Source organism: Eschscholzia californica, unplaced genomic scaffold (genome assembly GCF_041429995.1).
Source record: "Eschscholzia californica isolate CP2 unplaced genomic scaffold, dmEscCali1.0.p SCAF_6, whole genome shotgun sequence".
Lineage (NCBI taxonomy): Eukaryota > Viridiplantae > Streptophyta > Magnoliopsida > Ranunculales > Papaveraceae > Eschscholzia > Eschscholzia californica.
The window spans coordinates 1,796,852-1,941,030 of NW_028238483.1; the positions used below are offsets into that span (position 1 = coordinate 1,796,852).

The following is a 144,179-nucleotide window of genomic DNA, read 5'->3' on the forward strand; positions in this document are numbered from 1 at the left end:
GTTTTGTTTTCACACGTTGTGCTTTCACATACTTTGCTTTCACCTGTTTTGTTTTCACACATTTTGTTTTGACATGTTTCGTTGCACGTATCTGACCTTCGCTTTGCGTATTGTAGAGGTAACAGACGGAAATTCGCACGGGTATACTCGTGAAGATCAACTGACCAAGTTTAAGGCTTTCTTGGCGAAGCCTACATTGAGCAGACACTGGAAAACGTTGATTTTCGGAGACATTGAATCTACAACTCCCGATCGATCACAAAGTATGTGTTCTGCCCTAGGCTTTCTTTGCGTGAATTACCTTTCTCCACCTGTTCATTCTTTATTTGCTTTCGACAGGTGGGAAGATGGCTCCAAAAAAGACTTTCAAGATACCGTCGGCTAAGGAGGTGGCAAGTAAGAGAAAAATACCAACGAAGAAACCAAGAGTTGAATCGTCACCTGAACGTTTGCCTGTTGCTACCCTTGCTTCTGGTGCTGGACCATCCTCTTCGAGAGTTAACTCGCAGGTGGGGGACTCTGATGCGATGCAAGTGGAGTTTGCTTCGTCGACGTCAGTGTTCGAGAATCCTTCCTCCATAGGACGTGTATCTGGCCTCTTGACTTCTGAGAGTGACAAGGCCTATCTTAGGAAGATAGGTGTTCAGAAAGCCTTGGAACAAACGGCGCTGAGCGGCTACCAGGTTTATAGTTATTTTCTGGACATTATTGATTTATCGATCCGCGTAATGCTAACATCTCAGTTCTTTCTTATAGGTGATGATGAGTGCAAACTACGCCCAGGAGCATATCGATGCTTTGAACAAGCAGATTGCAGCGGAGAGCAGTTATCATGCGGAATCGGAGAGGGCAATGCAGGGGCGATATGAGGAGCTGGAGGCCAAGTACTCGAAGTTGAAGATCTCCCATAAGAAGTGTGCGGGAGTACTTGGCGAGATGGCTGCCAGTGCCGTGGCGGTAGCTCGAGGGGAGCTGATGAAGGAGTACGTTGCGAAGGAGCACACAGAATGGGACCTCGAGGGGGAGATTGCGCGTTATGAGGACTTGAAGGACATTGATTATGGAATTGATTCTTGCTCTGACTAGGAGAGCTCTTTGAGTCTGGGACTCCATTTATTTCTTTGCTTGTTTGTCTTTTGTTCTGTACTAGTTGATAGACTTCGTGAATGGGTGAGTTTCTCACCACATTCTTGGTTTTAAGTGTTTGTGACTTGAACTTGGTGGGACGTTGATTCTCACTTGCTACATTTTGAATGAAGTATTTTGTTTACGCTCATATTGTGCATACAAGTTGTGAACGTTCTTTGTATAAGCAATCAGGTTGCCTTTTATAAGTCGTGTTGACTTATGTTTTGTAGATGTGGACCATGCTGAAGTTGTGCACGTAAAAAGACAAGTAGAAGTAAGAGACTGAGACTTCGGTGTGCACAATTAAGTGAATTAATACCTCAGGAAATCCTTTATTGATACGTGTGAAGTTTTCATACACTAGTACGAGTACAAGACAATCGAGTTGTCGTATGTGAACCTTTTACAGGTAGGGAGACAATCGAGTTGCCGAGTAAATGTAAAAACAAATGCGCAATCAGGTTGCAGAGTGCATGTAAAACGAGTGAGCAATCAGGTACAAGCTGAGAAGAGGCAATCGGGTTGTCGTCTTGTCGATGCTTGCGAATACAAGTAAGGAGAGAGAGACAAGCGGGTTGTCCAAGTTTCACATGGTTTCTGTTATTTCTTCATGTGTTTTATTGCTTCTTCATCTATTGCGACTTCTTATTATCTTGCGTGCACTCTGTTGTATCTTTGTTTGTGCTTGATTTTTCGTTGCATGTCCTCCTGCTTGTTTCGTGAAAGTATCTCTAGAGTATGCCCCCAGCCTAAGTGTAATTGTGTCGCCCCGTGTCAAAAAATAGACACGACCACGCCCCGGCAACTCACAGACGAGACAAAAATCCGGCAGAGTCTCCTCTGTAAATCGAACCGGTCGTACCTGTAAAACCTGTCATGCAAACCATACATTCGCATACACAAAGACATAAACTATTGAGCGGAAGCTAAACAAACTCAACTCAGTTTCGGGTCGAAACCCGAACCACAAAAATACAAACGCCTTCCGATACAACTTATAAACAACTCTAAGTGTTACGTATATACATATTAGAGTTCATTTCTGCAATAACTACATAACTTTAAAACAACGAAAAGTCAATAAGCAAACAACCGGAGGAAACAACGCAACGCCACTAGCCTCGGCAGACAAGATCACCGGCTGGAATACAACTCTGCCTCAAGGCTACGACAAAGCACCTGCACACTAACAACTAGTAGGGGGTCAGAATACTCACTGACCCGAGTTATTCTGGTAGAAGACCAATCCAAAACCCATCACATTTTCAAAAGTTCATTTAATAAGTTGTAAACATCATGACAAAATGAGTTATCAAACCAGTTACAATATATACTATATACAAAACCATTTTCCTTAATCTAGCAAGCAATAATAGTGATTAGTTGCCTACCCATGGCGTGCTCCTAATAAGAGCAGAGTTCCTCAGGAGAGCCTAGAGTGCGTTAGATAGTACCAGCCCATTTAGGCACTAGCTAATGCACTAACGTCTCCTCGAGAAAAAGAATTACCCCTAGCCGGTAAGCCCCTCTCCCATTAAGGAACTCCGCAATCATTGAAGAGTTTACCTCATGATACATATATACCTTATGTATCTAAATACGTTTTTGAATACCGAGTTCGAATAAGAGAGCCGTCCCCCAATTACAATGGAAGGATCTGAACCTCATTCTCTTCGGTACCCGGTCATGCATCTAATGCGATCTTTCAAAATCAGTTTCATTCGTATATCAAAACCAATATTCTCATTCGATTCCTTATCTTATCAAACACGGAAGTGGAACAACCTAGAGTCATATCGCCATAAAGCAGAGGGATCCTAATCAATGTTACCTCCCAAGCGAGCGGTCAGGGTGTACAACCCTGAGCCTCGAGCTGGAGACACGAACACCAATGGCCAGCAAGTGAAGCACTCTACTCCCACGGGTTTCATGACTAGTGTCGCACCACCTCACTGGTCTCACACGGGTCACATCCATGTCCACATGTCATCCTAACCTCAATGGCAACGTGCCCGTAGGTTGACGTAATCAGCAGATGGGTACATACAAGAAAACCCAAGTATTTCACAATCATCGTAAGAACAGTTCGTAATCATTTCTCATATCAAAGTTAAAACCATTCAAGCATATTCAGTTCATCACTTAAGATCGAGTTTTATCCTACCTAAACTCTAGTTATAATGGCGCATATATAACTGTGGAACCTAGCACATTTCGTTATCTATAAAATCATGCTGGATAAAGGATTCAGAACCCCTACCTCAGTTCTTGCATCACCAAAGACCTCCCGCCTACCAGACGATCTTATTCCTCCTCATTCGCATACTCTGGGATAAGGAAGAATAACCAAAAAGCCGAACAGAAATATTAGGTTCTTCGATAAGAACCTTCTCACGACAAAACAATAATTTTAAGAAAACGATGAAAACTTAAAACATAAAAATAATCCGTAACGCTGGAAGACTTCGAATAACCGAATTGATCTCTAATTTCATAGCCATGCCCACTGAATACCAGAAATGCATACAACAAACCCATCGACTTCTCATAAACTCTATCTTTCATTTTAGAGTCTTTATAAGCTGGTAAATTATATATTGAACTCCATAATTTAAATCTATAACTGCAGCTGTCCATTCGTATAAAATATGAAAAAGTTAAGCCTAATTCTTTATATTACAATTCATTCTAAAACTGGTCCATATATGAAATTCGAGCACTAAAATAATTCGGCAGCACCCCGTCTATATTTGGACACCGCGAAATAGTCTACAATCTCCTAAACATTTTCTGAACACAAATCATTCAAAGAAATTGAATAATAGTCGTCTAAATAGCTCCAAATTTTTTATCCCAAATGAAATCAGTGAAATTAGTACAACTATACAGTTATCGATATAACCATCAATAAAACCATCAAATTTCGATGAAACAAATTTCATTGAATTCCAACATAAAATCGCGAAGGAATCGACGATAGAAACTAGTTGCTTCTCACTACTCACGGTTGAAATTGAATTTGATTCTCAAAACACAAAATTGGATTGGAAGGGGAAACGCACTTTGAGTTGGTGACGTGTAGGCATATGCGATGGGTATGTGGGAATGAAATAAATTGAGAAGTATACAGGTGGGTTGTTTTCCTATTTCAAAAGTTGGTGACACGTGTCAAATTATAAAGGGTCCATGCTACTAAATTAGTTTTAAGTCATTCCTTTATATACACCTCATACACAGGTCCCACCATGTATATAACCCGCTAATTCAACTCTCATTGTTTACTACATGACCCCCAATTTAACTTTTTTCTCTTTTCTTAAATTACACGATATTGTACTTTAGTCCCTGATTTTGGACTGGTTGCAAAATACCCCCCAGTTTGGACGGTTTGCTTATTTAACCCCTGTTTTGACTTGACCCAAATGTTAAATATTCCTCCACCTAACCTAAAAAACTTGGGATGTTACAATAGTACTGAACTTTGTGCTAAACTTAGGTTGTGTTATTGTTCATGCAAGAGGTGTCCTCGTTTTCCTGTGGAAGAAGCAACCAATGGTCAATGGCATAACCATTACCCTCCAACACTCAAGTTAGTCGAGTACCAAAAAGATAAGTGAAAAGGAAAACTGTTTGGGTTAAGGCACGAAAGTTACTTCCTAGTTTTTATCGACATGCTCCTGAAAGCGTGAAACGTCTACTTGTCTTAAGGCGTTTTCTACCTGCATACTTTCTGTTGAGAAACTATAGTCGGTGGGAGTCCCACCGACTCTCCGATGCTCAAGTCAGTACATGTACAAGCAAAAGAGAAAATGAAGAAGTATTAGTAGAGTTTAGAAGTGATACAGCTTGAGATGGATGGCATTCCAACTGTTGTTTATGTCACGTCCATCTAGTGCTTGAATTTTGTACGCGCCTTGTCCTACCACTTTGGTGATCTGATATTGGCCTTCCCAAGTGGGTGCAAGTTTTCCAGCGCCGTCTTTAGTGTTCTGGAACACTTTTTGAAGTACCAAATCTCCTACCTGAAAGTCCGAGTTCGTATGTTTTTGTTGTAGTGACGTGGCACTTTCTGCTGGTAAGCTGCATTTCTAATGACTGTCGTATCACGAATTTCATCGAGCGTGTCAAGATTGTGATTGAGTTGTTGCCAGTTACTTTCTTCCCCAGTCCACTAGTAACGGGTAGAAGGAAGTCCTGCTTCTGCGGGTATGACGACTTCTAAGCCATAAGCGAGTGAGAAAGGAGTTTCTCCTATTAGAGTTCGAACAATGGTTCTGTACGCCCATAAGACTCCTGGTAGTTCATCTGGCCAAGCGCTTTTGGCTTTCTTCAATCGTTTCTTTATTGTGTTCATGATTGTTTTGTTGGAAGACTCAGCTTGTGCATTTGCTTGGGGGTATCTTGGAGTTGAGAAGTTTAGTTTGATCCCTCATTCTTTACAGAAATCTTGGAAGTCGAAGCTGATGAACTATGAGCCGTTGTCGGTCACAATTTCCTTCGGAACTCCAAACCTGCAAATGACATTCTTCCAAATAAAACTTTTTACCTATTTGTCTCGGACTTGATGAAATGCTTCTGCCTCAATCCACTTGGTGAAGTAGTCGGTTACAGCCAACATGTACACTCTTTGTCCAGGTGTTATAAGAAGTTTTCCCACTATATCCATTCCCCATTTCATGAATGGCCAAGGAGATATGAGTTGAGACGTTCTGGTGGGAGATGAGATGTGGGTGCAAAGCGTTGACAACTATCACACTTCTGCACGAAGTCAATGCAATCTGACCTTAAAGTGGGCCAATAGTACCTGAAAGTGAGTGCTGTAGTTGTTAGACTGCGCCTTCCTGAATGGTTCCCACATTCACCTGCATGTAATTCAATGAGAACGTACTGGCTTCTTGTGGGCTAATGCACTTCAGATATGGTCCAGAATATGATCTTTTGAGTAGTTTCCATCTAAGATGGTGTATCTGGCTGCTTTAGCACAAATTCTTCTTGCTTCCACTTTCTCCTCAGGTAGTTCATCATTTTCCAAGTACCGAATCAAGGGAGTCATCCAGCTATCGATTTGATCTGAAGCAACTACCTCTGAAGTAGGATTTTTCCATACTACTGGCCACTCGAGCAAGACTAGAAGAATGTTCTGAGTTACCTTGGTTTGAATTGAAGAACCAAGGTTGGCGAGAGCATCAACATGTCTATTCTCTAGTCGAGGTATCTGTGTTATGTTTATTTCCTTGAAGGATGCTTGTAGTTCTCTCACGTGAGCAAGGTATGCGGTCATCTTGGCGTCACATGCTTGGTAAGTTCCCTGTAACTGGTTCACAATAAGTTGAGAGTCCGTTTAACGTCTAACCTTTGAACTCCCATTTCTTTTGCAAGCTCAATTCTAGCTATAAGTTCTTCGTATTCAGCTTCATTTTTTGTGCCTTGAATGCGCATCGAATAACACGTTGTATTAAGTCTCCTTCTTGAGAAGTCAGAGCTATTCTCAATTCCACGCCATTCATGTTACTTGAGCCATCTACTGATAGGTTCCATTTTTGTTGGCTCTTGTCAGTTAAGCATAACAATGTTTTTTCTGCCAACACCGATATGTTAGCTGAAAAATCAACAAGGAAGTTAGCTAGTACCTGTGACTTAATGGCGTTCCTTGGTTGGTATGAGATGTCATCCTCACTTAACTCTACTGCCCATTTGGTAAGGCGTCCAGAGAGTTCAGGTTTATGGAGAATGTTCTTCAGCGGGAATTCTATAACAACTACCATTGAGTGAAATTGGAATTAAGGTCTGAGTTTATGAGCAGCGCGGACCAGTGCAAGCTTCTCTAACTGGCGATAACGTGTTTCTGCATCTAGAAGTGACTTGCTCACATAGTATACTGGAAGTTGTTTTTTATCCTCCTCTCGTACTAGCACAGCGCTTACTGCCGTCTCTGCAACAGCCAAAGTTTTTCACCTTCTTTGGGCTTTGAGAGTAAAGCTGGTGTAGTCAGATACTCTTTTAATTGTTGAAGTGCTTCTTCAATGTTGGAGACCATTCAAAGGTCTTCAACTTTCGCAAAGTAGTAAAGAAAAGGTAGCACTTTTCGGAAGATTTTGATATGAATCTGCTTAGTGTAGCAACCCTTCCTCCTAGCTTCTGCACGTATTTTATGCAAGTAGGAGATGGTATGTTCATGACTTCTTGTATTTGTTCTGGATTGGCTTCAATTCCTCTTTGGGTCACCATCTAACCTAAGAACTTTCCTGAGGAAACACCAAACGAACATCTAGTAGGATTAAATTTCATGTCGTACCTTTTGAGGACGTCGAAGGCCTGGCGACGGTGATCCAAATTTTGTTCAGACTCCAAATACTTAACTAACATGTCGTCAATATATACTTCCATGGTATCACCTAGCATTTCAGCAAACATTCTGTTGACAAGTCTCTGGTAAGTGGCTCCTGCGTTCTTTAACTCAAAGGGCATCACCTTATAGGAGAAGATGCCTCGTTCAGTCACAAAGGCCGTTTCTCTTGATCTTCAGGATGCATCAAGATTTGGTTGAATCCGGAGAAGGCGTCCATAAAACTCAAAAGTTCATGGCCAGAGGTAGCATCAACCAGCATGTCAATATGTGGCAATGGAAAAGAATCTTTCGGACTTGCTTTGTTGAGGTCGGTGAAATCGATGCAGACTCTCCACTTACCGTTATTCTTTTTTACCACCACTACATTAGCGATCCAGTCAGGATACTTGACTTCGCGCACTGGCCCGATGTCGATAAGCTTCTGAACTTCTTCATTGATAACTTTGTTTCTTTCTGGAGTAAACTTCCTCCTTTTTTGCTTGACATGAGAAAAACTTGGGTCGACCTGTAATTTGTGAACTATGATTTGAAAATCAATACCTGTCATGTCAACGTGTGACCATGCAAAGCAGTCATAGTGATTGGCTAGGAATTCCACCAGCTTTTCTTGAAGTGTGAGATTTAGCCTTGAGCCAACTTGTACTTTATGATCTGGTAGTTCCGGGTGAATTTGAACTTGATCCAACTCCTCCATGGTCGGTTTGTCTGGATCACTGTGGAGTAGTCGTTATGTCTGTAATTGCTATAAGGGAGCTTTAGGCGTCTTCAAGGTGTTCTTGTAGCAGTTCTGTGATGTGCTCTGTTCACCTCTGACTTCACATACTCCCCACGGAGTAGGAAACCTTATGACCTGGTGAAAGGTTGATTGGACTGCTCTCATGTGGTGGATCCAAGGTCTCCCAAGAATAATGTTGTAGGTAGAAGCACTATCAAGTACCACAAAAGCTGTACTTAGGTTGATTCCTCTTGCAAAAACGGGTAAGGAGAGTTCGTCGAGCGTGTACTTTTGCTCGCCACTGAAGCAAATGAGAATGGTAAGTCGGCGACAGATACTCGTTTCCTCTAGTCCCATTCCTCGCAATGCATGTTAAAACAAAATGTTAATAGATGAACCATTATCAACAAGTATTCTTTTAACAAGAACATTAGAAATAGTAAGTGAGATAACGAGAGCGTCATGATGAGGGTTGACGAGCCCTGCTGCTTCACTGTCTGGGAATCTAAAAACTTGATTGGTGAAGATAGGTGAAGATGTTTTAGATGAGTGAGCGTCTGGATTGGCTGCTACACGTGCGCTTCTTTTGGCGGCTGAATGACTGACTCCGCTTACTTCTGATCCTCCTGTGATAACCAAACATGTCTTCGTTGGAATCGGTTGCTCGGGTTCTTTTTGATGAACATCTCGTTGGGCCATAGTGTTCTTCCCTTTATCTGTCAGTAGGTCAGTAAGGTGACCTCTCTTCAGTGATGCACCCGAAAAGGTTGCAGACCCAAGCGGAGGTATCAAGTAGTAACCGGTATAACCGGAGTTGATCCAAGGATAGGAAGGTGATTAGGATAACGAAGGATTCTCATTCGGCGGTCTAGGTACCACTAGCTAACTTAGACTAAAAAAGAAAGGAACAAATACAAATGCGGGGTTTTTAGTATGAATAAGTAATAAGAGAAGAAAACAAGTAAAGCTAACTAGATAATCAAATGTAAATGGGCGAGAGAGATTCGAGAGAAGAGTTCGGAGGAACAAGAGTCGGGAGACAAATAAGGGAGAGAGGTGTCGAAGTCCGGGAATCCATAATGATAAACCTACGACTATGTGTAGTCCGATTTAATGTGTCGAGGTACAATCGATATTCGACTCCTAAAGTAGATGTCTCTAAGTACTATGTATATCTGGAGATCATACTTAGTCAAACAAACGTCTAAATCGGTTTATCCCGAGTCAACGAAAGTGCATGACAAGACACATGAAATTATGACTTAGACTACGATCGATATCGAATACTTCGTTTCGTCTACTAACTATGCGAAGTGCTTGACAAGACACATGAAAATACGATCAGAACGATAATCGAAATAAATGAACATCAATTTATAATTAAAACATCAAATCATATTAAACATAATCACGAATTCATCACATTTCATCTCATAGAATCGACACACTAAAGTTAACTAAATATGGTGATTGAATAAGAAATGGAAAGAAAATGATGAGGGAATCCCCCGTTTCGATGTGGTTCGAGGCTAAGATCGTCGGAAAATATGAGTCTTTAAGGTGCAGTCGATCTCCCATTAGTAAATTCTGGGTTCCCCATAGCGACCATCATCATCTTCTCCATTTAGAACTCAACCTCCATTAAAGCTAACCCTAGCTTTTTCTCTCTAGAAATTTGTAGCCCAAAATCAAATCAAACCACATGAGAAGCAAGCCAAGGACATGAGAAGTAAAAGCCCCATGGTTTTGGATCAAGAAGGTTGCCGGAACCTTAGAAAACCGGCAAAGACAAGTTCCGCCCAAAGAAGCATAAAATCCGGCCACGAGAGCTGCTGTCCAGAGCCAAGGGTTGCAAGTCCGAGCTGCAGACGCATCCCGAGCGTGCAACAACATGTGCCGTCCCGTGCTCGGAATGTGCTGCAGGCGCGTCCTCCATTGAAGCAGCTCGGCTGTTGTCCCGGACTGCGGGACGCGTCCAAGGGACCTCGGAGTTGTTGTAGGTCGCGTCCATGCTGCTGTTAACGTGAAAGCAACCGTGTTCCTCCATAGCCGTCCCGAGAAGCTCTTGTTCCGGCCAAGCTTAGGCCGGCTTAGGTGGTGGCCGACCTAGCTTGGTCGGCTCCTTCTTCTTCTCTCTTGCTCTATTTCAAACCCTAACTCAAGAACACCAAAAACCCTAAGTTGGAGCCTCATTTTCTCTCTCTTGCTTCCTTTCCAAGGTAGAAGATGTTGAATCGTAAACTCTAACTTGTGCTTACTACTCAAACCTTAGGGTCCCTTGACTTAGTCAAACCCTTAAGGCTATTTTGACTTGGACCATAAAGAAGGGTGCCCATAAAATCTCTTATCTTAGTATTTTTTGGGCTTGGACTTGGTTTTGGGCTTGATTTAGAAACCAAGAGGGTGCCTCCATTTTGTCTCTACATTTAGAACCAAGGGGAGTGCCTTCAAGAAAAGACCTTGGCTTCTTTCTTTCATAACTTCCCCGTCCGAACTCCGATTCGACTTCCGTTTCACCGTCGGACTCGTCATTTACACCACTTGTAATTTGATTTGCTTGAAAAACACATAAAATATTATTGATAACACTCGAAAAGGACTAAATAGTACAAGTTAGGCGCTCCAAATGTGACATTTTCATGTCACATCATTCAGTTGTTCTGCTGCTTCTACCGAAGGGCTATACAATCAGCGGTCGTGTATCCATGATCAGCGTGAAATTCACACCACTTGGTACTGTCTCTCTTGTCACTAGAAATTTTTATCTCTGCGGGCCATCTGACTGCATTGCCCATTCCTTTCATTACAACAACTACTTCTACCGGTTCAATGTTTAGATTATATTCTGGAATCTTAGAGTGAACAGGCGTCTGATTTTTTTCACTTGGTCGTCCCGAAGAAGTGTTTGGGGGTCTACTGTTATCCCGAGACAGAGGTCCTCTGGACGTTTGATACGGTTCTGCATGTCGACGGTCGTTCCTCCTGTTAGAGTATCTGGAGCGCCTGTCTCTATTTCTATCTTCATATGAGTATGACCTGTTCCGGTGGGCTTCATCTTCTTCCCAACGAATCTCCACCCATGTTCTTGCTAACACTTCCTCCATAGTGGTGCAATTGAAATTTGTAAGTTCTTTGTAAAGCTCTTCATCTGGTAGGAGACCTTTCCTGAAAGCGTCTACAGTAGTTTCCTGGTTGCACTAACGAATGGATACCTTCTCTCAGTTAAATCTACCCACATAGTCTCGTAGTGGTTCTCCTCTTCGTTGGTGAACCCGATACAAGTCACTAGAAAGTTTTTCTAACTTTTTGTTGTTGGGGAACTGTTTGATGAAGGTGTCTGTCAATTGAGCAAATGATGCAATTGAATTATTTTGGAGGTTCTTGTACCACTGTAAGGCAGGACCGGTCAGACTGAACCCAAAACTTTTGCACATGCACGCTTCACGCTGATCTCTAGGAATAGCTGCTGCGGACATTCTCTGCTTGTAGGATGTGATGTGATCATCTGGGTCAGAAGTACCGTCACACATCTTCATGTTAGGAAAGGAGACCTTCTTTGGCATCTCCACCAGTGCAATAGCGTCTACAAAGGGGGAGTCGGCGTACCTGTAGGGGAGGCTCTTCTTGAAAGGAGTAGGCATTCCTAGAATACGTGTAATCAACGCTTCCATTTCCGCCAACTTTTTCGCCATTAGTTGTTCTAGAGGAGTACCTGTAAATGTAAACGGAAACGAATCAGTAGATGCCTTAACCTGAGTTGATCCATTTATCGTGGGATACACGTAATGGCGTGATAGGACACGTAATGGCGTGATAGGAGTAGTGTGAGGAATCGAAGTTGGTCCTCCAACTGTTACAGGAATTTCTTGACTGGAACGACCTGCTCCTCCTGTACTTGTTGAAGATGGTCTAGCATCTGTGAAGGTGCGAAATCTGGAACCCCTTGGAGTCGCCATAGAGAGTTCCGTAATTTTTTTTGGAGCAATTTGTTCTCCGCTCTGACCAATTGATTCTCTTCTTCAAACGCCTTGACACGTTCAGCGTTCTCTCGCATTATGGTGTTAAGTACAGCAAGTTGAGAAGAAATGTCGAGTGGAGCAAATGTCATGTTCTCTTCCATTCAGTTGATAATCTCCGTTGTTAGTTGCTGAGGCCCCACGGTGGGCGCCAAACTATAGACAGTGAGGAGTCTACGGGTTGGAGGTCAGAAGGTTGGAAGCGCGAACGTCTTCTGGAATTCCAAACGTCGAGTTCTTGATTGATGGGCACCAGCAACGTGTGGAAGGAACTTGCAAAAGAAGGTGAATAGACACAAACAAACCCGTGAAGGCTTGGGGGGACACCAGGATGGTGCCTGCCAAGGGCCCCCCGACCGTCAAGTCAGCAAAGTATTACAATGAATAATAAATGAAAAGCCGAGGGTGTAAGTGTTGACGTGTAATCGGAGAGTGGTTAGGCTCGTAAAATGGTCGGAGCTCGAAACTACGGGGGTGCAATGATCACAAGTGCGAGAGTAGATGTTACTAAAAGCGTCCAGAAACTTTGGTCTCCTTGAGGATCTCTAGAAGCGTCGAGCAAGAAGGTAGTTTTTACACCCCTGTGGACGTCTACTAAATCAGAACCAGAAGAACGTGTCAAGTAAAGGAGATAAAGCGTCTTAGAACCAGGTAACTCGTATGCCAACGTCTTAAGAACAATCGAAGAATAGAGAGTGAGTGGAGAAGAAGAAGTAGTGGTTGCTTTGTTCTGCTTTCGATGTCTTGTGAAGTGGAAGTGCTCCTCTTTATATAGGTGTGACGAATGATCCGTTGGGAGAAGTAAAGGCTGACCGTTATGGAGTAAATGCGTGGCAAAATACCTGGGATGTGGTGACGCATACACGAGTTGTACATGCACAACGGTTGCACATGTTCTCTGGTAATTACTCTAAGTATGCATGTACATGGTCTCATATTTATGTGAGACCTTACCATGTTATACATGTCATCAATGGGGGGATAATTGTCTCTTGAGTTACGTTGACTAAGTCTGAGATCTATGTCATTATGGGCATATGTGACATGTAGAGGATTTCTTCGTTAAGTGATCTTTTACGCGTGGTGCGTGGAGATTTAGACGTGTCAAACGCCAGACGATTGGAGATTCGGGCGTGTGGAGTTTTGTGCAGGTGGAAACTCTTTGCACGTGGTTGGGCTTGACACGAGTTTTAGGGTCTAGTCGACGAGGGCCCATTAAGAGACTTCTGGGCTGGGCCCAAGAGTGTTGCGCTGGGCTTGACGTCTTAATGGGCACTCTAGCGCTGAGGGCCCTGGTGTGAATTTTTTTCAACACAATTAGATATGCTAAATGCAACTGAGATTCCTTCGAAAGTGAGTTAGGTATTTATTTTATTATGCTCGAGGACTAACAATATCTAAGTGGTGGTAGTTGGAAACAGTGGTGGTTAGTAGTGGAGGTTGGAGGTAATGTACAGTGGTTGAAGGTGAAAGATGAAAATTAAGGGGAGGATAATTTAAAAACCCTAAATTTGGGGTATAGTAGGAAATCAAGCCCAAATCTAAATAATATTTGAAAAAAACTCATTTTGTGAAATTATAATTTTACCTCCGAAATCAACGTGCAAAACATTTATGAACATTTCTGAACAAGTCTTAGTTTTCTCTCAACAATTCTGTAAATTTTTGAACAAATTCATTTTTTGCTCAAAACTTATTTTGCAAAACTGTTTCGCTTTTTGTCTTTTGCATTTGACAAACGCTGACTAACACTAATATTTTGGCTAAAACATTTTCAATTTGTCTTGTAAACAAAAATCGTTTCCGCATTTTTTGTTTTGCTTTTTACATAACCATTTTAACTAATGCATTTTTTTATGTCTTTTGCAAAAATTAAAATGTTATGCATATTATCCTTTGTATTTGACAAACCCATTGACGGACAAATGGTTTATTTTGACTATAGCATTATATATGTTGTTAACAACATAATTATGCATGCTTTCAACATTTTATAACAAGTCAGGGCAATTATATATGATGTCAACATTTTATAGCAAGTCAACATATTATTACATATGTTGCCAACAGTTTATAACAACACAACTGTATGTATGTTGTCAACATAGAAGAGTAAAAAATATGTTGTCAACTTTCTTTGCTCAAATACAACCCTGGTAGCAAGAGCCACGACCAGGGGTCAAGGAGAAGTCCTAGTTAATCTAGTCGTGCTAAAGCCGTCAAAACAACCCTGGTAGCGAAAGCCACGACTAGGGGCCCAAGGAGAAGTTCTAGTTAAACTAGTCGTGCTCAAGGCGACGAAACAACCCTGGTACCGAAAGCCACGACCAGGGGCCCAAGGAGAAGTCCTAGTTAAACTAGTCGTACTCAAGCCGACGAATCAACCCTGGTAGCGAAAACCATAACCAGGGGCCCAAGGAGAAGTCCTAGTTAAACTTATCGTGCTCAAGCTGACGAAACAACCCTGGTAGCATAAGCGACGACCAGAGGCCAAGGGGAAGCCCTAGAGAAACTACGAAATCACTCATAAATCTTTTATACAAGGCTAATTCAGATTCTATTTTGTATAAGGAACTAGTAAGATAGGTCCCGATAGAATAGGTCTAATTCTATTTTATCTTGCAAAGATGATCATTCGGAGCATGCGTAGTAAGTTAGGGATAATGCATTAATAAGATAGGATCATATTAACAATACAATTAACTATGTCGGCAGAAGTTCATATGAAACTGCAGGAATAAAGACAAGACGATCGACAATAAGATACGCAGCTAAATCACAATATTCATACAACAATATAAAAAGGAAAGTTAGAAAACCAGAACAAGAAGGGAGACAAGTCAGACAAAGAGAAAAAGTATCAGTACAAAAGAAAAATAAAAGACGAAGATCGAAAAACAATGAAAGCCCTCCTTCAGGGGGAGGAGGGTCAGGATGACCACCAGAGTCAGGTTGTGGCAGCGAGAAAGTAAAACCTTCATCAGAATCGTCGTCAACTGGGATCACCGAACCAGTAGTCTCGTTTTCACATTCGTAATCGCTAAACGGGAGTTCTTCTTTCACGCCTCGCTCAGCAGCAATAGAATCAACGAGCTCAGCCACTTGCTCCTTGTTCAAATAACGCAAGGAGGATAACTCACCAGGAGCATAGCAGCGACGAGCAGATTCCCAGACAACTTTAAAGGTCAGCTTACGTTGTTTCCTGAGAATCTTCTCAAACTGATCGCTACACTTGAAACTGACAACGACTTTCTCCCGGTTCATGCTAGCAAGCTCGAAGATGTTACGGTGGGACTCCTTAAGAGCAAGCTTATCTTTTTATCTCCGAGTAACAAGACTAGCTTCCCTATCCTTGTATGCTTTAAGTTGCTCATCGAGAACAGAAATTCGAGCATTCGACTGCTCAGCTTGGAGATGAGAATGAGAGCGAGAATGCTCGGCTTATAGCTTCCACGAATATCGATCGACGAAAATAACTTTCAAATCAGTACTCAAAAGCTTTGACTCGGTCTTGAAAGACTGGACATCCTGGCTGCTCAGGACCAGCTGGGCCTCCAAACGATCAATTCCGCTCAAGTAGGATGCGACATCTTGGCTAGCTCGGGAGTCCTACAACAAAAATAGTCAGTAGAGTAACAAGGAGCGAAGATTAAGGCAGAAAGAACGCGATACCTCGCCTTGAAAGTATTGATCGATATTATTGACTAGAGAAGCTATTGAGCGACCAAAGATCCGGGGACAGCGAGACAACTTAGGAGAAAGTTCAGTAAAGGCAAGATTCTTTCCCTTATCAACCCTGGAGAAGCCACTGGCCCGAATCCGAGAAGCGGCATTCCCGCTCCTCACCAAAGGGGTTACCCTGGAAGAAGACCCTAAAGGAGCTGAAGGAATGATAGGACTGTTGGGCTCACGGATCTTTACGCCGGCAGAACTCTGGAGAAGCCACTGGCTCGCATTTATTAGATAAAAGGTCGACGCGGGCTCTGCCGCTTCTCTGTACGAGGCTTCTTGATCCTAGAGGAAGACGGCTGGTCACCAACCCCAACTCGTTTCTTTAAGAAAACTAAAAAGAAGAAAAAGCTACCAATAAAAAATGATAAAGAAGAAAACAACGAAGAAAATGGAAGGACAAGAAAAGAATTACACACCTAGAGGGGAAGGAATCACACCGGCCGACAGAAGAGCATCAAAATTAGCAAGGTCCTCAAGAACTAATCCTTCCTTCCCTCTGTTCAAGGAAGACATGGCCTTGAAACACTCGACGTCTCCAGGGTCGGATAGAAACTTGGGAAGCTCGGTCGGAAAATCAAGAGTAGGCGCAACGAAACCAAAATCTTTGCTGACATCCAAGGGACGAACAAAGAAGAACTTTTCTTTATAATCTTTAGGAGTAACGGAGCAGAAAAGAACGACCCTAAGCGAGAAGAGATATAGTACCAGAAATAATCGGTAGACTTGATAGAAAAAATCTTATCAAAGGCATAAAAGCTGACCTTTTCACCTAGATGGTTACAAAACAGGTAGAATGTCATGATCGTCATCACAACATTAGGGTTCAACTGAAAGAGATGAAGACCATAATGGTTCAACATGCCCATCAAGAAATCAGGAAAAGGGAAAAACAAACCCAACTTGAAGAAGACCTCATACACACAAACACGACAGTCAGAAGTGAAGCAGACCCGTTCGTCAGGAGAAGGAAGAAGAAGTTCAACAGTAGGAGGAAAAGAGTGCTCCGCGCGAAGCCTATCAAGATCTTCTTGAGTTATGGAGCTAGGTAGACGATTATGACCAGAATAAGAAAGATCAGGGGTGGGAGCTGTCATTGATTTAAAGAGAGAGAGGAAAGGAAGATCTGGAGAACAACCGAGAGATGCAAAGGAAGAAGGGAGAGATAAAAGGAAGGATATATCTTGTGGAATGAGCTATTTATAAAGTAGTCCCAAAAGCAAAGCAAGCGGTGGATCCGTGCCAATAAATATCACGAATAGAATGCAAATGCCTGGCAGGTATAGCGGACGATCCGGGAAAGTAAATATTCTCGAGGCCAAATCAATACGAAGGTAAAAAAGACAACCGGGAACAATAAAAATTATACACAGAATAATAATTTTTTATTTCAAAATAACACCCCTTACAAAGGAAACTACAAACAAGGACATCTAGATTAGGTCGGATGATCAACATCTATTACAGAAGAAATTGCAAGAAAAAGCCATTGAAGGCAAGGAAGCATTAAAAAAGCAAAGGAGAAAAGAAGTTGAGGAGCGAAGACGGTTAGGGGGCATCTCGTCAACACCAATGAATCAATCGAAAGGAGAATCCCGTCATTCAGAGCACCACCCTACGAGAAGTTGGCTTCCGATCGACCTCTATAAGCACCTCCCTCGACAAAGAAAGAAGGAGCAACCTCGACAAGTGACGCTTCTCCAGTGCAGTTGTAAAGAAGAATCCCCACCAACAATTCGGACAACATCAACTCTAAAAGCAGAGCTCAGGAAAATCAAGAGAATGACCGAGCTACAAGAAACAACTCCGGTCTAGGTAAGCCTTTTTTACGGTAAGACCATTTAAGATAATTAGAGGCCAGACCCAAGAGTCACTTCTACTCCTTAGTCTCTCTGCTTTCGACTAAGGAGTGTCGGGATAGTGATGATGCATAAATTGTCCAGACGTTGACTGCCGTCAAGAAGTCAAGATCAGACTAGAAGACCAACAGGTCACCCCGGCTTAAGATAAACAGAATGGTTACACCTCGCTACCTACGCCCCTAACTGGGAAGTAAGTCTTAGGTAACATCCCTGTTTCATCCTTGACACGAACAGATCAGCCCTGGGGATCTAAAAGGAATGAGAGGGGTCCGCATGAGTTAGGCCGATGCCTCACGCCCTAAACTGGGGAGGCAAAAGCGCGTCTGGCTCATACCGACTCAATCTCGGAATCTCCCTAATAGATCTCAAACGCTTACGAATCTTAAGTGTTTAAGCAAGTTTGGGCTTCAAGAGTCCTTCAAAGAGGAAACATCCCCCAGAAGATCTATCACTTCGGCAGGATATGTACAAAGGCTCCTTAAATTAAGGAACTTCTATTTATCCTGAAATACGAGATAACTACAAGGGAAACCCTAACCACGAACTGTGGAAACTTTTTGAAACGGTGGATTATCACCGCCTAATCTCGGCTGTCTAAATCACAGTCGGTCTAACTAAGCTCATAGAAGCCCCCCATCGTCCTCTACAGGACTCAACTGACTAAGCTTAACTCAACTCAAGATCCCTCAAACATAGAGATCCCCCCATAATTCGCCCACAAAAGGATCAATCTACATTTATTCTTTTACTGCAAAGAGCAACCTGACTGTCTTGAGCGTCAGAGCGGTTTTCGAACCCTTTGCAGGTTTTTCCCCCCAGGAATCAGGAGCGAGGAACCAGAGCTAGAACAGAAGGGCCAGAGCAGGAATCCGGAAGCATAACCTACTTAACAGAATAATAACCTTAACGGACGTTATCAAGCATTCAAGTCCCTTATTTTCATGTTGATAACGAAAAGGTCATTTTTCGACATCAACAATAACCAAGACCTCATTTCCTCTTTGAGACCGAGTGTATGAATGCTAACATCCGGAAAATGCTAAACCTATACACCAGTTACAACAAGCATATAGTTGAGCCCACAAACAAGGCAGGTGGGCTAGCTATTTTCTGGACCCTAGCATGCTCCCTTGACATCCTTCATGCTGATAATAACATTATTCATGCTAAGGGCACCCCTGCCAATAACCAACACCAATTCTTCATTACGGGCTTTTACGGCTGCCTATATCATACCAATAGAATGAGACCATGGGACCAACTTAAGAATCTGGTGCTAGACACCCAAACTCCGGGGGTGCTTATAGGCGATCTTACACTGTCCTACACCCATCGGATAAAGTTGGGGGTAAGGAAGCCCTTCCAACCGACTCAATGAAAATCAAACTTGTCATAAATAACCTAGGCCTTCAGGACATAGGTTTTAGTGGCCTTCCCTACACCTGGTCAAACAAGCAGTTCAAAGGTAATCTGGTCCAAGAGAGACTTGACCGAGCTTTGACTAACCATCAATGGCTTCTAGACTTCCCAGCCTCCCTGCTTACTCACCTACCAGGCACCGGCTCTAACCATAACTTGATCCTTCTTACCACCAAAATCAAATCCAATCTCGGGCACAACCTTTCAAATTCATCCGCACTTGGATGCCCCACCCAGAGTGCGGACATTTTATCAATACCAACTAGATCACCACCCCCTCCTAAATCCAGGCTAAACCTAACTCCTTAGCCATCAAAGTTTCTAAATGGAACAAAAATGTCTTTGGGCACCTCAAAACCAAAAACAAAACACCTAACTTCATTTGGAACATCAACACTAACCCTAGAATCAAACTATTTTTATGGAAATGTTGTACGAATACTCTACCAGTCAGAGACAAAATCGGCAAATATATCGGTAATTTTTATACATGCCCATACTGTGACAGCACAGAAACGATCACTCATGTATTACTTCAATGATGTTATGCAAGATCTATCTGGTTTCATTTTCATTTTATGACAGATAATCTCACCAATGTTAGAGACTGGATTCTCTAATGGAACGATCTTGAAGCAACTGCAGTTAACATATATGCTAGAATAATGTGGTTTATTAGGAAAGCTAGATGTAAAAAATGTTTTTCGTTGCAGGAACAATCCCCAATGAAGGTAATCACTAGAATCAAAGGCATGACAACCATTAGTTCTACCAAAACAACCACACCAAACGAGGAAAAAAAATGACTTGGACGCCGCCAACAGCACCGCACCTCAAAATCAATGTAGATGCATCATTCACCTCCCTCATTTAACCAGCAAGTATTGGATGTATAATGCTTGATGAACAAGCCAGATTTGTAGCGGCCATAGCGGACACAACTAGAGGACAAAATCCAGAAGAATGCGAATGTCAAGCAATCCTATATGCAATGCAATGGGCATGTGACTTATGCATCCAATATATTCAGATCGAAAGTGATAATCAAAACCTTATCAAATACCTCCACAACTCTAACGCATCCATTCAATGGCAATCCGGGAAAGACGAAATCCTCTCTTTCAAGGACAAGTTTCAAAGTATCATCTTCACGCATACGACGAGACAGAACAATAGTCAGGCGGACAACTTAGCTAAATGGGGCCGGCAAAATCAGTGTCAACATTCTCGACACTTTTTCCAGAATTTCGCTAATCTTTTCGGTTCCAGTGGTCCCTGATTGTACTTTTCTTTCAAAAAAAAAAGTAAAAAAAAAGTAGACTTCAACATAAAAAAAAAAAAGTAAAAAAAAAAAGAGCCGCCTAACGGTATCTATGGACTATGGACGCCAACGGGAGGCAGTGACTGGGCAAAAAGAAAACCAGGTTCTAAAACTAGGAGCAGTTAAACCATCCAAAGGAAACTATGGATGACAAATGCAACTCTAAACCATGCAAGATCATTGGCCGCCTGACACGTGTCCACTACCACAATATTAGTTCTACATCGTCCACTTTTAAATTAGGTTAAAGAATATTCTATCATGATGGCCATCAAGCAAGAAGCAAAACCAGATGAAACATTGGATAGTGTGTATTTGTTAATGTTTTGAAATAGATAAGATTCTCATCATATGACTTGGTTAAGTGACTTGAGAAGATTGATCGTCCAATAATGTGCCAAGTAATACTGACAACAAAATACTATGGGATATTTTGGCAGTTTGAGATGTGGCATAGACTTCAAGAGAAATTTTGTACGTGCAATTCGATTACGTAAGTGTCGGTGTAAGGGACTAGGGACTAAATAATAAGGGATTAAGAATGATCTAACAATAATAAACAAAGAGTTTTTAAGTGTTAGTTAGCTGTTAGGTTTTTTTTTATTTTTTGAGAAATCGACTACGATCTACGTTAGTCATTACAAGGCATTGATACATCGAGACGATGTGATAAGCACAATAACTGCTGAAATACTAAGATAGTGGAGGTTAGTTAGTTGTTTCTCTAACTAACTTGTTGGAAGAAATTCCAATATATGTGAGCTCACATATGTATAGACATGTATATGGCTATCTCAGTAAATTGTCAAGTCGTAAAGTGGTCTAATATGGATTGACTTGACTAGTAGGTATCAAAGTGTCATGGAATAAACGTGTAGAGACCATTAAGTGATTTCTAATTTGATGAGGGGCCAAATTTAGAAATAAAAGTCTATAAATAGGGGTTATGGTCCCCATTTGGGCTTCTTCCCTAATCTCTACATTTTTTTTGGTTAAGTGTGAAATCCCTTCATCACAAGAGAGATTCTAAGGAGAAGAAGAACCAAGTGGAAGATCAACCCTACCCAACCATCTTTTAGCTATGGATCAAGGTACGCTTCCGTGATTATTTCATCTCTATGAATCTTTTGGAGTTTATGTAAGTATGCTTGTTCATGTTATTTGATTTCATCATATATAATCATCTTATAACATGATTAGTTTAAGCATGTAAGGTTAAATATATTTACTAACAATTGGTATCAGAGCCACTCCAATTTTAAGGTTCATTGAGAGATTTAGGAGTTTATGGTATTTGATTTATATTATGAACATATATCAAGGTTTTGTTATGTATAAAAAAATTAAGGTTATCATGATCTTCCATGAAAATTAAGTTCGGATAGTTTGTAGATAGGTTATCTTGACATATAAATATGTATAGCATGTGATTTGGTTCCATTTCAATGTTTAAGGATCAAAGTTTTTTTTTATAAAATTAAGACATATTGATCTTACATATTCGGATTGAAAGTTTTATAGATTCGGCGAAATCACATTTTAATACAATTTTGATATTGGTTTAAACAAATTATATGTCAAAATTTGGGATAATTTTTTTTTTTTTTTTTTTTTTATAGTTCGTATATATTTTTTTTAAGAAAAAAAAAAAAGGGAAAGAGAAATTGGTTGGAATTAATTCCCCACTTAAAGTGGGGAATGAAACCGCACCCCACATTAAGTGGGGTGCGTTACCCAACCCCACTTTAATGTGGGGTTACTATAACAGTAACATCCCCACATTAAAGTGGGGATAAGTAGTGCCCACGTTCCATATTGGAACATGGGCAGTCCAACGGACTGAGTCAGACAGATCTAACTCAGGTCTGACTCGGACTGAGTCAGACAGATCTGACTCAGGTCTGACTCGGACCGAGTCAGACAGATCTGAGTCAGGTCTGACTCGGACCGAGTCAGACAGACCTGAGTCAGGTCTGACTCGGACCGAGTCAGACAGACCTGACTCGGGCCGAGTCAGGTGTCATGTCAGTGTGTTAGACCGGTCTGAGTCAGACCGTTCTGACTGGGTCAATTACAGACCAAATTAAAAGTTGTTTTGAACATTTATTTTGTAAAATTTAAACAACTAATAACTGATACATCCCTCAAACAATATCCGACATTCGATAGAACTAATTGAAGTAAAATGTCGCCAAAGTGACCTCTTTTATGTAGATTGGTTCAATGACAATGTTGGAGTAGGTCGTGTGTATGTAAATTCATGCAGGTATTAAGTCGACCCAAAGGTAGTTTAATATTTGGCCGAACTACATATACACATGCGGTGATAAATGTGAGATGATTGTAAGGTGTCCATGTGAATAATGAGTCGGTCCAAAGATAGACTTATTGTTTGACATGATTTATCGTCTATGTTTGATCACTGCAACAGAGATACCACTTACAAATTAGTATTACTGTCCAAAGACTTGATGCTAATGTTGTGCTCGGTATTCTGCTATGTATCTAGTTATTGTTTAAATTTTAAATCTCACTTTAGTTATGATGTGAACATGTAAATTTATTATGTCTATTCTCTGTGTAGTTGCTGCAAATATACCAATGAATGCTCACAACATTCCCATTCTCAATGAGAACAACTTTAAGGACTGGAAAGAGAGCGTTCTGATCGTTCTGGGCTGCATGGATCTGGACCTTGCACTTAGGGTGGAGCAACCTGCCCCTCTTACGGATGATTGTTCTCCTGATGAAAGGAGACACTATGAGAGGTGGAATCGCTCCAATCGCATGAGTCTCATGATCATTAAGCGCGGCATTCCAGAAGCTTTTCGAGGCGCAATCTCTGCTGAGGTAACTAAGCCCATTGATTTCCTTGCCGAAATCGAAAAAAAGGTATAAAAAGAACGATAAGGCAGAAACAGGAACGCTTTTGGCGAACCTGACTTCTATGAGGTATAAAGGCAAGGGAAACATATGGGAGTACATCATGAAGATGTCTCATATTGCTTCCAAACTTAAGGCACTGAAGCTCGAGCTGTCTGAGGACTTACTCGTGCATTTGGTAATGAATTCTCTTCCTGCACAATTTGGTCAATTTAAGGTCAGTTACAACTGTCAGAAGGAGAAGTGGACTCTTAATGAGCTCATTTCAAACTGTGTGCAAGAAGAGGAAAGAGTGAAGCATGAGAACTCTGAAAGTGTTCATTTGGCCAGTACCTCAAAAGGGAAGGGCAAGAAAAGGAATAAGGATAATGAAGCTGCTAAGGGTCCAGAGCAAAAGAAGCCTAAGGAACAAAACGGTTGTTTCTTTTGTGGAAGACCTGGGCATATAAAGAAACAATGTACCGAGTATGCCACTTGGCGTGCCAAGAAGGGGTTGTCTGAGCTACCGAAAGCCAATTGATGGTGAAAGATACATCTACGTGGGAGACGGGCAGGCGGTAGAGGTCGAGGCAATAGGTCATTTCAGGATGATATTAGGAACTTGATTTTATTTGGATTTGAAAGACACTTTTGTTGTACCGTCATTCAGACGGAATTTGGTTTCAGTTTCTGTTTTGGACAAATCCGGTTATCATTGTTCATTTGGAAACAATCAGTTTAGTATTTCTTTAAATTCAAATAATTGTGGTACTGGTTCCGTAAGTGCTTATGATAAGCTATACATCCTTAAAGACAACATCTTACATCCTTAATAGAGTACCATCTAAAGCAGTTGCTAAAACACCTTATGAACTTTGGACTGGGCGAAAGTCAAGTCTAAAGCATTTACATATTTGGGGATGTCCATCTGAGGCAAGGCTTTATAGGCCAAATGAAAAGAAGTTGGACTCCAAAACAATAAGCAGCCACTTTATTGGATACTCGGAGCGATCTAGGGGCTACAAATTTTATGATCCCACAAGAAAGTCTATTTTTGAAACGGGAACTGCAGTATTTTTTGAGGATGTTGAGTTTGGGGGGAGAAATAAGGTTAGGGACATTGTCTTTGAGGAAGAATCAGTTATGATTCCTACTATTACTTCTGACAATGTACCAATTTCCTGCGTACGATTGTCGAAGAAGGAGGTTTGGAACCCTCAGAAGTCAATGTTGAACAACTCCCCACTCCAGTTCAGGAAGTTGTTCCTGAAGGACAAACTCAACAACCTCAAGAGGAAGTGCCATGAAGGAGATCCAACAGAGAGAGGATAAGTGCTATTTCAGATGATTACGTAGTATATTTCTAAGAACATGAAGACACTGGTGGATTGACAAAAGATGATCCAATCAACTTTCGTCAAGCCATGCAGGATTCTAACTCTGAAAAATGGATCAACGCCATGAATGAAGAATACAAATCAATGCAAGACAATCAAGTTTGGGATCTTGTCTCATTACCTGAAGGTAAGAAACCCATTGGTTGCAAATGGATTTTTAAAACCAAAAGGGATTCGAAAGGTAATGTGGAAAGATATAAGGCTCGTCTTGTGGCTAAAGACTTCACTCAAAAGGAAGGCGTAGATTATAAAAAGACTTTCTCTCTGGTTTCTTTGAAAGACTCTTTTAGGATAATTATGGCACTTGTTGCACATTTTGATCTTGAGCTACATCAAATGGATGTCAAAACGGCGTTTCTCAATGGAGACATTGATGAAACAATATATATGGTTTTGAGACAAATATTGTTGAGGATTGTGTGTATCACAAGTTCAGTGGGAGTAACTTGGTATTCTTGGTTTTATATGTCGAAACCAGAAGACCCCCCAGTCGCTAAAGGAGACAAATTTAGTCTAAACCAGTGCCCTCAAACTAATCTGGAAATTAAAGAAATGCAACAGATTCCTTATGCTTCAGCAGTTGAGACTCTGATGTATGCTCAAGTTTGTACACATTCAGATATAGCATTCATTGTCGTTATTTTAGGCAAATATGTAAGTGATCCTGGAATGGATCACTGGAAAGCAGCCAAAAGGGTTTTCAGATACTAACAGAGAAATAAAGATTATATGCTCACATACAAGAAGTCGGATCCTCTGGGAGATCATAAAGCATTTGATTCCGACTATAGTGGATGCAAATAATTACAAAATCAGTATAAGGCTACATTCGTCTATTTACTGAAAGAGCTATGTTAGGAAGAGTGTTAATTAAACACTTATAGCTTCTTTTGGATCATGTAATAGAACTTGTAGCAATTTTAAGACATCCAATTTTTGATTAGGATTGCAGTATTTTGTCACTAAAAATGTCATTCTAAGGGTATTAAAATACCGTTAAAGTCATATTGTGACAATAATTTTGCATCTGTTTCATATTAACAACAATGAGAACTAAAATATAAAGTCTCGGTTGTGAATAAAAGAACAGAGAGTGGGTTTCTTATAGAGCATATTAAGACAAACTCCATTATTGCGGATCCGCTAACTGAGTGATTAACACCGAAGGTGTTTAATGAGAACATTGTTCTCATTGGTGTTATATCACTATACGGTAATAAGGTTTAGTGGGAGTTTGTACACATATGGTTTGGTGTTATTTAGACATTGCTCTATGTTTTGGATATTTTCTGCAGAAATAAGGTATTCAGTTATTTTACACTCTGTGATATTATGTTAAGGTCGATCTCAATAAAGTTTCGGTAGGACCAGTTGGAAATAGACATGGTAAGATCACATTGCATGTAATTTCCATGCTACGCATCCATGATTGATCTATGTCATTTGGTTATGTTGGTATGTGTGACTACTGATGGATTTAGTGACGATTGAATGTTACGAAAGTCCCTTTAATCCCATACTAGCACAACTGATGGACCAGATTGTTTGGGATACCTAATATTTGATAGCACATTTTGAGCTCATAAGGATGTACACATTTCTAGATAGCATATGTGGCCCAAGTGGGAGATTGTTGGAAGAAATTCCAATATATGTGGGCTCACATATGTATAGACATGTGTATGGCTATCTCAGTAAATTGTCAAGTCGTAAAGTGGTCTAATATGGATTGACTTGACTAGTAGGTATCAAAGTGTTATGGAATAAACGTGTAGAGACCATTAAGTGATTTCTAATTTGATGAGGGGCCAAATTAGAAATAACAGTCTATATATAGGGGTTATGGTCCCCATTTGGGCTTCTTCCCTAATCTCTACATTTTTTTTTGGTTAAGTGTGAAATCCCTTCATCACAAGAGAGATTCTAAGGAGAAGAAGAACCAAGTGGAAGATCAACCCTACCCAATCATCTTTTAGCTATGGATCAAGGTAAGCTTCCGTGATTATTTCATCTCTATGAATCTTTTGGAGTTTATGTAAGTATGCTTGTTCATGTTATTTGATTTCATCATAATCATCTTATAACATGATTAGTTTAAGCATGTAAGGTTAAATATATTTACTAACATAACTTTCTCTCTCTAACGAGTAATCTTTTCTCTCTCTGACTTGTTTATATACTGAGATAAGATCTCATTTTACTCTTAATGAAAAACTTTATCACTCTAACTCTCTCTATCTCTCTAAACCTCTCACTCGAAATAATTCATGGTATCAGAGCTTCTAGGTCGAGCAACGATCTAACAATGGAGCCTTCAAGTTCAGAGAATTCAAGCTTTTCTTCAATCTCTAAATCACATTCTCAAAGCCTAAATATCATGAATTTCATATCAGACAAGCTACATGATCAAATTATCTAGTCGGGAAAGATCCATTCGAGACAATCCTGATCAGTAATGATCTATATGGTTTTGTTGATGGAACAATCGATCAACCTGATGAATTTATAGTTGATTCAGAAGGAAGAAGAATATCTAGCCCTACTTATCTAAGCTGGAGAAAGCAAGATAGTTTTGTGAAATCATGTTTGAAAGCAACCTTCTCAAAATCGATTTCATTAGATGTTCTAGGGCTTAAAACATCTAGACATATTTGGAGTTATTTGGAGAATGTTTATGCTGAAGAATTTGAGGCAAAGAAAGATCTCTTTCGACGACAATTACAGAATACAAAAACCTACTGTACGTGAGTATCTTCGTAAACTCAAATCGATTTCAGATTCATTAACTGCTATTAGAGAAAATTTCAGATAAAGAGATGATTAGAATAATACTATCTGGTTTAGGAAAAGAGTTTCATCAATTTCTCATAGAAGTTAATAATAGAACTGAAAGTATCTCACTTTCTGAGCTTCTATCCAAGGTCCTTCATCATGAACAATGGCTACTGACTCAAGAACAAGATGATCAATTAGCCTATTATGTTAAAAATGCTCAGTACAAGAATTCAAAAAAAAATTCACACAACAAACATAATCAGATTGGTTCTAAATCGAGCTATAATCAGTCTTTGAGACACAATCAAAACACAACAACAAATTCACAAAAGTCGAACGAAAATCAGATCAAAACACAACATTCTACTGTGAATTCACAACAAAATTCACAATATCAACACAATCAAAAGGCAACAAACTTTGACTTCACAAGTATTCATTGTAGTATACGTCATAAATGGAGGCATCAAGCCTATAAATGCGGATTTCGTTATACACCTTCAAAGCCATTGAGTTCACAAGCCTTTGCTGGTATGTATATCTCGGAAAATAGCAATTCAGATTCTCAAAATCATGAAGTTAACACATCCCAAGAAGAATGCAACCTTGCTATGCTAGAAGAGTGTAACATAGCAGCAAATGGAGCTATTGATGATATTGGAAGTACTTGGCTTGTCGACACTGAAGCATCCAATCATATGACCAATAATACTAAGGTATTGAGTTCTTCTAGACCTTATGTTCGTTCAAATTTTGTTCAAGTAGGCAGTGGCAAAGCTATTCCTATTGTTAGTTCAAGAGATGCACAAATGCAAACTCAATCACATGAAATTTGTCTCAAAAACATACTGTTAGTACCTGATTTAAAGAAGAATCTATTGTCAGTTTCAAAGTTTACTAGAGACAATAAGTGCTCTGTTGAGTTCAATCCTTAGGGATATGATGTAAAGGATTTACAAACTCACTCTCTATTGGCAGAAGGCCCTATGATGAATGATTTATACCCAATAGAATTTGAGAATATCTCTTCTCAAATTGAGACTTATCATCTACTGTCTCCGGTCCACTTGAATTATGGCACAAAAGACTTGGTCATGCTTCTAAGTATATATTAGAATCACTACACAACTCAAGTATGATTCAATTGGATTCTTTTAGGCTCCTAAAATTCTTTGAACCATGTCAGCTAGGTAAGAGTAAGGCCTAACCTTTTGATTTGTCTTTAAGCTCTACTCCTAGGCCTCTATATATGGTTCACTGTAACATTTGGGGGCCAACTCCAATTTCTTATGCCACAGGAACAAGGTATTATATCCGCTTTGTTGATGATTACAATAGATATTTTTGTATATATCCCATGAAGGCTAAGTCTGATGGTCTTTCTTGCTTCAAGCAATTTAAATTGACTTTTGAAAATCTTTTATCTACTTCTATAAAGATTCTTCAAATTGATGGTGCTCTGAGCTATCTAAAGGGGAATTCAAGAGTTTTTTGGATGGTAATGGTATATCATTAAAATGCCCTTGTCCATATACCCCTCAGCAAAATGGCAGAGTTGAGAGGAAGAATAGGCAGATAGTAGAGGCAATACTTTAAGCTTTCAGGCTTCTGTGCCTAAAGAATACTGGTTTGATTCATTTGAAACTGCTACATATATTATAAATAGGTTACCCACTAAGGTACATTATGGTAAATCTCCTTATGAGGACCTATTTACAAAATGACCAGAGTATTCTATGTGAAAGTATATGGTTGTGCTTGCTATCCTTACTTAGCACCTATCAGGTAAGATAAACTCAACCCCAAATCTGTAAAGTGTGTATTTTTGGGCTATAGTAACATCTACAAGGGTTACAAATGCTTGGACATGGAGTTTGGCAAAATTTATTTCTCAAAACATGTTGTATTTGATGAGGAATGTTTTCGTCTTGCTGAGTTATCTTGTTCCTCCTTATCTGATTCTTCATCAGCTCCTGACCAAGTTATTCTGCCTATCCTTACATCAAATAAGGAGTATTCCAGTGAGGATGTTCATCATTTTCAGAACTCTATTTCATCTCAAGGAAAATCTGGTTCTTCATCTTCACAAATCACTTAATGGGTTGAAACAAGCCCCAAGAGCCTGGTTCACCAGGTTCTCTAAGTTTCTTCCACAATATGGTTTTCAAAAGAGTTCCACTGATCATTCTATGTTTGTTTTCATCAAAGATAATGATACTATGGTTCTCTTATTATATGTGGATGACATCATCTTAACTGGGTCTTCAGATTTCATGATTCAAGCTCTTATCACACAGTTGAATTCTGAATTTGCAATGAAGGATCTGGTTCTCTTCATTACTTCTTGGGAATTGAGGTAACATCTCTTCCCTCATCTAGTTTACTTTTAACTCAGAAGAAGTATACTTTGGAGCTGCTTCAAAAGTCTGATCTTTTGGATTCCAAGCCTATGTCCACACCAATTCCATTTGGAAGAGACTATCTGTTCAAGAAGCAGAATCTTTGGTTGATCCTACTTTGTATAGGACTTTAGTTTGAGGTTTTCAATATCTAACTATGACTAGGCCTGATATTGCATGTGGGGGTCAACTATGTGGCTCAATTTATGCATTCTCCAACTGACCTCACCTCCAACTGGTTAAGAGAATTCTAAGGTACTTGAAAGGTACTCTTGGGCCTGGGATTTCCATCCTATCAGGTGATTTGTCTTCTCTTAGAGCTTATAGTGATTCAGATTGGGCTGGATGCCCTGATTCGAGGACATTTACCTCTGGGTCCTGTGTTTTTCTTGGCTCTACCCTCATTGCTTGGTCTTCTAAGAAGCAACCAACAGTTACAAGATCCAGTACTGAAGTAGAATACAAAGCTCTCACTATTGCTTCCTTTAAATTACTATGGCTCTTCCTATATTTTGGGAGAATTGGGGGTTTCTGTTTCCACTCCTAATCTGCTATTTTGTGATAATCAAGGCGCTCAACATGTTGCTCAGAACACAGTGTTCCATGCTCGAACCAAGCATGCCGAGATTGATTATCATTTTGTGAGAGAATTTGTGGCTTCAAATGTTCTTCAACTTGAGTTTATTCCCTCCTCTGCTCAACTTGCTGATGTCTTCATGAAGGGTCTCTCCAATCCACTGTTCTCGTTCTTACTACATCAGCTTATGCATCTTGTCTCTTCTCCAATCTAAAGTCACTCTGTACTTTAGCTTGAGGGAAAGTGTAAAGGACTAATAACTAAATAATAAGAGATTAAGGATGATGTAATAATAATAAACAGAGAGTTTTTAAAGTGTTAGTTAGCTTTTAGGTTGTTATGACAGCTGGATAGTTTATGGATGTTAGTTAGTTGTTTCTCTAACTAACTTTCTCTCTTTAACGATTTATCTCTTCTCTCTCTGAGTTGTATAAATACTGAGATAAGATCTCATTTAACTCTTAATGAAAAACTTTATCTCTCTTAACTCTTTCTCTCTCTCTCTAAACCTCACTCGAAATATTGCAGTCGGTAAACTCTAAAAAGTCTTAGATCTTCGTCTAAACTAAGAAGATTTAAACTAAAATATTGAATTTTATTGATTAAAACTGAATGAGTAAAACAACTCTTAGATCTTCTTTAACCTAACAAAATTCAAATAACAACTTTTAAGAAAATAAAACACTAGAATCTCAACAAAATAAGGGAATACCTAAACTAAAAACACTTACTAAAAATAATAAAAAGAACTACTAACAGTCTGTTTTGAGGACCTAAATGATGGAATTTGATCCTCAAAGTGGTCCAGTTGTTGCGAAGCACAGAGGATGAGTGGAAGGTTACTTCGCATCATCCCTCAAAATTTCGTCAAATTCAGACACCTATTTGGTTTTGCCCTTTTTAGTCTGTCACCTTTATATTTGGCCGCATCAATTTTTCCATGTATTTTTCGGCCAATTCCTCTAGATCAAAAAAGATAACTGTAATTTGTTGAAACGGTACCAAGGCAATCGAAACAACTTATTCCGCCAGTCGTACAATTTAAATTGTCTATGTCTGTTTTTAATTGTTGAAACAACAGAAAAACTAAAAATTCTTAAACAGTAAATTAGGGCAAAACTCAAAACATATCACATGAATCGGGCTCCGAATTAAATATTTGCATTGTGAAAAGGCCCACTTCAAGACTCTTTCTACAGGTTACCTATTTTTTTTTTTTTTTGAGAATTCGAGTACGATCTACGTTAGTCGTTAGAAGACATTGATACATTTTGAACAAGTGATAAGCTCGCTAACCGCCTACTTTAAACCATGAATGGAAGAGGCCTAAAACCCGACAAATTATTTACATTATTTACTTTATTTATAGCCTAATTACATGGGATAACTCTTAATGGTAAATTGCTTCCACCGAGTCTCGATCTTACGACCTTATTAACTTAAGAGAGGTGTCCAACCACTGCACCAAAGACCGGAAGTTACCTATTGTTTACTCAAAAACTAAAAAAAAATGGCCGCGGCTTTGGGGAATAAAGAAAAATCTCTAGGGCATAAAGACTTTGGTCAACAAGATCTGACCGAAGAGACATCTTTATTTTGGGTCCAAAAATAAACTTTGTTATTTTTTAGCCCTTAATCTCCATCTTTTTTTTTTCTCTCTTCCCTTCTCCCTCCTCGCTATTGCTCTATCTCTCTCTAACTCTCTCGCTGTCGCTCTCTCTCACGATTCCTTGCTCTCTCTCTTTTTCTGCAATTAAATAAGGATATTCTCACTAACTTCCTCAAACATTCATGATTCACCAACTATTGCTCTGGTTTGCCAGTCCAAGCCATGATTAGGTTTAGTAATTACAGTCAAAAGCAGTTACCTCACACTTTGAAGATGACTACTCCCATTTCTTAGGCCAACAATTGAGATTCTAATAGAAGTTAACATAGCCATAGTTCTAAGATCTTTAATTGTTCTATGAGTAAATAAGCTCTAAGATCCCGTCAACAGGAGCTTGTACAACAGAACGAAGAGTTTATATTATTCTACGAAGTGCAGAATCCTTTCCGGAATCTAAGATCAATAATTTAATAACCTCCTTCAGAGGAATAATCAGATCAAGCTTCAGAGAAAAATCCTTTCCTGAGAAGAGATGAAAGAATCAGGTTTAGGAGGGATAGAGGGTAAAGATGAAAGCTAACATAGCCATTTATCAAGGCGCAAGAATTAATTCCTGTTTGGAGATCTTCAACAAGATACTCACATTCCTGTGTGGATAATTGATTTAATGGTGGCTTCTACATACCCATTTCCCCTAGAAAGAGAAAGATTAGGTTAGAACTCGGTAGAAACCCTAACCCTAGATAATGGAGAAGCGAAGATAAGTCTTGTATGCAATAACCTCTTCACTAAAAAACGAGAACCAACAAAGATCACCTAGAGAGAGGTGGTTAATGGTCGTTGGTCTGAAATGGTGGTGGGAAGGTGATGAAAAGATGAAGATTAGGGAGCAAAGTTCAATCATGTGAATTTTCGGACTAAAAATAAAATATCATTTTTAAGTCAATCTTGATTGACTATGTCTTTATTCCCTTGAGATTTTTCTTTATGCCCCAAAGAACTCACCAAAAAAATAATGGGAAGGCATTACTATTTGACAACCTTATCCAAAAATACTTTACCAAAACCCCACCACCACAAAATCATTTATAAAAAGGAAACCACCAAATGACCCATAACATCAAATTCAACTGCTGAGTCCTAGAGAGATAGAGAGAGACTTCTAAGTTCTACTTCACATTCTGTTTTTCAAAATCAAAGTTTTAGAGGGAAGCAAATAATGGCAGATATATCTCTTTTGGTTGTAGAGGAGTATGAGAGGAGAATCAATAAGGCTACCCACGAAAAAGGGAATCAACAAAAAGAGATTAACAAGATTGATTTTGTTAATTCACCTTTACATCAAAGTAATGATGAAAATCAATTCATTTGGGTGAAGAAAGATTCTGATATGGAAAACATGGATTATGCAAATATGGTTTTCGATCCAAAAACTTGTTTTGGTTTGGCAATTGTTAATGGGCTTTTCTCAGCTTAATTGATTCTCTTCTAATTACTTTTTGGTCATGTACTTTCTTCTTCATATCTTATGCTTTTTCTATTGTAAATGGGACTTTGATTAAGTTTTAGTTTGTTTATTTTGTAACCAAGATATGTAAATAAGCAATTTAACATTTGGTGATGAAAATTGTGAAGAGGGAATAACTCTTGTAATAATAATGTATCGAAATAGAGAGAGAGACGACCGAGGTAGAGAGAGCAAGTATAGTTTGAGAAATAATTCTCCTGTTTATATTAAGGGTCCCTTATATTAATGTACACTGAGATGTATATAGGTTTACACTTTAGGGACTTAGGGTTAACTATGATACATAAAGAAATACAAGATAAACATGAACTAGTTAGTTAGTTTGATCTTCAAAAATATTCTCTCGTGTGTAATGGTTAATCCGCTTATCAATATAAAAAAAAGGATCTTCTTTTGTGATGATCAGTAGGGTTGTTTTTCTTCATGGGATGTCGGTTGCATAGGACATGCATGGGACGAGTCGGGTAACGGGTCGAGTCAGTATGATATCCATAATATTCCCCCTCATGTGGAGTGGGCAAAGCTATAACACCCAACTTGCTAGTAATCTTGCTGAAGGCATCCACTCCCAAAGGCTTGGTTTGTTCGTGGAAGGCTGGATTTTCGCGAGTTGATTCGTGGAAGGCTTGGTTAATCTCTTTTTGTTGAATTCTGAATTTGCAATGAACTTAGATTTGTTCTGGATTTTCGCGAGTTGATTCGTGGAAGGCTTGCAATGAGCTTGGTTTGTTCGTGGAAGGCTTGGTTAATCTCTTTTTGTTGATTCCCAAAGGCGAGTTGTTCCGAAGTAGGTGTAAATCGAGGAGCAATCAACTTAGATTTTATCTTTTCGCGAACTAGATGGCAGTCAATCTCAGTGTGCTTGGTTTGTTCGTGGAAGGCTGGATTTTCGGTAATGTAGAGCGCAACACAGTTGTCACAATGGACAGTCATAGGGGTGGAGTGATCAAAACCAAGATCACGTAACAAGAACTTAAGACACTGAAGTTCACAAGTGAGAGTGGAAAGTGCACGATATTCGACCTCGGTGAAATATCGAGCTGTAGTAGATTGTTTCTTTGATTTCCAGTAGAGCGGACTCGAACCGAGCATGGTTATATAACCAATTGTAGATCATCGAGTTAGGGGCAACCAGCCCAATCGGAATAGTTGAATCTGGAGACGTGAAGGTAACTCGAAGTAGAGAGAAAAATTCCATTTGCAATCGTCCCTTTAATGTAACGGAGGACGCGATGAGCAGAGTCAAGATGTAATGACGTGGGAGATTGGAGAAATTGGCTCAGATTGCTTACTGCAAATGTGATCTTGGGTCTATTGACTGTGAGATCTAAGAGACGTCTTATAAGGCGACGAAAAATGGACGGATCAGAAAGAGAGTTCTCATCCGTGTCATTGAGACGTAGCTTCTGTTCCATCGGAAAAGAACATGGTCGTGCGACCGTGAGGCCCGAGTCATGAAGAATATCAAGGGCATACTTGCCCTGACATAAAAATACCTTTAGAGGAGCAAGAGACTTCAATGTCAAGAAAATATTGAAGTATGTCAAGATCTTTCAAGGAGAAAGTCTACATAGACAAAGACATAAAAACAAGTGCGTCCAAATTTCTAAGTGAATAAAGAGTAGTTAGAGAGGGATTGAATGAAACCATGATTGATGAGAGTGGAGGAGAATTCGGGGAACCACTGTCCGGAAGCCTGTTTAAGGCCTTAAAAAGACTTATTTAAACGACTGACAAGTGTTCCCCCTTAATACAAAAACCTTGAGGGGGTTTCATATAAGCTTCTTCAATGAGATCACCTTGAATAAAGGCATTATTGACGTCAAGTTGGTGCAGAGACCATCCCTTGATTGCGGCAATGGGAAGTAAGACGCGAACGGTGACTAATTTGGCCACATGGGCAAATGTATCATGATAGTCAAGGCCCTCGATTTGTGTGTATCCCTTAGCGACAAGACAGGCTTTGTAGCATTTGGTGGAACCACCAGAATGAAACTTGATTTTGTATACCCATTTACACCCAATGGACGTTTACCAGGAGGTTACGGGACAAGGGACCAAGTATTGTTAGTTTCTAAGGTATGGATTGAAGGGTTCTCATAAGGTATCTCATACACCTAATTGTCTAGTGTTGTTAGCAGAATCTCAAACATCTCTATGTTTAACACTAGTTTCCAGGATCTATACATGAATATATCAATGAACTAGAGTTGGAAAGAAGATTACCTCTTAATCACTTTCCCACGAACTAAATCCCGACCAGTATTCGGAAGATAAGAGCTCCAAGTGTAGCTCCTCTACTTGAGACACCGAGTAATGACTTGAGCTCCCTCCTTTCAGTCAGCTAGGACCTTCTTGAAGGTTGAGATGAAGAACTCCTTCTTCTTGACTAGATACTTGAGAAAACTCCTTTTCTCTCTCTCTCTCTGAGATGTATATTCTGAAACTCTTTCAGTTAACACTCAGCCCCTTGAGAATTCAATCTCTCAGAAGCTCTTTTTCAGCTCTCTCTCTTTAGGTTGTGTAATTAGGTATATATAGAAATCCCTAGAAGAGGTATTAGACCCAAACTAGGATTCCTAAAACCTAATTACAAGGCAACTTCCAAAATTACCCTCTTTAGGGTTACTTTGAGTGGTCGGCCAACATAGTCCTTTAAGGGCTTCCTTGGCCGGCCCACTTAGGGCCAAACCGGCCCTCTCATGGCCGGCCCCTTGCCTAGGTCCGTCATCACATGGACGGCCCACCTATAGCCTTTTCCGGGCCTCCCTTTCGGGCCCGGACATGTTTGTATCTCTTCGGACTTCTCCAAACTAACATGGACTTACCAATAATGGATCCAATCCACTTATTTGCCATTCTCCTTCTAGTCAATTCTCTCCGTTCAAATCATTACTCTAATGTGTAACCCTTGTAGGATCCGGTCTATGTTAGCCGCGGATTACCGAAGTTATCCGACGATCGTAGTTGGCTTTTAGCTAAGCATTACGACCCCTAATTGGACCGGACTGATCTTCCGAGTAAGGTCATTAAGATCCTATTCGCCAAATTGTACGCATTGCAACCTTGGTCGAAGGACACTCCTTCGGAATGATACCATTCCTTCTGACTGAGGCAATATATACTTCAGTCTCCCACTTTTATTTAGAACAAGTGCAATGCTCGATTCCCATGTTTTTTCGTATCTCATCTGATATGTCATATACATCAGACTCTCTTGATCCCGAGAACAACTTCCAATCCAAACGATTAACTCTTAATCCGTTTGAGCATGTCCATGCATTTTTCAGTTGTTTCTCATCAAGTGGCCCGGAGTTACTTTGTCCTGATTTTATTCAGGAAAACATATTCCATTCTTGTACTCCCACTCAATTTCATGTCTATCCTGTCTCCCCCAGTAATCCGCCTTTATAACCACTTTTTACGGTTGGCGTTTAACGGTACTAAAGTTCGACATTCCTTCCATAAACTGAGTGAGTACTCATGTTTTAAGGAATCTCTCCAATTTGCTTAAATGAGAGTTATGACAACTTACAACTTCAACTCTTGAAGTACTCTCATTTGGCGGGTTTCCAGTGCATCAACTATACACCCATGAAGTTGACCTTTGAATACTCCTATTCCCATAGCCCAAGAAACAGCGATATCTTGTCAATCACTCATGCTAGTCTTCTTAAGTCATTATTGTCCAATTAATGACCTGGACTAGGGATAGTATGATTGTGTGCTTCCATATGCACTTAGTAGGGTTTCTTTCATTAGATCACGTATCTAATAAACCTACTTGGAACACTCCATCATTTTGGACTGTCGTCTAAATTCTAAACCATAATTTAGATGGCGAAATAAACCCAGTTTATTTCGGATAACAAGAGTCTGTAAAATTTGAGCACCCGCGTGAACTCCTTCACGTTCTCAATTTTACAAGTCTTCTTAGGATACTTCTTCCTTGATCCTAATTCCTTAGTCTCGAGCATCTCCATGATCGTTCTAAGGTGACAGTTTAGTTTCATCTTCACTTCGCTTTGTTATTATCTTGCTTTCGAACTCCTTCGTAAGCTTTTATGATAATGTCAGTTTCTCCCACTGAAATTAGTACTTCCCAAGTTCTAATTTTATTTTCTTATCTTGTAGAGTTAGTAACGACTCCCAACATGAAAAACTCTTTTTCATCTGTTTGCCCTTCCTAAAAGATTCCTATCTTTATTTTCGGAAGATTACTTTTATGACTTTCTTCAATCTTCTGACTTGTATGGGCGACGACATCTTTTGTACTCCAAGTATTTCTCAGATGTTCGGCTAAACAACAACCATCTCATGATCGTTCTTATGTTTTCAAACATAAGTGTCTCTCCCATGTTTATCACGGGAGATGGGTAGAATCTCTCTCCAAGAGATTTTCTTATTCAGATATCTTCAAAACTCCTTTTGAACGAGTCTTTATCATCCTTTGGTCTATCACCATAGACTTTGATGCCCATAGTTAATTTACCCTCGTCTCCTATCCTTTCGAGTATGTCTCCTACATACAGGACATGAAACTAGCTTGTTTCACTCCCACTTACCTTCTTGTCTAACAAGATTTAACCATTCTTACTCTTATCTCTTTAGATTTCTGGTCCAATTTCAGAGTGGTTATGCTATAGTCTGTTTGAATCTTCTCAAGATTCATTGGGGTTTTTGAGCAAATTTGACAAAACTTTCTTAACTCCTTAAGAAGTTTCTAGGCGATTGGTCCCTTATTCCAAGGCGACATCCCTTGTAAGGCGAGTAACTCCTTATTCCCTTTCGTTTTAAGGCAAGTAATTCCTTACTCTCTTTTGTTGCGCTTATCGAATCCTATTCGATATTTCCTCCCACTTGTCTTCTTTGAAGGACCCTCCTTTTAATGAAGACACCATCGAGAGCAACAATCTCATTGTGTTTCGATGATTTGTGAGAAAACCCCGTTCTTTCTTCCGAAGAACTTATGTCTATCATGCTGTAGACATTAGAATAAATAACTAGTTTTTAGAACTCCTTCTAAAAAATCCATATCCGTATGGACTCAATTATTCACTATAGCTTATTATAGGTTTTAGTGGGTTGGCAGATTCGTATTAGACTTTTGTGTTTTTGGAAGATTGATGACTTTTGAACTTATGATCTCATCATATTCTTTAGTCACTTTGATCCATTTTTTGATTTAGGATTTGTTTCCAAAACTTTTCCAAAATCTAGTTCTTAGTCCATTCTAGTCAGATTAATCGTAGATTTTTATCTCTAACATGAGTTTCTACGATTAATTGACCTCTGTTTTGTCATAAGAGATCTTGTCAAATTTATTTGTCCAAACCATGATTAACTATTGTTGAGAGATACGTGGCCAAAGCAACTTTAGTTTCATTCATGTTCTTTCAAGCTTATTTGACTAGATTAGAATGACTAAGTCGGATCGTTCGGTATAATTCCTTAAAAGTTTAAATAGGCTCTTTTAAGAACATTATAAAATATCAAATATTTTATTCACTCCCATAATCTCATTACAGAGTCAATATTCTGAAAAGAAAAAGAATACTAAAACTGCCTTAAAGTATTGCCTATTGAGTCTAGGATCCTTCTTAAGCTTTTCCAGCAACTCTTGCCTTCTTAGCTTTTGACAGGTTCATCTCCTCTTCATAAATACTCAGCTCCTACTTGCTCCTGTCATTCATAATGATAAGAGTCTTTTAGGTATCACATACCTTGAGGAAATAGTATTTAATTGAATAACTTTTAATAATTTTTACCTTGTCCGGAACTCCCAGTTCCGTTCTTTTAATTCTTCCAAAAACCGCGGGCAATCTCTCAATCGGATATGAGATGTACTACCGCATACTAGACATCTTTTGTTAGGAAGGATAGTTCTGGGTTTTGGTACTTTTTTGCCCATTCTCTTGCCAGATGGTTTCCTTCTTCTAACGTCTTCCGTTCCCGTATTTACAGTCTCCTGAACACTTAGAATTTCTTCTACAGTTTCAGGTGTGCTGATCCTACTTTCAGCAACTTCCAGAATTGCGAGCAGACTTTCAAAGGAAACTTGTCCAAACTTATCTTCAAAGTTTGTTACTACATCTTGAAATCTTTCGTCCAGTGAATTCAGGATGAGGTCAACCGCCATGTCGACTGGCATGGGAGATCCCATCCATTCCATGTCTTTGAAGTGATCAATCATCTCCAAAACGTGGTAACGAACGGATTTCCCTTTCTCAAGTCGCATTCCCAGTGTCACTATTGTGATTCTAAATCTCTCTATTCGACATTGTGTTCCAAACACGTCTCTGAGTCGTCGAATGATGGTGTATGCTTCCATGTCAATAAACATATCTATATATTTTCTTTCCATGGACATTAGCATTAAACCGGTTACTGGCGCTGACTTCCTTCGAATATCGTCTACTTGCTTACGCTCTTCATCAGAAGAGGTTTCTGAAAGCACGGGGATTGGAGTGTCCAATACTTCTGCGCTTTCTCCTAGAACCTTTCTCAGGTTTCTCTCCCATTGAAAGTAGTTGGTATCGTTCAATTTCTCAAGTATGGTGTAGAGGTTGAAGATGTTCTTTGTCATAATTAAACTAATGTAAGAAATGCAAAAGTGATTAAACTTGTTATCCTGACAATTTTCTTAATTTGCCTATATTATTCTTTATTTGTTGTCCCCTTAGAATAATATAATTCCAAGATCTCATTCCTTCGAAATTAAGCGTACTTTGGCACTGCCCTTAATTCGTCGTTCTGGGTGAGTAACACCTTACTGATCGTACTCCTATGGTTCTTGGTTAACGATTTAAACCTTAAATCGTCCTTTAGCCCCAAAATCCAAAACTCTTTTGCTGACTCGTTGAGAATAACCATTCAAACATATAGATCTCTTCATAGATTTACCCGTATTGTCCCGAGGTAAAAGATGACACCCTGCTTTGGCATGACCCACCATCGATGAACAAGGGCTCAACAGGTGTCTTAATCCGGGTAGGCTTTACTCAAAATTCTTTTTGGGATTTATTACGTAATTTATCAAGTTGCGTTACTGTGAACTCTTGCATAACCATTCATGATTTATTACGTAAAAGTTTATGTGGGTTTGCGTAATGATTTGTTAAATCTTAGTATTACCCCTTAAAAGATCTCATCTTTTAAGTTTATTTCTTGTTCGCCTACGGTTCGTTTGGATTCATACCCAAGAACCTCTATTGACTACTCCCACTTGAACCATGATCTCATCATTTAGTTCGTCAATAGATTCTAAGACCCTATACTCTAAGTATTATTCGGGCACAACTTCTTGTGCTTAGAACAAGAAACGATAATCTTATCTAAAGGTATACTATTCTACGCAATCACATATATCCTTACATACAATAATATGACATTCATAATAAACAAAGTATGTATCCTAGATTTGTTTCTAGGTTCTGCTATGTCTCGTATAGCTACTCGTAGGAATTTGTGACATCTCTATGTCTAATGGGCTCTAAAGTTTGTATTCATAATACTCAAACTAGAAGCACATTATGTTTCTTCCTTAATTGTTTCCTAAATCAATATAAGGAAAAACTCCGTTCGAGCTCTCCTTTAACCCGGGTCAATGTCGAAAAAACTATGCTTGGAACCGGGAGAAAAAGTTTGAAAAACACCCACTTAGGTCAAGGCCTAAAAGTCCTTGAGTCACACTCAAAAAGACCTAGGTCAACCCTGGTCAAAGTCCTTTGACTGGTCTCAGGTCAACCCTTGACTTAGCCTGGTCAAGGTCCGGACCATGAGAAAGCACCTTCTTGTCGTGCTCAGTCTCTCGGGCAGACGCTTCCTAGCCTAGCTAGACGCTTCTGTCCTAGGACAGACCATAGGCATCTCGGGTGAGATGTCTTGGATGCGTCCTGGACGCGCCCTAGACGCGTTCAGACCATCGGGTCATCTATTGCTCCACTCGGATGCTCAGTCCGAGAGGTGTTGGAACATCCAGACGCGTTCCATACGTGTCTTGGGCTGGGACAGCACATAGGCCATCTCGGATGTTCGGTCCGAGATGCACTCGTGCTCCACAGTCGCGTCCCAAACGCTTCTGTGCACAGACGGCACGGCCATCCTTCTTGGGATGCCTTCTGGACGCGTCCAGATGCGTCCTAGACGCTTCTGGATGCTACGGTCGCATCCCAGGCGCTTCTAGAAGCTTCCAGTCGCATCCTAGATGCGTCGGGTAGCTCCAGACGCACTCTGGATGCGTCCGGACCGTTGTCCAGTGTCTCGGTCCTATACCGAGACTTAATAGGTTCCCTTCGAGCGCGTCCTAGACGCGTCAGGGATGTCCGAGACGCTTATGTCTCGCACTCCTATTCCGTCTCGGACTGGGATATCCCAGACGCGTCTTCCACGTGCTGGGACGTCCGAGACCCGAGAGTCTCGGGCTCCTAGTCCGTGTTGGACTAGGATATTCCAGACGCGTCCTAGACGCTCTGGGGTGTCCGAGACCCGAGAGTCTCGGACTCCTAGTCCAGCTCGGACTAGGATTCCTGATCCTTCACGGACTGGGATTTCCAGTCCGCGTCCCACCCCGTCTCGGACTAGCTGTCCGAGACGTGCTGGTCCGGCCCGGACGCGTCTTGTCCGGTCCGCCCAGCTAGGTTTCCAAAATTTTGGAAACTCTAGTGTTCCAACTGAATTCTTTTCTGTTTTTCTTTGTTCCAGCTGCTGTTAGGTACTGTTTTTGACAAATTCATCAACCAATCTTCATGGTTTTGATGATTTTTATCAAAATTCTTAAAACCTAAAGCTCGTTTATGAAAACCCTTTTCATAAAACTATGTTTTTAGTGTTTTTAGGCTAAGAATCACATTCAAAACCCTTAATTTGATCTCATCAAAATATGCTTGAATCTCCATTCAAACACCATAAACACTATTATCTAGTTGTTCAAATTTGAATCTAATTCGTCTAGTCAAAGATAGTTCATGCAAACGGCTCGTGATGCCACTAAACGGTTCTCATAGGGTATCTCATACACCTAATTGTCTACTGTTGTTAGTGGAATCTCAAACATCTCTATGTTTAACACTAGTTTCCACGATCTATACATGAACATATCAATGAACTAGAATTGGAAAGAAGATTACCTCTTAATCGCTTTCCCAAGAACTAAATCCCGACTAGTATTCGAAAGATAAAAGCTCGAAGTGTAGCTCCTCTACTTGAGACACCGAGTAATGACTTGAACTCCCTCCTTTCAGTCAGCTAGGACCTTCTTGAAGGTTGAGATGAAGAACTCCTTCTTCTTGACTAGATACTTGAGAAAACTCATTTTCTCTCTCTCTCTGAGATGTATATTCTGAAACTCTTTCAGTTAACACTTAGACCCTTGAGAATTTAATCTCTCAGAAGCTCTTTTTCAGCTCTCTCTCTTTAGGTTGTGTAATTAGGTATGTATAGAAATCCCTAGAAGAGGTATTAGACCCAAACTAGGATTCCTAAAACCTAATTACAAGGCAACTTCCAAAATTACCCTCTTTAGGGTTACTTTGAGTGGTCGACCCACCTAAAGCCTTTTCCGGGCCTCCCTTTCGGGCCCGGACATGTTTGTATCTCTTCGGACTTCTCCGAACTAACATGGACTTACCAATAATGGATCCAATCCACTTATTTGCCATTCTCCTTCTAGTTAATTCTCTCCGTTCAAATCATTACTCTTATGTGTAACCCTTGTAGGAACCGGTCTATGTTAGCCGCGGATTACCCAAGTTATCCGACGATCGTAGTTGGCTTCTAGCTAAGCATTATGACCCCTAATTGGACCGGACTAATGATCTTCCGAGTAAGGTCATTAAGATCCTATTCGCCAAATTGTACGCATTGCAACCTTGGTCGAAGGACACTCCTTCGGAAGGATACCATTCCTTCTGACTGAGGCAATATATCCTTCATGGATTTCTTTGGCCATGGTGTCACACTAATGGATGGAGGTCATAGCCGGAGAGAATGATGTCAGTGCGGAAGAGGATATGACCGAATTGATGAAATGTTTGTGAGAGGTGGAGAATCGTTCAAGAGAAATATAATCCGTGATCGGATAGGGAATGTCCAAACGGGGCAACGAATGTGTGTTACAAATATAATGATTGTAGTGAATTGGGGTCAACCGATCTGTTAAGGATGAGATAAGGAAGTAGATTCATTCATTGTCTCGGTTTGCAAAGGCGGGGGACGTGAGGCACGACCTGATTGTGTGGCACCATTGACGGAGAAGGCGGGAACAACTGGACGATTAATGTCATCCAATGCCTTATCGGTTGGAACAGTGGTGTCAAGAGAAGAATTTATTGGCGGGGGGGGGGGGCCTTTAGCCAGATCAGTGAAACCCGACCCAGAAGACAACCGAAGGTTCGAGCCTGTCCAAGGGGTTGCCTGTAAAATTGTCCGTATGGGACAGAACCGTGGAAGGTGGCATTATGAAGGAACCATCGTCATTAATTGAGATGGACAGAGAAGTCAGTGTAGTGGTCGATGAGTGACAACGATCAGTAGCCATAGGAAAATGGTGTTCATGAAGAACGACATCACGGGAAGCGTAAATGCGTTTGGAGAGATAAACTTGTATCCCTTTTGATCATGAGGGTAACAGATAAAAAGTTCGATGGACGAACGTGGGTTAAGTTTAGTTTAGAGCGATGTATTCCCTACATAACATAGGCAACCAAAATTACGAAAGTGGGAAGCTTAGTTATAATATAGATGGCAGTGAGGACACATTCTCCCAAAAAAGAAAGAGGTAGGTGAGCCTAAAGTCAAAGAGACCGAGCAACCTCAAGGATTTCTCAGTGTTTACGTTCAACAACACCCTTTTATTGAGGTGTGTGGGTGAAACTAAGTTGATGTACCACCCCATTATCATGATACAATTGTTGAATATTGGAATTCATGAACTTCGTTCCCTTATCGGAACGAAAAATTTGTATTTAAGGAATAGTGGAAAAACCACTTCCTGGATGGAGTTTCGAAATAGAGGACCTAAATTGAGTAAGGACAAAATTTTAAAAAAGAAGATATAAATTTGTAACTGTCTGATTTAGATGACATTAAGAATAGCCAAGTACAACGACTAAATCGTCGGCAATTGTAAGAAAATAACGATTTCCACATGAGGATGGGACTAAAAAGGGCCCCATAAATCCGCATGGGTTAATTGAAAAGGATGAGAAGAGACAGAGGTGTTGTTTGGAAAAGGTAAACGCATAAATGTGGAAAGAGGACAACTTAACTACGAAACTTTATTAATAGTGTTGGGTTATGGTGTCACTTAGTGTTCTAATAGGAATCTGATCAGACGTCTAATACGTCTAGCACCAGTTTTCAGGATCACATGCAAAAACTAATGGTGAACTAGAATTGGAAAGAAGATTGCCTTAACTCCTTTCCCCTCGAGCTAAGTCCGATGCCGTTTCCCGAAGATAAGAGCTCCAATATGTAGTTCCTCTACTTGAGATACCCGAGCAAGTTGACTTGGTCTCCCTTCTTTAATGTCAGCGATCTTATTGAAGGTTGATAAGAAGAACTCTTCTTCTTTGACTAGATAGGTAGGTTAGGAGTTTTTTTTTCTCTAAAACCTCTTTCTACTTGGCGTTCTACAGATAGATATTCTCTTGAGAAAATTCCACAACTTTTTTGTTCTAATAAGAGTCCTTATATAGAGACCCTTAAGTAAGAATCATATTTCGATTAGGATTCAAATAAGTTCTCCAGAAAATATAAGACTCATAAACTTTTTCTGAGTGAGATTCCCTAGATGGTAGTTTTTTTTCCCATTTAAGACTCTTTTAAGTGGTCGACCACGCCAGCCCCATCTGTTTAGGTCTGGACCTTCTTTCGGGCCCGATTCTTCCTATCTCGGATTTTTCCGAACCTTTTGGGCTTATTACACTAGATCTAATCCATTCTTTTCCTAGTTCCCTCTAGTCAATTATCTTCGATCAAGTCATCACTCTTTGGTGTAACCCGTTGTGGGATCTGGTCGATATTAGTCGGGAATCACCGAAGTGATCCGACGATCGTAGTCGGCTTCTAGTTAAATATTACGATCCCTAATTCGACCGGACTAGATGATCTTTCGAGATTAAGTCATCGTAATCCTATTCGATAAATTGAGCGCATTGTCATCTTGGTCGAAGGACACTCCTTTAGAAGGAAATCTCCGTTAGACCGAAAAGACATATCCTTCAGTCTCCTGTACTTGAAACAAGTCCAACGCTCAATTTCCATGTCTCTGTATTTCATCTTAGACGTGATACATTTCGGACTTTCTTGATTCAGAGAACAACTGATGAGACATAAAAATGTTCCATCTGATTCTTTTAACTTTATAATATTAGTCTATTTTGAGGCGTTATTTCTATGATTTCCTTGTTTCTCTTTCTCAAGTGTCTTTTACGGAGTTCGATGTGAAAACAGATAAAATCAAAAGAAATGCATGCTAGGGACATTTTGGTCATTTATTAGTTCTTGTAATTTTGGTCAACATTGGTGCACGGGTGAAAAGTAGAGTCGAAAATGAACCTAACGGCGAAAACGGAAGTCAAATCGGAGTTCGTATAAAAAAGTTAGACCAAGTCTAAGTTTGGGTCAGAAGGAGAACACTCAAAGACACGTGGCGCAGAATGGAGCGTTGGTATGAAAATCTCGGTATAACGGTGGGCACTAGTGGGACATTTTTGGGATTTTCTCTAGGCTCTGATCCCGTGTAATGTGTCGCGTGATGCTACGATGTTCCTTCCGCGCGCAACTAGATCTAACAACTAGATTTATCATGGCAACACCAGGCATCGTCTTCATCTCCTTTTTCCTCTGTTTTTTTTTTCTGTTAGTGAGTGAGAGAGAGGGAGAGAAAAACAAAATAGAAAGAGAGAGGCAGAAAGAAGTATTTCACTGTGATTATTTGAATATTAATTCAAATTTTAATCATCATCACCATTGAATCATCTTCTTCTCTTTCTTTAAGAGTTTATAGAAATAGAGAAGAGGGAAGATCATTAATCATTACCTTCCCTTCTTTTCGTGACAGAGAGAAAGAGAGTAAAGAAAGTAAGCCAGGAGTGAAAGAACAGAGAGAGATAAAGAAGTGAGAAGAAGGACCTGTTTTGATCGGGAGTGTTGTAGGAAAATTATTTTCTACTGTTGTTGGAAAATTATTCTTCTTCAGGGGTGCGTTTGGCTTCCGGAGGGAAAATAGTTTTGAGTGAGAAAAAATTCAGATCTTCTTCCATTTTTCTCTCTAGTCTTTCATACTTACTTTGATAGCTTAAGTGCTTAAAATTATGTGTGTTTTGTTTTTCTTGAATCTCAATTATTGCTTGAACATGAGTAGTTAGTCCTCTCTAATTTAGGGTTGCGATGATGTTTTGGTTATGAATGATTTTTAGATTCTTATTTTGATAGCTCAAGTGCATAAACATGTATTGATTTCTTTTAGACCAATCTTTCATTGCTTTTACTTTGGAAATCTTGATCCATAATATTTAGATTAGGTTCTTTAATGGTGGATACTTGGTAATTGATAGGTAATAGTTAGAGTCGTCAAGAATCGATTATTTTTACCTATGGGCAACCTTATTTTGAGTCAAAAAATCAATTTGTTTTGTTCTGGTTCCTTAATTTTCCTTTCTCCTTTAATCTCCATCTTATACTTTACCTCTGACCACTGACATTGCACTACCACCACTTCCGACCACACACCACCGTCACCACTCCTTTCGCCCTTCATCAACTACATGGATGAAGAGAACAATCAAATGTAAAAAATAGTGGATACAAAGTAAGATCAAGAGTGATAGAGAGTATATACATCTTCTTTGGAGCATCAGAATCAATAACACCGAAGTCAAGAACTCGAACGAATAACAAAAGTGCCACTAAACCAAACATCGAGCAATAATGATATTTAACACCCATGCCATCTGACTTGACAGAAGAAAGATAAACAAGAAGAAAAAGGAAAGAAAAGCAAATGTAGTCTTACTGTACTTCAAGAACAAATGAATGAATACTAATGGATTTACAAAATCGTGGAAATGTGATTGAATAATTTGTACCAAGAATAATTTGATCTTACTCCAGATCAATAGTAGAGGTAAGATAAAAAAAGAAAATTATGTTTTTGATTTTTTTACAGTATCAATCGGGACAAGAATTTGCTAATTTAAGAGAGAGAACCCAACTCTTATTGTAATCAAATGACTATCATATAGTTCAGTGAAGCTCTCGAAAAGTTCAGTATAGGTGAACCACGTTCATACAAGGGTAAATATTATAAGTGGAGGAGGGAGGAGTTACGAAGGAGGGTATCAGGATTCAGATAAATTGATTTAGAAATGTACTTTACTTTTCAAGACGGAGGGAAGTAGAGAGGAGAGAAAGGGTGAGATCAGGGGTGGACCGACGTTGAGGCACGTGCCCCCACGACCCTAGTTAAACATCTACTTTGGTCAAACATTTTGTAGGATTTTTCTCGTTAAAATAAAAGTAATTGCTCAAATCAATCATTAATCAATATTTGGCTCAATGGTAGTAGGTTTAGTGGTGTATGCTCATGAAATAGATTCAAATCCATCCTCCTTCCTTTTACATCTTTTTTACTAATTCGTTTTTGGAAGTTTAAAGGCACTTCTATTTAGCGTTAAAAGGGCGTCCTTCCTTTCAAGGGGAGGCGCCAACAACACATTCAAGGTGGGCTTCAAAATTCTCCGTTTGTTTTTGCCTTTTCTTTTTTGGTCGCTAGCAATTTGGCATCTCAAATTTTCTTTTTAACTGTTATTTTCTGATCAACAGTTCATTAGCTCATATTCTTTTGTAAATTCGAGTTTGACATTTTTTTTCTGCTAAAATTCATCTAATTTTCGGTGGACTTATTTGCATCTCCATGTTTCGCTTATGTCTTATTTATCCTTCATTTTTAGGTATATTTTCTAACAATATTATTTTAAAGTCACTTTTATCTCTCTTTTGCCACTTTCTTAACTTCTTTACATAATATAGATTATGAGCATTTTTTTTTGCAAGATAAAGATCATCGATTTGAACGACATATAATAGTTTTTTAGCAATTTACATTTATACTTAACTATTTTAGAGGTTCGTAACGAAGCTACGCGATTCATCATTGATGATAGTATTCATTTTTGCTGTTTAATGTAATTGTGCCCTCACGAAATAAATTTTCGGAGTCCATCACTAGGTGAGATAGACTAAGAGAGGAGAGGAACAAAAATGGTGGAGGTAGTTGGAAACAGTGGTGGTTGACAGGGGAGGTGGGAGGTGATGTATGAAGGTGAAAGATAAAAATTAAGAGACAAAAAGCAAACATTTCAATTTCAGACACAAACCACACTAATTGTTAAGTCAAATCTAGTTACAAAAGTATTGTTTCCACTATAATTTGTTTTTTTAAGGACACTATAATTTGTTTTGATGCCCAAGGAAGCGGCCAATAGTATTTATGGACTGGATGGCAACCCTAAGCAATGATGGGGCGAAAAGAAAACCAGGTTCTAAATCTAGGAGCAATTAAACCACCCAAAAGAATCTATGGATGACAAATGCAGCTCTAACCATGCAAGATCATCAGCTCGCGACACGTGTCCACAATCACAATATTAGTCTCTTTTTTTTTGATGAGGCACAATATTAGTTCTTTTGATAGTCTACTTTTAAATTAGGCCGAAGAATATTCTGCCATGATAGCCATCAAAGAAGGAAAACCAGATGAAACAGAGGTTAGTATGTATTTATTTGTTAATTGTAAACTAGATAAGATTCTCATCATGTGACTCATTTGTCAATTGTCGGTGCAAAAAACATTGAATCACCTCACCCTAATGAGGTGTCCACATGCATAGTAGTATGTATATTGTTATATCCTACTCTCATAAGACACAACATCTAAAACTGTTAATTTTTACTATTTTGGACATCTACTTGCCCTAATTCTACTAACTTAGTTACTTAGAGAAGATTGATCCTGTTTAATAATGGGCGTTGGGCGTTGTAAAACAGACACCAAAATTGCTATTGGATATTTTGGCAGTTTGAGATCTAGCCTAGACTTCAACCAAATCAAAAATAAGCTCGCCAAATGGCAATCAAATCTTCTATCTCAAGCTGGTCGCTCGGTAGTCATTTCTACTATCGCAGCGGCCGTTCCCCGATACCAAATGCAGTGCTTTGCTATCCTGAAAGGCATATGTAACAGCATTGAGTCCCTCCAAAGGACTTTCTGGTGGAGAAAATCCAAAAGTTTCCATACTATCAACTGGTCGGCTATTTGCAAGCCAAAGAAACTAGGTGGTCTGAGATTACGCCTCCCTCATCTTGATAATCAGGCCTTTCTCAGTAAAATTATCTGGCGTATTATTAATAACCCGAAGGGCATTTGGGTTTGTGTGCTCAAAAGCAAATACTTTCCTAAAACCCATCGCCCCCCCCCCCCCCCCCCCCCCCAAAACCACCCTTCTTGGCCTTGGAAATCTATTATTAAGCATTATTCTAATATGGATAGTCTTATCTTCTGGGACATTAATACAGGGTCTAACATAAACGTTTGGAGTGACTATTGGATGCCAAACCACCCCCTCCCATAACTAACCATACGGGGTCCAACATTAAATGGGTTGCACAACTTATTACTAACAACACTTGGAATTTTCAAATGTTGCAGCAATGTTTTAACGACGAGATTTGCTGTGCTATCCTCAGCATCAACCTCCAAAATAATCAAGAAGATAAACCGATATGGACATTAACCAAATCAGGTAATTTCTCGATAAAATCAATGTATTACTATTTAAGAACGGAAAGTATGAATGTGAGGCAGGACCACCTCGACTGGGGATTTATCTGGAACTTGAATACTATACCACGTGTGAAGCTTTTCCTATGGAAATGTTGTACAAATAGCTTACCTGTCAAAGCGAAGATTGGCAAATTCATTTGAGACCAATTCTCATGTATTAACTGTGATGAAAACGAAACTTTAGATCATGTGATGCTGTACTGCACGTTTGCTAAAGCAATTTGGTTCAATTATGATGTGAGAACACATCAGATTAGCTCGACTAATCAATGGATAACACAATGGAAAACTCTAAATGAGGATACTACCAACCAATATGCCAAAATACTATGGTTCATTTGGAAAGCTAGATGTGAAAACAGTTTTAACACGAACAAACAGAATCCTCGACAAATCATAGACCGAATTAATAATGTGTCTATCACTCCTCTCAAGATTGAGACGGTTATCACTAACAAATGCAGGAAATCTACTAAGGAACAAAAATGGAGACTTCCATCGACACCATATTTAAAGTTGAATGTTGACGCCTCGTTTACAAAAGCTACAGAACCGGCCGGAATAGGATGTATTATCAGAGATGAAGAGTCGAAATTCATTATAGCAACAGCAAATTCGGTGCGAAGCCAAAATGCGGAAGAATGTGAAGGATTAGCTATCCTATCTAGTATGCAATGGGCATTACAATTAAATATTACTCATGCTCATATAGAAAGCGATAACCAAGCACTTATCAAATTCATCAATGGTCATAATATTGGTCTACACTGGCAATCTTTAAAGATGATACAACAAATTCAATCCCTTATAAACAATTTCGAAGGAATCATGTTCACCTGTGTTTCTAGGGATTGCAATGCTCCAGCTGATGCGATTGCGAAATGGGGAAGAAGAAATGGAGAAAGGAAAGAATGGAATTCTGTACCTTCTTTTGTGTCGCCTTTACTTTAGTTCTTTTGTGTGTTTGAAGTACTCTCGTTTGTGTCGGCTTTACTTTAGATGTTTGTGTGTTTGTAGTACTCTCGTTCGTCTTTAATGCAATGTTCTCTCATCAAAAAAAAAGTGCCACTAGATTATGTAAAAGCATTTTCAACCGAAAATATACAAAAGAGACGCAGAAGAAACTTCTAAAAAGTTTTAGATCTTCATTTGAAAACTATAGAAACGAAATTAAAAAGATTTAAACTGAATTTTATTGATTAAAACTGAATGAATAAAACAACTCCTAGATAAAAAAAAGATAACTGTAATTTATTGAAATGGTACCAAAACCGTCGAAATAACCTAAAGTGTAAAGGGCGCCTCTCAAAATGACTGTAGGGGCCTCCTAGAGGTTTGACCACGGTCAAACCCCGACAACTGTAAGGGCCCCCCGTTCGGACTAACCAGTTCGAGGCCAAAAACATGGTCTCGGACTGGCCCATCCCGAAAGACTCGGACTGTCTGGCCCGAGAGGCTTCGGACTGACTAGTCCGATGGCGTCGGAAATAGTCGATTTTCGCAAAATCTCACAAAACTCTTGGGTTTATTCTTTTTTGGTTCTCCATCTAGGACTTTTTCATCTCCAAATCTAAGGGTTGTTTTTTCATCCATTTAAGGTTTCTTCATCCTCTCAACAAAATAAAAATTAAAGACGTTTAAACTTGAAGATTAAAGGGTTATTTATTTCCTAAGTTTGAAGACTTTAAAGTAAATTTAGGTTTTTGATTATCTTCATGATGTTTAATGATAATATGTGTTGATAGATTAATGATTTTTATTGGTTTAACGTTTGATTAATTTAGGGGGGTGCTCAGAGACGCCTACAATAATTTTGGAGAAGCGCCTAAATAATTTCGAGAGGCGCGTATACACACCCAAAGTGTAAATTAGGCAAAACTCAAACCAAATCACATGAATGGGGCTCTGAATTAAATATTTGCATTTTGAAAAGACCTCGTTTAAGACCCTTTCTACAAGTTATCTAATTGTTTACTCAAAAGCTATTAAAAGTAGCAAAACATTACTATTTGGCAACCTTATCCAAATATACTTCACCAAACCCCACCACCACAAAATCATTTATAAAAAGGAAACCACCAAAATGACCCATAACATCAAATTCAACTGCTGAGTCCTAGAGAGAGAAAGAAAGAGTCTTCTACTACAACATTGTGTTTTTCCCAATCAAAGTTGAAGAGAGAAGCAAATAATGGCAGATATAGCTCTTTTGGTTGCAGAGGAGTATGAGAGGAGAATCAATAAGGCTACCTACGAAAAAGGGAATCAACAAAAAGGGATTATTAACAAGATTGAGTTTGTTACTTCACCCTTAAGTCAAAGGTCTGATGAAAATCAATTCACTTGGGTAAAGAAAGATTCTGATATGGAAAACATGGATTATGCAAATATGGTTTTCGATCCAAAAACTTGTTTTGGTTTGGCAACTGTTAATGGGTTTTTCTCAGCTTAATTAAATGATTCTCTTTCAGTCATGTACTTTCTTCTTCATACCTTATGTTTGTAAATGGGACTTTGATTAAGTTTTTTAGTTTGTTTATTTGTTTTTCTTTTGTAACCAGGATATGTAAATAAGCAATTTAAGATTTGGTGATGAGATTTTAGAAAATTCAGAAGATTGGGATATAATCAAATCCAAAATTTGATAATTACTGATTTAGTCCTTCTAAACTTAGGTCAGTTTAAGGACTCAAACTTTGTAACTCGCATTTAACAGATGTTTAAAACTTTACTTTAAGAAAAGGCCATTTGGAAGTGAAGACTATAAAAAAATTAAATTATCTTTTCTCACTAGAGAAAAAGTTTTATTTGAAGTTTTGACCAAATCTTTCCATTATAAAATTGCTTTTAGCTTAATTATAAAGTAGTGAGTACAACAAATAGATTTAACAAAAAATGGGCGTTTGGTCCAAAAAATGGGGGGGAAATAAGCTACTCATCCAAAAACGCCACAAAATTCTTTTCCAGTCCTTTGTGTCAGAAATCATGCCAGTTTTCCTATTTTTTTTTTTTTTTTTTCCCCTTTTACCCCTCCGATTGGAAACCGGGATTAGTTAATGAGGGAATGGTCTTTGTCAGGTTGATTTGTAAGGGAGCATTTAATTCCCAGCCATGATTTGACCTTAATGTCACCCTCCATCTCTCTAAATCTTCCCTCCATCTCTCTAAATCCCGCCAAATAATCCTTTTTCTTCTTTCTCTCTGTTCATTCCTTCTCAAAACAGCTTCATTCTCTCAATTTTTATTCCAAATTTCAAATTTTTGGCGAAATTTGAAACTAAAATTTCGTATCCCGCCCATCAGTTTGAAAATAATTCATTTTCTACCTTATTTATACCTTAGATGAAGTTAAGTATCTTACCCAAAACCATTAACTTCAATGCTTAACAAAAAACATTATCTTCCATTATCTTCCTGAGTCTTCAATGCTATCCTAAATAGTTCACCTGATGTTTTCTGTTTTTCTAACCATTAATGCTATTTAAGATCCACCAAACCAAATAAGTCCTCACCCGTATTTTGTTTCTGATTTTGCAACTACATAATGGATAGTATTGCACAATTGTCCACCTCTTCAAACATAGGATCATTCACGTAAGTAGTTCGTTTGATATTTTTAATGTTATTTCTTCATCACTGATGTAACTGTTTTCGGATTGTTCCTCTTTTATCTTTTCTGTTTTTGGATTCTTATAACTGGATGAGTTCCCTATGCATTTTAGGGTGGTAAATTGTTCAGTTTCCTCTAAAGTAGTAAGTTCCCTAAGCCTCTGTAGGTGCATTATCCAGTTTCGTCTAAAGTCGTAAGATGTCCAGTCCCATGTATATGAGTAAATTCACAAGTTTTCTCTAAAGTAGAAAGTTTCCTAAGCTTTTATGTGTGTGCAATATCCAGATTCCTAATAACTTGGTAAGTTTCCTAAGCATGTATATGGGTAAACTCAAAAGTTCCCTCTAAATTATGTATCTAGGTAAATTGTCCAGTATCCTGTAAAGTAGTTAGTTCTGTAACCGATTTAACATTTATTGTTGACATTATTATGTTGTCAATAAACTATCCGGTTTTTTCTAAATTCACTTATTTTTTGTGTTTTCCATGTTTCAGTAAAATGCTTCTGAATGTTCAATCCACCCCTCCTCTCTGGTGAATCAATCCTTATGTTACTTTGTTTAGTTTTTCTCCTTTTCTTTTTAAAATGACTAACTCTTAAGATGATTACTTGAACTAATCAGTGTGGACCGCGAATTTGTCTCTTCCACCTCGGCTTCTGTAGCAGTAGCACAGGATGAAATTGTTCAACATGAAATACATCGGTACACTCCCTAACTTCATAACAATTTATATACTTTACTGGTAAACCGTACAGTTTTCACTAAACTATTAAATTTCCTAATAGTCTGTGTGCTTGAAGTTATTTACCTTAGGCGAAAACTGTCCAGTTTCTATAAACTACTAAGTTTCCTCATCACATATGTAAATGTTTTCGTGTTCTTATTGATTTTTCTGTTTTCCATGTTTCAGTCAAACGCTTTTGAATGTTGAGTCAACCCGTCCTCTCTGGTGAATCAATTTTTATATGACTTTGTTTTAGTACTTCCCTTTTGCTTTTTCTAATGATTACATAAGCTTTGTCTTCTTGATCTACTCAGGGTGGAGCGCGACTTTTTCTGTCCCACCTCTGCTTCTGTATCTGATCCACGTGATGGAGCTTTCCAACAGGAAATACATCGGTAAGTTTTCCAGTTTCTCATAATCAATTTAGTTCCTTAAGCAGGTATATGGGTAAATTGCCCAGTTTTCCGCAAACTGGTAAGTTTCCTAATCACTTCTTAAGTTCCCTAAAAATGTATTTCCCAAACTAAGATTCCTAATGTATAAGAGTTTCCCAAACTATGATTGTGCTACTTAGTTTGTGGACACATTCTCCCGTAACTTATAAACTCGTAAGATCCCGTAGCATTATTCGTAGATTATATTGTTTCTAGTAAACTCTATAGTTTTTCGAACACCAGCTTGTGTCTTGTAATTCTTAAGATTTTGGAAAACTTGTACGTTTCCTAATGATTTCTTAAGTTCCCTATTTTGAATTTTGGGAAATTGTCCAGTTTCCTATAATATAATATTTTTCCTAAGAAACCTAATCGTTTGTCCTGCAGTTTTCCAGAAGATTTCCTCTCTCCCTCTTCAACAGGTCATGCTGAAGCATCACTGCCCTCGTTAGGAGTGAACCTCTTCGATCAGATAGTTGGCCCGAAGTTTTTACATCCATCGGGCAGGAATTTCCCGGGGGTGCTCCTGCGTTTCGACAGGCGCTTAGTCGATATTCCATAAAACATGGATTCAATTATAAATTCCTAAAGAATGATCTATCCCGTATAACTTGTGTATGCAAAAATTCTAGTTGTGGTTGGACCATTCATGCCGTTGCTCCTCTGAAGTCCCGTTCCATGTTTGTTCTGAAAGCTTTCAACCCTGTCCATACGTGTGACGATTTTGTATTGTCTTCTCGTAAACCTAGGCTGTCAACAGAAGCTGTCAGCCAGTTAATAGCTGATGACCTCCGAGAGAATCCTACAAAGAGTACCAAAGATATTATAAGATCATTTAAAAAGGATTATGGTATATCTCTTAGCTACTATTATTCATATAAAGCTCGGAATGCTGCTATTTCTTTAACATATGGTGAAGAAGAGGATTCATACGGTAAGCTCCAGTGGTATGTGGATGCACTATCTCGGTCGAACCCAAATAGTCACATTGATCTTCAAGTTGATCCAGTTTCCCGTCGTTTTGTTAGAATATTTATTGCTCTTGGAGCTAGTATTGAAGGCTACAAGCACTGCCGACCGCTAATATTTGTTGATGGTACCTTTGCCAAAACTAAATACAATGGATGCATACTTGCAGCTGTGGCAAAGAATGGGAACGATGGTAAGTACTTCCTCATATATTTTTCCTTAAACTATATACTTTTTTGAACAGCAGCCGGTTTCTGAACACTTTCTTATTTCCCTAAAACTATCTGGTCTTGCCCCTACTGTATATGAGGAATGTATCTTCATTCCAATTAGTGTTTCATTGCAGGATTTTTTGTGGTTGCTTACGCTGTTGTTGATGTAGAGAATGATACAAACTGGACTTGGTTTTTCTGCCATTTGGCGCAAGTTGTTCCTAGTAGTCCATCGTTGACGTTTATGTCGGATCGCCACCATGGTATTATTAATGCAGTTTCCAACATATTCCCAGAGGCCCACCATTCATTTTGCGTTTGGCATTTACGCAACAATTTGAATGTACGGGTCAAGAATGGCGCTAAGAAGTCGGATTATTTTCAGTCGCTAATGTTTAAAGCGGCTCGGGCGCTAACTGTATCGGACTTTCAAAAGTACACTACAGAACTTGTTGTCATGGGTGGAAATGGTGTTCAGTCGTTTTTGTACTCCGTCGATCCAAAAAACTGGGCGGATGTGTATTTCCCGGGTAATAGGTATGGTTTAATTTGTTCTTCTCTATCTGAGTCTTTCAATTCTTGGATAAAGGACGAGAGAGTTCTTCCCATTTCTGTCATGCTCGATATGTTGCGGGTTAAAATAATGAACATGATGAACGATCGAAGGATTGAATCGGCCTCCTGGAACTCATTCTTATGCCCGAAAGTCAATGAGACAATGAAGTCCAGATTTAACGTTGCTTGCAGTTGGAAGTGTCTTCAATCAGCTGAATTTAAATATGAAGTTATGTCGAACCCCAGCCACTCTGTTGATCTTGCTAATCTGACTTGCTCATGTCGTAAGTGGCAAGTTCAAGGTATTCCGTGTGAACATGCTATCTTGTGTATTAAAGTGCATGGAGGTGATAGCTCAAGGTTTTTTGATCCTGCTGTCACAACGGAAGCTTATTGTAATACCTACCGTCTTTCCATCAACCCTGTCCCTACTTTTGATGCACCAAAATCATTCGATAAAGACAACATGATACTTCCTCCCTTAACGAAGAAGCGTCCAGGGAGACCACGCACTGTGAGGATTGAAAGTTCAGGGAACTTTCGTAAAAGACAGAGGGTATGCGGTAGATGTAAACAACTATCCTACCACAACAGTGCTTCGTGCAACCAACCTATTTGATGTGGGAAAATATCTTACCGGGCATTCTACAATTTTGAATAGCTTCCACAGTGTTGGTGTTTTTCAGATTATGAAGAGAGCCTGTGTTTTTGTTGACATTACAATGTCCCTTTTTTGTGAATTCTATTTTGTGTCCAGTAAATTGGGTAATGTACTGGAAATGGAGATGTTTTCTGGAAGCTTGTAAAATTTCTTTCTATATGGAGCAAAATTTAGTTATTTAGCTCAACCAAACTGTTATGTTCCGGATTCCATGTTGTTTACAATACATCAGTTAATGTACACTACCCTATTTATCCTCAATTAAGTTCCCTAAGCATGTATATGGGTAAATTACACAGTTGTCTGCAAACTAGTGAGTTTCCTGAAAATGAATTATTTCCCTAACTTTGTTTGTGCTACTTAGTTTGTGGGTACATAGTTCCCTGAGTATGTATGTTGGTAAACTACACAGTTGTCTGCAAACTAGTGAGTTTCCTGAAAATGAATTATTTCCGTAACTTTGTTTGTGCTACTTAGTTTGTGGGTACATAGTTCCCTGAGTATGTATGTTGGTAAACTACACAGTTTTCTGCAAACTAGTGAGTTTTGCTAAAAATGAATAATTTCCCTAACTTAGTTTGTGCTACTTAGTTTGTGGGTACATAGTTCCCTGAGTATGTATGTGCTTAAATTAGACAGTTTTCCGAAAACTAGTGAGTTTTCTTAAAAATGTATAATTTCCCTAACTTAGTTTGTGCTACTTAGTTTGTGCTACTTAGTTTGTGGGTACATAGTTCCCTGAGTATGTATGTGGGTTACATTCTGCAGTATCTTGTAAACTCGTAAGTCAGAAATAGAGCTATTTATCTGGTAAGTAAGTGTATTATTTCCCTTTTTCTGCAAACTAGTAATTTTCCTAATTACTTCTTAAGTTGCCTAAGCATGTATATGGGTAAGTATAAGAATTTCCCTGTTGTGCTACTTATTTTGTGCGTACACTGTAAACTCGAAAGTTCCCTAAGTATTTATGTGGGTACATTCTCCAGTATCTTATAAACTCGAAAGTTCCCTAAGTATTTATGTGGGTAAGTCATTTATTTAGTGTAACATTTATCTACTAGAGCTAGTAAATGTACTGTCTATCTGGTACCTAAGTTCATTATGTGTTCTCGCATTGTTTTTGGTTGCTGGAAAATTTATTGGTTTATAGAAACTAAGAAATGCACCAGAAACTGATGAATTTATGTGTTCTCGCATTAGTTTAAGGATTTCTGTTGTTGAGTCTTCTCAGTTATAAACCATATAACTGTCACCATATAATCCGTTCGTAAGTAACATGAACAAAACAACACATAAATATTGTTCTAACTTTAACAAAATTAAGATTATCCAATTTTTAGTTTTCTTCTGCAATTTGGTTTCTCCATTCGTCCTTTGATTCGTCCAAGATTAGGTATGTTACTTCTGCCCTCAATCTCCTTGCTTCATCTTCATATGCTTCCTTTTGTGAGCACTTTACAGGGTAATTGTGCTGGATGCTTTCTTGAAATATTTCCTTAATCTTTAGCATCACGTATAGACCACAATCTGGACTGTTAGATTTTAAAGTTTGAGCAAGATAATGTTAGTTTCAAGTAAGGAATAACATAGTTAATTAATGCTCCAAAATTTGCCCTCACCTTTCCCCTTGTTGGGGGCATTCAACATCTTTAATGTATGGGATTTTTTTGTCAATTTTTCCCCTTCCGGCCTTCATCTTTATCATCTTTTCTGCCAGGATGCGCGCCAATTCTTTGGAATTGTAGTTACATCTGTTTGCCAGTTCCATGTCTCGATATAAGGAGTTGAAGTGCGTCCACTCGTTCTCCTCAAAATCATACACCAACAAAGTCCAGTGATGGCCCTCGAAAGAGTCATCTCTGTATGGTGTATTAAGTGGAACGCACAACTTGCTCGTATGATCTTTGATTAAGTGTTCTTCCATCCTTTTATCTAAATTCACTTCGATTGTCTTCTGGCTGCGCTTCTGCCTTATCAATGTCTGCAATTGTGTCATGTAAGTTTACTAGTCAATTCACAAATCCTCTTCAAATGAATTATAGTAATGTTTAGGAATCTTACAAATAGCAATGATGATAGGAACAACACTTCACGGTCGAGGTTGGTAGATGAGAACATTAAGTGGTCTTCAAACCAATCAATTATCTGGGAATCACACCCTCTGTTCATCATCAGTTCATCTAGATCTTTTGCCCTTAGACAGTGTTGCTGGTCCTTGTTCCAGACATCCAGGCTGTATAAAACAATGTAGAACACATTAACCACAGAATAATTTACCAGAAACTATCTTGTTTCTTGACCACATACTTGTTTACATTTAACCTAAATGTGTACTAGACACTGACTAATTTTCTGTCGGCCAAACTTATAACCAACAAAAAAATTCTAGAGAGAAAAGATTATACCTTGTCCATCCATACTTCATGAATTCTTCCATCAGAGATTTTTCAGTTTGTTGCACATAAGGCCATAACCCCCCTTTTCTCCAGTCACTCAATTTGACATGGGGTTCTTTCTTTAGTGTAATCATCTCCAAGTCAATGACCTGTACTTCACTGCCACCTCCTTTTTCTGTTCTTCTCCTCACCCTTGGATTATTTTTAATCCTTTTAACAAGTGATGTTGGGACCGGAGATGACCCTTTGTTCCCTTTTTTGGAAGCTACTCTTTTTGGAGGACTGACATGTGGTGATTCAAATTGTCTCATGTCCGCAGACAGTTTTGACACTGATTCTTTTCCAATTTCAGCAATATTTTTGAATTTATTGTTCCCCGCTGTACTCTCTTCACCTTCTTTAACCATCATGGAAGACTTTTTGGGAGGAGTCCACTCAATTATTTGAGTCCCGAGATCTATGTTGAGATCAAAACTAGGACAGTCGTCTATTTCATCCAACCTCCTCCTTACATTATTATCTATAAACAAAACAAAGTTCGTAAGTTACCAAAGTCAGAATGTGGGAACATTGTCCAGTTTGTTCTAAATTAGTAAGTTCCCAAGGCATATATGCTTGTGAATTTTTCAGTTTCCTAACAACTTCGTAAGTTCCCTAAGTATGAATGTCGGTAAATTTTTCAGTTTCCTATAAACTATCAAGTCCCCTAAGAATGTATGTGGGTACCTACCTCTTCCTTTTGACAGATCCTTTTCCAGTGTATCTGCAACCCACCATCCTTCCTCACTTGACAAATTCACTTCTACCTCCTCTTGATCATCTTTATAAATTGTAGACAAGAAGAATAATTTGAAACTTTAATTTGAGGATCATTTGTTAAATTATTCAAATTAATTGTGAAGGGAAATTATTGTTTGCCTTGGTTTTGCTGAGCATCTCCCTTGACATTTGCTTTTTTATTCTCGCTTTCCTCACTCTCCTTGCTTTTCTCGCTTTCCTCTGTTTCCTCTCTCTCCTCGCTCTCCTTGCTTTTTTCGCTTTCCTCGCTTTTCTCTTTTCCCTCACTTTCTTCGCTTTTCTCGCTTTCTCCGCTTTCCTCGCTTTCGTCCTTGTCATTGCTATTGTCTGATATAACTTCAGTGTAAACAACACTAAGTTATTTTCCAGACATTGAATAACTTACTATGAATGTACAAATTAACTATATATCATAAAAATAATAGTTTGCCTGGGTTATTCTCAGCATCTCCCTCGCTATCCTCGATTTCCTCTCTTTCCTCGCTATCCTTGCTTTGCTCGCTTTCCTCGTTGTCATAGCTACTGTCTAATATAACTTCAGTGTAAACAACACTAAGTCATTGCCAGACATATAATAATTTTCTGAGAATATCTAAATTTACTAAGTATTATCAAAATTTTGTTTATCAGAATTTCAACACCTTAAAGACCTTGAGCATTAATACTTAAAACTTGCCAATTGTTTACTACTTCTTGAATAAGAACATAAATATTTAAAACATTGGAACATTTGAAATTAGTGTTTGCCTTTTTTCGCACCCTTGGTTTGACCTTTGCCTCTGCCCTTGGTTTGACCTTTGCCTGTGCCCTTGGTTTGACCTTTGCCTGTACTCTTTCTTGCAACCTTTTTTGGTTCAACTTCAACCTCCTCTTCCTCACTCTCTTCCTCTTCTTCTTCCTTTTTGTCTTTCGACTCTTCTTCCTCACTGTCCTCATCATCTTCTTCCTCACCCTCATCTTCTTGTTCACCCTCTACTTCCTCATCTTCTTCTTCCTCATCCGTATCTTCTTCTTCACTCTCTGTTTTTTCTTCATTGCTCTCTTTAGCATTGAGCTTATCTTTCTTCTCCTTTTCTTTTTGTCCCTTTCCCGAAACTTGCTTGTCTAAAACCTCACCAGCTGAAACTTTCTTTCCTGTAATCTCCTTTCCTAAAACCTCCTTACTATGTTTACCCTTTACCTTTTCTTTCTTCTCTATTTCTTTTTCTCCAATTCCCTTTCCTTTTTTCTTCTGACCCGTTTGTTGTTGTGCTGGTGCTTTCTTTGCAGGCACTAAACTGCTCTCTTCTGCAGGCATGAAATTGCTCTCCTCCAGTCCAATGTCCTTGTTTTGTTGAACCATCCCCTCAGCCAGTAGTTCAGAATAAGCTTTGTATGCTTCGTCCCTCTCATCAACAGCTTCTGCCAGTTCTTTCCTAAGCTCTTCATTTTCGAGCTTAAGTTTATCTATTTCTGTCTCGAGCTGGGCAGTTGTTTCCTTCTGTTGTTCAAGCAGGAGAAGCATCTCACTTTCGTTGCCCCCATATTCTGTTGTCTTCAACATCTTTGCTTCTTCTTCGCTTAGGGGGATAACATATTCTTCGCTCACCTGAAAGAGAAAACAAGTCAGTTAGTTCCTATTAAACCAAAGAATGTTTAATACATCCGCAAGTTTACAAAAAATCAATAATTTTAGGAGAAACAAGTCAGTTTTCTAGAAACCAAAATTCTTTCTGTTATATAAATGGCATTTTATACCTGTTCTTCTGTCAGACTTTGTAGCTTTTCAACAAAGGTTTCCTCTATTTTGCTAAGAGACCACCTTAAAATCCTTGGTATTTCTTCTTTGTATTTCTCCTCTCTTTCGTAACATGTAGTATGCTCGCAGAACCAGAGCTTTAAATAACACAATTAAATTTCTGTAGAATGAGTAAGGAACTTCAATGGTAAGTTATAATTCAAATAAATTTAAACATACTTACAGGGAGGATTAACAGGCAGCCTGAAGCTTTTATTGGGTCGTTCGGGTGCCGATTGATGTGGTCAATCATGAATTGGTGCGCCGCAACTGGCCAATTGTAATCCTTAATGGTTTTCATTGATTCTAAGTAAATCAGAATCTGTGTGGAAACCGAGTAACCCGATGTTGTTGGAAATAGAATATTTGCAGCAATACACATAATAATCAACCTAATTGCATCCATTTCATCCTCATCTTCAAGTGCCATTCTCAATGCCTTACCTATTTTAATGCATGAAACTTTGGGAAGCACCTCTCCAAAGTACTTCACTTGAAACTCTTTTTGTGGTTCCTTCATTACTTTTGTGCTTGGGAAGACATCTGTCACCTTCCCTCCCAACGGCATTCCAAGAATCAGCGAAATATCTTGAGGCTTTAACTTTAATGCTTTCCCGGCGAGATTGATAGTTTCAGTTGAAGTTGAATACAGGCACAGAAGGTCAAAAACAGCTCTGTTTGGTCTAGGTGGGTGGTCCATGTCAATCTTGTCACTCATAAACGCTTGGATTAAGTTGTTGAATGGAGTCTCTTCCAACAAATCCTTCTGTCTCTGTGTCAACTTTGGATAAGTTGTCTTCAGCTGTGTCCATGTATTCTTCAAGGAATACTTGTACACTTTTGTCAATCTCGTCGCCAAATTATCTGGAACATTTTTGTGCTCACCGGGAGAGCCAACCAGTCCCTGTTGGATTATTCTGTCCTCACTACCAGAACCAGCTTCCTGTACAGATAGCTTGGACTTCTTTCTCTTCCTTTCTTCTGCTTTATCCTTTGGCATTTTCCTCTTTGCTTTAGTTGGTTTCACAACTGCCGAACTTTCATCAACGGAGGCCTGAAAAAATTAAAAAGCATCAAATTATAAGAGCAGAGTTTACAAACCACTCATATTATAGAAACACATCTTACAAACCACTCACATAAGATTTGTCCATGTTTGGCATCCAGTTTCCATGAAATCAACTGGTTTACTGTCACTATTTTCATATACCAGTAAACGGTCTAATTTCCTAGTTGTTATTTTCTCTATAATATTCAACATTATAAAAGCATAGATTACAAACCACTCACATTATAAAAGCATAGATTACAAGCCCATCACATTATAAGAGAATAGATTACAAACCACACATATTACAGAAACACATATTACAAACCAGTCACATAAGACTTGTCCATGTTTAGCATCCAGTTTCCATGAAATCAACTGGTTTACTGCTACTATTTTTCTTATACTAGTAATATTTGGTCCGTCCTAGGTAATCATTTTTAACATGCAGTGTACAGAAAACCAACTGGTTTCCATGAAATCAACTGGAATACTTAATCATTTTTAACATGCAGTGTACAGAAAACCAACTGGTTTCCATGAAATCAACTGGAATACTTAATCATTTTTAACATGCAGTGTACAGAAAACCAACTGGTTTACTGCTAATATTTTGTCTTGCATTAAGTTTTCATGAAATCAACTGGTTTACCATTGATATTTTGTCCTACCTGTACACTGTAAAATTTTCTAGGAATTATACAGTTTATAATATACAACCTTATCAAAAAACAGATTACAAACCACTCACATAAGAAAGAGATCTATGTACAGGAACTTTCATGATGAAGAAACAGATAGAAACCCTAGGAAATCATTTTAGTCCTACCAGTACACTGAAAAATTTTCTACAAATTTATCTGTTCATAGATAAGAACTTAAAGAAACAGATCAATCTACAAAAATAATTTCTGAAACACAAAAATTTTCTAGAAATTATATTATGTAGTAATAATAATTTGTGAAACAGAAAAAACTAAACATTTTCAGTTACTTACCCTTTTCCCAGGGCTCATTCTTCTTGTAACTTGTTCCTCCGTAACCGCTTTCGATCTGGTAGATCTTGGCTCTTCAAGGCTTATTTTCTTTGTTTGTTGTTTGGGCGTATTAGGTTTCACCATCTTCCTAAAAATTTATGAACACCAGTGTTTTCGTAGGATGAAGAGAGAGATAAAAAACCTTCCTTTGATTTTGTTTGTTAGAAGAGAGAGATAACTAAGATTTTCGAACTTAAACCAGGTGAAACAAGATGATGATTCGCCTTCTTTGCACCGGTTTGGGAAAGGGAAGTGGTTTGGGAAAGGAAACTGTTTGGGAAAGGGAGAAATCAAGGGAGAGGGAACGGTTTGGAGATGGTTTTGAGAGAAGATTTGTTTTGGATTTGATTAGATTAGGCGTGAGAGAGTAATTAAGGGGAGATGTGACTGGCCAGCTGCAACGGTCATTTCGCCTGACGCACGTCACTCCCGAGATCCCGCTTTTTCAGACAATCTCTCTCTTTCGCGCCCAAAATTTGAGTGGCATGTATCGTAAATTTGAGTGAGATTGACGGGGGCAACGGTAATTTCTCCTGCCTCTCTGACCCGTTGGACTGGGAACGCATTTTTGCGTACCAGTGGATTGGCCTCTCTTTTCCGGGCCAATTTTGGATGTCCCGCCCATTCCCTCTAGATTTAACAGCAGCGGATTGGAAAGGTAAATTTTTACAATCGCGCACCTTGATGGTCTCGAAAAAAAATATAATAGTATTACTATATTTTTTTTAACATGTAGGTACATATAATTATGTGTATAATGATGTGTGTCATCGTCCCGAAAAAAATGTAGTAGCACTAATATATTTTTTTATACATGTAGGTACATATAATTATGTATATAATGGTGTGTGCAGATGACACGAATAAGGCACTGGCGTAGTGATTAAGACACAGGTTACAAATCATCACAATAGTAAGGTCATGAGTTTAAAGTCCATCTAGAGATCCTGCTGAATTTTATCCGTCAGATTTCAGTAATCTTGACACTATGCTATTTTTTTCTCAGCTTGATAATTACATTTACGATATGAGGCACGATGATGATTACTCAAATTTAGATGAAATTGGATCTCTTGCTAGAACAATGGTGGAAACTAAGAGGGATAAAACATATAATTTAGTTTATTTACTTATCACTTTAGCACTAACTTTGTCGGTTGCAACTGCCTCTGTTGAAAGAATTTTTTCAACTATGAAGCTAGTTAAAACACGCTTAAGAAACAGGATAAGTGATGCGTGGCTAAATAATAGTTTAGTAGTCTTTATTGAAAAAGAAGTTTTTAGTAGAATTGACAATTTGAATCGATTATGCGGACATTTCAAAATATGAACTCTCGTAGAGGTCAATTGCGTTTGTAATCGTTGATGTATTAATATAATTAATGAATATAAGTATTTTATTAAATACTTTGTTTGTAAAAACAAATTATTTAGGTATACAATCTGCACCCCCTAAGTGAAAATCCTGGATTCTCCCCTGGTGGGGGAAGGAAAACAAACAGTTTTTAACCCTTACAGAGAACGCATTTAAAACTTCTCCATCTTAAATTTAAAACTTCCCTATCTTAAATTATGTATCAAACAATAAAACTACCCTTCTAATTGAAAATTAAAAAGAGAATTTTTCTTTCGCTCTAAAAACATGGCTCTTTTATACCCTTTAGCTCTCTCCCAAAAACTCATTCTCCGACTATGAAGAAGTATATAGAGTTTGAATTGAGAGTTGAAGTGATGAATTAGTGATGAATATATCTTTATTTGTGAAACCAGATTCGTCACAGATCTAGTTCATTTTAAATAAATAAAGTTATCTTAGATGCAAGGGCGGAGCTAGGATTTGAAACTATACAGGACTAGCTAGCCTAAAATTTCTATAACTAAATTTTTCTTACGGTATATATATAATCGTCGAAAGTAAACATGTAAAGGAAATTTTTTGGTGTCAAAGTAAAGTTTGAATCATTATTGTCACAACCACATACGCAATCACCTAAATTAAAATTTATTGGTGGATCATTTCGAAAAATGATAAGTAAGTGCGTACTTATTAAGAATGCGAAATTCGTCCATTGCAATTATATATATGTTACTTTGTCCAAAAGACTACCTAACAGAAGAAACATTTCGCAATATATCATATAGGATGAATTTATCTATACAATACGATAGTCCATGGAATTTGAAAATGCACAAAAGAGTAAATAAGATCAAAACAATATTTTTTATTTCGTTGTGTATATATTACTACATTTAGCATATATATAAAAAAAGAGTATATGCAGCAAAAAATTGAAAGACGTACAAAACATCGAAACCCATCTTCATGACATGTAACTATATTACTTAAGTTGAGCCGTATGATCCTTCAACCCATAGAATTCATACTATTTAATCAGAATCGATTGTTTCAGCTATTTCTTTCTTAATATGTATAACCATGCAATTTCTTAGGAAATCTTCCTCTATTTTACTACGAAGTGTTGTTTCGACAATCTCATCGCTGAAAATGCTCTCACTATTTACCATAGAAACTGGTAAAGTTAACACCAAACAAATTAATCTGTAAACCAGACAATAAGACTTTGACTTTCTTGTTTCAATCAATTCACTACAAAAAAAGTGGCTTTTAGACATGCATAAATCGTCCCTAAAACATAGAAAATCGTCCCAAATACTCATTTGGGACAAATTTTGGTTTGCCCCAGAAAGCGGTGTCCCCAATAGTATTAAGGACAACCTTAGGGACAAATTCATTTGTCACCAATATATTTTAGGGACAATTACTCTCTGTCGCTAAAAGTATTTCTGACAATTTTATCGACACATATTGTTGTCATGAATGACATTAGGGACGATAGTTTGTTGTCCCTAATAATATTAGGGATGTCCCTAATAATATTAGGGACAAAAGTTAAAGACACATGACCTTGTCACAATAACTAATGGGGACATTTGTGGTCATCACTAATGATTACAAAACTTGTCTACATATTTCTCACCTATCATCATAATTGTTACACAAAAAGAAATATTACATTAACATACTGCAGATTAATTTTACAAAATAATATAAGATTTCCATCACAGAGAAAAAGAACTAATGCAATTATATATTTAACAAAGAATCTTCGAACAAAGGTTTCTTTCCTTTACATATCAAAAGTAAACACATCGCCAAGAATTTTAGTATTTTCATAAGCAAGTCAAGTACCAACTAACTAGAGTATTACCTAAGCATATATAACAAAAAAATATAATAACAGTTGGGCCGTTTACTCGTGTCTCCATCACCATAATTCCGTACCCATTCTTAGAGCGATGTAGATGTACACTGAAATGAAAAAAAAAACATAATATATAAGACTGTCTTCAAATATATAGTTAACATCATCAAAGAATAAAGTAACTAAGTAAGAAATATCTTACTCAAGAAGGGTTCAATTTATACAAGTTAATGAGAAAATATAATGAAACATAAATTTTCGAACTAAATGCGATATCAGTTATCTTATAAAATTTCAAATCACATGAATGAAGTACTAGTGCAATAAATGTAGCTCAAATAGTAACCACTATGATCTCTCTATGCCCCAATACACTTTAGATGTATATGAAGTTAATCCTTCAATATAAACTATGTCATCCTAACCATTCTAGATCCAAGTTCAAGTGTTTCTTTACAACAAACATATGCATCTTTATCATTATATGGGTGGTTTTGCCGAAGAAAGGCAAAACTAAAATATAAAAAGTTAAAACAGAACAACTACATACCATATAAACTTCAAGATTGAAAAAGGGTTTTTTCCTTGCAATTCTAAGTTGAAGTTCGAGCGGTCCTTTAGTGAGCGACTTATATGTATTTTTTTCTGTAAATAAACGTTGTTACTGCACAATCCATTATTTATTTGAGATGTAAGACAATAGCATTTATTTCACAAGTATCATCAACTTATAACATGAACAAGATGTAAGAAAATACCTTATATTAGTTCATACTTGTTATCTCTCCAAGCCGAATTTAGCTTGTCAAACACCCAATCCATGTTTTCATCTGGGATGGCAAAATACTTTGTAATACTGCGGACTGCATCATTCTTCCGCTCGTGGGGAAGCTCTTTCCATCTAGCTTGATGTATGGGTAGAATCCTAGTATCTCTACCAATTCGTCCAACCAAAGCTAACAACTTCTTTGAATTTTCTCCAACTAGTCGTCCATGTTTCCAAGATACTTTTACTGGTTCTTTAATGTTTGCCAACCACCTTAACTTCGCTTTCTTCTTCCTTTTGTATGAATATTTTCTTCTTGTGCTTCATTCATTGATATTAGTAAACTGATACCTACAAATTTGCTAAAGTGTAAGTGATGCAGGCGCATAGGCGTGTGGGCCCACGTCCACGCGTGCCCACACCCTATTAAGTCATAATAGTAGTTTATTTAGTAGAAAAGGAGTTACTATAATTTGATATTTCTTTATTTTTAAGTTTCTATGTTTGAGTAGTTTATTATTTTAGGAATCCTAGTTTGAGTCTATCTAGGAAGGTTTTTATCTTATAAAAGGGGATCTAGTCTATGTTATTATTCACCTTGAGAAGAAAAATCAATTGAAGTTATTAATATTTTAAGTTTAGTTATCGTTTTCTTTAATTGTTCTTAGTTGTTTCATTGTTCTTTAATTTCTCCGCTGCGTCTACATCAAGTGGTATCTAGAGCCAATTTTTTTTAACCAATCACAATGGTTAATCCTACCGTTCCTACTCCAACAATCAAAGAGAAGACACCAACTTTTGCCTCCGAATGGGATAACATCAACAAGAAGTTATCCTCGGTTACAAATTTGGAAGAATCTTTCGAAAGTTTCAAGAAGGAAACCATGGACAAATTCGATCATGTCAATGAATCGATCATGAAGCACTCTAAACAACTTGAAGGCATATGTAAGTCTCCCTCTTCTACCACTACTCCTTCTTCTCCTACTCACATTCCAACATCATTATCCCTTCCAACCACAACACCAACTTCAAATTCCATACTTGGTCAACCTAACATCAACCCTACATCACCGGTTTTCCCACTCATAAACCCCACAACACCACCCTTCTCTTTCCACGATCAACCAACCAAACCCGACTCTATCTCCCATTATTCTACTACTAACCCAAGTACCACCCAGCCATACCCTTTTCAAACACCAAGGCAAAACTATTCCCCGAACAACACCCCACCCGAAACCCAACACCAAAGCCACCAAACTGAACCTTCCCGGCCTATCTTGGATACACCCATTCGTCAACACTCCCGTACTATCTCACCACATCTCACGCCCAACCGAGGACCACCAACCCGAATATAACCACCCATCCAATCACCACGATACAGACACCGTGACCCATCCCGCTCGTGATTTCACGGACAACTACACCCCTAACCGAACCCGTCTACCCGATTCGGCCCCGAACAAACCTTCTCCAAACCGAGACGTGCATTACCCATTCATCGATAACCAAAACCGTGAAGATCAATTCGAGGCGGAGTTCGACCCTTACCACCATGAAGCTCGTCCACCCAACCGATCCAATTATTATGAACCGACTAGATTAAAAAATAGACCAACCTATTCGGAACCGAACCATCACGGTTCACTACAACGTAACAATTATATTCGTCCTCGTCACAAGTATAATGATCCGGATGACTACAACCTAGGATGATCACGATTCTACACCACCTTCTTCCAAGTACCGTATTCGTATGGACGTCCCGGCTTATGACGGTTCCATCAACATTGAAAACTTTTTGGATTATATAGCTCGAATGGAAATCTTCTTTGATGTTATGCAGGTTTATGGACAAGAACAGGTTAGATGTGTTACTGGTTATCTTTCAAAAACAGCGTTAACATGGTGGAAAAAAGAATCCGAACAACGAAGGTTAGCTCATCTTCCTCCCATATCCTCGTGGTCTGAACTCAAGCCACTTATGATGGCCCGTTTCCTCCCTCCAGGTTATGAAAATCAGTTATGTCTGGAATATCTGCGTTGTCGTCAAGGACGACGTTCAGTTGAGGAATACGCCTCCGAATTTCAGCGTTTAAGTATTCGGCTTAATCTACCCGATACTGAATCCATGAAATTGGAAAAATTTAAAGATGGTCTTCGAGGTGACATTAAGGATCTCGTCAACCTCCGTCCTTTCTCTTCCGTATCGGAATGTATTAGTGTGGCTCGATCTTTTGAATCGGATTCTAGATCAATTTTCAGAGGCAACTACAATCGTCCTAATTATATTCGACAACCTACTGATGATACTGATCTTCCGAAACAAACAGATGATGGAGCTAAGATTGTTCCCGATAATCCTTACAAAAAACAACCTCCAGGTAAGTGTTATCGTTGCTTTGAGACAGGTCACTATTCTAATAATTGCCCGTTACGCGGTAAGGCAACTTTGGTGGAAAAACAGGATTACTTGGATGAGGAGGCCGACCATGTCAATATTGACCCGGATTCAGGTGACCGTGTTATGTTAGTAACTCGTGGGGTACTTTTTACTCCTCTTGAACATGATCTTTCTCAACGGAAAAATTTGTTTGTTACACGTGGAACGGTCTTGAACAAAGTGTGTACAATTGTTATTGATAATGGGTGTGTGGAGAATTTGATTTCTTCCCGACTTGTGGCTTACTTGGGTATTCCTACTATTCCTAAACCACACCCTTATAATACTGCTTGGATTCAATCCGGTACTGCCACCCGTGTTGATCGAATGTGTACTTTTTCCCTCTCTTTCGGCTCTTTCTATTTATCGGACATTACTTGTGATGTTACCGATATGGATCTTTGCCATATTATTTTGGGACGTCCTTGGCAGTCGGATGTGGATGCTATTTACAAAGGTCGTTTGAACGTTTATGAATTTCCATGGATGAAGAAGATTATCACATTATTACCGATTTCAAAGGGATCCGATGAGCTAGCTTCCATCATACATTCGGTTCGGGACGAACCTTCTGGGGAACGGGGTGCTGATGCAGGCGCATAGGCGTGTGGGCCCACGTCCACGCGTGCCCACACCCTAGGCGTGTGGGCGCATAGTAGTTTATTTAGTAGAAAAGGAGTTACTATAATTTGATATTTCTTTATTTTTAAGTTTCTATGTTTGAGTAGTTTATTATTTTAGGAATCCTAGTTTGAGTCTATCTAGGAAGATTTTTATCTTATAAAAGGGGATCTAGTCTATGTTATTATTCACCTTGAGAAGAAAAATCAATTGAAGTTATTAATATTTTAAGTTTAGTTATCGTTTTCTTTAATTGTTCTTAGTTGTTTCATTGTTCTTTAATTTCTCCGCTGCGTCTACATCAGTAAGTTAAGTAGAAATAACAAAGATCATTACATATAAACGATATTAGATTTAAATTACTAATTAAAAAGCCAATCGGATTAACATGAAATTTGGTAGATTTGTTAATTAAGGTTTCAGAAGAGCACAAGAAATTTAACATAGTTTAAAAAATACCTGCACATAGGGTTATTCACGTTGTCCGCGAATGGAAGTCGATTCCTCTTGTGTGTATGGTAGAGTTTCAATTAAAGAAGCTGCACACATTAGGAAATTATATGTTATAATATAAATAAATGCAGCCACTAAATCATCCTTCAATCCTAACATTTAGTCTAACTAGAACAATTACCAAGTAGGTTTCCACACTCTATGTCTCAGGTTCAGAAACATATACCTACCTCTAAAATGACATCTAATTTTCTGATTTTGGGTAGAGATGCGCATAAGACTAACATTCCCAACCAAAGTAAATGTAAATTAATTAAAATATATTATAAGATTCATAAAACAACTACAAATGTTAAAATACTAAACTGCAATTATAAAACATATAAAAATAACAAATTTTATGAACTCCAAAAGAACTCCAATAGAGAATTTCTTCAAACATCTGATGCGCAAGATGTGATCATACAATTGCAAATCTAAAGAAGATAAAGAAAAATAAAAATTTAAAATTAAAGATGAAGTAACAAAACTGCATTTCAAAATAGAGACTTTTACTTACTGAAATTCCACTATTCAAATTCAAAACCTCTTCAATATTAGAGAAAAATCAAAGTGGAAGGAGAAAAAAGAACCGCACCAAATTAGATTCTTGGGAGATTATCAATGTCAGATTCTTGAGGGATGAGGAGAAGACCAACCTGATTGTATTGCAACAATTTGGAGAAGAAATTGAAGCTGCAAAATCGATTTTGTTAATCTTTTCTTCGAAGAAATCAGAACATGAAGAAGAACTGGACAAGAATATGAACAATAAAAAATGAATATGAAGAAGAAGAAAAGAGGAGAATAACAACCTGCTTTTTTAGCAGCAAATTTGGAGAATCGAAACTACAAGAGCACCGATTGCCTCACTGTAAGAAGATTCTGAGAATATGAACAAGAAAATCACAGTAAGAAGAAGATAAAGAAGAACAAGAAGAAGAGAAGAATACTAACCTGTTATTGACCAACAACTTGGAGAAGATCAATGTAGGTCAAGGGAAGAAGAAGTAGAGAAGAGGAAAATGGGAAAAAAACCCTAGAGAAATTCTCTTTTAGCTCTCCCACTCGTGTACCCACGTTTGGAATTTGGGAAGAGATTTGGCGGCAATTTTTTGCGCCCAAATTAGGTCCGCCAAATTTTTTCCATCCAAACCAAACTTTACTTAAAATTTGTCCCCATAGATATTATTTTGGCCGAATTTTTTGTTTGTCCCTAATTGACTATTGTTTTTCAGTAACTATACTAAAAACACAATTTTTTCAGGAATGATTATTTCGTCTCCAATACAAATATATTTGTCCCTAATATAAATTTATCAGGGACGAATACAAAACATTGTCCCTATTATAACTTTTGTAGGGATAAACGTAAAAAGCGTGTGTCCCAAAAAGCCATTTTTTTTGTAGTGATTTATACCACAACTCTGATATCGTAGAGAAATTTTGAAATTCCGGATGGTGAAGCACACTAAACAAATTAATCTATAAACCAGACAATAAGACATTGACTTTCTCGTAATGTAACAATTGACATCTCAAAGTAATTATGTCTTGATTACTAAATCTTCAGGATAATAATTTCCAGCAAGATGACAAATTTCATCAATCTTAAATGACCTAAAAACATATGTAAAATCCAAGGTTGTACTAAGTATAAAAAGTTTGATTCTTTCGTCAGTAAACCTCGTATTCAACTCCTAAAACTGAAAATCAATGACAACATTACATAAATCTATATGGTAATGATATGTCATTGTGATATTGTCTCGTTGCTGACAAGAATGAAGTGAACCTACTACATAAGGATCAGTCATATCCGGTATTATCACATCATTTGTCTTACGAAATACTTCGACTTGTTCTGTGAAAGCATCCCAACCATCTTGTCTCAACTCCTTAAGAAGTGATTTTGTAGTTTTTACAAGACTCGTTGCATTGAAAATATTTTGAGTTTGTTATCGAAGAGTTTGAGAAAACATATCAATGATCCCCATAAACTTACATATCAGGTGCAATATAAAGACAAATTGAAACGATGTCACTGTAATGAACAAACCCTCGGATTCTCCCTATAAAGAATTATTTGTTGTTGTTTTCATTAAATTTCTAAGCACTCCACACGTTGCACCAAACATATCGATCAAATTCTTCACAGAACTTTAGTGAGAGCTCCAACTAGTAGCCCTCGGTCGTCGCAAGTTACCTACTTGGTATAACCTTTGCCCATCTCAAGCTCATCATCTTTTAACAACCTCGCAATTTCATTAACTCAAAAAGAATTTAATTCATTTTTCCTTAGAGGTAAAGCACAAAGAAAATTGGCGATTGCATTCAATGTTGAAGAAAATCGCCAAATATCAGTTACTTCTTTACATGCTCTAACTAGTGTTTGTTGTAGTCTATAGGCAAAGCAATGCACATAGTATGCATAAAGACAATCTCTGAGAAATAATGCTTGTAATCCATTAAAAGATCTCCGCATATTGCTAGAACCATCATACTCTTGACCTCGCATATTTTCCGCATGGAGGTCCTTACGAATAAAAACATTAGTTATTTCTTGCTTGAGAGTCAAAAAGGTGGTGTTTTTTCACACGTAAAATATCAAAATCGTTCTTTTCTAGATCCACCATCATCAACAATTCGCAAGGCAATAACTATTTGATCTTGTGTGAATCAGCTTGCAAAGACATTAGTTATTGCTTGCCTGAGAGTAAAAGAGTTGGTGTTTTTCACATGTAAAATAACAAAAAATCGTTCTTTGATAGATCCACCATCATCAACAAATCACAAGACAATAACCATTTGCTCCTTGTGTGAATCATCTTGTGCTTCGTCAGGAAGAATGCAAAAGTTTGATGATCCAACTTCTTCTCGAATCGTGTTTCTTACTTTGTTAGCAAGGATCGACAATATTTGTTTTCGAATCAAAGGAGATGTATATTTAGCAGATGTGGAGCATTTTCTAAGACAACTTATTGGATTCATCATTATTTCAAGCTAAAAGTTTTATCAACTCAATGAAATTACAACGACTCGATGAATTCGTTGCCGATTTTTTTCACTAGTTCTTTAGCATGTACATTAATCATCTTATCAATATGTGGAGATGTACAACCTGAATCTTGACAAGCTATTACTCCCACCATGTGTTGAGAATTATGGTCTCCCATATGTGTTAAGAATGCACATTTTTGCCATCATTGCCACTCGTCCATCTTCTAAATCCTTGATCTGTAAATGATGTATGTTTTGGCAGATTTTCCTTAAAGATAAAACATGGAAGACAATAGGTTGCACCTTTTGTACGAGAGTACTCGAGCCAAGAAAATAAGGTATACCAATAATCTTGAGAGCTACGGGATTGCTTTCCGAACTTTGTTGTTGGGTAGTCTTTAAAGATAGGTTGATAAGATCTCGCGTTGAGATATATATGCATGTTGAAGCTCATCTTGTTTGTTAATAGGATGTTTTCAAATTTGAAGGCACAACCCCGGATCACATATAAAAGATGTAGCATCAACTTCTTCTTCTTCTAAAGCATTCAATGTTAGACATAAAGTTCTAAATCTTTTTTGTTGTTTTCTCATGTCGAAGTAAAAAACGAATGTAAAGCTTTTTTCATTATCTTGGGTACTTGAGGATCTTCGGACATTTTAGCCTAAAGTTAAATCAACATCAAAACAAAATAAATTTAGATGAATTCCTATTCTCTAAAGTTACAAAAATTTAATGTATCTAATTAGGTAAGTCTTGTGTAAAATTTATATATCCCCTAAACTGATAAAGGCCTAAAGTTACAATCAAAATTTAAAATTTCACCCAAATAGTCAAAATCCGTAACTCAATAGTAATACCCAAAATAATCAAAATTAAAGCACTAGAATTTTAAATAAAAATAAAAAAGAAAAGGATAAACATTACTTACATAGATTGAATATAACAAAGCCTTGGATCACTTGATTAATTCATTTTGTTGTTGTTAAATAAATAAATGACGAAGAACTCAAGAACCCTAGATTTCACTTTAAATCTTAAATTTACAGAAGCATTAGAGTCTTAGAGAGAGATGATGATGTTAGAGAAGGTGAGAAGGAGGCATTCATGAACCCATGATTACACAGTTCGTTATCTCCCTCTGTCAGTTTGGGACTTCGGTCATGATTTTTTTCTCTTTCTAGTTCTTCCTTCAGACAAGGTAAGTGAAAAGAAAAAATACCCCTGGCTGCTTTTACTAAAGTACCCCTATATGTTTAAAGAATTATCAGAACTGCCCCTGGTTGCAGCCAAGTGCCTACGTCCATGCAGATATGTTTCTAAAGGAGATGTCCTTCGACCAAAGATGAAATGCGAGCAATTTGTCGGATAATACAATTGATGAAGAAGATCATCAAGTCCAGACAGTTTATGGATCATAGTGTTTAGCTAGAAACAAACTACGGTCGACAAATCACGAGACTATTTGCGGATAACTTCGTTCGGATCCTACATCGGGTTACAAAACAGAGTGTTGACTTGATCGGAAGATATGACTAGAGGGATGAGATATATAAACATAGGTGAGACTCATAAATATGTCCAAAAGACCTAAAGAAAGTCAAGGCAAAGATAGTATGAAAGCCCGAATAAAGGCGTATTTGGGTCGGGGGCTTAAAAAGCATTTAAGGGTCTATTAGTGAGCCGACAAGATCTTCCTTATTACAACTTAGTCTGGTCGACCAGAGTATAGAAAGAAAAGAAATAAAAACTAGTTTCTATTTCTACAAAATCCTAAATCTCCTTCTATTTTGATCTTTTAGGAAACCTAATTAAGGTTGGACTCTAACTTTAGAATTCTATATAAGGCCCTCATTAAAAGATATTTAGGTGTGGATAAATTCTTAGAGAGCTTTCTTATTCTACAATATCAAGTAGAGTAAGAAAGAGAAAATAGTTCTCAACTATCTATCTAGTCTAAAGAAGAAGTGTTCTTCGTCTAACCACCATTAAAGTTCTAGCTAAAATTGAGGTGTGAGATCAAGTTGATTACTCAGTGTCTCAAGTAAAGGATCTATAATTGGAGCTTTTGGTCTTCTTATTCAACTGAAATAGTTCCTGAAAAATGTAGTGATTAAGGTAATCTCTAAACTAACTTAGTTACATTTTTAGCTTATGCATGAGATCCTGGTGATACTAGTGTTAGACATTAGATGTCTGAGATTCTGCTTAGAACACTAGGATACACAATATCCTAACAGTGGCGTCAGAGCCTCTTGCACGTAGCTAATTTTGGCTAAGTTCCGAACTAACTCTGTGTTTGTTTAGATAAATATCTGTGTCTAAAAGTTGTTCGAGACATCAATTTGTTTAGTTTTGAAATAGATTAAAGGTTATTCAATTTGATAAATGAAAGAGTTTCAAAAGAGTTTGATTTTGATAAATTTCGTTTTTGAAAAGATATTCAAAAAAAGGAAGGTTCCATGATTTTAGAAGTTGTTTAAAATCAAATTTGAGTTTTTAGAAGTTTTTCTAATGTATTTTTTTTTTTGAAAAGATTATCAAGTTGAAGTTTTTCTAAAGTACGGAACAACAGCTTGAGAAGCAAAGAAATTTTTTTTTTAACTTTCCAAATTTTAGAAGTTCCTAAGTCTGGCCAGGACGCGCCCCAGCCAAACACGCACGCGTCTCGGCCACTGGCCAAGACCGTCTCAGACTAGGAGTCTGGGACAAATGTGTTGGACTTACTGGAACGTGTAGTAGCGTCCCAGGAAGTCTGAGACACAGGGGAACTTACCAGACGCATCTACGACGCGTCTGGGTCGTCCTAGGCGTCTCGGTGTGAGATACCGTTTGAACATGTCAGGGGGTGTCGATCTTGGTGACCGAGACAGTTTAGGAAGTGCCCTAGGACAGACGCGTCTTACCACATTGAGGCACGTCCCAGCCTAGGACTAGGACAAGTCTCAGCCCGAAGGCTAGGATGCGTCTGGCTTAAGACCAAAACGCGTCTGGCCAAGGTCTAAACGCGTCCAGCCTAGGACGGAACATGCCTAGCACGACCCAAGCTGCCGGCCTACGGTAGAGACGTGTTTGGGCCATGCCGAGGCACCTCCTAGGCCTTTGGCCGGGACAAGCCAATGGGACTTGACCTTTAGGTTCTTGAGCCTTGACCGATGCTTGTATTTAGCTGAAGGAGAAAAGATCCAAGAGGGGGCATACCGGCATAGGCAATGGTAGCTGAGGAAGCTGAAAGGGATCAAAGTCTTCTTTAGGCACTAGTCTATATTAGGTTTATTTCTAGTAAACATCATCTTTGTACTAAATATTATAGAGAATCAATAAAGAATTTTAATTTTATATTGAGATGTTACAATAGTTCTAAATTAACAAATCAATAATACCAACTGATTCTAAACTTGGCTTATCCCTGTAAGACGAAGACACACCGTTGAATTAATTGATTTAGAACGTGTGCCTCACAAACAGGATCATCCCCATAGAAAGGGATGAGGACAGGGTGTCTAGAATAACCAAGAATACTTCAGGAATGGAAATGGATGAAAATCCAGTTTTCACAACCAAAGTAAAAAATAAAACTGACAAGAAAGTAGAATCATCCGAGGGGATTGATGTTATTACATAAAATTTATAACCATACTTCACACCTATCCGGTTGGAACTATCTAATAGGATGAAATTGAAGAATGTTAGACAAAATTTAATGACTCATACCCTGTCTTCCAAACCACTATGTCTAGATACAACTTCTCACATAAAAACCTATCCATCTAAGATGAAAAGACTCCATGAGGATATGTAATTGGAAGTATTCCAACACTACATTGATAGACTCTGAGTAAGCGAAGCCTATGTAAATAACACAAGGCACAAAACTAGCAAGTCTGACGCAGTTTTCTTTGAAAGAAAATTGTGGCTTCTCCACAACCAATTAGAGAACAAGTTGTTGTTGCTCGTGATGGTATCCTCCTTATAATTTGTATTATTCAAGAAGGATAAGTGGGAGGAAAGTACATCGAACAGTTTGATGAAGATCGACAAAACTGTTAGGAACAGGAAAACGCGGTTCCTAAAAGAAGATATGAATAAAAGGTAGAATACCTACATCACAAGACGAATTAAATTCGCAAGAAAAGAAGAACTCCCAAGTAGTTGAGAATATTCCTTAGTTGTACACAACCACTTGGATCAAAATGGCTTAACCATTTAACTCCGAAGATTGAAATCTTACTAATAAAGGATAAAAGCCGTAGACCCTCGCAGAGCTATGACGGAACCCAACTGTGAAATTGGCTTGCAGCCAAAAGGATCAGAAATGAAATCCATATCTCATCTAGTTTTAGAACTTGAAATTTTGGTCAATGACGTAAAACTTATTGAACGCAAAATTAGTTTTCCAATGGAGGAAACCGACAAGGATGGAAGCATTAGTATTCCCCAAAGATAAACGAGAAGATAAAGACCACAGATTCATAACATGAGACTGTGAACTAGATCTTTATATTCATCGCTCGAGTCCATAGATATCACACTAACACATGAAGGTCAAAACTAACTTCCTTTGGAAGAAGATATGTACTCGACACAATCTAATTAAAAGGTTATTGATTCTAAAAGTTAGTAAATTATGCAAGCTTCAGAAATACATCAATGGATTGACGCATGCAAGTAAGAGTTAGAATCTTCAGTTCAAACGAGGCAATCAAAGATGTTTGATTCCTAAAGAGTGAAGAAAATCTTAAACATTGAGAATCTCTGAGTAGGAGTAAACAATTTTCTAGGTCCGGTATGTAGAGGACATACTGAAATTGAGAACAACATTGGGATGTTAAAATCAGTTAAGAATTGACTCAATAAAGGACCGCACAAAAGGTAAAATGCTATTGGGCATAAAAAATCTATGGGAATAGAATGAAAGGATGACATGACTAAGTCAAGGAACTTACTCAGATACGTTTCTTAGGTCTTATGTGGAAAAACATTAGAAAATGGATTCGCCCCAAGTCTCATGGCATAAAGCTAAGCAAGACTTAGAGTCCGGTAGGCTCTGATGAGCAAGAATGCGTGAGAGATATGCTTATGCTTAAGCATAAGATCAATCATATGGGACACGATGAGCATTCGCCTGAAAACATCTCATATACTAGGAGTATCATGAGGCGTCGCCAACCGGATTTAGATAAAAGGAATCTGAACCGAAACTAAAAAACATCCTAAATAACTTGGGAAGTACTTAGGATAAGTTCTTAGTACAAAGTGGAAGGGAAAGTTGAAATGTCATATATTGCAAACTTCCAGACGTGGAAGAAAAGTAAGCTGGAAGAATTCCAAGTTACGTATTGTCGCAAACTGCACATAAGAAAGAATATGATTAAAGCTTTAAAAGCATTGATTCTAGTAAAGAATACTAGAGATTATCAAAATAAATAAAGGAAGGAACCTTCAATTAAAGAGATAATCAGTAAAGTATGACCGGATAAGATCCATTTTAACTAAACTGCCACCTAAGACAAAGTATGAATGAAATCATACAAGGTTTAAGGCATAAGGTACATTCTGAGAATGACCTTGACTGGTAAAATTAAGTGAAGTAAAGAAGTTTACAGAGGAGACTCAAATTTACCAACTCTTGTTATCAAGAAATGAATAGGTGTTTATTTCATAGTCTAAATTTGGTTTAGTATTTAAACGACAGTTCGTCGATGATAAAATATTTCAAATAGGTTTGTCAAATACGATCTGATGAATGATACCCTATTAAGTGAACTTGGAATTATTTCGTCATCATCTCCCTAGTCCAGGTCATTACATGAACAATGACTTATGAAGACTAGCACGCGAGATCGACAAAATAGCTCTTGTTTCATGGGCTATGGAAGAGGAGTATTGCAGTCGACTACGTGGGTGTATCGGGCTTCGGGTTGATCATAACAAAAATAAAAAAATACAGATTTGAGGAAAATAAACTCATTAAAAAAATAAAATCTTGAGTTAGGCATTTAACAAACTCATAGAATTTCAAACTTAAACACAAATATAATCAACTGTGATCTAACAAAAAGTTGAAAGAAAATTCAATCTTAGTTTGCACTTTGCAGCCATATCTTCTTCATATCCTCCATACTCCACTTCACAAAGATCTTCACAGATAGCTTTACAAAAAACTCCTAACTAAAATGATTAATGGTGTGTCAAATCAACTCGATTTTTCTTCGAGCAAGCTTAAGTGTGCCAAAAGAAGTACATTGTACCAGTAGCAGACTTTGGATCCTTCAGTTTTCCACAAATTTTGCACTTGGCAATACTTTTCATAGCTCCCTGATTTTCAAGATCAGGATATCAACAAAATCATACATTACCCAAGCACTTGAAGTTCTTTTCTTCTTCACTGTTTAAGAGAAAGAAACAAAGTTTAAGAGTTAGAAACGGAAAGGGTTTAAGAGATAGAAATTGTAAAAATTAAGAGATAGAAACAAAGATTTTAAAAACTAGAAACAGAGAGTTTAGAATTAGATAAGATTTAAGAGATACAAACAAGAGAGATTATAAACTATATTATCATCAGTAGATCTATATGGTCTAGCATCATTTGATAATAAGATTTGAGTAACCAATTTGCAACATATAAAGCTACAAAGGCATCTCAACTATCATTTATTTCAAAAAGAAATATATCTATATAACAAAACCTAGGATAAGCTGACTAGGACAAAAAAGGAAGAAAATTGCCAACTAGATTGGAAAATGACACCTTGTCCGTATAATCTACCCTAAATTAATTAGGAACCGTCAATGAAATCTATGGTCCTTATTCCTTAAAACCCTTCGTCTTCCTCTATGGGCGGTTTTGCGCCCCTTCCTTTCCTCACCGACGATTTTAAGTCCTGAATTGCACTTTAGCTTTTTTATTTTCTCCATAAAAAGGAATTCTTCTAAATACAAGAGGAAGTTTGTCGATGAAGTAGTAAATCAACAGTCCTTTCTCTCTCTATTGGGAGAAAATTTGGTCATGATGTTCCATGTTCTTCTTTGCCTAACGAACCATATTCTTCTTTTCATTTCTATTATTTTCTCTCCCTATTTAAGACGGCAGCAATTTGGAAAACAAGGTACCATCTTCTAATTTCTCTCAAAATGTAATCAAATTATCATAAAATCAAGTTTCTAAAATTCTTAATTTGTTGTTTTATAACTTTTATAATCATACTCATTTGTGCATCAACTTTTTTTTGGGCAGTGGTATTGATTTAGGGTTTAAATTACTAATTTTGTGATTGAAATTGGTTGGTAAAAGGGGTTTTAGACTTTTCGTTTGTAATGAACACATTTTTGTTTTAAAAAACAGGATTGAGTCAATCAATTGAACTTGTTGCAGGAAATGGGTTATATGATTCTCTGGGGCCTTACATATTCTACTTCATTTTCAATGTTTTCGTTTGCTAGAAAAATCATCAAGTTATCATACTTGTACTAAAAGTCCATGGAAGATTTTGTTTATGTTGTGCTCGAAAACCTGCAAAATATTACATCTTCATGTATGTATTCTTATTGTTCAGTGTTCTTTTTGCGAGTTTTTTTTTGTCACCAAATCTCCAGTAGAGTAGAGAAATGTATAATGATCGTATTGTCTTGGTATAATTCATTCAGATGTTTAAGTTTATGTTAATTAAACATTTTTTCAAGGCGCGTCAAAGTACATTTGTTAGTAAAACCGGTATTGAGCTGCTCCCGCTGCCAAGTCTCCAGGTTTTTCTTATATACATTTTCAGGTTATTGTTAATTTATTAATCAATGGAGATGGAAACACTCTTATAAGAGACAATAAGAATCAATATTCCATCAAAACAATGTTCTGCCATACTCTTTTATAAGAGACAATAAGAACCAAAATCCTTGTGTCGCTTTACTGTATAATTCTAGAATTGGTGATGCTGACATAGGTCTTTATTTTCAGCTTGTGGGTTGGCTCTCCCTAGAAGAACTAATGTCTCCTACTCTTTTTGGTGCATTTGGGAACAAGAGTGCTTATGTGACTAAGGTAATAGTCTTTTATGTTCAACATCATCATCCTCTTTCTTATTCCTAAGAAATGACATGCTTGACTGGAACATTTTTTTGAACATGTTTATCCCAATTTGTCGCTAATGTTCTAATCTGTTTTATCTTTATTGATTATGAGGGACTGTCATCTCATGAACTAATTCAATTTATCAGAATATCTTGTGGCATTGGTGGACTCAGAGTTGTAGGATAACATAATCTTGAAGTATATATTACAGGCTTAGGTAGTGATGGAAAGCCGATAATAAATCCTATATTTTACAACACAATTGTTGGAACCTTAATGGCAAAATCTGTGGTACAAATGATCCCGAGGACATTCTAAACCGTGGAGGATGTTAACTTCTTAGTGGGAGTTTTTGAGCTCGGAATACTAAGTTCATGGATTTCAAATCTCTTAGAAGATCCAAGATTTAGCCGCTCATGAACATTGCAATTCAGACTAACTTCTACGTTTGACTGGATTGAAATAAACTCAATCTGATGCTTTTATGGGGTAATGGTGATTAGTGTATTGTTCTGAATTTTTTTACTTTCATTAATTTAATAAATGGGACGAAAATGTTTCTCATTCTTTGAATATTTTGACAGACACTTCTATATATACAGTAGTTTCTACTTTCAAATTGATTAAGTTTGTTAATTATTACGGACTCAACCACTATTAGTTTTGGGATAAATCGACTTCTATTTTAATGTTTATCGAGGTATTTGATTTGGTTTCTCTATTGAAAGAGGTTATCAAGTGCGTAATAACAGAAAACCTATTGTTTTACGAGTTGGTCAATAATAACAAATCCACCACTTTATAACATTTAAATTGTTTAAAGAAAATTTCAGTGTATAACAAACTGCAATTATTGTGAATAAACTGACATTTCTTCTAGAGATATATTTATTCCTCTTAAATTATTTCATAAATGTTCTCAAATAACTTATGAAAATCATCACGCAGCTTAGAAAATTTGTAAGTGAGACATTTGTTCTACAATTATTAGTGTTCTTTGAGGCCGATTTTTCTATTTTTTTTTTATTCCAACCTCTTATTTTATTCATTATGATATGGTGTTTTCGCAATGTTCTACACATGCAAATTAATTCTTATAGATTATTTCCCGCCACAACTGAAGGATCGAAACTATGGGGCGATGGTGTTTTCTCAATCTCATAATACTATTATTTTATACTATTTTTGTACTCTCAAATTGCAGTAGTTTAAAAGTAAGTCAAATGGTTTGTCATATAAAGTTATATAATTATGGTCGCACATAGACACATAAGAATAATAATAACTGACATCGTAAAATGTAGTAACTTATTCAATACTTTCACGATTTTGTGACACATACGAATTTGTTCGTGCCGAAGGCACGGGTCATGCCTAGTTTACTACAAACGACATGTATAATACAGTAAATTATGTATAATGTTTTATAAAATTCATCATGTGTTGGAGACAACAGAACTTAAGTTTGAATAACAAGGCTACTGTTATGTAAAAAAAATATATGTAAAGTGCAATAAATTACATATAATTTTTTAGAACATTACACACTGTTTACCTTCTGTTACAATAAAATTGTACGAAATCTTCATTGGTTCAAATGTGCAAAACGCAATAAAGTACATATAATTATTTGAACAACACACATTGTTTACATTCTGTTACAATAACATCGTAGGAGTGTTCTCTGGTTTAAATGTGTCATGTTCAATAAAGTACACATAATTTCTTATAAATTACACATCGTTTACATTCTGTTAAAAAAACGTACAGAATTTTCTCTTGATCAGAAATGGTACTGCTACCGGATCTGATATCAAGAAATGTTCTAAACATCAAGATCTGTAATCTAAATCTAATGAAAAATAAAATAATACATGGATACAAACATAACATAATCAAAGAAAATGAATTAATAAACAAGGATTTAACATTAACATCATAAATCGGTTATGAAGATATTAGAGAAAGAAAATCATGAATAATGATAAATAATTGAAAAGATGATACAGAGATGAAATCGATTATAATGAAAATCATAAATATCTTTAAAGATGATGATGAAAAACATTAAAAAGAAAGATTAAACTTGTTATTTAAACCTCATAAGCAATTGTTGATATTAACAATGGTACAAACCTGAATCTTTGATGATGTAAATCGAAATAAACGATGGAGTTTTCAGCTGGTCTAATGAAGATGAGGCAGATTTCAAGACAAAAGAGGATTCGGTTTCAGAGAGAGAGAAAATTAATGGTTTCCGTTTTGGAATAGAATGAAGATAATGTTTCTGTTAATATGATCGTGATTGGAGAGAGAAGGTGGGAGATAAAAATGAAAAACAGATATTTGGAGATTTTGAAGGAAAAGAAGTTTTTGTTTATATAGAAGGTTAAATTAGGTATTATAATTTAATATGAATCCTATGGATTTGGGTTTTCTCTAGAGATGGATACAAATGGACTAGATTTACATTCATGTTAATATTTTGGTTTATAAATCCATTTTAGGATTAGAGGGGATTAAAAGTGTGTTTAAGGGTAGATTTTTGGACCACAAGCCCAAACTAGTGTACCGTTACCAGCAATGGAGATCCAACATATTAACTTTTTCTGCTTTCGCCACCATACTATTAATAAATCTCAGATATTTTTTACTGTTCTATTAACCCTATGTAAATTTATCATTCTTATTTTATATAATAGATATACATTATATAATATATATATATATATATATATATATATATGCTTGGACTTCAGTTAAAGCACATACATTGTTATGATACTTTTCAAAGGTAAAAGAGTCTCTCGTCTATTATACAAAACAGATACTTGTGACTAGGACACAATAAATGTTCCTAGAGGCTGATTGTACAACCACGTAGACATATGACACGGACATTCATTCTCTTTTAATCTGACCCGTTCAAACAATTCTCAAATTTAATAAGATTAATTTTGTTTTAATCGGAGCCCTTCAATCATCTATCTCAACGGATGATTCATACCCAAAACTCTTCATCTCCCACAACGAGTGACTCCACGTTCCCCCTTCAGTTTCTTTCCAACTTCTCAACATTCCATTGCTCTCACCCTCTCTCTTTCCCACCAAGCTTCTTCCTTCCCAATTGTAGTAATCTCTCCTGGTTTAGCTTCAAAATCAACATCTTCCAAGATGTTGAGGATAGAAGAGAGAAGAAAAACTACCATACCAAATTATGGTGTCTTAGAGAACAAAGCAAGAGAACAAATTGAAGTAATATTGATGTGCATATAATAATAACTTCATGAGAACTGAATTCAGTTGAACTGAGTTGAGATTGTTGGTGATGAAATGGGGAGAAGGTAGCCCGTAGTCACTTGGTTCATAATTTTGGCCATCTTCTGGTAAAACAAGTATATATCAAAATGTGTTTGATGAAATGACTGAAAGAGTTGTTTATTTATGGACTATTATTAATTGTTGTTAATATAAAGCTATCAGTTTGATGGAGATTTGTTTATTGTTGAACATATGCTTATTCAAGGGTTGAACCTAACCTGTTAACAAACTTTATTTAGGTTTTTCTCATTTTGAGTATTTTGATCTTCATGGTTGTTCAATTTACTTGCGTACATTTGATTCAGTTTCCTAACTTTAATGTGTAGGGGATGGAATCGGTGGATTAATAGGACCTGAAATACCGACAGTCAGTTTTACAACTCAATCCGATCAACATCTTGTGGGTAACTCAATCTCTTATGGTTAAACACTTATTTATCTTCCTCGTTTAGCTATGAAAAAGTTGCACAGGTAATATCTCAATATAGGGTTATTTTGTCTATCTGTATACATAACATGAACAACGATAGAAAAATATCAAATAATATTTGAAAGAGGGTAAAAAAAAATACTACCACTGCCAGACATCTTGTAGGGGTTTAAGTACATTGAAATTGACTACAACTTCTATTCTATTTAGCTTCTCAAGATGCTAATTCACGTGAACAGTTATTGGATTCATCTATCTCAATTTCACATTTTCCTTCTTATTTTTAACAACACTTCAATACTCACAGAGTTATAATTATATATTATTCTCAAGATGCTAATTCACATGAATAGTTCTTCATTAAGAACTTGTTTTTTCCATTTTCCTACATTCTTAGAATCCTTTTATGTACCTCGAGATGTAATTGTTGCTCTTATATAAGCCAACCATGTATTGTAAACCAAAATTCTAAAGGAAATAACAGATGTAGACCAACCCCTTCCAGGATCATTCAGACATGATAGATCTGGAAATTGACCTTGCATTGGTGGTTTTCTCCAATATTGTCTTCACTGCTGCTCAACAATTTTTCTTACAATATATGGAGTTATAAGTCCATATATAGCAGTATTTTCAGTGTCCTGAACACTATCGATTTATTTCAGCATTCAACTATTACAATTAACTTTGTATTAGATTGAGATATAAACCAGTTCTTGCATCATATATTGAAAAAAAAATCGCCTTACTTTGCTTTGGTTTGCAGGTGTTTGGAAATTGCGTTAGACAAACCCTAATTCAAGTTAAGCGCGTCATTTCATTGATAACTTTATTTCGAACTCTTTGGTTAGACCCTCCTTGCACGTATCACCTCTATTTCCTCTCAGTCTCCCTACCTCTCTATTCAACTTCGCTAAAGTTCTTCCTTCACCAATTATTTGTTATTCTTTCACCATTTCATTCATATTCATCTCCTCTCAACGCTTTGTCTACCTCTCTCATGCAAGCCCCTCTCATCTCAGGTATTTAGCTATTTCCCTCTCTCTGACTCTTTCTCTCTCACACATATAGAACCTCTTTCTCTCTCTCGATGTAGGTCAGCGTGCTTTTGGTTGATGATTGATGATGCTACTCATTTGCCTTCCTGGTATTGTAATCAGGGCTTCATAGTTATGGTGCTCATCTGCTTTCTCTGGTGTTGTAATTACGGCTTTCTAGATTCACGGGATGTTCAGCCCTAATCCTTGTTGGTATGTACCTTATCTAGATTTGACACTGTCCAAGTCACTCACCCATCTAGGCATCTATCTTATTCATCACCCAAAAAATTTTGTATGCTTCTTAGTGATTAATGGTGATATTTAGTTGATATAATAAAGATTAGTCTGGTGATTTAGGCCTTTGATGATTTAGGCAGAATTTAGTTTCAAGTATTTCTTTTGTTTTAGGTCATCATTTATAGAACTCCATTAGATTGAAACTAACCTATTACCAATATTTAGTTTCAATTTGTTTGTATGTCTATAGAACTCTTTATGCAGGTTGCGGCTTTACTTGGTTTCAATCTTCATTTGGTTTCAATATGTTTTTCATCTCATTTAGGTTGACGATTGATGGTGAGACCTCTTCCAGGTTTTTGAAATGATCTCTTTGTCTTTCTTCCTTTCAATAACAATTGATCTTCTGTTTTTCTGTTCTTTTTAATCCCTACCATCTCAAGAGAAGAAACATAATTTTCTGTCAAACATGTAGTCATCCCTTTTATCTGTGTATTTTTCACTTTTTCTAACTTCTCTATATACCAATCTCAATTTCAGTAACACTTAAACCTTTGTAGTTTAGTTTCTTTCGTCGCATCATAGCGGCACCACGTATGTCATTTTTCTTCTGATCTTTTAAAGCATGTATGATTCTTATCTTTGGTGTGGTTTAGATGAAACTCAAAATTGGTTATCTTTAATTCAGCGTATCACTCCAAATTTGCAGTTTCAATCCATCTATTCGTATTGGTCTTTTTTGCAGGTTGAAGTTTAAGAATAAACCGATCATTTGTTGTGCAAGAATTTTATGCCATGTAAATCAACATTCTCACCTTCACAGTGAAGAAATCTTATTCACCAAAATTCTATCCTTTTCTTCTTTCAGGCGTTGGGATTTCCATATCTTTGTTGAAGGTAATTCTTTCCAACTTTGCGGATAACTACCAAAAGAGTTTAATTACTTATAAGTTTGGTTCCACCATACCAAGGTTCAAATAACAATTTCTTTATAGTACATATATGGTTCGGGTAACTGCTCCTTATTTATGTTTGTTTAGTGAGTAATTGTTCCAATGTACTACTTCATTAGTTACTTAGCTTCCTTCCCCTCCTCACAATATAGTTAACTGTTTTTAGGTAAATAGCAGATTTCTAACGTCAAATCTCGTGTTTCCTTTAATTGTGTTTAAGAAAATAATATGAACAAATTATGCATACTTTAGTTGTCTATTTGAAGGGCCATGAAGGATATGAACTCTGTTTGCAGGGCGAAGGATGTAGGGTTTTGATTTAGAGCTTTCAAAAGGATTGAGTTTTAGTTTGCACTTGCTTTACTTAATCTTTTTTCCTTAATCTACATTTACTCTCTGAAACAAAAGAAACTGAGTTTAATTTCTGATAGTCAAATTGGTATTTATTTGGTGCAAAGTGGGTTTTTGGATCTTCCTTATAGTTGAAGATGGAAAAGGCAACACCATAGGAAGGAAATGAGGTGATTTGTCATCAGATTTGGATGATTCTTCTCCTTCTTCAGATTCAAATACTGACAATGAAGATGTATCACTTGAGATTAAGGTAAGCAACACCATGGTGAGCCAGTTTTTTTTTCATGTATCTTGGGCAGTAAACCATATTTGGACACGTTGCTCTCTATGATCATGGTTGGCACATATTTTTATTGCTGAAAACACATTTGAAAAAGTATAGATTCCCAAATCTAAGTGAACCTTAGTGATGCTCATTTCATTAACTCAACATGTCTATAAAATGATTTTGTGAGCTAAAACTCATTCACGGGATGACAATATTTTTGAAGGGTATTTTGTGTTTATGTTTGTGAACTAATACACCTTTGAACCATTAATACCCTGCACATGAACAAATTGCTTTACAAAACTATTTTGTTTGTTTAACGACTTCGTTTTATCAGTGCCAAAACTTATGGTTTCAGTTGTAGGTGATAGCCCATCTTCAAACTATCTTTCACCCATTAAATTGTTTCTTCTAAACGGTAAAAACTTTCGGTGATAGACAAATAAAGCTCCAACGAATCTATGACGATGTTCGAGTGTATTCCTCCGTACGATAAGCTCTATCGGGCCTTTCTTGCTGGTGGAGAAGGTTTAACATTTGCAAATGTGAAACTGTTAGTTTGTATATATTTGAAATTGATTCCAGCTTATGTAAAATCGAAACTAATTTAGATTTTATTTAGGGTTGATGAAGTTTGTTTCCTTCGTTTGCAGGTGGCTTAAGTTTAACATTTGGTTCAATTTTCAGTTCTGACATCATTAATCCTCCATTCAGAAATTGTTCTATGGTAAATTCATCTTTCTTTTTTTTCCTTCTTACTTTTTTTTCTTCTATTAACTTCTTTCCTGAATGGTTTATGCATTATACTTTTACGATGGTCTCTCTCAGCTCAAGGTTTACAATTTCATGTTAATGTTAATGTATTGAAGATGTTTGAAGAAATGGCTGATGTAGACGCAGCGGAAATATAAAAACGATAAATAAAGTAAAGGAAGAACGGTAAAATAACTGAATAAACTTAATAAACTATAAACTTTGATTTGGTTTTCTTTTCAATCTGAATAATAAAATAGACTAGACCTCCTTTTATAGGATAACAAACTTTCCTAGATAGACTCAAACTAGGATTCCTAAAATAATAAAATACTCAAAACATAGAAACTTCAAAATAAAGAAATATCAAATGAAAGTAACTTCCTAATCCTAACTAATAAAAACTACTATTATGGCCGAATAGGATGTGGGCACGCGTGGACGTGGGCCCACATGTTTATGCGCCTGCATCAGCACCCTGTTCCCCAGAAGGTTCGTCCCGAACCGACTTTTGGATGGTGTTCAATTCTGCAGAACCTTCTTCAATCGGCAATAGTAACCCAAGCTTGGATTGAGCAAAAGAGGCCTCCCTTGAGTTGTGCATAGGAACCACAATAAAGAACATATAAGGGTGTGCCTGGAATAAAGTGAAAATCCTGAGAGATGCAAAATGTAATCGTTGGGATCTCTCTTTTCTTGAAGACATGTCGGGTAAATATTGTAGGACTTGATTTCGTACTTTGTTTCGTAAGAGGTAAGGATCAACAAATGGAGATGATCGAAGGACAACTCCTCTTAAAACTTTCAGAATTTGAAATAATATATGTCCTTTTCCCCCGATGTAGTTGCTTTGATAATCATCACAAGAAAGTAATCGAATAACAGAATCAACAGAAAAGAATAAATCTCCTGGTCTCCAAATATCCTTCAGTGCAACAATGAATTGTCGAGATCTCTCTTGACTTAGAGGCATGTCCTTTGAAACACATTGTAAAACTTCTAGAAAACAAATACTCAATTCTCCGGGTTTCCAAATGTAGTTACCTTGATAATTGGCACACGAAAATAGTCGAGTAGCATAATCAACAAAGTTACATACGCCAATGATATAAGAAGAGAGAACTCCATTTGGAATCCCATAATTTGTAGAGACATCTTGTATCCATGGTGATTGTGTAACAAGTATTTCTTCCTCAGCTTCCTTCATTAAATCCAGATTATGACTTTCCTCTATTATGTTTTTGTCAAACTCTTGCGTGAAAGATAGTTCCATCTTATTCCTCTTGAAATTGGCTGGTTTAGGTGGTGGTGTAGTTGGTTGGTGGATGGTTTCGGTTGTGGTTGAAAGGTAAGACTCTAGGTTTGATGTTGGGTTGGTTATTGATAGGTTATGTTGATATGAATGTGGTGATGGAAAGTTCAATTCAAGGGTTGGAGTAAACGGTTCATGTGAGTGGTTTAGGTGGATTCGGTTTGGTGTTCTTTCATGGTCAAGGGATTGATAAGGATCACGGTGAGAATTTTGTTTCGTGGTTTGGTCTAGGAAGGAGTTGGATGGGTTTGGGTGTTGATTGTAGACGAGGTCTCCGTGTAATAGGGTAGGGTTGCGATTTAGAGAGGTGCAAGGTGTGCTTGTTGTGTAGTTGATGGGTTCAGCCGAGTAGGTAGTGGTGGTAGGGTAATGTCGGGCCTCATAAGGGACGTGGGTAAAAGATGGGGTGTATCTTGGTTCCGGAATGGGCCATGGGGAATGTTGATTAGGTTGATAGGGACGGGTATTTGCAGCCGGATGGGTAGGGTATGCAAGGTGGTTGGTGGTGTGTGGGTATGGGGTCGTTGAGTTACTGTTGTGGACGGGCAGGTTAGGGTAATGGGCAAAGAAGTGTTGATATGCTAGGGTTTGAGTGGGTAGGTTCTGTTGGACGGTTTCTCTAGGGCTTGGTGTTGCTTCGGCTAGGGTTTGGTAGGGTCGTAAAGGGTGGTCGAATATGTTTCGGGTTGGAGAAGTTTCGTTTAGGCTTTGGTTGGGGAAAGATGGGTGATGGATGGTGCTAGGGTTTAGCGAGGATTCAGGGTTTTGGCTTGGTGTAAAATAATAAGTGGAATACGATGGTGGCGTCGGCAAGGGATTTCCAAAAGACTTGTTATGATTTGGTTGTTCTATGGAGCAATAGGAAGATGGAGGGGAAGGAAAAAAATATGACTTACTTGGTTCGTCTCCGGGTTCCCAATCATACGAATATGTCGAATTCTTCTTTTGATGATTTTCTTCAATTTGAATTTTGTTTTCATTGTTATGTTTTGAATAGCCCCATTCGTCTTCGGGTTCCCAATCATACGAACACGTCGAATGCTTCTTTTGGTTATCATGATTTTCTTCAATTGGAATTTTGTCTTCATAGTTATGTGTTGAATATTTCCATTCGTATCCAAAATCATCCATATTCGACTCATCGAAATTTTCTGCCTCATAGTAGGAGAAGTTATTTTCTTGTCGATCATTGAAATAAATTTCTTGGTAAGATAAATCATATTCCTCGCAATTCGATCTTTCTTCAAAAAAACTTTCATCACTATAAGACGAAGAATCCATTGATATAAAAACTAACCTTCACGAAAAAAAATCCAGAATTTTGATGGCTCTGAATACCACTTGATGTAGACGCAGCGGAAATATAAAAACGATAAATAAAGTAAAGGAAGAACGGTAAAATAACTGAATAAACTTAATAAACTATAAAATTTGATTTGGTTTTCTCTTCAATCTGAATAATAAAATAGACTAGACCTCCTTTTATAGGATAACAAACTTTCCTAGATAGACTCAAACTAGAATTCCTAAAATAATAAAATACTCAAAACATAGAAACTTCAAAATAAAGAAATATCAAATTAAAGTAACTTCCTAATCCTAACTAATAAAAACTACTATTATGGCCGAATAGGATGTGGGCACGCGTGGACGTGGGCCCTCATGTTTATGCGCCTGCATCAATGGCTCTCTGAATTTTGCTGTGCTTAATGTGTTTGAAGCTTAAAAATTTTCACTCCCTACAAATCAGATTCGTAAGTTAATATTTTGATTTGAATTCATCTTCTTTGTCATTGTATAAGAAGTAAGAAATGTTTACATTTGAACTGGTCTTTTTTCTCTTTAGGTACGGACTCAAAATATGTCATTTTTGTTTTTCTTGGTGTTATTTATGTTTAAGGTGTTTGAAGAAATGTCTGATTGTATTTTGTTAGCTTTATATTTATTGGAGAGAAAAACATTTAAGGTATTTCAAGAAATGTCTAACTGAATTTCGGCGGTTTTCACTAGGTTCCAGGTTTTCGTCCCTTTTTCTCTTTGTTTTCTCAAAAGAGCTGTAAATTTTGTGATTAGTTCTTCTTTATCTAGAAACTAAGGATGTTTTTTTACATGTTGGATGTTAACGTTACATTCACATCCAGGTGTTAGAGTATTCTGATTAGGAATGCTTAAATGTTTGAACTTATTAGTTTAAGACTATTTTTACATTAAAGCTTACATTGTAAGTGCTTATTAGAATTTGTTGTTGAAGATGGTAAACAATGAACCCACATGACGAATAAATACAGAAATAGTCATTCAATTATAACTTATGCCTATTCACATAGTTTGTTTGACCTGTAATGCGCTCGAAAAAACTATTCGTGCCCACACCCTTGTATTATAACGTGGATGGAGCTAGTTCAAATGAAACTCCAACCATTTAGGTACCATTTGCTCTTCCAACATTGGTAAATATAAAAAAAGTCAGATGATCGAAACAACAATATCATGTTCATTATCTCTTTCACATCCTACTAAAATGAATTAAAAGTTGTGATTGGTTCATACCATTTAGTTAACTAAAATTGCAAATGGTATAATATCTTAAACCTTAATTGTTGTATTAGTTGTATATTTATGCAAATGAGATGTTTGTAATACTGAAAGTTACCGTTCATTTTCTCTACTTTCCATTGCCTTGAGCTTTAGAATTTTACTAATTATTTATCCTTTTCATGTATTCACATATTAACATTTACTGCGTTGTCCAACAACCATCACTACAATACTTCTTTACTGATTTGTTGTTGTAACAAGGTCAGATTTATTGTGTGCTTTGACTGTTTTGTGTTGGTTTATTGGGAAGATCAATGATGTTTACCTTTTTTTTTGCTAATAGATGGATGCTACCACCCCTAGATGGTAGATACTAAGACAAGGTTGGAGAAAAATCGTGACGGAATTGCGGTCTTACTTGAAGAAGGTACTTTTACCTTTTCATGTGTTCTGAGTGTTTATATCTCTCACATTTGAAGTACCTCCTCTATTCAATTTTTTTGTTTATAAGTCTTATATGATTATTTAATAGAATTTTAGATTTGATTCTTTCAGTGATCTATAAGATATGTTGTTTGAATTTCTTCTTTTGTATATGAGATAGACCAAGGGTTGCAAAATTTAGATTAAATATGTTACGAGTAATAAGTTTCAAACTTATTACTTTCCACCGCATAAAGGTCATAAAAAAAAACAAACCAAAAGGGCAAACTCACAAATCAGACACTGGTTCGTCGGTCTTCTCAACAAAATCTCCTCTAGATTATACTAAGTGATACAAACAGAAATATCTAATTTGTAGCTCATGATTCACCAACATAGGTTAGTCATAAAAAAAAACCAAAGAAATATCAAGATACTAAGGGTTTAGACCATTATCTACATCTATCGTTTACTTCAAAAGAAATATCAAGATGAAGCTCACCATTCACTAATATAGGTTAGTATTATACTATTATTAGTATTAAAAAAAAGACAACTAAAAAATCAGAGACCTAAAATTGTTTTGAAAAAATATTGAAGATAATAAAAGTCCATATTTAGACCATCATCCACATCTATCATCTACTTCAAAAGAAATATCAAGATGAAGCTCACCATTCACTAACATAGGGTAGTATTTTTAAAAAAAGAACAACTAAAAATCAGAGAGCCTAAAATCGTTTTGTAAGTATGGTGAAGATTTGAAGACAATATAAGTTCATATATGACTTACTTTGTGTTGATGACATAGCTTTGATTCTCTAGATAAGATGATGGAGGTATAAGATGAAGGATGGGCTAGAAGGGTTAGGACCTATGGTTATTCTAGGGTTATGGAGAGGAAATGAAGATGGTAGAGGGTCGAGGTCTGGAGGAGATGAACAGTGTGTTCTCTTTGATGGGTGGTGGGTAATAGCCTAAAAGGCAATGGCATAAGAAACTTCCTATTTATACAAGATATTACCCTAGATCTAATAATCAGAATGAAATAAGAGTTCAATTCTAACAGTAAGATCTTGGGCATCTTACCGTTAGGACTGAAGTAATAATCACACACGTGATTACCAAGCGGGTCTTGTGCACGGACGTCTCACACGGGTTTCGTGTGTGGGCCTATAAAATACTCAAAGCAGTCGGGCTTACTAACCGGGCTTTGAATCTGGTTCTCTTGTGCGGGTTTATTGAGCGGGTAGGACTTTTTTGGACAGAGCCCAAGCCCGCCCATTACCTAGGCGGGTCGGGCGTTCACTACCCATGCCGGGCTTCGGGCGGCACGTTTCTTCATCGGACTCGGGTGTTTCGGATCGGGTTTCGGGCTTTCGGGCAAAATTCCCACCCTTAGTAACATCCCATGTTTTCGGTTAAAGAAACAAAAGACTACGATTAAAAGAGGGATTGTTTGGCATTTAGAACAAGTCAAGTTGGGGGTTAAATGGTAATTATTAGAGATTCAATAAATTGGATACAAAAATGAGGGGACTTGTTTATTAAATATATAGGAAATAAGGACTTAAAATAAATTAAGTAGCATGGCCACTTTGTTGGGCGACATGTGGCATCAATTGGGTTTAAATTAGAAGTAAAAAACTTTCTCCATTCGACTAGGGAATTGGAAATAAAAGGTGCCTATACCACTACCCTTTAGAGATTATATAATTAATTTTGAAACCGACCTTGGTGTTGATCCGTCGGATACTAATCCTAGTAACACCTCACTCATGATTGGAAATGGAACATACAAAGAAGGTGGCACCTTACCCTTAGAGACTGAAGGAGGGTCAGGAGAAAGTGAAATGGTTATACAATGATAAACTTAGCTAGCTGGAACGCGAGGGGTCTAAATGATTCCCTCCGTACTAAAAGTGTTCGAGATTTTGTGAGACTCAATAAAATCAGCTTCTGTGGTTTGCTTGAAACCCATGTACTTCAGGACCAAAAAATCACGATTCAACGACGACTTAATCCTACATAGGTGTTTATAGATAACTATGAGGTGGTTCCAGGAGGGAGGATATGGATTGGTTTCGATCCTAATCGAGTAAATTTTGTTGTCTTGCATATAGGTGGGCAGATTATTGCAGGTAACTTGATCTTGAAAAACGGACTAAGTTTTCACGTGGCTATCATTTATGGTAGTAACTCTAGCACTGACCGCCAAACTCTCTGGCAAGAAATCTCGTCTATTGTGTGCAGGTCCAGTATCCCATGGCTACTGATGGGAGACTTTAATACCACAATGTTGACGAATGAAAAACTAGGGGGAAATCAACTCTATACCAAAGGTATGCAAGAGATGTTCGATTATGTCACAAGTGTGGGTCTATTCGACTGTCCATACACGGGGTGTCAGTATACATGGTCAAATAAGCAAGAAGGACGGGTCAATATTTGTTCTAAAATTGATCGGGTGCTCATAAATGCGAAGTGGTTGGAGATATTCCCACTAGTGAAGGCCGACTATCAACTTCCAGGAGACTCGGACCACTCCCCTATGGTGGTGCCGTTAGCTGACCTGTCCCCAAGTCGACGCACACCGTTCCGTTTCTTCAACGCGTGGACAGAAGACAAGGACTTCCATGAACTGGTAGCAGATGTTTGGAGTGTACCAGTGCGAGGGAACCCTATGTTCCGTATAGTCACTAAACTGAAAGCGCTCAAGGACCGACTCAATGCTTGGAAAAAGGAAAGATTCCGAACCTCCAATGCACAGGTAATAGCGGCTCGTAACTCTCTATTTTCAGTGCAGGATCATCTACAGGCACTCCCAGCAGACCCAAACCTGAGAAGACTAGAAAGAGAAGCAACAAGGGAATATAACCAGGCGGTCCAATCGGAGCTCTCTAAGCTACGACAACGATCTAAAGTAGAATGGCTAACCCTAGATGATAGCAATACTGCCTATTTCCATGGTTCTATAAAAGATCGTAAGTCACGAAACTACATCGGACGTCTTACGACTGAGGAGGGTGACATCATTGAAGACCAGACTACTATTGCGAATATGTGTGTATCTTTTTACAAACACCTATTCGGGGAAGCAGGTCCAGACCCATTAGAAGAACAACAATGGTCCAATTTTGATTTTGATAGCCCACTAACAGAAGAAACTTCTCAATTTCTTACGGAGGAAGTAACCCGAGATGAAATTATAGAAGCACTCTCTTCAATCGGGTCAGACCGTTCTCCCGGTCCAGATGGGTATTCATCCCATTTTTTCAAAGCCTGCTGGGACACAGTAGGGAATGACTTTGTAGCGGCAATCGAAAATTTCTTTAGATCCGGAAATTTGCTAAAGGAGGTAAATTCTACGTTTATCACGCTTATTCCAAAAACTTCTAATGCTACTTCTGTTTCAGATTTCAGACCCATCTCCTGCTGCAACGTCTTGTATAAATGCCTTACAAAGATCCTCACAAACCGTTTGAAAAGAGTGATTTTTACGATGATTAGCCCGAACCAGTTGATAGAGTATATCCACTTGATTTTAGCATATGAAAGAATATACTATGCAATATATTGATTCGGTAGAATATCGTGGGTATATTTCTTGTAATATCCTCAGTAATCCTATAATATTCTTTGTAATATTGTTTGTAATATTCCTTGTAATATTCCTTGTAATATTCCTTTTGAATACTATATAATGGAATCCCTACCAATGATTATGGTATGGGAGAATTTCACACTTTCATGGTATCTAGAGCTTAAGGTTCTGAATCTCAATTTTTTTTTCTCTCTTCAATTCTCTCCATCCCCAATCTTTCAACAATGTCTTCCTCCTCATCCACCCATTTCCTGCAATCCCCCACCTTGACGAATCTAGTCCCTTTAGTCTCTATCAAACTAGATTCCACCAACTATCTCACATGGAAGAAACAAATAATTCCAATCATGAAATCCCAAGATCTGTTTCACCATGTCGAAATCACAGCTGCTGCTCCACCAAATCAAATTTTTGATGAATCGTTGAACATGGATATTGTTAATCCCGCTTTTATGCGATGGACCAGAATTGACTAAACTATCATTAGTTGGCTCAATACAACAATATCTCCTTCTGTTCTTGCACAAACTCCACAGTTCAACACTGCTCGAGAATTCTACAACTATTTGGAGACGACATTTTCAGCTCAAAATAATGCTCGTAAGTCCCAACTTCTTCTTCAACTACAAACTATGCAGAAAAATGCTTTGTTTATGACTGACTATGTAGGTAAAATTAAGGAGATATCTGATGCCATCGCCGCCTCTCATATGCCGGTTCCTGACATTGAACTTGTATTACATACTTTAAGAGGTTTAGGTCCAGACTATTCAGCTTTTGTGACTGCAATCGAAACAAGGGAAAATCTTCCATCGTTCTCTCAACTTCTTCCTTTGTTGTATACACATGAGATGTGTATCCAACAACAACATACTTCTTCTTTTCAGTCCACAGCATTGGTGGCTAAAAGCCATACTCCATCATATGATTCGACTCAAAATCGGTCCTATGGTTCTAGCCGAGGTGGTCGTGGTGCCAGGTTTGGTAATAGAGGTCGAGGACGTGGTAGAAGCAACTGGAATCGCACTTCTACGAATCAAAGAGGTTCAATTCTTGGTAACCCTAATCCTTCTTCTCCTTCTAATGATCCACAAGTTGTTTGTCAAATATGTGGACGTCGCGGCCATACCGCTTATTTTTGCTACCATCGAAGAGATCAAAACTATCAACCGAACGATATTCCTCAATCGTTCAATGCTTACCACCAAAATGCTGAGATTTATGATCCGTACTATTATGCGGACTCTGGGGCCTCCAATCATATGGCTCATGATTCCACCCAAATGGTTAATATGAATCCTTACAATGGCAGTGACCAAGTTTCAGTTGGCAATGGTTCACTTTTACCTGTAAAGAATACCGGTAATGTTATCCTCAATTCCCCATCATCTTCATTAACATTGAGAAATGTGTTTCATGTACCTTCTATAACAAACAATCTAATCTCTGTCTCTCAATTGACCAAAGATTTAGATTGTTTCGTCGTGTTTGATAAAAATATGTTTTATGTGCAGGATCGGCTAACGGGGAATTTGGTCCTTCACGGGCATAAGAAAGGTGGTTTATATCAATGCTCCGCTTCAGCCCTTCGATCTTTTCAGAAAAGTTTTAGGAAATTTCGTTCTTGTTTTTTAGGATCCAGAGTACCAAATAATGTATGGCACATGAGATTGGGACATCCCCATTATCGTGTATTTTCTAAAATTATTTCGAATAAGCGATTAGATGTTTCTAATTCTAATCATTTATGCTCAAGTTGTATTATGGCCAAACATCATAGACTACCCTATAAACCATCTATTTACCAGTCTCAACAACCATTTTCTAAGGTGCATTCTGATTTGTGGGGACTTTCACCTATTGCTTCAAATTCAGGATATAGATATTTTTTAGTTTTGGTCGACGATTTTACTAAATTCACGTGGCTTTATTTTCTCACTGAAAAATCTCAAACATATGATTGCATAAAAGATTTTCATTTAATTATCCAAAATCAGTTTAATGTCAAACTACAAATTTTTCAAAGCGACGGTGGAGGTGAATTTACTTCAAACAAAATCAAAAATTACTTTAGAAGTCATGGAATCTTACAACAATTATCTTGCCCTCATACTCCTCAACAGAATGGAGTTTCGGAGAGGAAGATAAGACATGTTGTTGAAACAGGACTCTCTCTTTTGCACCAAAGTCATCTCCCAAAAACTTTTTGGCCCGAGGCATTTGGAACGGCAACATATCTTATTAATCGTTTGCCAACTTCAGTTCTGAAAAATAAGTACACCTTTTGAAGTGATTTTCCAAAGAAAACCAAATTATGAATTTCTGCGTGTATTTGGGTCACGATGTTATCCATTATTGTCTCCTTATCGCAAAAATAAGTTTGATTATAAGAGTTTGCCGTGCGTCTTTATTGGATATAGTGACTTGCATAAGGGAAACAAGTGTTTTGAACCAAAATTTTCCCGAACTTACATTTCTCGGGATGTTTTATTTGATGAAAAACTTTTTCCATTTGCATTACCTGAGTTTCAAAATCATGAAAATGAGGTGACGGTGAAAGAAGCTCCAAATTGGTTTATCTTAGATTTCGGAAATTCACCCTCATCCTTCCCTTTTCCAACCAATCTAAGTATGAATTCCTCACCACCATCTTCTTCTCACTTAGATATTCCAAGGGATGACACTACTAACTTAGCTCATCCTTCATTACCAATTTTAGTGCCTACTTCTAATGTTTCACCAATAGTAACCTCACCAGTAGCATCTTCCTCTTCCGCTAACTCTGACTCCCAAATGGTTCCCAATGATGTAATTTCTCCAACTCCAGGTGTAAGCAGGTCAACTGAACCGAGCATTGATACAGACTCACCTACAACTTTGCCGAATGAACCACCAATTCCCTCACAACCGGTCCGCTCAATTCATCACATGGTAACACGGTCGAAAGATGGAATCGTTAAACCAAAAGTATATGATTCTTTAATGGCAAACAGACATCCGGTTAGTTTCGCATTACTCTCTTCTTTACCACCATTACCTAAAGAACCTACCTGTTATAGTGAAGCCAAGTCCGATCCAAAGTGGTGTGAGGCCATGGCAGATGAGTTTAATGCATTGATTCGGAATCAGACTTGGACTTTAGTACCTCGACATCCATCTATGAATTTGATTGGTTCCAAGTGGGTCTTCAAAATTAAACCCAAAAGTGATGGTACTATAGATCGTTACAAGGCTCGACTCGTAGCCAAAGGTTTTAATCAACAACATGGTATTGATTATGATGAAACATTTTCACCAGTGGTGAAACCAGTAACTATTCGACTGGTTATTAGTATTGCAGTTACATCAGGTTGGAAACTTACTCAATTAGATGTTAAAAATGCCTTCTTGCATGGCCTTCTTAATGAGGAAGTGTATATGACTCAGCCAACCGGTTTTATTAATACTATTTATCCTGATCATGTTTGCAAATTAAACAAGGCGTTGTACGGGTTAAAACAAGCTCCCAGGGCTTGGTTCCATAGATTTACATCATATCTTCGTGAAATAGGTTTCATTGCCTCGAAGTCAGATTACTCTTTATTCATATATCAAACGTCATCTTCAATTACAATCCTATTATTGTACGTAGATGATATATTGGTTACAGGTTCAGATTCAAGTGTTATATCAGATTTGATTGATCGTCTTCATACCCAATTCTCTATGAAGAACTTGGGAGAGCTTCATGACTTCCTTGGAATGGAGATTAACCGTTCTAACTTGGGGATCACATTGACTCAAACAAGATACACACTTGAACTACTTGATAAAATTGATTTGCTCAATTCCAAGCCTGTGAGCACTCCTAGTCCTGTTGGTAAGAAAATATCGATTACAGAAGGAAAATCCTTTGATAATGCAACTTTATATCGTTCATTGGTTGGGGGTTTACAATACTTATCGCTCACTCGTTCAGATATCATCAGTTATTCTGTCAATCAAGTTCGCCAATATATGCACTCACCAACAGACATTCACTTTGCAGCGGTGAAACGTATCTTCCGCTATTTAAAAGCTACCTTGGGTCGAGGTTTATTCTTCGGGAATGATAATCCTCCCATTTTTCAAAATTCCCATTCACAACTTGTAGCATATTCTGATGCCGATTGGGCCGGTGATCCTGATACTCGTCGATCTATTTCAGGTAATTGTATCTTTTTTGGGTCTCACTTAATTCAATGGGCTTCTAAGAAACAACCTACCGTGTCACGGTCAAGTACAGAAGCTGAATATAGAGCCATGGCCATAATAACCGCTGAAATTGCTTGGATTCAATTTTTACTTCGTGATTTGGGAGTACCAATGAACAATGCTCCCATTCTTTATTGTGATAATGTAAGTGCAACTTACACGGCTCACAATCTCATTCTTCACTCACGAACCAAACATATGGATCTTGATTATCATTTTGTTCGTGAGAGGGTTACAAGAGGTGCTTTACATGTTAAATACATTCCAACGCGAAATCAAATAGCTGATATTTTACCAAAGGGTTAGTGAAAGCTCATCATCAAGTATTATGTTCCAAACTCTCCCTCCGGGATCCGAAGGTTGAGCTTGAGGGAGGGTGATAGAGTATATCCACTTGATTTTAGCATATGAAAGAATATAATATGCAATATATTGATTCGGTAGAATATCGTGGGTATATTTCTTGTAATATCCTCAGTAATCCTATAATATTCTTTGTAATATTGTTTGTAATATTCCTTGTAATATTCCTTGTAATATTCCTTTTGAATACTATATAATGGAATCCCTACCAATGATTATGGTATGGGAGAATTTCACACTTTCACCAGTCAGTTTTCATCTCGGGTCGCTCGATTCAGGATAATATAATGCTGGCTCACGAACTGGTCCGTAGAGAGGCGCAAATGGTAAATTAGATCCGTGGTGGTGTTCAACGGAAGTACAGATTTGGTCCGGTCTGATTGCTTTCGGACTGCCCAAATCTGTGGAACGAGAAGAGTAAAATGATGAGTTGTCTATCGAAGCACCATATTTGGGGGTCATTTGAAAACACAAACTCACCAAAGGTACTTTGACATGTCTGGATTGTCCGATGTATGGGTTATAAGTGTGTACTCAAAACTTTGAAATTGTTGAATTATTTTAAGAAGGCTCGTGGAACTTTCTCTTGGAACACAATTATGTAATCATTGGGCTTGATTTCGGTGGTGGGACAGTATTAGTAACAGTCGAGGTTTTTAGTATAATAGACGACATCAAAAATGAGGATGATTCGTCGCTAAATAGAGAGGGATGTAATAGTTTCATATTGTTTGGGATAACGATCAGTGTCTTGATTATCGTGGGTGTGTGCCTGAACTTAGTCAATGTCACAGGCTTTTGATTGGGCTCTTGGAGTTTTCATTAAGAAGAAAATCCTGTATACTTTATCATGGGAATCAAAAGCGAAAACAATATCGATAACTAACTTAACTTGAGTGTGAATTTCCTTTATTCTTTTTATATACATTCACATATTTGTTCCTAGTTAATATAATAATTTTGTGTTCGATATCAGTTCACTATGAATTTATTTGATATTATCTCTAAACTTAGGTGAATCCAAAACAAACAACACATTTAAAGTCTATATCAGGTACAACGTCAATCCATTCTATGGGTCCTCCTCTACACAACACCGCTTTCTTGTGAGCTGGGTACGGTCGCCCATTCTCTATTTAGGCTCCTAGGTTGTAACACTATTTTGGAGAGGAACACCATTCTAAGATAGTTCTTACAAAAAAAAAGATAGTTCTTACAAAAATGTTGTGAATACAAAATCTAGAAAGAATAGTGTAGTGACAAATGACATCAAGTAGCTTTCTTAGTGTCGGAAAGTAATTTACCGAGAACTTAAATGCTAGAAATAGTTAGAATACGATATTTGTAGTTGAACTCATATTATGTTACAGTCAGAGCCGGCCCAACCGTTTAGGAGGCTCAAAGACGTTTATAAATTTGGGGCCGCTAATAGTTCCTTGATTACTTTATAAAAGATTATAAACTAATGGACTCGAACCTGGGTTAGTTAGGACGTAAACAACCATGTGCACCAATCTGCTAACCTATCTATTGTGCTTATATATGTAAAGAAATAGTTAAATTAGTCATAACTACTTAGTGAGAGGCCCTTCAGAATTGGAGGCCCAAAGCCACCGTTTTGGTGGATTTGGGCTAGGGCCGCCCCTGCTTAGAGTATCTTTCAACAACAAAAAAAAATCTTACAGTACCACGCGATATTTATGTGCGCCATTGTGTCAACAGGGTGTGGGGTGTTGAATTGAGCAATGGAAGCCTCTATAATAGTTGTTTTGATTATTAACAATAACAAACTCCAACTATTTAGACAGCCCAAATTTACAAGTTTTTTTTTTGTTGAATTGCCCAAATTTACAAGTTGTTACCTATTTATAGTATCTTGTTAGATTTAAAGAAAAACTATTAGTTACCCCAATACCTATTTAAACACCACCTAAATCAACCACCACTCATCACCACTCCCTCCACCACCACCACCATGGCCAATACTAAAACATGGCAGAGAAATATTGGTATGATCATCAAGATAGCAGTTTTCTTGACATTATTTTCGGAGGTGTCTTCACTCAAAAATTCAACAAGTTCTTCACTTAAAAATTCAACAAGTTCTTCACTCAAAAATTCAACAAGTTCTTCACTTAAAAATTCAACAAGTTCTCCACTTAAAAATTCAACAAGTTCTCCACGTTTACAAAGATTTACATTTAAACGAACGATAATGTTAAAAAATCAGTTAGAGGAAGGAAAAGAAGCGAATGTTTTGTGCAAAACAGGAGAGATGATAGTTGTCGACAAAGTTCTGGAAAATGGTGATACAACAACATGGAAATTCATACCGAGTATTTTCGGTACATATTATGATTGCTTAGTGAGTTGGGGAAATAAGAAAAGAGATTTTAGTATTTATAATGGAAAAGGTGCTCCACAAATCCCATGTCCAATAGGTTATTGGAGTATTAGGAATGATGGTATTTATTATTATCCTGATTGTTTTCAAAATGGAAAAATTAAAAATTGGATTATGTGGTACCCTTATGAATAATTAGTGCTTTAATTTCATTGTATATATTGGTCAAAGACCCAATTATGTGTATTCATCAGATGTTAATTTAAATTAAATGGCAAATAAGCTAGATTGTTTAATTAGGATTATGTTTGCATTTTGCATTATTGTTTAGTTCTTGGATAATTATGCAAGTTGTCAAATCCAGTTGAATTTTGTTTATTAGGTTTTCGTTGAGCCAGAATTGAAAATGAAATAAATTCCGAGAGGAAGAAAAATGAGAAAGTTAATCACAATTACCAGAACCCAAAACTCCATCCACATGGGGCTCTGGCCTGAGCTCTATCAAATGGAGTCCAGCTCCATCACGATGCGAGCAGAGAAGAAATAACTAGGCATAAACACAGGTTTTTTTTAATGCATTCTAGTGCTCCCAACATGTCATGGGTCGAGACTAGGTATGAGCACAAGAAGAAAGACTCGATTAGTCAATATTTCCAGACAAATTTGGGTCGTGGTTTTGGGACATCCTAAACAGTGTTCAAGGTACAAAGACTTCGCTCAACTAGATTTGACCTAGGAAAAAAACCTTGTTTTAAGTCTAATAAAATCGACTTGCTTGTATTTTACCTTCTAATCTTCATCTCTCATCCGATCACCGCCCACCACCTCCGAATAAGAAGAATAACAAAAAAAAAAGTGTTGGTCGGGTGTGGTGCTGGTTGGAGTTTTTGGTGGTCGGTGGTGATAGTCAGAAGTGTTGGCGGGTAAGGTGAGGTAAAAATGAAGATCAATGTGTGAAATTCAATCAAATCAGTTTTTAGAATAAAAATCATAATGCCCCTTTAGTCAATTTGAATTGCGTGAGTCTACTTTCTTCCGAGGCTATTTATGTTGCCCCATAATCTTGTGTAATTCTGATTTTCTTATAAAAATATACAACATAGGATAATAAAATATTTAAATATATTAATTAACACACATCTCACAGACTGGAAAGTTAATTTAGATTTATCAAAATTAATAAATTAAAATGATTAAATAAAAGGGTATCTTTTCTGTTGTTGAAAATTTGTTTTTTTTTTAGTTAAAAGAATTGTTGAAAATTTGTTGAAATGAGAAAAGGGTATCTTAGCACGTACACTTTTTACCTAAATTTAGATCTTTACTAGTAAGGTTAAATTCAATTTGTGGTCACTCAAAACTTGGTCCTCATATTTTGTCCACTTTCCCATTTGATTGAAACTAACCTATTACCAATATTTAGTTTCAATTTGTTTGTATGTCTATAGAACTCTTTATGCAGGTTGCGGCTTTATTTGGTTTCAATCTTCATTTGGTTTCAATATGTTTTTCATCTCATTTAGGTTGACGATTGATGGTGAGACCTCTTCCAGGTTTTTGAAATGATCTCTTTGTCTTTCTCCCTTTCAATAACAATTGATCTTCTGTTTTTCTGTTCTTTTTAATCCCTACCATCTCAAGAGAAGAAACATAATTTTCTGTCAAACATGTAGTCATCCCTTTTATCTGTGTATTTTTCACTTTTTCTAACTTCTCTATATACCAATCTCAATTTCAGTAACACTTAAACCTTTGTAGTTTAGTTTCTTTCGTCGCATCATAGCGGCACCACGTATGTCATTTTTCTTCTGATCTTTTAAAGCATGTATGATTCTTATCTTTGGTGTGGTTTAGATGAAACTCAAAATTGGTTATCTTTAATTCAGCGTATCACTCCAAATTTACAGTTTCAATCCATCTATTCGTATTGGTCTTTTTTGCAGGTTGAAGTTTAAGAATAAACCAAACATTTGTTGTGCAAGAATTTTATGCCATGTAAATCAACATTCTCACCTTCACAGTGAAGAAATCTTATTCACCAAAATTCTATCCTTTTCTTCTTTCAGGCGTTGGGATTTCCATATCTTTGTTGAAGGTAATTCTTTCCAACTTTGCGGATAACTACCAAAAGAGTTTAATTACTTATAAGTTTGGTTCCACCATACCAAGGTTCAAATAACAATTTCTTTATAGTACATATATGGTTCGGGTAACTGCTCCTTATTTATGTTTGTTTAGTGAGTAATTGTTCCAATGTACTACTTCATTAGTTACTTAGCTTCCTTCCCCTCCTCACAATATAGTTAACTGTTTTTAGGTCTATAGCAGATTTCTAACGTCAAATCTCGTGTTTCCTTTAATTGTGTTTAAGAAAATAATATGAACAAATTATGCATACTTTAGTTGTCTATTTGAAGGGCCATGAAGGATATGAACTCTGTTTGCAGGGCGAAGGATGTAGGGTTTTGATTTAGAGCTTTCAAAAGGATTGAGTTTTAGTTTGCACTTGCTTTACTTAATCTTTGTTCCTTAATCTACATTTACTCTCTGAAACAAAAGAAACTGAGTTTAATTTCTGATAGTCAAATTGGTATATATTTGGTGCAAAGTGGGTTTTTGGATCTTCCTTATAGTTGAAGATCGAAAAGGCAACACCATAGGAAGGAAATGAGGTGATTTGTCATCAGATTTGGATGATTCTTCTCCTTCTTCAGATTCAAATACTGACAATGAAGATGTATCACTTGAGATTAAGGTAAGCAACACCATGGTGAGCCAGTTTTTTTTCCATGTATCTTGGGCAGTAAACCATATTTGGACACGTTGCTCTCTATGATCATGGTTGGCACATATTTTTATTGCTGAAAACACATTTGAAAAAGTATAGATTCCCAAATCTAAGTGAACCTTAGTGATGCTCATTTCATTAACTCAACATGTCTATAAAATGATTTTGTGAGCTAAAACTCATTCACGGGATGACAATATTTTTGAAGGGTATTTTGTGTTTATGTTTGTGAACTAATACATCTTTGAACCATTAATACCCTGCACATGAACAAATTGCTTTACAAAACTATTTTGTTTGTTTAACGACTTCGTTTTATCAGTGCCAAAACTTATGGTTTCAGTTGTAGGTGATAGCCCATCTTCAAAATATCTTTCACCCATTAAATTGTTTCTTCTAAACGGTAAAAACTTTCGGTGATAGACAAATAAAGCTCCAACGAATCTATGACGATGTTCGAGTGTATTCCTCCGTACGATAAGCTCTATCGGGCCTTTCTTGCTGGTGGAGAAGGTTTAACATTTGCAAATGTGAAACTGTTAGTTTGTATATATTTGAAATTGATTCCAGCTTATGTAAAATCGAAACTAATTTCGATTTGATTTAGGGTTGATTAAGTTTGTTTCCTTCGTTTGCAGGTGGCTTAAGTTTAACATTTGGTTCAATTTTCAGTTCTGACATCATTAATCCTCCATTCAGAAATTGTTCTATGGTAAATTCATCTTTCTTTTTATTTCCTTCTTACTTTTTTTTCTTCTATTAACTTCTTTCCTGAATGGTTTATGCATTATACTTTTACGAGGGTCTCTCTCAGCTCAAGGTTTACAATTTCATGTTAATGTTAATGTATTGAAGGTGTTTGAAGAAATGGCTCTCTGAATTTTGCTGTGCTTAATGTGTTTGAAGCTTAAAATTTTTCACTCCCTGCAAATCAGATTCGTAAGTTAATATTTTGATTTGAATTCATCTTCTTTGTCATTGGATAAGAAGTAAGAAATGTTTACATTTGAACTGGTCTTTTTTCTCTTTAGGTACGGACTCAAAATATGTCATTTTTGTTTTTCTTGGTGTTATTTATGTTTAAGGTGTTTGAAGAAATGTCTGATTGTATTTTGTTAGCTTTATATTTATTGGAGAGAAAAACATTTAAGGTATTTCAAGAAATGTCTAATTGAATTTTGGCGGTTTTCATAAGGTTCCAGGTTTTCGTCCCTTTTTCTCTTTGTTTTCTGAAAAGAGCTGTAAATTTTGTGATTAGTTCTTCTTTATCTAGAAACTAAGGATGTTTTTTTACATGTTGGATGTTTTTTTACATGTTGGATGTTAACGTTACATTCACATCCAGGTGTTAGAGTATTCTGATTAGGAATGCTTAAATGTTTGAACTTATTAGTTTAAGACTATTTTTACATTAAAGCTTACATTGTAAGTGCTTATTAGAATTTGTTGTTGAAGATGGTAAACAATGAACCCACATGACGAATAAATACAGAAATAGTCATTCAATTATAACTTATGCCTATTCACATAGTTTGTTCGACCTGTAATGCGCTCGAAAAAACTATTCGTGCCCACACCCTTGTATTATAACGTGGATGGAGCTAGTTCAAATGAAACTCCAACCCTTTAGGTACCATTTGCTCTTCCAACATTAGTAAATATAAAAAAAGTCAGATGATCGAAACAACAATATCATGTTCATTATCTCTTTCACATCCTACTAAAATGAATTAAAAGTTGTGATTGGTTCATACCATTTAGTTAACTAAAATTGCAAATGGTATAATATCTTAAACCTTAATTGTTGTATTAGCTGTATATTTATGCAAATGAGATGTTTGTAATACTGAAAGTTACCGTTCATTTTCTCTACTTTCCATTGCCTTGAGCTTTAAAATTTTACTAATTATTTCTGCTTTTCATGTATTCACATATTAACATTTACTGCGTTGTCCAACAACCATCACTAGAATACTTCTTTACTGATCGTCCCAATACCTTCATATATTTGTTTTAGATGCTTCTTCTCTTACTGGGTACTAATCTATTGTCAAGCAAACCCTTGCACGCCCTTTTTCTGCTTTCCCCTTGGTGTGAAGTTGATGATTTGTTGTTGTAACAAGGTCAGATTTATTGGGAAGATCAATGATGTTTACCTTTTTTTTTTGCTAATAGATGGATGCTACCACCCCTAGATGGTAGATACTAAGACAAGGTTGGAGAAAAATCGTGACGGAATTGCGGTCTTACTTGAAGTACCTCATCTATTCAATTTTTTTGTTTATAAGTCTTATATGATTATTTAATAGAAATTTTAGATTTGATTCTTTCAGTGATCTATAAGATATGTTGTTTGAATTTCTTCTTTTGTATATGAGAAAGACCACGGGCCGCAAAATTTAGATTAAATATGTTGCGAGTAATAAGTTTCAAAATTTAGATTATTTAATAGAATTTTAGATTTGATTCTTTCAGTCGGCTAGGACCTTCTTGATGGTTGAGATGAAGAACTCCTTCTTCTTGACTAGATACTTGAGAAAACTCATTTTCTCTCTCTCTCTCTGAGATGTATATTCTGAAACTCTTTCAGACACTCACAATTCTATCTCTGAATTGCCTCTTTCTTTAGGTTGTATAATTAGGTATATATATAAATCCCTAGAAGAGGTATTAGACTCAAACTAGGATTTCATAAACCTAATTATTAGGCAACACCCAAAATACCCTCTTTTGGGTCACTTAAGGTGGCCGGCCAACATAGCCCCTTATGGGCTTCCTTGGCCGGCCCACTTAGGGCCTAGCCGGCCATCACATGGCCGGCCCTATTGCCTAGGTCGGTCATCACATGACCGGCCTTCCTAAAGCCTTTCCGGGCCTCCCTTTTGGGCCCGGACATGTTTATTTCTTCGGACTTCTCCAAATCTTTCAGGACTTACCAATAATGGATCCAATCCACTTATTTGCCATTATCCATCTAGTCAATTCTCTCCGTTCAAATCACTACTCTGTTGTGTAACCCTTGTAGGATCCGGTCTATGTTAGCCGCGAATCAACTCTTGATTCGACGATCGTAGTTGGCTTCTAGCTAAGCATTACGACCCTTAATTGGACCAGACTGATGATCTTCTGAGTAAGGTCATTAAGATCCTATTAGCCAAATTGTACGCATTGCATCCTTGGTCGAAGGACACTCCTTCGGAAGGATACCATTCATTCAGACTTTAGGCATTATATCCTTCAATGTCAGTAACTCACCCTCCAAACTTCAGCCTAATCCGAGTCCCGGAAGTACCCGAACCGGCCTAGGCCCAAAACCCTTATTTCGGGTCTTTTTGCTATATTTTGCCCAAATTCTATTTAGGCCTGTGAGATATATTTATGGGACATTCCCAATGTTATATCACACTCCCACTAGTCATATCATCCGATTAAATACCCATTCTTATGTGTAACCCGATGTAGGATCCGATCGAAGTTAGCTGCGAATTACTTCATAATTCGACGATCTTAGTTGGTTTTTAGCTAAACACTACGACTCCTAAATCAATCGGACTTGATGATCTTCTTCATCAATTGTCCTAGCCGACATATTGCTCGCATTGCTATCTTGGTCGAAGGACATCTCCTTCAACTCCTTCACCTCCACCCCTGGGATTCCTTCCTTCTTCTTGAAAACCAATTTGCTACCAACAATCTTCTGACCCTTAGGCTTCTCGGCTAATTCCCAAGCCCGGTTCTTATTAAGAGATTCAATCTTCTCATTCATGGTAAAAGACCATTGCCTCGACTCATCAGTCCTCATAGCTTCTACGTAGGTGCATAGTTCACCTCCATCAATATTTTCCCCCATACTAAGTACGAATGCAACCATATCTGCCTTTCCATACCTTTCTAGTGCCCGAATGTCTCTCCTTCCCCTGTTCCTCGCAACACTGTAATGAATTTCTTCATGTTCATCTTCCCAGGTTGCTCATCTAACTGAGGTCTGACCTCTTCCCGAGTGCTTATCTCAAACTCCACCTGTTCCCCATGATTTTCCTGCTCCACCTGTGTTTACCAACACTCTCCCGAGTATCTACAGGCGTTACCTTCTGAGTTACCATAGCTAACTCATCAAAAGTAACATTTCTACTGATAAGAAACTTCTTTGATTTTCCATCTAGATTTCAAAACCGATAACCTTTCACCCCGGGCTCATAACCAAGAAATACACATTTCTTAGCCCTCGGATCAAGCTTACCTGATCAGGCATAAAAAAAACAAAGAAGTACGAGTTGAAAAATGACAACGACTTCAAGAAAGAATTGTTTTTTTTTATGAGAGAGAAACTATGATCCCAGAGGGCTAATCAAGCGATGAAGATAATAAAGACAATGAAAGTGAAGGTTAGTAAGAAAAACGGTCGCAAAGGGGTAGATTTTTTTGTGAAATCATAGACATGGAGAAAGACAAAACAAATCTTGGGTGCTTCTAAAGGCACCGAGCCAAAAAGCTGTTACCATCCAAAATTTTTATTGACTGAGGTCAATATCCATTGACCCGAGGTCTCTATAAGCACCGGTTTTTAATGTGGGTGACGTTCACCTTCGTTTGCTTCTTCCATCTTCTTCCAAAATAAGATTTCTTCTTCTTCCAAAACACTCTTAGCCATGTAATGTATTGGATTAATTTCCATGATATGAAGGGGGTATTGATATACTTACGGGTTTCCATGGTTGGTAGGTGAGAAGAAATTTAATGGGATTCCTGTCTATAAGGATATCTCATTATGTTGGATCCATGGTTGAACTTATACGAGTCTGATATAATTTGCTTTCTAATACATTGGACTGCAGAATGGGATCGGGTGTTCGAGACGACTATGAATGCGAGGTTATAGAAAACGATGCTCCAGTTCCTAAGCATGTTCCTCTTCATCCACCAGGTCCACTGCCAGAGGAGTTTTTCAAGACATTGGAGGCAGTTACTTCTGCCACAAAGAAAGATGAGGCAGTCATTCCTTCTAGTGATTCGAAATAAGTGGAGTAATCGAACTCCTTCGTTTGTACTTCTGTTTCGTCTTCATGAAACATAAATGGGTTGATGACAGTTCGAGCTTTCTCGGATTTCCTCAAAGCCTCATTTACCATCAACAACTCAAGTAACTAATCAGATAAACCCGAGCAGATAAAAGGAATTTGCAATTACTTTTGTGTTTAATTATTGTTTCTGAATTTTGTGGAAGAGTAAACAAAAATAAATTTCACTTTTGAAATGTTTAACTCTACTGGTATGTTGCATTGCTTTCTTCTGTTTAGTGTTTAAATTGACAAGTCTTTGTTCGTCTCCTAGTAACTTTGGAGCTATTTGATACTTCCTGGTTCGGATGTTTCTGTTGTTCTTCTAGCCTCCGGCCCACAGTTTCTCTAGGTTTACTGTAAACTCAATAGAAGTGTTGATCGACCCTAACGTTACACAAGCTAGCATCAATCATAAAGCTAGCATCAATTTTAATAATTCACCGACTAACTAATCCGCATGTGAAGAGAAACGAATTGGCCAATCTGTGAGTATTTGAAGAGTAACGGAGTGGCTAATCCGTGACTTAATGGAAACAGTCGGACTGGTCTAGTCCGTCTAGTATGTCTTAGGGCATCATTGTTGTCCGAAATTCTGGTTGGATTTTGTGAAAGATGGATGAAGGAGTTAGGGTTAACTCAACTTGACCGGTGCCTACTTAGTTGGACGGTGCTAATAGATAAAGGAGCGGCTGGGCCAGGTGTTAACAGAAATGGATGCTAACAGCTTTTTGGCCCGATGCCTACATAGTTGGACGGTGCTAATAGATAAAGGAGCGGTTGGGCCTGGTGCTAACAGAAATGGATGCTAACAGCCTTTTGGCCCGGTGCCTTTAGAAGCACCCACAAATCTTTTTATATTTTGGTAACTTTGTAAGACTTTTGGTGGTTCTAAATTTTTGAGGTTATATGTTTGAGATTATATTATTTTACTCTAACTAAATCACCATTACTTAAGCATAATGACATACTGATTTAACAATCCTAGTGTAAATAATCGTGTCAAATTTTTGCCAAAAACAGTGAAAACGACCATAAATTTGCATAAAAAATGGGCAAACTGAACGTGAATGTTGAAAAAATAATCGTGGAACTGAGCGAAAATGTTGAAAAAGTAAACATAAAACTGACAGAAAATGTTCATCGTTTTAAGAATTGTTTGACCAAAAATTTGGGTTGTTCATAAAAGTGGGGAAAAATGTTAACCTAAAAATCAGAGTTCTTTTTTTGAATAATCGCCACAAATTGGTTTATCTTACCTCCAAAGTTATGTCTTCACTTAGAATGTTGTTATATGAGTTCAATGAAGAGTTGTAGTCGAGTTCCTCAATATCAAACTCTTCATTAATGAAGCTTCTTGACCAGCAAGTTCCTCCATTAATGCACCTTCCTCATTGTTAGTTTCTTCCGTTACTAGTTATGCCAATTGGGGTTTAATACGAGGGAAAGCAAGTAATCCAAGAAAAGCAATAGGAAATAAAGATCAATCGCACAGAACATAAGAGATTTACATTGTTTGGGTGATGAGACCTACTCCACGTCGACAACGACGCGATGATTTCCACCATGATAAACAAACAAGTTACACAAGAGATTCGTGAGTATTAGACACAGATATCTCCTAGGGTTTTAGTTTATATAGCCACTAAAATCCTAATCCTGACGGCTCTCTTTCTAAATCTGAAATACAAATGGATCGCTAACACTAATAACCGACATGAGCTCTGCTCCGCATTCCACTTCTGCCTCGTAGTCCTGTTTCACATACCAGCCCTGTCCAGTAATTAGCTCTGATAACGGGTCCAAAACCGGATTCGATATCAACCCATATTCAAGCACTTTCAACACTAGTGTTTCTGGTAGGTGATTGTGAGTTGTTGGTTCATAATTGTGATGGTGATTGTTGGGGTGGTGGAAGGTCTTGGCAGTGGGATTTAGCCAGGGGCGGCCCGTGACCAAAGCCACCAAAGCGGTCTCTTTGGGCCCCAAATAATCAAGGGCCTCATGTTTCTTATTTCGTGTGTAACTTTCGAAAAACTAATCATACTTTAAACCAATTTCAAACGTAATTTAAGGTGCAGCTTAGTGGTAAAGAGTTTAGATCTTGGATAAAAGGTTACGTATTCGATTCCTACCCTTCGTATTGTTTACATTTTATTTCATTTTTTTCTAATATCCATTTTATGGGGCCTCAATTTTTAATTTCACTTGGGGCCTCCGATATACTTGGGTCGGCCTTGGATTTAGCCTTTAGGAATGAAAGAGATAATCTTTTTTCAGTTTGAATCATTTTCAACATTTGATTATAGTATCTCTGTAATCGGTAAATAGCAAAGCCTTATTTACAGAAAAAGTGAAAAAATTTCAACTTTTGGGCTGTATAAAGAGAAAATTAGCTCGAAGCTGTTTAGAGAGATGAAACATGGTGTTTTAAGCTGAGAGGGAGAGCTGTGGAGTGTGCGGTGGAATAACTTGACAAAAAGCCCGGTGTGGTTAATTTAACAGGGCGCCTATAGAACTTGGTTTGGGTCAAGCTTGATCCTTTGGACCATTTGGAATTTGGTTGAATCCAACTACTCCTCACCCCGACCCATTTACATCATGTGCATTACACGTGAGTCTCTGTTTTTGGTAACTGAAATGACTGTCTTACCCTTAACGTCATAAAAACTGTATTCCTTTATCCAAAAAGATTTTTTCCTTTTTTATCCTTCTTTGCTTCTTATCCTGTCGCAGTAATATTCGAATTTTATAACTGAAAATGACTAAATTACCCCTGAAGAACTCAAAATCACGTGATTAACGTTGTAGTCGTAACTTAATCCAAATCACTAATCCTCTTTACGCGGTAAGAAGACATCTTTCCTGTTTAATCAACACATCAAAGAATTCTATACACGCTTCTGAGGATGCCACCTGTACAAAATGAAAAGGAATCACTGGATAAACTTTACGCTCGGTTACACATTAGTGGAGTCTCCGGAGAAGTACTCCATATACGGATATATATAGAGAGAGAGAGAGGAAGAAAACGAAACGTCATCTCTGTTTATTGAGACTATAAATAGAGAGAGAGAGAGAGAGAGAGAGAGAGAGAGAGAGAGAGAGAGAGAGTCTTGTTCGTGTACCTCTCGTTTCTGATTGGTGTCATCATCATCATTATCATCTCTGTCATCATCATCACAATCTTGTTAGGGTAACGTTTCTGATCATTTTTCATTTGTCAAATTTTTGATATTAACCATATCCGATTTTGATCAAATTATTGAATCACATTTTTATTTTCTGGTTGGTTTCATACTTCATATGATGAATGAACATTCTTCATGTGTTAATCAAAATGTTATAATCAGATATTTGGATTAGGGTTTAAAATTAGGCGAGAATGAGGGTATGAAGAGGAGTCAATCAAGATATTCTTCTGAGTTTTGTAACATTGATTGGTTGCTTGTTCTTCAGGATTGATGCAATGGAATCTTGTAATTTGAGAAAGTAGACAAATTTTATTCCAGGTAATTACTGTTTAAACCTTCCATTTTTCATCTAAACTTTTTTTACTATTTGTTTTTTTTTGTCTATCTCGTGGGTTAATTTGATATAATCTCCCAAAATGCGTTCCGATTTGGTTAGTGTGAGAAAACAAGGTCGAAAACAGGAAATGTCAATTGCATTAGCATGCACACTCACATTCCCCTTGACTTGGCATTTGTTTTTTTTAGAAAGATGGTAGCTTTTTCTCATTCAATTTTTTTTCATTATCTCAAAAGTGGGAGTAGCTTTTTTTTTTTTTTTGTGATGGTGTAACATAAAATTTTGAGACTTTCAACAAAAAAAAAAAAAAACATAAAATTTTGAGGCCCAGAGCGGATTTAAGAATCATAGGTCAAGTGTTGGATAGAGTGCGGGCAGGTTGCAACCTTTGACTATCATCAAACAAACCAAGTCCTTGGCCACTAAGTAGGTTGAATCCGGTAGTGATTCTAAAGTGTTGACATAAAACTCGAAAAAGCTCTGGAGGTCTCAGGTTCGAGTCCTAGAGAAGGTGGAATCTTTGGTTAGTTATTTGAATTGAGATTATTAAGGTGTAAATAATGTTGTTGGGCTTTAGTCCATTGTCTAGTTGGGCTGTAGGCCCGGTCTTGTTAGTGTCTGAGTGGGCGGTTATCGAGCTTATCACATCTATGATGTATCAAGTGTCGAATGTAACGACTTACGTAGACCATAGTCGACTTTAAAAATAAAAAAAAATAAAAAAATAAAAAAGTAGGTTAAATTGGGCCGACTAAGTAGCAGTAGGTTGAATTTAGGCCCTAAAGTATGTTGGGCTCGGGCCGCCCCTAATCAATGCTTTCAAAGTCGCCCATGGTCCAACCCATTAGTCAAACTAAGTTTTGAATTTGAAAAAATCATATTGAATAAGTTTCCATTTAGAACTAGATTGAATAAATCTTTCATAATCAAAGAGATTTGAGAAGTAAATCATTCTGATTCTAAAATAAGAAAATTCAGACTAAGCAACTTGCCAGATTTGACATTTTCATTGTAACAACAGTGGAAAGAATATAACTTTTCAGGAAATATTAACCTATTTATTTTGATTTTAACTGCAGTTCTTGGTTGAGGCACTGAGGAATACAACTAAGAAAGAAGCTTTCACAGTTTTTAGAAACCTTCCAAGATTAACCCTTCTCTCTCTCTCTAGGGCTCTCTCTCTCTCTCTCTAGGGGTCTCTCTACCTGTCTCTGCAATCTTTTATCCTTTTATCTCCAAATTTTCCTCTTCTCGATATCTCTCACTAAGTTCTAAATAGAGAGAGAGAAAATCTCTTTATTGTTGCAGATATATAAAGCCAAGCCTAGCCAGACTGTCTTTTTGCATGTCATCTTATAATCTAAAACAAACCCATCTGGCTTGTTTTCCCCCTTCTTCTCCCCTTACCCTCTCAATCTAAACCTTCTCTCTCTCTCACTCTAGGGTTCTCTCTCTCTAGGGTTTTCTCTATCTATATATAATATCATGCACTTCTCTAATTTGTCATCTTTCTTATTCGGTAGAAACAGTAAATCACAAATGACTATAAATTCAGAACAGGGACTCAAAAATCTAACAACCCAATCATCAAATCTCAACCATTCTTCATCCATGATCAACCGATTTAACATTATTTCATCTCCTTCTTCATCTTCAGTATCGATATCTCCTTGTTCTTCTTCATCTTCATTAATATCTGGCAGTACCCATGATGAATATCATCATCATAATCATCATGAAGAGATAGCAGAAGAAGAAGAAGAAGAAGAAGAAGAAGAAGAAGAGGAAGAAGAAGAGGATGTGGGAGATTATGAGCCGTACGATCAGAATAATAAAATTAGTATTAGGAATCAAAGGACAGGGATAAAGAGAGAATTTCCACCAGCAATACCATTACTTGCAAGAACTGAGAATCTACCATGTCATATGCCATGGGTTTTAAAGAGATCCTATAATCATGGGAGATTGGTTATTAAAGAAGTGAAGGTAAAACATCATGAGTATTTTAGGGCACATAGATCTAACGGTCGTCTTGTTCTTCAACTCATTGAAATGGATGCTGATCAATTCCTTCCCAATTCAACTCAAGAAGATAATTCTGTCGATAATGATGGTAATCAAGATATTGATGATTATGATGATGATGGTTATGATGATGAAGATGAATTAGAAGGATCAGAAGAAGAAGAAATTGAAGAAACAAGAGAAGAAAGGGTAGATTCTCAAATTGTATCATCCTCATCATCATCTGTACCATTAGATCATCACCACGACAACCATGATCATCATCGTGATCATGAACAAGATCTTAGACATGACCATCATCATCATCATCACAATGTGTTGAGAACAACGGCATCGTCATCTTCATCGTCGTCGTCATTGAAAGGGGATGAAGAAGATGAAATGTTGGTAAGGAGAGTGAGAAAGTCATTATCATCATCATCAATATTAGCATCTTCAATGCCAGAAGGAAGAGTATCTGGATCAGTTTATGTTGCTGGAACATGTCATCCAAGTAATCACTATAGGAAATCAAATCTATTTAGAATGCCAATGACTTCTGTTCCTGTTATAAAGAGTTAAAGTTAGATTTTCAGCTAGGTTTCATTCTTGATCTTTCTTTCTATTTCTTGAATTTGATGATGATCAAGTGGGTTCATAGGAAAATAATCACATATTAAAAGGATGGATTTGTGAATGTTATAGTTTTGAGTGGAAGTCTTTTACCCAAGTCATATACTCGGCTAAATTTTTAGTTGCATTATAGGAATTTTTAGAGGCCTATTTTTTTTAGCTTTTTTTTTTTTTGATGAAGAGTAATACCATTAAATAAAGAGTCTATTACAAACCGACTAAAATTCATAAATAAAGGAAGAGACATCATTCCAAGTTTTCTTATGACCGTGGGTACGACCCCATTTAACTAATGCATCTGCATAGGTTTTACAATTTCTAGACACATGGGTGAATATGATTCCTGTAAATTTGTCCTTAATGTCTTTGATATGTTGGATGATTCTTTGTGATTGCCAGTGAAGACTTCCTCCATTGCCATTGAGAGCTAAGATTATTGCATGATTATCACTTTCTAAATGCACATAAGGTAGTTGAAGTTGCATAGCACCTAGGAGACTAGATAATACCGCTAAGCTTTCACATTCTTCCGCATGTTGCCCTCGAACAATATCTGCTACCGCTATTATATAGTTAGCCTCTGCATCTCGTATAATGTAACCGATTCCAGCCTGTTCATTTAAACTAACAAAGGAAGCATCTACATTGATCTTTATATACGGCGTCGATGGAGGTCTCCATGTTTGGATATTCGTTTTTTCCTTACATTTAGTGGTAATACTAGACTCAGTTCTGAGTGGAGTAGTCGTGGTATTGGTAATCCTCTCTATCATCTGTAATGGATTTTGTTTATTCGTCGTAAAGCAGTTCTCACATCTGGCTTTCCACAGAAACCATAGAATTTTAGCATATAGATTAATAGTTTCTTCCTCTAGAGGTTTCCATTGTTGAATCCACTGAATTGTGGTAGTGATATGATCCGTTCTAACTTGGAAATGAAACCAAATTGCTTTCGCGAAAGAGCAATGCAGCATAACATGATCAAGAGTCTCATCTTCATTACAGTTAACACAGGAGTAATTATTGCCAATAAATTTACCAATTTTTGCTTTTACTGGTAAGCTGTTAGTGCAGCATTTCCAAAGAAATAGTTTAATCCGAGGAATTGTGTTCATATTCCATATAAAGAACCAGTCCATCTGGTCTTGTGTAGTGTAAATTGTATTGTTCCGTAAGAAGTTATACATGGATTTAAGAGAGAAATTACCTGATTTAGTCAATGTCCAGATGGCTTTATCCTCATCGTTGGGATTAAGATTGATGCTGAGAATAGAGCTGCAAATATCATTATTAAAACACATATTTATTATGTTTAAGTTCCACCTACCATTCGTAATAAGTTGAGATACCTTTTCTAACGTACAACCTCTATCATTCGTGATCGGTGGAGGATGATTAGGTATCCAATAGTCAGTCCAAATATTGATATGTTCACCCTTGTTAATATTCCAAAAAATAAGGCTCTCAATCTGATGGTAGTGTTTAGATATAGATTTCCAAGGCCAAGAATGATGATTCTTGGGTTGCTTGGGTTTATGAGAGTTATGAAAGTACTTCCCTTTAAGCACTTGAACCCATATAGCATCCGGGTTGTTGAGATGCGCCAGTTTAGTTTGTGCAGAAAAGCTTGATTATCAAGTTGAGGAAGACACAGACCAAGACCACCATGTTTGCGAGGCTTGCAAATCGAATTCCAGTTGATAGTATGGAAAGTTTTGGATTTTCCCCACCAATAAGTCCTTTGAATAGACTCAATGCTGTCACTAATGCCTTTGGGAAGGGCAAAGCACTGCATTTGGTATCGGGGAACAGCCGCTGCGATAGTTGAGATAACTACCGAGCGGCCAGCTTGCGAGAGGAGATGTGTTTGCCATTTGGCAAGTTTATTTTTGATTTGAGTTATGAGGGAATTAAAGGCTTGTTTCTTGTTACGATCAATAAAAAGTTTGGTGCCCAGGTATTTATCCCCAGAAGACGACTGATGAACCTTAAGTTCTCTAATAATCATACGTTTGAATTTAGGGTGCGAGTTTTTAGAGAAAAAGATGTTCGATTTAGCATAATTAATCATCTGGCCAGACGCTTCACTGAACTCCTTAAGAATTTGTTTAAGATTGAAAATATTTTCAAGAGAGTTTTGCCCGAAAATGATACAGTCATCAGCGAAGAGGTGTTTGATAGAGAGGTTCGAGTGAGGAATGGGAAAGCCTATGAATGAGGAATCATTGTGATTTTTCTCTAAAAGACGACTAAGACCTTCCATGGCAATGGCAAAAAGAAAAGGAGAGAGAGGATCACCCTGTCTAATGCCCCTGCTCACATTGAAAGTACTGCCCGGACGCCCATTGATGAGAACCGCCATAGAACTGGTAGAGATGCAAGTTTGGATAAGATTGATCCAAGTGCTCGAAAACCCCATCAAATTCATAACATTCTCCAGATAACTCCATTCAATTCTGTCAAAAGCTTTAGACATGTCCAACTTGAGACCAAAGTAGCTTTTGGCACCCTTAACTTTTTTGAAAGAACGAATGAGTTCTTGACTGATGATAATATTATCAGTGATTTGTCTACCAGGAACATAGGCTCCTTGAAACGGAGAGATTATATCAGCCAGAATGGGTTTCAGTCTATTAGCTAGAATTTTGGTAATGATTTTATAGGTGGTGTTCAGCAAGCTAATAGGACGGTAGTCAGCCGGCGATTGGGGTGTTTTAGTTTTGGGAAGAAGGCAAATATGAGTGTGGTTAGACATAGCTGGCAAGGTAGAGTTCTGAAAGAAGGAGGAAATCATAAGCTGAATGTCTTCCTTGACAGTCTCCCAATTAGACTGGTAGAAATATGGAGGAAAGCCATCAGGGCCAGGAGCCGCCCCTGGCTTAAGAGAGAAAGTGGCCATCCGAATCTCATCATACTGAGGAAGCACTGTGAGAGACTCATTCTGGACCGCCGAGATTTGAGGGTAGAAGCAATCCTTAATATTCGAGGACATCGTAGATCCCGCTGTGGTGGAAATCTGCTGAATATGATTAGAAAAATCATCGATATTTCTACTTCATCATTAGCCCAAGCATTATCATCCCTCTTAATGGCCAGAATCTTATTCTTACGAAGTCTAGTGGTGGCCTTGGCATGAAAATATTGGGTGTTTCTATCTCCCAAGTTAATATTAGCTATTCTTGATTTTTCCTTCCATAGACTCTCTTGTTGAAGAAGTAGATTTTCGATCTGGGAGTAAGTATTTTTGAACTCTTCTGCATTTTTAATCATCTGAAGATTATGGGTGAGCTGCTTAATATTAGTTTCCAGATTACCGAAAACCTCTTTGTTCCATTTAGAGAGTTTAATGGCAAGGGAATTAAGCTTGGATTGAATCGGATTGGGGATTGTGAGCCAATTGGATTTAATGAAGCTGGCGCAATTGGGGTGTGACATCCAAGTGCGAATGAATTTGAAGGGTTTACGGCCAAGATCCGAACGATTATTGGTAGAGAGAAGAATAGGGTTATGATCAGAACCAAGAGTGTCGAGATGATTAATCCTGGAATGAGGGTAACTGATGAGCCAATTATAATTAGCCAATGCTCTATCCAGTCGCTCTTCAATAAGATTTCCTGCAAATTGTCTATTAGTCCAAGTATACGGATATCCAATAAAACCTAAATCATGGAGGCCCAGATTATTAATAATATTCTTGTGCTGTTGAATAGTAGGAAGGTGAGCCGGTTGACCTCCCGACTTCTCAGATTGATCAAGAATGCAGTTGAGATCACCTATAACTAGCCACGGGGTATTGTCATTAGGGACAAGATGAGCTAGAATATCCCAAGGTTTCCTCTTATTGTTTTTATATGGGCAACCATAGAAACCCGTGAGATAATTTTACTACCCGAGACTACCTGAGTACTCTTGACATGAATCATATTATTATCAGCATGAATAATATCCATGTCATAGTTGGAAGCCCAGAAAAGGGCAAGGCCACCAGCTTTATTAACTGGTTCAATGACGTGTTTATTGTAAATATTAGTAATATTCAACATTTTGTCTATGTTAACATTCATGCATTTAGTTTCGGACAGAAAAAGAATGTCCGGGTTGTGAGCTTTAATAAGGCTAAGCAGATGTTTGCGATTAGCAAAATTATTACAACCACGAACATTCTAGGCCAGAATAGTTAAATCCATAAGGCAGAGGCAAGAAGAAAAAATGAAGGCACCACCCTAGAGTACAAACAGAATAGTTAAATCCACAATGAAGATGTTAACTAACAAGAAACAAAACCCGAATTAGAACCTAAAGACTATGAAACTGCAAGAGAAGAACACATGCAACAAGGGGGAAATGGCGATATTAAAAAACATAGCAATTAGACAGAATTTAAGGGAAAACAAAGATCGAAACATTAAGAACCAAAAGATGACAGTCAGTGACCACTGAATCTTGGAATAGAACTATGCAAGAACTATCCAAGAATCATAGGCCCAAAATCCTCTAGGAAGCAAAGAACTTTACAGAAAAAGCAAGTATCCATACAACTAAAACGACAAATTAGAACCTCAAAATACCAAAAACAAATAGTAGACTATAAGGGAAAGAACAAGAGATACAGCTAAACACCAAACAAGTAAGCTAGATGGGAGTACGAGAAAAAGATTAAGCTAGGGTTAGATTTACTCCTCTGTTATGTGAAAGAACATCTTTGCCTTGGTGAGATGCTTCCCATCCTTATTTCTGCCCCTAGACGCCGAGAAACCCTGGATCTGACTTGTGAATTTATTGGTAGTTGAAATCGAGAAAATACTACAAATTGGTTGTGATTGTTATGGTGGTTCTCTTTGGTTTGTGATCTGGTTTAGATGAGAGGCAGTGAGTTGTTGGGTGACTTGTTGATTGAAGATGATATGGAGGTTGAGAATTAGGGTGAAAGAGGGCTTGGTAGATTGAATAGGCAGTGATTTACTGGGTGGGGCTCTTAGGTTTGTGATCTATTGTAGTTGAGAGACATGGTTTTGCTAGGTTACTTGGATGATTGATGATGAATTGGAATTTGAGAATTAGGGTTAGGGAAGCAAAGGGGAGGAAGCAAAAAAAGCATTGATGCTGCGGGAACTTCTCTCTCCTCAAAAATTCCCCCCTTTCTAGTTCCTGGGATAGTTGGTGAAGGCAATTTTTGTTCTTTTTTTTTTTTTTTCTTTTTTTTTTTTTTTTGGGAGAAAGAGAGTAATTTTATAGAGTTTGACCTAAAATATATGGTTGAATATAAGTTGAAATGTGATGTGGCTGCACTGCCTTGATAGACCATTTCTCTTTCTACGCAACCCCAACAATGCATGCGCCTTACATCATCTTTTGTTATGTTGGTCCCGGTAAAATAATATTTTTCAAAGTAAAACTACATCTTTTCAACAAAACAAAAAAGTAAAAAAAAAAAAGTAAAACTACATTACATCTAAAAATGCCGAAGACAAAACCATCCACATCCACATAGAAACCTAACTTATCAAGTACTTTAGATCAATCTTTCATCAAAAAAAAAAAAGTACTTTAGATCATTCCCATCATTCGTGGGGAGAGAGTGTATTCGTTAAGAGGACTTCATGTCATATTTCATGGTGTACTTCACCTAATAAGACAAGGGGTATTTTGATCTTTTCAGATTGTAACAAGACCAAAAGACCCGTTGTGAGACGTAGAGAGAGGACGGTAACAAGTTTGAGGAGGTGTGGCTACCAATTTAGGGAGTCACCATTTAATTTTAATCCGACCTTTTTAATTGACATCGGATAAAAAATAATAAGACAAAAGTAATAGATTACAAATTTGAAATAATTTACCTGTAAAGAGTTATGTTAAATTAGAATTATTTTTCCTCCTACTTTGTGACCAGCTTCCTTTTTTATCTCATGTTTTTTCGTAAAGATGATGATGTTGATGATGATGATGATGATGATGATGATGATGATGATGATGATGATGATGATGGTGATGGTGATGGTGGTGGTCGCAGGAAGGAAATAGTTAATTGTGGTTGATGAAGTTGATCAATGGAAGAAAAAAAAAGGTATTGAGATAAAAAATAATGTAAATAAGAACATTTTTGTCCTGATTCACATGTGTAATTCCCAAGGCTAACATTTACCGAAAAGTCAATGTTTCCCGTCCACGTAGGAGTGTAAATTAAAAGTTTTAAAAGAACGGAGGTGAAGTCCTAATATTGATATAAAAATAGGGGTCAATGTCGAAACCTTCCTGACATTTTCCCAAAAAAAATTTTTTTTAGATAAATAGTTGTATTTTCCAGAAAAAAGAATAGGTAGTTTACATTTTACACGGTTTACCTAGATTTGTAGAGAAACTTAAACTTAAAGTAGTCACATGTCTTATAATTCAGGCCAACATGTAATAGTATACCACACCTAGTTCCGTTATATTAATTAGTTTCGTTATATTAATTTTTAACTTACGTGTGCTTATCTCATTAAAAAAAAAACTTATGTGTGCTTCCTTATTTGTCGCAATGGCAGATTATTTCGGTGTTGTGATATCTTTTCTATATCAATATATTTCAATACGTAAGTCCTGGAGTGGTAGTTTTTTTTGATGAAATATATTAGAATAAAACAACAAGCTATTCTTACATGAGATCCTTAATTTAAAGAAGAAATAAAAGATGGTACTACATTCCATATTTTTTTCCTGAATATAATTTCTACCCCATTTAGCTAGAGCGTCGGCTTTGGAGTTGCATTCCCTGGGAGCATAAGTGAAGATTATATCTGTGAACTGATTCTTGAGATCTAGAGACTTTGAGATGATTTGTCTAGACTGCCAATGTAAATCGTCGCTTTGACCATTAATGTACTTGATGATATTTTGATTGTCGCTTTCGATGTGAACATGTTGTATTCGTAGTTGGATGGCCCATAAAATGTTGTAGTGTGTAGCTAGACTTTCACATTCTTCAGCATTTTGTCCCCTGACTGTGTTTGCTTCCGCTATGATAAAATTTGCTTCTTCATCATGGATAATACAACCTATTCCTGCTGGTTCTGTAAGTTGCGTAAATGATGCGTCAACATTGATTTTAAGATACGGTGTCGATGGAGGTCTCCATTGTTCTTGACGTGGTTCATCCCTGCATTTGTTAGTTATTATGGAACCAATTTTGAGTGGCTTGGTTGACGTGTTGTTGATGCGATTGATCATCTGCAAAGGAGTTTGTTTTTTAGCGGTAAAACAATTTTCCCACCTAGCTTTCCATATAAACCATAGGATTTTGGCATATAAATTAGTAATCTCCTCATCCAAATTTTTCCATTGCTGAATCCATTGTCTCACCGTAATTAATTGTTCTGATCTAACCTGAAAATGAAACCATATCGCTCTGGCTTAGTTGCAGAGTAACATCACATGGTCTAAAGTTTCGTTATCATTACAGTTTATACAAGTATAGATGTTACCGATATACCTCCCAATTTTGTCCTTTACTGGTAGGCTATTCGTACAACATTTCTAAAGGAATAGTTTTATACGTGGTATGGTATTCAGATTCCATATGAAAAACCAGTCATTAGAGTCATGCATAGGTCCATTGCTACCTGTTCTTAAATAATTATACATTGATTTAATCGAGAAATTACCAGCTTTTGTGAGTATCCATATTGCTGTGTCCTCCTGATCAGTCTGCAAATTAATACTCAAAATCGCACTGCAAATATCACTATCAAAACAATTATTAAGCAAGTCAGTATTCCACGTATTATTAGTAATGAGCTGGGCAACCCAGTTGAGGCTAGAGTTACTTTGATTTGTGATAGGTGGGGGATGGTTCGGGATCCAAAAATCGTGCCAGATACTAATATGAGTGTCTTTGTTAATATCCCAGAAGACTAGACCATCCATTTGACTAAACTGTTTACTTATAGCTTTCCAAGGCCAGGAGTGGTTAGCTTTAGGTGGAGAGGGTTTATGCGATTTAGGAAAATATTTAGCTTTCAAGACTTGAACCCAGATGGCATGAGGATTATTGAGCAGCCGCCAGTTAAGTTTGTTGAGGAAAGCTTGATTATCAAGGAGAGGAAGTCGAAGCCCTAGTCCTTCTAATTTGCGTGGCTTACAAATGGCGGACCAATTGATGGTATGGAATGTTTTGGATTTTCCCCACCAGAAAGTCCTTTGTAGGGACTCGATGCTGTTACAAATGCCTTTGGGAATGGCAAAGCACTGCATTTGGTATCGGGGAACGGCTGCTGCAATAGTTGAAATAACTATCGATCGACCAGCTTGGGAAAGAAGATTGGTTTGCCACTTTGAGAGTTTGTTTTTAATTTGGGTGAGAAGGGATTTGAAAGCTTGATTTTTGTTTCTGTCGATGAAAAGATTAGTATCAAGGTATTTGTCTCTGGACGAAAATTGATGGACTTTGAGGTTACGAATGATCATTCTTTTGAATTTGGGATGCGAGTTTTTGGAGAAAAAGATGTTGGATTTAGTATAGTTTATCATTTGACCGGAGGCCTCACTGAATTCTTTCAGAATTTGTTTGAGGTTATGCACATTCTCGAGAGTATTCTAGCCGAAAATGATGCAATCATCCGCAAATAAGAGGTGTTTAATGATAAGATTAGAGTTGGGAATAGGAAAACCGACGAAAGTGTTCTGGTTGTTGTTATTCTCCAGTAAACGACTAAGACCTTCCATGGCAATAGCGAACAAGAAGGGAGAGAGGGGATCACCTTGCCTAATTCCTCAGCTAACCTCGAAAGCAGATCCAGGTCGGCCATTTATAAGCACTGCCATGGTGCTGGAGTTTAGACAAGCTTTGATCAGATTTATCCATTGAGAAAAGAAACCCAAGATACCCATGATTTTCTCCAGATAGCTCCATTTGATGCGGTCAAAAGCTTTAGACATGTCAAGTTTGAGTCCAAAGTAGCTTTTAGACCCGGCGAATCTTTCTAAAGAAATGGACCAGTTCTTGGCTAATGAGAATGTTGTCAGTGATCTGCCTACCTGGAACATAAGCTGCCTGAAATGGGGAAATGAGATCTGGCAGAATGATTTTGAGACGATTCACCATGATTTTGGTGATAATTTTATATGTTGTATTGAGAAGGCTAATCGGTCTGAAGTCAGTCGGGGTTTGAGGAGTTTTAGTTTTAGGGAGAAGACAGATGTGAGTGTGATTGGACTGGGGTGGGAGGGATGCAGTGCTAAAAAAGTGAGTAACCATATCTTTTATGTCCTCCTGCACTGTTTCCCAGTTGGATTGGTAGAAGAAAGGGGGGTATCCGTCTGGACCAGGGGCTGCCCCTGGCTTGAGAGAGAAAGTAGCCTTCCTAATTAGGAGTGTGCAAGAAATAGACCGAACCAATCAAACCAAACCAATCCAAACCGGTCCAGTCAGTTTTCAAACCAAACCAAACAACGAGTGGTTTGGTACGGTTGTAGATTTCCAAAAACCAACTGGTTTGGTTCGGTAAGTGGATGCACTTTTTAGGAACCATTAAAACCAAACAGAACCAGTCAAGTTCAATTAATATATATAATTTGTTGTGAAAAATAAAAGAAGTAGGGAAGAAGAAAGATAATGGAAATATATTAACCAAGAGATTGTAGACAAGAAGAACTTGATTTGTATTCTTATGTTTGTAGAGAGAATTCTCTACATTGGTAAATTGATACTTAGATACATTAGTTTGGTACATCTTCTTCATTAGCATGTAACCTCTTTATATAGGCATTTAGCTAGATGAGTTACACATCCAATAGGCACACAATAATGGAGCTTGAATACAAAGTAATGGTGGAAAACCTATGGTGGTGGGAGTTACAATTGGTGGTGGTCATCCACCATAAATCTAATATTTATAACATAATTATATATTTACATAATTTTTTCTAAAATACGTCTATCATATCTCTATAATTTCATACAAATACATACCTTTCATCAAGTTGCTATAAATAAGAATAACTACTACCCATACAAAACAACAACACTACTACAATATAATGTTACTAGCTAGTATTAGTTTAAAAAAATTCATGTATCATCAATGATACTAGCTACTATATAATATTTCAGCGGGGGACCTTCACATGTCTTTCATGTTTCAAATGTTTGTTCGATGCATTATGTTAGTTTGATTGTTTCTCCAAGTTTTTTAGGAGTGTTGTCTTGATTTTATACGTTAATGTATGAAGAAAGTAACTCGATTCGCCCATTTTCATGTAGAACAAATTGCGTTTTATGGATGGTTTGGTATCCAGTAGTATCCAAACCGCTTATGATGGTTTGGTTAGTAACCGAACCAAACTCTGACCGGTTTGGTAACGGTTTGAAAAATCACTAACCAAACCATGAGTGGTTTGGTAACGGATGACACCAAAATACCGGATATCGAACCAACGAACACCCCTATTCCTAATCTCCTTCATAATTGGGATAGAGATAAGAGACTCATTCTGGAGGGGACTGATTTGGTGAGAGAAGCACTCTAGAAGATTGGTGGAGAAACATGAGCCAACCGAGGTGGAGATGTTAAGAAGATGATTGGAAAAGATGGAAGAAATTTCCGCCTCGTCGTTAGTCCAAGAATTATCATCTTTTTTAATGGAGTAAATTTGATTTTTACGATTACGAGTGGCAGCTCTGGCGTGGAAGTACTTAGTATTTCTGTCACCCAGATTAATATTGGCAATTCTGATTTTTCTTTCCAAAGACTTTCTTGCTGAAGAAGAAGGGTTTCGATTTGAGTGAACGTCTCTTTAAAGATTACCGGGTCTTGAATGTTCTAAATTTTATTGGTAAGTTGCTTTATGTTAGTCTCCAAATGACCGAAGACCTCTTTGTTCCACTTCGATAAGCGAATGGCCAGAGAGTTAAGTTTGGATTGGATATGATTAGAAAGAGAGGCCCAATTGGTTTTGATAAATTGAGCACAGTTTGGGTGAGACATCCAAGTGTGGATGAATTTGAATGGTTTACGCCCCAAAGAAGAGTTCGGTTTGGTGGTTAGGATGATGGGATTATGGTCAGAGCCAAGAGTGGGGAGGTGGGTGAGCTTGGAATGGGGAAAGGTGGATAGCCAATTTTGATTAACCAGAGCACGGTCTAGTCTCTCCTGAATAAGGTTGCCCTTAAATTGTTTATTAGTCCAAGTGAAGGGGTGGCCCGAGTAGCCAATATCATGGAGGCCCAGCCGATTAATGGCCTGCTTGCATTTGATTATGTTAAAGCAGTGGGCCTCTTTCCCTCCTCGTTTTTCAGACGAGTGCAAGATACAATTAAGATCGCCAATGACTAACCAAAGGTACTGATTGTCCGGGGTGTGGCTAGCAAGGGTCTCCCAGGGTTTCATTTTGTTGTTGCTATACGGGCACCCATAAAAGCCAGTAAGATAGAATTGATTATTGTTATCTATTTGGGTGCCTTTTGCGTGAATCATGTTTTGGTCTGTGTATAAGATGTCGATGGAATAGTTAGGAGACCAGTAAAGAGCAAGCCCACCAGCTTTGTTAATGGGATTAACTACATGGTTCTTATAAATGTTGCCCAAATTTAAAACCTTGTCTAAGTTAACATTAATACATTTCGTTTCAGACAAGAATATAAAATCTGGGTTGTGCTCTTTTATAAGGCGCCACAGATGTTTTCTGTTGGTGAAATTACCACAACCCCTAACATTCCAGGCCAAAAATGCCAGGTCCATTGGGGTTTGTAATATATTGTTTTGTCTGCCATATCCTGAAAACAAATTTTTTTGATAAAATACTATTTTAAAATTTGGTATGACACAAGTATTTTGAGGAGAAAGAAAAAAAATCACATTTTGCGTCGTAAAACCATTTTTGAAAATTTCCCAAGAACCCGTGGCACCCAGAAAACCCGTGGCACCCAGAAAAATAATCCTCAAGATCATAACCATAATTGAACAATACAAATGATTTGAGATCTTCTCCACGCAATCAATTAGGGGTGGCAATTTGGTTCGAACCGGCGGGTATTTTCCCAAACCCGCCCCTAATGGAACTGGTTTTACCGACCCGTTTATTGAACGGTTCGGGTTTGGTATGAAGTTAAAAAATAATCGGGTTCGGGGCGGGTTTGGTATTAGATAGTAAACTCCACCCCGAACCGATTAGTACGAATATATTAAATATATGTTTTATTTAAGATTATGTTTCAAAAAATTTAGTCTTATATTAAATATATTAAATATATGTTATATAATATTTAAGTTGTTGTAGTGTTTATGATTGATATACTCAAAATCTTATAAAATTTTGTTAACGATTGTTATGTTAATTCAAACTAAAATAACTTTTGTGAAACAAAATATATTAAACAGGGCGGGGCGGTAATGGTAATGGTTTAGCAATTTTTAATTGGGGCGGGTATGGTAATTGAATATCCACCCCGAATAATTATTGAGATGGTAATGGTAAAACCCGTTTGCTAACGGGACGGAGTTGGGAAGGGGATGAACCGTCCCAAACCCGCCCCGTTGACATCCATAAATGGGACACTCTAAGAAAAAAATTTAAGAGTCCTAGTTGTCAAGTGTCAATGGAGATTGAGCATCTCCAATGGGACACTCTAACAAACACTCTATAAATCCTAATTGTCAAGTGTCAATAGAAATTCTCTTTCCTAAAATGTCAATATAGAGACACTCTAATTTTTGTTGGTCTCCAATGGAGATCTCTAAAGTGTATATCCATAATACACATGTCCTTCTTCAATTCAACAGATAAAAAGTAGTTGAAAAGCAAGATTTTCTATTGGTTCAAATTTAAAAGTAACACTTAGAGAGTCTCAAGTACACACTCTCATTTTAGAGTTTCTCTCTCTAGACACTCTATAATAAATGTGTCCACCTCATATTAGAGTGTCTAACAAAGTGTTCCATTGGAGATGGTTTTCTGTCAAAAACTCTAAAAAATCATATGTGGCACTATAAGTGTTAGAGATTGAGTGTCCCATTGGAGATGCTCTAAGAGGCAATATAGAGACACTTCAAAAAAATTTGTCTCCAATGGAGATCTCTAAAATACCTCTATTTAATACACATGTTACTCTAATTTTGGAGTGTCTCTCTTAAAAGTCTCTATAATAAATGTTCCACATCATCATAGAGTGTTAAATAAAGTGTCCCACCGGATAAGGGTTTTTTAACAAAATCTCTAAAAACACAGAAAAGCCCAATCCAAAATAAAATCCAAATCTCCGTTCATCGCACCAGACCAAGGAAACTCAAGGACAGTGGACAGCAAAATCTGATAATAAATCTTTCTTCTAACTATTAGATTTGCTCATCAATCTCTATATAAGTCCTTGCAACAAAAAAAAATCCCTATACTAGTCTAGGCACTAAATCCCTTATTTTATCTTAAGTGATGGACGCACAAAGAAGTTAGGCAGAAGCCAGACAAAATTTCTACGTGGCGCGCTATGTCGGAATTTTTGCTCAGTTTGCACAACTTTCAGTGGCCCAGTTGTTTTTAATTTTAATCCTCGGGTAAGATTTTGCTGAATTTAGACCCGTGATGGGTGTTATCGTCTGGATTGTTGGACGTTCAATACTAAATCCATTTCTCATTCCCATTTTCCCTAAGTCGAGTTTTATGATTTGGTATATTTAATCTCGTTTCAGATCACCCAAACGTCAAGACCAATCCTAGTCTTGGTGACTAAGTTTATATCATATGAAGATATAATATCAATAAAAGAGGAGAGCAAAATATGAGAAAAAACCGAAAGAGAAGTGGAGACCAAGCTTGAAGATGACAAGAGAGAGAATGCCCGCAGGATAAGAAGAAATTGAAGTGGTCTTTAGAGAGCCAGATGCTTAATTGGGCTCCGAAGCGCCTACCGATTTTTCATGTGTTTGGGCCACTTGGTATGGGATCTTGAAGGGGAGCTTTATGCCTGTAAAATGGATAAGTTTTGGAGGCACCAGGAACAGTGTCGTCCATCGCTACAAATTTAGGAACGATATTCTCTTTTTGGTCTTTTTTTTTTAGTTTTTCATCTCTGTAATTATTTTCTTAGTCCAAATTTATTACGTTATGTCTTATTTTCTTCATTTTAAGCCCCTAATTCATTTGATGTAGTTATTTTACATCTTTAAATTTATCTACTAGATAGTAATTATGTTTCATATCAATTTATATTTTAAATAATAAAAAAGAAAACATAAATGCAATGATTATTTTAGGTTTTTAATGTAACTAGATGGAAAAATCGAAACTGAGTTTTAAGCCATTCGATTGGACGTAAAAAGTGTGAAAGTCCAATTTTCATTGGAAAAACAACTGAAAAGTTTTACCATACAACAAGTGAGAAAGGGGTTTTCTTACTCACTCATTTATGCGTTTTCTCTCTTCCTGTAAAAACAATTCGGCTCCCTCCTAAATCTTCCGCCTAAATTGCACATTTGATCCCCACTTATTCAAACTTACATAAATCTCTCTCCACTTCTCTCTTGATCGATTTTCTGTCAATCGATTCACCAACAAAGGAAGGAAAAATCAAGTAAGTTGAATACCTTTCACTCTTTATCTCTAAATTTATGTCTTTCTCTGTTAGTTGCCCTAAATATTTGAGTTGAATCTTATAATTTGTGTTCTTGTTTGTTGGGTTTGCTTGTTAGTTATCTAACCCAATTTATTATCTTTTTTTGTTGGATTTTTGTCATATTTACTCAATTTGTTATCTTTTCTGTTAGATTTTTGTCATATTTACTCCATGAATTTTTAAGAATTTTGTGCTTTAGGATGCTTATTAGGTTTATGTTAGATTTACTCAAACGCATTATGGCCCAATGTTGTAGAGAAATTTGTAGCTTCAAGCGCTGATAAGGTGTTTGTTACATTTACTCAATAAAATTTTGGACCAATTTTCAAGATAAATGCATAGCTTCATATGGATAAATTATTGCACAGATATAAGTCTGCTGGAGAACCTAATCAAACGTCAACAAGCAAACTTAGAAAGTGTTCAGATGCAAGGAAATTGGTCATAATGTCAGAAGTTGTAAAGGGGGTGTTGTTGGAAGTAACTCAAAAAAAATAGTACACCTGCCGTAGTAGGGAATCCTTCACAAGTTGGAGAGTCTGCAACTCCAACTCCATCTGCACATCATAGAGCAACACCACCACCACGTTCTCTTAATGAAATAGCATTAGAACGGACAACAACAGTAGTATCACGAGCATCAAGTAGCACATCATTGTCCAAAGCAGCTGACAATGATAAAGGTAAGGCAAAAGCGTTCAGGCATGGCGCTCAAGTGTCTATTAACCAGAACATAAAAGGTGGTGCAGGGTCTAATAACTTTACATTTAACTTTTAATTTTTGTGGAATTGATGGTAGTCTATAGTGGTATTGATGGTTTTTTCTTATTGAATGGGTGTTAGTTTTTGTCCGATGGATGTTAGTGTTTTTGAAATGGATGTTAGTTTTTAAAATAATGGATGTTAGTTTAATGATTAGAACTTATGTAGAGCTTGGTGATGTTAGTTATTTGAGTGAAAGTTGTTGATGGTAGGAGTGAAGCTTGTAGGGTGGTTTCATGGATTAAATAGAAAAAAGAAGGCTCAAAAAAGTGTAAAACGGTTAAAAAAAAACGACCATAATTTTGTGTCATCTTGGCCCTCCATTGTGATCTTCTCCATTCATTTCAAATAGTTGGGAGTTTCAGTAATTACTAATTAAAGTGGGGGGTTTCAGTAATTACTAATTAAAGTGGGGGGTTTCAATATAAGCATTATCAGAAGTGGGGGTAAAACGTAAGAGGACAAGAAAGTAATATTGAAAATATCAAAATTAAATCAAACGGAGTTGGGGGGTTTCAGTAATTACTAATTAAAGTGGGGGTTTCAGTAAAGCCATTATCAGAGTTAGGGGTTTCAGTAATTCTACCAATCAAAAACACCTAATGTCATATTTTGTTTTTAATACCGTATTTTGTTTATTATCTCCATAAGAACTTATGGAGAGATAATAAACAAAATATGGTACCATATGGTACTAAAAACAAAATATTTTGTTTTATCTCCATATGGAGATAATTAAAATATGGTATTAAAAATGTTTTTTAATACCTTAGTTTTTAATACTTTTAACATCATAATTTTAATCCCATATTAAAAAACAAAATATGTTATTAAAAACAAAATATAGTATTTTGTTTTCTTAATATGATAATTAAAAAATATGGTATTAAAAACTAAATACCATATTTTTAAAAAAACAAAATATGGTATTAAAAACACAATATGATATTAAAAGCAAAAAAATACGGTATTAAAAACAAAATATGGTATTAACAAAATATTTTTTAATATGGTATTAACAAAATACTTTTTAATATCATATTTTGTTTTTAATATCATATTTTGTATTTAAATATGATACCCCAAAATATCATATTTTGTTGTTAGTATCATATTTTGTTTTTAATATCATATTTTGTTTTTAAGTATTTTATTTTTAAATAATTTGTTTTTAATTTAATATCATATTTTAAATTTGTTTTTATTAACATATTTTAAATATTTTTTAAAATCATATTTTGTTTTTAAATATGATACCCAAAAATATCATATTTTGTTTTTAATATTATAGTTTGTTTTTAAATATTTTGTTTTTAAATAAATTGTTTTTAAAACTTCATATTTTGTTTTTAATATCATATTTTAAACTTTTTAAATTTGTTTTTAATATCATATTTTAAATTTGTTTTTAATATCATATTTTAAATTTGTTTTTAATATTATATTTTAAATTTTTTATTTTAATATCATATTTTAAATTTTTTATTTTAATATCATATTTCAAATTTTTTTATTGAATATTATATTTTAAATTTATTAGTTTGTTTTTATTATTTGAGGAAAGAAAATTTCTACCAAACAAAATTGAAATTAATGTTAGATCAAAGATTTATTCTGCTACATCCTATTTTAACTCGTTACTAACAATGGGGAGAAAAATTAATGGTAGAAAACGTAAGATTGTACGGAAAGTGTGTTGGAACAATTGAAGAGGGCGTAGATCACACTTCTTACTTTAACTCGGCGGGATGTTTAGTTAAATATATGTGCAACTTTCTCTGTCACTATTGCGAAGTCGAAGAAACGCCTCCTATAAGTATATCTTTATACTATTTTCATTTTTTTAATTACTTTTTAGTTAAAATACAAACTGATATTTTGAAATAGACTAGGCATAGCTCGTGCCTCGGGCACGGTGAAAGTCCTAATAATATATAGTAAGATCATATATATATATATATATATATATTTATTTATTTGTTAAGCATTATTTACTATCTATCCTAGCTTAAGTTCAAAAAAAAAAATTTGTTTAAAGTGAATGAACATATGAGAATCATATAATATAGAGATGTATAAACTAATTATCGTTTAATATGAAGATGTATAGTTTGAGGATTGAGAGCAAATGTGTGGAGATATTTTTAAAGACGACAAATTGAAGAAAAAATGTGTGATATGGAGTAAAGCATTTAATTTTTTGTTCCGGGCATGTTTCTAAAGAGTAAGACAGACAATATATGCTTAGGAAAAATTGAACCCAAATAATTTTATTAAAAATAAAAATAAAAAATTATCTTAAATTGAAATTTATAGTAAATAATTGAGTTATTTCCTTTTTAGCCCCTATTCTGTGACCAACTTCCTTTTTAGCCCCCTATTTTTCATAAGTTCAAATTTGGCCCCCTATATTAAGGTAAATGTCATAACTACCCTTCCTATAATATTTGTTCTAAATAAATTTAATTACAAAATATCTCTTTCCACCTCACCTCTCTCTCCACCACACATCTCTCTCCACCACACATCTTTCTCTCCGCGTCACCTCTCTTTTCTCTTTTGAAGTTTGACGGCTGAAAAATTCTATTTTGAAAAAATATTATAAGAAGGGTAGTTATGGCATATACCTTAAAATAGGGGGCAAAATTTGAATTTATGAAAAGTAGGGGGCCAAAAAAGAAGCTGGTCACAAAATAAGGGGTCAAAAAGGAAATAACTCTAGATAATTTTATTACAAAGAAGAAAACATATATGAGCTAAATTCTGCAAGTTCTTGTTATTTATCTATTTTATCATAGATAATGTATAATGTTAAAGCAACATTTCATCTTATTTACGGAGATTCCCTCAAAAACACAAGTATGATATTTCCTTTTCTCTTTCAACATGAACATTATTACCTATTTGAGTGAAAGAAGCAGAAGAAAAGAAAATGTATTACCAGAACTATAACAGGTTGTAGTCAGGATTAAACTTTTTACTCATATTACTGAAGTGTGAAAGAAGAACAAGAAAAAGAGAAAGTATAGCTAGAATTAGGACAGACCGCAATCGCGATTGAAATTTGTGTTAATATTATTAGTGCATAACTCGAATTTAAGTTAGAAGCAATAAGCAATAGTTGTTCATTCTTGACTATTGGAATTTAGGTATATCTTATATGTGACCAAATATATGTTGGCCTAGATCGACATTCACATCATAATTTGTGTACGATTCATCTAATATAACATTTGTATAAGATTCATAAACAACATACAATAAACAATTAAGGAAGAAATGTAATGGTACCATAATAACATTGTGTTCCCATCCCTGTAAATATTACAGCGATTTAGAGAGTTTCCCTCAATCTTAATTTCAATATTAGGCTAAATTGAGTTGTTAAACCGACGGTTTGCTCCTAGAGTGCTACGAATCCACTCTATATATATATACCGACTTATAAAAAATGTTGAATAATGGAGGAGGAAATACTTGCGTTAACTAACAACCGAACGAACTAAGTTGGTGTGCTTTAGTTGAGATTGAATCAGGTTTTTATGGAGGAATTAGAGTAGCCTAAAGTCCAAAACGAATCTATTAATGAACATTAAATTTTAAGGAGAGTGAAAGATTTTGGTGGTAGAAAGAGAGGTTTCTGGGGGATGAAATTTGAATGACACAATGAATGAGGGAGATTAACTCAAAAGGATGATGAACAATCATGGAGTATTTGATATCAGGGCTCATACTAATTAAAAGAAAATGATGAATAATCATGGAGTTGTCGATCTAATTGACAATTTTTCTATCTTTTGTCTTAGTCCTAGTCACAACCAAGTTGTATTGTAATATAGGGAGTATTTGATATCAGGGATCCTACTAATTAAAAGAAAAGGGATATTTAGCGTTTGGGTCAAGGATAAGTACCGGCTTTAGTGTTTAGGTCACAAGTTTGTCCGTTATATGGTCTGGGTCACGGACTAACAGTTGACTCTGTTGACTGTTGACGAAAGTTAACTATCGTATAATTTCAATGCCAAATTACAATTTTACCCTAAAGTTTAAATTGTATTTACGAAATACAATTGGTTAAACAACCCCACTTTTCTTGGACCAGATAGTTGGGGCGCCTTCGAGCAAAAACGCATAAGCGCCTATAACATTAACCCATCTTCTCCACTCGATCAACCCAGCAGCTCCTTAGTCTGAAATTCCCAAATCAACCAGGGAAGGGAAATGGGACGATGAAGGCAACTCAATGAGAATCAGGTTGCGTAATTTCAGAAATTTCGAACTAGGGTTCCCTCTCTCTCTAATGGCGATCCATTTGAACTACCAGGTACCCTATCTCTCTCCCTTTCTATTTCTACTCCATTCAAACTACAAAAAAATTAGGGATTGATTTTTCAATTACTACCCCCAAGCTGCTGATTTCATCATCTCAGAAGTTAATTCCCTTCACTTAGAATCTCCAACCCTAGAATTTGTCAAGGGTAAACCTTTGATTCTCCTCGAATGGGTTGGTTATGTTGTGCCTCAATCATATGTTGTTGTGGGTTATGTTGTTCTTGATTATCTTCTTGTAATTGTAGTAATGGTTGTGGTGGTTCCTGAATCATTAGCTGTTGTAGTTGATGAGTTTGAAGCCCTAATCCTAATGGTTGTGGTGGGTCTTGATTGTTTGATTTAATGTTAGTTATATCTAAAAGTTTAGTTGAGGATTTGATAGAAAAGGTGAAGAGGTTATTTAAATTTGATTTATTTAGGTATAATTGGTCTATATAAATCTGAGATTTAAGAAATTTTTATTTTTGAGAAGGTCAGTGAATCAGTCAAAAGGATCTTGTTTATGTGGAGATTGATTGATATTTGGTGGTAGTGGTGCTAGTGATTGTGGTTTTGGTGGTGGTGGAAATGTCGACTGGTACTAAGAAGGCAATTGGAGCGGTGAAAGATCAAACGAGTATAGGTATGCAAAAGTAGCTAGTAATACAACTCCAGATCTTATGAAGCTGGCTATGGAGAATTTGGGGATGAACCAGGTTATGGTGGATATGGGTCGAAACCACCACCGAAATCTCGGTCTTTCGAAGAAGTGCATACACATTCAAATTTTTTAGGTTGATCTGGTGGAAAATATGGTGCAAATACACATTCTTTGAGAGAGAGATGAAAGAGATGTGAGAGAGAGATTAATTAGAGAGAGAACATGAGAGAGAAGAGAGAGGAAGAAGAAGAGGAGATTTGGGTAATTTACAATGAAATTAGACGGTAGTTAACTTTCGTCAACAGTCAACGAGGTCAACTGTTAGTCCGTGACCCAGACCCTATAACGCACAAACTTGTGACCTAAACACTAAAGCCGGTACTTATCCTTGACCCAAACACTAAATATCCCAAAAGAAAATGATGAATAATCATGGAGTTATCGATCTAGTTGGCAATTTTTCTATTTTTTGATGGTCTTTTTTCATGAATTTTAATTGAGAAATAAAACTTAATTAGTTTTGAACGAACGAAAACTTCTTTTTAGAAAGTAACTTCAAACATTAATTTTGTTTGTGCACAAAGTGAAATTTCCCATTTTGTGATATGCTTCAACAAAAAAAAAAATATTCTTCATACCACTTTGTAACTTATTTGTTGTTGGAGTAGAGGAGGTTTAAAAAAACGTGAGAGTACTTATGGGAGTTTATGGAGGAAGAATTGTTGGTTGGAATTCCATTATATGGAATGAGTTAAGGAATGTGATTAGTTGGGAGGGTTATAAAATGTCATTACATCTAATATTATGGAGGGTTAAATACAAAGTAAAGTTTGAGGGTTAAATACATGGTATGTGTTCAAATCTAGTTGGCAGATTTTCTATTTTTCTAGTCCTAGTCAGCTTGTCCTGGTCACAACCAAGATGTTTTGTAATATAGATTTTTTTTTTCATGCAATGTTTTATTTTATGTTATTTGGATATTGACACTCAATTATTTAGTGATATTAGGACTACACCCCCAAATGAAAATATGTAAGCCGTTAACCCCTAATTTCAATGTTTTGCATTAAATATCAGTTAAATGGTTCTCGTGCCAACCACAAGCGTGATTTATGACAAAAACACCCTTCATAAATATTAAGTTATTTAGACATTAATCCCCAACTATTTATTAAAATTAACTATACCCCTAAAACAAAAATATATTTAGGATTGACTATCATTCTCGATTTTTTCGTCAAATATCAATTAAGTAGTTAGCGTGCAGTTTCGTACTCCTCTTGTTTTCATAGGTTTTCAGATATGATAGAAAATACATCCTAATCTAACAACATAAGAATCTAAGATCTCAAATTGCACAGAAAGTGAGAACCCGATCCAAATAAGCAAGAAACATCAAGGAAAATAGGCTACTCGAAGTCCGAGACGGGTTCAACCCGCCTGGCTAGATATATTAGATAGGCAACCGATTGGAAATATATAAAAAAAGGTTTACCCCAATACTATTTGACCATCCAATAAGTTTGGTTGATTAAATAGATTGGAGAAGGTCTCAGATATATAATCGTTAGATATAAAGTCTAATCCTTGCTTAGTTTTAGATTTGTTACTTATAATATAAAAAAAAACTCATGCATGTGGTTGGTACGCGACCTACTTTATTGATGTGTGACGGAAAATCGAGAATGAGAGTCAACTGTAGACATATTTTCACTTGGTACGTAGTCCTAAAATTGCTAAATAATTAGGGGTCAATGTCTAAGTAAACTTAAATATCCTGGGAAGGGTGTTTTTGTCATTAGTCAAGCATGTGGTTGGCACATGAACCACTTAACTGCTATTTAACGTAAAAATCGAGAATGGGGGTCAACTCCATACATATTATCATTTTAAGGGGTGTAGTCCTAATATCGGTAAATAGTTGGGGATCAATGTCTAAATAACTTTTTTTTAATCTAATCTTTTTTCCATGCAATGTGTTTTTTTAATGGTATTGTTAACACAATATATTTGTGATTTTTAATATAATTATTGTGTATCTTTTAGTATAATTATTATGTACTATTTAATATAATATATTTGCAGTAATAAATTTGTACAATATTAGAGCATCTCCAATGCAACATTCAAACTCTAAATCTTAGATGTCGCATAGGATATTTTAGAGTTTTTCGTTAAAATCCACCTCCAATTCAAAACTAAGAGCATCTCCAATGCAAGACTCAAGAAAATCTATAAAAATCCTCTGTGTCAATTGTGAAAAGTGGATCTCTAAATGGTCTCTTTCCTATTTGTCCATTTAAAGATACTCTATTGGAAAGCCTTCTCCAATGCAACATTCAAGAGAAACAATAGAAACCTATATTTAGGTAAAATTAATTGATTTACTTATGTGACACTTAGAGATCCTGAAGATGACACTTTAAATTTAGAGTGTCCTCTTAAGGATCTCTAAAATAAATCTTAACACATCATCTTAGAGATTCATGTTGAGTTTTGCATTGGAGATGGATTTAAAGAGAAACTCTAAAAAATTCTATGTGGCACTCTAAGATTTAAAGTTTGAGTGTTGCATCTCCAATGCTCTAAACATGAATTTCTAAAATGATATGTCAAGATTTATTTTAAAGATCCTTGAGAGGAGACTCTAAGAACATCTCAAATGCAAAACTCAAAAAAATCTCCATTCGTTCTATTTGTCGAGTTCCAATTGAGATTCTTACTCCTAGGTTGCGAAAATGGAGATTATCAATTCTTGTATGTCTCCAATGCAAAACTCTAAACTATTTTATTTTGCTTATGTGGCATGGTTATTTTTGTAAAAAAATAATTAGTTATTTTGGAAATATACGAAGACTTAATTTCTATTGGTTGAAATTTAAATATTGATGAGTTGGACAATTAGAGATATCTCAAGGGAACACTCTATTTCTGGAGTGTTCTCTTGAGATATCTCTATTCCACGCTCGACGCATCATCTTCGAGTTCTTAGTTGAGTTTTGCATATGGATTATTTTTTAAGAAAAACTCAGAAAATCCTGCGTGACACTCAAAATTTTTAAGATTGAGTTTTGCATTGGAGATGCTCATTTGGAGGGGCACCCATAGATATGCTCTAATAGACCCGGGCGGATGCTTCTGTAAAGTTAAGGAACCTAGAAAAGAAGTTCCATATCTGACATCTCAAACATAGAAAAGAAGTTCCATAGTTCAACAAAAAAAAAAAAAAAAAGAAGTTCCATATCTGACATCTCAAACATAAACGATAAATAAAACAGAAGGGACCTCCGTTTTCTTCATTCCCTCGACGAAGCTCAAGATCTGAATTTAAAAGCTGATATATATCTATAGAGAGAGAGAGAGAGAGAGAGAGAGAGTGAAATCTAGACAAAAAAGATGGATCCGGACGCATTTCGATCGAAAATGTCTAATTTGAATTTCGGAAATGTAATGGCAGCAGCTGCTCGTGATTATCAAAAGGTAATATTTGCACATCTTATTTCTATTACTGATCATGATTTCCAGTTTCTTTTGGCGGAAAAGCAAAACCTAGTTTGAAATTTGATATGTCTTTTCCTCATTTTCCTTAACTTGACGGTGTCATGTCCTTCTAAACATTCATATGCAAAACCCTAAATTTTCAATTATTAATGAAGTTAGGATAATAATTTTGGTAATTGAATTGGGTAACCTAGTTACTTTGAATCACTGAAAGACCTTTGACTATTTGAGTGTTTATTCCAAGTAGATCACCTTACCTGCCATAACTGGTTGCAACTCTTTCTACTTGTAAAATATAATTTGTGTTTCCTGTGGATTATTTTCTGATTTTTCTTCTCCAAGTCATTTGATTTGAACCTCGTTGATATACTTATAGAAATGAGTTTCGATCTGTACCAAAGATCTAATTTTACTTCTCCTAAATCTAACAGCAGGTGTTTCAATTAGACTCGAGTAAATTTGGTTAAAGGGGTATAACTATTGAGTACTCTTAAGTCTTACCCATAGTTGTATCTGGTTTGACCGTTTGAGGTATAATGCATTTAACATATCAAACGTTTAACTGCGATTTAACTGTCTAAGTGCCTCATTTGGATTTTGGTGTGCCTTCCCCTTCCAATTAAATGATACGTAGAAAGAACTAAATCATTCGAATTTTACTCTTAGTGTGATACAAAGTAGTCCATTAAAGGCTAAGTATTACCATCTAGGAATATAGATATCTCTGTAATCTAACCTTGTTTTTTGATTGTGGGTGATGAATAATTAACATTTTGTAAGTGTAACGTTTAATGTTTCT

At 36.9% G+C, this 144,179-nt stretch overlaps 6 protein-coding genes, 5 long non-coding RNA genes and 1 pseudogene across 18 annotated transcripts in view; 8 read left to right on the top strand and 4 right to left on the bottom strand.

Annotated features, from left to right (window-relative positions):
* The window catches only part of LOC147530760 (uncharacterized), a 2,039-nt gene extending 763 nt beyond the window's left edge, over positions 1-1,276 (top strand). The window contains exons 1-3 of the mRNA XM_086650699.1: positions 1-263; positions 340-683; positions 757-1,276. The exon at positions 1-263 is cut by the window's left edge and continues 763 nt beyond it. Coding sequence (XP_086506825.1) covers positions 1-263; positions 340-683; positions 757-1,086 — 937 coding nt within the window. The 3' untranslated portion in view covers positions 1,087-1,276. The remainder of the gene's footprint in view (positions 264-339; positions 684-756) is intronic.
* A 20,264-nt stretch (positions 1,277-21,540) lies between these two features.
* LOC147530761 (uncharacterized) lies at positions 21,541-23,942 on the top strand (annotated as a pseudogene).
* Positions 23,943-39,450: 15,508 nt separating this feature from the next.
* On the bottom strand, positions 39,451-40,017 carry LOC147530762 (uncharacterized). Its single transcript, XM_086647087.1, has one exon. The coding sequence runs from the start codon at positions 40,015-40,017 to the stop codon at positions 39,451-39,453; it is 567 nt and encodes a 188-aa protein (XP_086503213.1).
* Positions 40,018-49,207: 9,190 nt separating this feature from the next.
* On the top strand, positions 49,208-51,483 carry LOC147530763 (uncharacterized). Its single transcript, XM_086647088.1, has 4 exons — positions 49,208-49,228; positions 49,400-49,456; positions 50,398-50,491; positions 50,717-51,483. Exons 1-4 carry the CDS (start codon positions 49,208-49,210, stop codon positions 51,481-51,483), a joined length of 939 nt encoding a protein of 312 aa, XP_086503214.1.
* Positions 51,484-53,419: 1,936 nt separating this feature from the next.
* LOC147530764 (protein FAR1-RELATED SEQUENCE 5-like) lies at positions 53,420-57,960 on the top strand. 3 transcript variants are annotated; one of them, XM_086650243.1, is made up of 7 exons: positions 53,425-54,126; positions 54,638-54,676; positions 54,766-54,846; positions 55,055-55,093; positions 55,183-55,263; positions 55,690-56,464; positions 56,618-57,960. In XM_086650243.1, the coding sequence occupies exons 1-6, from the start codon at positions 54,077-54,079 to the stop codon at positions 55,862-55,864; spliced, it is 465 nt and encodes a 154-aa protein (XP_086506369.1). In that variant the 5' UTR covers positions 53,425-54,076; the 3' UTR covers positions 55,865-56,464; positions 56,618-57,960. The 3 variants fall into 3 exon arrangements, with proteins under 3 accessions (XP_086506367.1, XP_086506369.1, XP_086506368.1); XM_086650242.1 differs by having other exon boundaries at positions 53,989-54,126; XM_086650241.1 differs by having other exon boundaries at positions 53,420-54,126; positions 54,638-54,846.
* A 912-nt stretch (positions 57,961-58,872) lies between these two features.
* Positions 58,873-59,416, bottom strand: LOC147530765 (uncharacterized). The gene is made up of 2 exons (XR_015228452.1): positions 59,319-59,416; positions 58,873-59,231 (listed from the first exon to the last, which is right to left on the bottom strand). It is a non-coding gene; the product is annotated as an uncharacterized LOC147530765 (long non-coding RNA).
* Positions 59,417-60,479: 1,063 nt separating this feature from the next.
* LOC147530766 (uncharacterized) lies at positions 60,480-61,155 on the bottom strand. The gene is made up of 3 exons (XR_015228078.1): positions 61,014-61,155; positions 60,826-60,915; positions 60,480-60,615 (listed from the first exon to the last, which is right to left on the bottom strand). It is a non-coding gene; the product is annotated as an uncharacterized LOC147530766 (long non-coding RNA).
* Positions 61,156-67,930: 6,775 nt separating this feature from the next.
* On the bottom strand, positions 67,931-73,353 carry LOC147530767 (uncharacterized). Of its 4 annotated transcripts, none has more exons than XR_015228055.1 (7): positions 73,265-73,353; positions 73,123-73,192; positions 72,906-73,003; positions 72,275-72,354; positions 68,738-69,096; positions 68,530-68,624; positions 67,931-68,086 (listed from the first exon to the last, which is right to left on the bottom strand). It is a non-coding gene; the product is annotated as an uncharacterized LOC147530767 (long non-coding RNA). The 4 variants fall into 4 exon arrangements; XR_015228057.1 differs by having other exon boundaries at positions 73,123-73,179; positions 73,265-73,312; XR_015228054.1 differs by having other exon boundaries at positions 73,123-73,327.
* Positions 73,354-89,183: 15,830 nt separating this feature from the next.
* LOC147530768 (uncharacterized) lies at positions 89,184-90,707 on the top strand. The gene is made up of 3 exons (XR_015228473.1): positions 89,184-89,300; positions 89,815-89,960; positions 90,632-90,707. It is a non-coding gene; the product is annotated as an uncharacterized LOC147530768 (long non-coding RNA).
* A 16,264-nt stretch (positions 90,708-106,971) lies between these two features.
* On the top strand, positions 106,972-110,579 carry LOC147530769 (uncharacterized). 2 transcript variants are annotated; one of them, XR_015228247.1, is made up of 7 exons: positions 106,972-107,085; positions 107,492-107,643; positions 107,966-108,303; positions 108,975-109,048; positions 109,192-109,275; positions 110,354-110,459; positions 110,512-110,579. It is a non-coding gene; the product is annotated as an uncharacterized LOC147530769 (long non-coding RNA). The 2 variants fall into 2 exon arrangements; XR_015228248.1 differs by having other exon boundaries at positions 108,158-108,303.
* Positions 110,580-116,420: 5,841 nt separating this feature from the next.
* On the top strand, positions 116,421-119,662 carry LOC147530770 (uncharacterized). Its single transcript, XM_086651060.1, has 3 exons — positions 116,421-116,589; positions 116,853-116,905; positions 118,004-119,662. The coding sequence occupies exon 3, from the start codon at positions 118,410-118,412 to the stop codon at positions 119,508-119,510; it is 1,101 nt and encodes a 366-aa protein (XP_086507186.1). The 5' UTR covers positions 116,421-116,589; positions 116,853-116,905; positions 118,004-118,409; the 3' UTR covers positions 119,511-119,662.
* Positions 119,663-142,957: 23,295 nt separating this feature from the next.
* The window catches only part of LOC147530771 (thioredoxin domain-containing protein PLP3B-like), a 3,878-nt gene continuing 2,656 nt past the window's right edge, over positions 142,958-144,179 (top strand). Inside the window, exons 1-2 of one of the 2 annotated variants that reach the window (XM_086651039.1) lie at positions 142,958-143,079; positions 143,158-143,359. In XM_086651039.1, the coding sequence (XP_086507165.1) occupies positions 143,276-143,359 (84 nt within the window). In that variant the 5' untranslated portion in view covers positions 142,958-143,079; positions 143,158-143,275. Of the gene's footprint in view, positions 143,080-143,112; positions 143,360-144,179 lie in introns of both variants that reach the window. The other variant, XM_086651040.1, reaches the window with a different exon arrangement.

What these genes read in the sequence shown, in the direction of transcription:
- LOC147530762 (XM_086647087.1), bottom strand. Translation starts at nt 40,017, where the DNA reads ATGGAAGCATACACCATCATTCGACGACTCAGAGACGTGTTTGGAACA.
- LOC147530763 (XM_086647088.1), top strand. Translation starts at nt 49,208, where the DNA reads ATGGGGCGAAAAGAAAACCAG. An exon ending in TGGGGCGAAAAGAAAACCAG is followed by an intron (nt 49,229 to 49,399) that starts GTTCTAAATCTA and finishes CTTTTAAATTAG; the next exon opens with GCCGAAGAATATTCTGCCAT. An exon ending in ATGGACATTAACCAAATCAG is followed by an intron (nt 50,492 to 50,716) that starts GTAATTTCTCGA and finishes ACGAAACTTTAG; the next exon opens with ATCATGTGATGCTGTACTGC.
- LOC147530764 (XM_086650241.1), top strand. Translation starts at nt 55,981, where the DNA reads ATGTTTGTTCTGAAAGCTTTCAACCCTGTCCATACGTGTGACGATTTT. An exon ending in GGCAAAGAATGGGAACGATG is followed by an intron (nt 56,465 to 56,617) that starts GTAAGTACTTCC and finishes GTTTCATTGCAG; the next exon opens with GATTTTTTGTGGTTGCTTAC.
- LOC147530770 (XM_086651060.1), top strand. Translation starts at nt 118,410, where the DNA reads ATGCACTTCTCTAATTTGTCATCTTTCTTATTCGGTAGAAACAGTAAA.